General features: G+C 39.9%; 3 protein-coding genes across 3 annotated transcripts; all 3 read left to right on the top strand.

Moving 5' to 3' along the window:
• The first annotated feature begins 1,562 nt into the window (after positions 1-1,562).
• Positions 1,563-27,313, top strand: LOC135415805 (cytosolic phospholipase A2 epsilon-like). The gene is made up of 20 exons (XM_064658122.1): positions 1,563-1,697; positions 3,605-3,677; positions 11,469-11,605; positions 11,927-12,058; positions 13,293-13,333; positions 14,251-14,293; positions 14,875-14,938; positions 16,312-16,472; positions 16,688-16,780; positions 17,416-17,453; positions 17,994-18,150; positions 18,624-18,760; positions 19,259-19,481; positions 20,665-20,779; positions 21,492-21,629; positions 22,468-22,575; positions 23,393-23,584; positions 24,044-24,210; positions 25,487-25,670; positions 26,527-27,313. The coding sequence occupies exons 1-20, from the start codon at positions 1,671-1,673 to the stop codon at positions 26,763-26,765; spliced, it is 2,469 nt and encodes an 822-aa protein (XP_064514192.1). The 5' UTR covers positions 1,563-1,670; the 3' UTR covers positions 26,766-27,313.
• A 4,177-nt stretch (positions 27,314-31,490) lies between these two features.
• Positions 31,491-59,961, top strand: LOC135416733 (cytosolic phospholipase A2 epsilon-like). The gene is made up of 20 exons (XM_064660054.1): positions 31,491-31,517; positions 33,792-33,864; positions 40,928-41,064; positions 44,419-44,550; positions 45,637-45,677; positions 46,084-46,126; positions 46,806-46,869; positions 47,476-47,636; positions 47,897-47,989; positions 48,497-48,534; positions 49,162-49,297; positions 50,794-50,930; positions 51,393-51,615; positions 53,060-53,174; positions 53,696-53,833; positions 56,379-56,486; positions 57,377-57,568; positions 57,953-58,119; positions 59,309-59,495; positions 59,717-59,961. The coding sequence occupies exons 1-20, from the start codon at positions 31,491-31,493 to the stop codon at positions 59,923-59,925; spliced, it is 2,421 nt and encodes an 806-aa protein (XP_064516124.1). The 3' UTR covers positions 59,926-59,961.
• Positions 59,962-68,324: 8,363 nt separating this feature from the next.
• LOC135416732 (cytosolic phospholipase A2 epsilon-like) lies at positions 68,325-103,117 on the top strand. Its single transcript, XM_064660053.1, has 21 exons — positions 68,325-68,573; positions 69,754-69,843; positions 78,350-78,422; positions 82,877-83,013; positions 83,490-83,621; positions 84,666-84,706; positions 86,092-86,134; positions 86,927-86,984; positions 87,426-87,592; positions 87,709-87,795; positions 88,764-88,801; positions 90,639-90,786; positions 91,663-91,799; positions 92,638-92,860; positions 94,075-94,189; positions 95,292-95,429; positions 96,370-96,477; positions 97,642-97,833; positions 98,594-98,760; positions 100,083-100,269; positions 101,026-103,117. The coding sequence occupies exons 1-21, from the start codon at positions 68,403-68,405 to the stop codon at positions 101,232-101,234; spliced, it is 2,661 nt and encodes an 886-aa protein (XP_064516123.1). The 5' UTR covers positions 68,325-68,402; the 3' UTR covers positions 101,235-103,117.
• Positions 103,118-103,387: the final 270 nt, after the last annotated feature.

Below are 103,387 nucleotides of genomic sequence, written 5' to 3'. Positions count from 1 at the left end.
GTGTCCTTTATAGAGATATATTTGAGATTAGTGTCATGGTTTCCGAGAACTTTTTGCTGGAAATGAAACAGCAGAATGGAGGATGTTTCAGTCTGTTTCACAGGGGAAACTTACTGAACCACAGGATGGAAAAAAGCCAGGCAGGTGTAGAATGCAGCCTGAGCCTGATTAACATGACTTTTCATTGTGTCCAGCTGTCTGATATGAAACCTGCCTTTCCCTCTCTGAGAGAGTTCCTCTTGCTCTCCAGATGATTCTGCACCTCTTCAGTTTCCCAGTGTTTCAATATCTTCTTTTTGAAACAGATTGCTAGTGACTTTTTTATATATATTTTTAATTTCAAGATCATCCATAAAAACATTTAGGCTTATAACTGAGCTTTTGCCAAATCTCTGTGAATATTTTCCTTCCTTTGACTACTGCTTTTTGTAATCTATTATTTAGCCTTCCTTAATGTGTTCAAAGTTTATCTGGGTGACACTTGTTGGATCTAGTTCTTAAGTTAGAATGTCACAAAGTACCAAATGTTCTAGGAAATTAAAATTCTTTCATGTCCGTGAAATTGCCTTTATCCATCAGTTCTCAATTCATTGCAAAGTGAAATGAAATTATTTTGAAATCGATTCCTCTGTTAATTTTCATAATAGCAAGGATTATTTAAAAAACAACCCTCAAACTCCCATTATACTTCTTGTGTGTTCACTTCATGTATTCCCTCACTGAGGCAGGAACCACCTCACATGATGTGTAGTGTCCTACACAGTGAAGCATTATAAATGTAAAGACATAAAGAATACATGAGAATATGAAGAATAATTAACATTAATTTCAACATTAGTTTCACTCTCACAAATGTATCCTCTTGGAGATCACCAAAACACCTTAATTTGCATGCAAAAAATAACAAAATTTTTGAGAAAGTGAGTGAGCTTTTAAAGCTTTTTCTTTATAAAGAAAATTCTATTACAGTTTCGACAGGTGACTTGGGAATTGCTTCACGTGATATTTGTCACTGCAATATCTGTTTGGTTGAAAGACAGTTTACTGCTTGAGTTTAGAAGAACGGAATGTGAGATGGGGACAATAAAAATTCTTTCAGGTATGAATTTAAGCAAAAACCTACCTACCCCCTATAGGCTGTAAAAACTACAAAAAGTCTTTTGTTTGACCATTGGTTTGTTCAGATGTTCTTGGCTAAAGAAGTCCTTGTTGCCCATTCCTGGGCAGCCAGATGGAACCTGGTTGGTTACAGTCACCTTCCCACAAGAGGTTGCAGTTTGACAAGCTCTCCTGTGCGCCAAAAAGTGATGAGGATGCTGAAAAGTAACATTTGCTCAGTGCCTATAACTGTGAAGAGAAGATCCCTTTTCAGTCTCAATTTCTCTGAAACTACAGCAGCAAAGACCATCCTTCTGCAGTGCCAGAGGCTGGGTGTCTGTGCTTTTGTGCAGGTGTGCAGTGTGCACTCATGTTCCGGGCAGCAAGGAGTAGGAGGAGGAGGGAGAGGAGGAGTCAGGAATTGCTCAAGTGGTGGTGGCGGGGTGAGGCTGCGCTGAGTCAAGCACTAACTCACCTGCCTGCCTGCTCCCGGCAGCCTAAAGCACAAGAAGTTCCTCTCTACCCATCCATCTACACCTTTCACACCTGGCTCAGAGGCGGAAAAGACCACAATGGGACTGTTCTACAGCAAAAGTGAGGTAAGAAAAGGCAAGAGGAGGCTCTGCAATGAGCTGAGCTGGCTGTCCATTGGCGGCAGATGGGACCTGCTGTAGGAGGTGATGTTCTGCCACTTGCAATTTGCTTTGAGAATTCTTCTTCAGCACCAAAGCTGAGAGCAAAGCAGGGCTGCTGTCTGGGTTTTGTGACTACTTTGTGTTTTGGCCTTCAGAAATGCAAAGACTTTAATGATGCAGTAATTGATCTAGTTTGAAAATCCCCAATTAGAAAGAAAAAAAAAGATACCTTTTTGCTTCCACTGAATGAGGTTAGGCAAAACAACCCACTGAGGAAAAACAAGTAGTTATCATTAATGTCAATGAGTGCATAGGAGAAGTCAAGAAACTAATATGACATGAGGTGTTAAATATAGTTCTTTCAAATTTGTGGCAGTTTTGGGGCATAAGGGAATGAATGGTAAGACATTGCACATTTTTATATATTTATCTATGTATTTGTTGCTGTGATACCCCCTGCTCTGTAGGTTGTGTGCATGAAATGTCTCTTATATGTGTTTGTTGCTTCACAAGTTTTTCTCTTTCCTCTTTGCTCCCCTTGTTTTTTGGTGTAGTTTTGTTGGAGTTTTTTTTAGGGTTTGTTTGTTTGTTGTTTGGATTTTGTGTGTGTGTGTGTTTGTTGTTGTTATTGTTTTGGGAGTTTTTTGTCATTTAGATCATTAAATGTGCAGTTTTTCCTCCTTTTATTCCTTTAAGAAGGATACTTATCTAGGGAAAAAAGTGCCTCACCTTCAGCTCCTATATACTCATTAAGTACCCTTTTTGTCTGATCTTTGCTTAGGCTGAGAGAGGATGACAAAACCAAGCCAGTTTCCTTGCAGGTTTTTTAAATGTCTTTTGATAACTACTTAGGTTTAGGTGGTTTCCCAAAAATTAGAATCATATAATGGCTTGGTTTGGAAGGAACCTTAAAAATCATTTAGGTCCACCCCCCTCGCCATGGGCAGGGATGCCACCCACAAGACCAGGTTGCTCAGGGCCCCATCTTGTCTGGCCTTGAACACTTCCAGGGATGGGGCATCCACAACTTCTCTGGGCAACATGTCCCAGTGCCTCGCCACCCTCTGGGTAAAGGATTTCTTCCTAATATCTAATCCAAATCTCTAGTTTAAGTCTGTTGCCCCTCATCCTATCACTATCTGTGTAAAAATGCGCTCTCCCTCTTTTTTATAACCCCCTTTAACTACAGGAAGGCTGCAAATATTTCCTTTGATACTTTTCCTGAGAGTTTTGCTTAGAGGAAGATTGGGTGAGCTGAATTATTCAGAGAGAAATAACTACAGAGTTGGGGCTCTCAGCCCTTCTGAGAAGTTTGGGATGGGTCTCTAAAAGGCACTTTTCAGGTCCTCATTGTTTAAAACCCAGCACTGCTCTACATCAAGATTGGTATTATGTAGCTATAAATCAACTTATGAGCAGCATTGTTACACCATGATATCGTTACTAATTCCTGCCCTGCTAGATTGTTTGCTGTTCGTTGTGTAATACAGTGGATATATATGACATTCTGTGAATTTTCACAGACCAAGATGTGTGTCAGCTGTATTATTAACACAGCAAGGTTCTCTATCACACATTTCTCTGAGATTGGTTGTAAGAGTCAGACACGTCAAACTAAGGGTTACCACAAGTTTTCTCAGATTGGGAAGTGGACAACATCAGAGGTTTGGTCTGTTATTGTACATTTTGTGTCTGTGGCCACACCTGGTTACAAACCTTCTGGGAAGAAGAAGACAATACTCAAGGAGGGACCTCGGTTTAGAAATGTTTTGTTGATTGGAACTGAAACACTTAATTCAGTGTTGTCCTTGATTATGCTTCTGTTCTTCCTTTCTGCCTGCTCATCCTATGCATTTTGTACTTTTCAACAGACAGAACCCTCTCCATGCAACTTGCTTACTGTAAAAGTCATACAGATGAAAAATGCCAGGAAAGCAGACTTGTGTGAGTATCTTTGGAGGAGCATCCTTGTGCTTGTAAAGCTACTCTGAATATTACCAAGTGTCACAAACACTACAGACTATTTATAAAAGGAGAGAGACATCAGATGTGTGATCATGGTATGCTGAAGATGAGGTAGCACAGTCAGAAGACACTATTTATTCTTACATACTTGCCAATACAACACTGAAGTCTATCCACCAGTTGTAATGCAGAACATGTTTACACAGAATGGATAAAATGTTTCACATCTGGATCTGCAAATAAATTTTCTTTTGTTCACAGGAAAGACTGCAATAAGAACTTCCATTCTATGGTTCCTTCTTACTGTAATATCTAGCCTGTGTAACCCTGGGCCTATCACAGGATATTTTATATGGGCTCAGGACTGCACACTTGACAGCTTATGGACTGTCAAATTTGATTCAGCCATAGGCACAGCCATGTTTCAAAACTTAATTGAGGGCTCACAGTTAGCTTTTTCTATTCTTAATTATTTTTACAAAATGCCCAGGAATATAGTTACATAAATGTTTATTAATGGTTCATAAATGCCTGAACTGCAAAGCACTAGAAAAAAAGGTGTGAATGACAATCACCTCCAGTCTGAGGAGGTGACTGATTTTGTCTTGCATCTGTTCATTTATGCAAATAAAAAGGTCTGAATCCAGAAAGTTTGTATAGGAACAGGACAAAAGTAAAGTTTTTCAGTTAAAAAGATGCAAGACAAGATATCTTTTTGTGCCTTTCTAATGTGATTTGCTTCAAGTTCTGTGACAATTTCTCTAGAGACCATGTGAAGAAGAGTTTCTCGCTCCAGTATTTATTGAAGAGCAGTAAGATACTTTGTTGATGCTGAATGTATGGGGAACAAGAATCTGTATGAACCTCCCCACTGGACTACTTCTACAGCCTAGAAAGGAGATTTGAAGCTCAGTTATAGTCTGGAGAGAAATCCCCTGCTACAGCTAAAACCTATCTGAATGTTCAAATATGCACACTGAACTGAGAGAGCGAGCTGTGGAAAACTACAGCCCTTAGGTATCTCCCCAGATAATCATGCTCTATTAAACCATCTGCATGATAATGAACTTACCAAACTTCCTCTCCACCTTTTTCTCATCTAGATCAATGCTTCTTGAAACTATTTTTTATTTGAATGGAGTTTACTATGTTTTGATGCTGTCCTTCACAATATCAGAAAGCTTCTAGGACATGGGACAGGTACTGAAATGCTCAGGCATTTCTGCTTCCCAGTCCAAGTCATGTCCCACCAGCCCACAGAGCTTTTTAAAGGAGCAGTTAGAATGACAGATGTGATTTTGTAGTGCAGCACAGCATCTGAAGCAGCAGTAAAGCCAGAGCATGGGCTTTCCAGGCTGAGGCTGTAACCTGACATTGTGAAGCATATACTGGATGTTGCCCACAAAACAGAACATTCACCACCAACATTGGCAAGCTATCCTCTCTTTGAAATGGAAGTATCAGTCAAAATATTGAGGAGAAAAAACAATTTGAAGAAAGAAAACAGAAAAAATGCTTGCAAAAGGTGAATGCTTTGCTTGTTGTGGACATTCATCCTGTGGGAAAAGAAAACCATACCAGTCAGGGCACACTGCCTTGCTTATGTTTAAATGTTGAATCTAGTTTTGACTGACAGCTGCCTAATTCCAATAATATTTGATTTTATTGAGCATAAAATTTGTGAGCAGTATTTACCAGAAAGATTTCCTTTAAAGCAGTTTGAGAACATGTTTTTCTGTGCAGCCAGGCTTGTAGAAAGGTGTACATTTCATTGATAGTCTCTTTATCATATAAAATAAGCCTATATTTCAAAAGTTTTAATGAACTAATTTAATCTCTGCCTAATTTTACGGACAATGTAAAAACTAGTACAAGTTACATATTTATAACTTTATAGGACTTTCACTGAGAAGCAGCAAAATGAGAGTCTTGAGATAAAAAAAAAATGTGCAAAATTTTCCTGGTTTGTTTGTAAAACTGGGGGAATATTGTTGAGTTGATTCATTCATCTTTACAGTTCTATAGAGATGAGCTTGACACAGCCTTATGAAACTCAGAAGCATGTGGCCCTCCATCACAAGTGAAGTGGACTTCTTTACAGTACCATTTTCCTAACACTGATTTTTTTTCTAATTCTTTCTTTTCCCAGCTCTTTTTTTTTTGTTACTTTCCTTTTCCTGCAAAATTCTGTAGATAGAACAGGTTGTCAAGTGTCACCTATTTTTTCAGGCACCTTATTGATTTTTGATGTTTTAAACTACTTCTATCTCTTGCCAGTTGTGCCCAACCTTACACTAGATTTCTGTAGAGTTTTTGGATCACTTTGTTTAATACTCATATAGTGTCTAAGTAGTCTCCCAACCTGGTGTTGAAGTTTGGCTTGACTATTGGTCTATCTTCTCCATTTTCCAAATAATGGAGATGGGGAAATTAATCCATTACAAGAGAATCTCAAAACCTCACTAACGTTCCTATGGAATAGCTAACAGAAGACTTCTGGTGGAAGTTCAGTGCATAAGAGAATATTTTTATCTCAGACAACTTAAATTGTTTCATTCCACCTTTTAAACCCTGACTTTTTAATGCACCATTGCACTATTCTGTGTTTTCTTCCCACTTATCCCTCAGTGTGTAATTTATAATAGTAATTTCCACTTGTGTATTGATGCATAGCTGATATCATTGATAACACCTGTTAATTTAGTTAATTTGTTTATGTTCTCCACATTCCTCTCTCTCACTGAGCACACCCACATCCCCATCAGGCTCATTAGGCCTCTTGATATTCCTGGACCTGTGAACACTTGCCAGTTCCCAGATTTGGGTGTGTGTCCCCTATGCATCCTAACTCCCTACTGGGGTGAGACTTCGATGTGCATCAATCCAACCCACCCTTAAAAACACAGCTTTCTCTGCAGAGAACTTCAGATTTCAAACTCAGCCTCTCACAGACCTTGGACAACCACCACAGCTCCAGAACAAATAGAAGGACATGGCTTTTTGCTTGGGAACTCCCCTTGGTAGGAGATGACAAATACCGGAAGTTTATGTGAGTTTCAGGTGGAAACTGGACAAGTCCATAGAAGAAAAAAATCCAGTGAAGACTGGCTCGTGAAGTGTCTGAATCTTAAATTGTGAGGGCTGAGTGAGCATTATATGATGTTTGCCCTCTTATACTCTTCCTTAGACACCCATCACTAAATGTGGGACATATTTACTCCTGGCACTGGTGGTTAACCTTAACAAGACCAAAGGTCCTTCCCTAAAAAAAAAGAAGTCAAAGGGACTAAAGAACAAGATACCGCAGAGAAACTAAATCATTAAGTGAAATTAACAAATGCAAAGGAAAAGAAAACACAGTATTAAGGGTATAAATAAAGTAAAAGCAGGCAACTGGATGGGGATACTGAGCTGAGCAATTTTAAGCCATCATTTCCTGCTTCCTGAAAACATCCAAGATCCCTCAGTGACCACTGCCTGTGGGCCCTAGACTAAAGGAACCTTGACTGGTGTTAAAAATATTCTTCAGCATTTTCTTAGTAAGAAAATTATATTTTTGAAGCTTTTACGGATTTTTTTTTAATTATACTTTTTACTTTTGGAAATTTAAAGTTTTAGATTTTTTAATATAAGACATTAATTTGATACTATATTTTATAATATTATTAAGTATATTTTACATTTTTATAAAAAACTTTTTTTTACAGGATTGTAGTAGCAGTTCTGCCACAGATCAGTTTCTGCAAAGGCCCTTGAGATCCTGAAAAGAATTATAATCAGTGAAATACATTAGTGTTTGAAGGACTACGGTCCAATGTGATACTTATTGCAGGAACCTGCAGACTTCCTCTGGTGTTCTGTTCTTGTGCTGTTCTTATTGTTTCGTTGTTATTTATTACTTACTTCACCATTTAAGCACTTACAATTACGCACCAACAGCCTATTGTTCTAGGTGCTGCATGAAATACATTTATAAAATCAGAGGATGTGGACTGATAAAGCCCAACAAGGGAAAAACCGGGAAAGAAACAGTAAGGTTGTTTAGCAACATCTCATCAAAGGGGTGTTTTAAGGAGGGGTGTAAATGAGACTACTGATACTGCTTTAGGGATATTTATAAGGTGCTCCACCCAGTGTGAAGGGCAGGGTGGGAGAAAGTGTGGAAGCTTTCTGTTGAAATTTAGCTCTTAGAAGATTAATATTGAATGCTCCCTGGAGACAGGAACTGATCTCCCAGGACAGAATGAATTCTGATAGTCTGACTGTAAAGGGCCTTGAGAAGGATGACATTTACTTTCATGGAAGTAACTCACATTTTTATTTAAAAAAAAGAATATAAAAAAGTTTTAATTACGTAAATTATCTAATATTCTGTGCTTCAGGAAACAGCAATCCTGGCCTGTCCACTTGCCTTCAGCCAGGTATCTACTCACCTACACAGTAGGTGAAGAAGAAAAATGCTTCTCTCAGCTGGTGATGATATTTTGTATTTTATGACTTGGATAGATCCAAATCCAGGGAGACCTGATCAAGATGATGATCAGGGCAAACAGTGTTTGAGACCACAGTTTTGGTTCAGATTCTTTCACTAGAATAAGAAAAAAACTGTACCATGACAGTAATGAAAAATCTACCCCCTAGAAATAGTGAACAGCTAAAGGTAGTCCAAGAGGACAAGATGCTTGAGGCTTCTGCCCAAGTTACAGGTGGACTGGACATCGGATCAAAAATTTTTTCTTTGTTTAGCCCTGCTTGAATTTGACCTCTCTATGAGACAGGTGAGATTTCATCTTGAGCCAGAATTGCTGGTGCCCTACTGCTTGGGACACAGCATGATGCTGGGGCTATGGTGTTTTTTAGCATGTGTCATATTGCTGCAATTCTTTCTAATGGTAAAGCATAATTAAGATCCAGTCCTGCTATTAAACTGGAAGATAATTAGACACTTAGCATAATAACTGGAAGAAGAGACCATGCTTTCATAAATACCTGCTGCCACACCTGCTTTTGGCAGGATATTGCCCCACAGTGATACCACAGCTGCTGCCCCAAGCATGTCTGATGGCTGTTCATGTGTCATGGCTGAGGGGAGGGACACAACAGGTCACTGTTGTGATGCTTTGTTGTCTGTATACTGTGTGAGTGTAATTGTTGTAGTTAGGTGTGGTTAGGCTTACATACCAGGGTGACAATGATTTTCTTGCATGTGGCTGGCAGTGGGAGCCTTGTACGTGTACGTGGAAAGGCAATGGGATATTGTGGAGTGACCAACCAGTTTAGGCACAGGATATGCTGTGGTTTGCCATTTCTCACATCTGCTTGTACCTGGAACTGGTCAGGCAGAATATGGATCTGAGGTATCAGAGATGTATAAAAAAAGGTTCCTGGGTGTTTTAAGTGCCTCCTTCATAACTTCTGGAAAATATGTCAGAAACAAGAAGTAATTAGGTTTCAGAGGACACCTCTGAACTACAAAACACATCACCAAATGCATTTGGCAGATGGGAAGAGGGAAGCATGCTTGTTTAGTGACTGGGTCAGAAGTGCCCTAGAGAAAGTCGGAGATGTAAATGAGAAGTCAGAGCTCTGGTGTCTGACAGGTAGTTATTTCTTACAGGTGTATGACACAGTGTTGTAGCAGAGAGTGATCAATTACAGAAAAAAAATAATTGATGGACTGTCAAAATAGTACTTTTTTTCTTTGCAACAGAGTAGTCAGAGAATGTGTTCCTATTTGGGAAGTGTCAAGGAAATTTTGGTTCACCCACAGCCTTATCCATTTGGGTCCTTCTGGTCCTTCTAGTGGGGACAAGAGCCAACAGCGATCTGTTCTAACGTCAGTCTGGATTTCCTAAGAGCCAAAAAAGATTTTCATATGGACATTTCCTGTATACACACAGAATTTTGAGAGCTATTAGAATTGTTAGAAGCTCAGGTGATGTCTATGCATTTTGATATTTTTGTAGAATTCATATATCTTAGAGTATACAACAACTACTTTCATCAGTCAAAGTAGCTGTTTTTACACTCAGAGTTACTAAAAAAGAAATAAAGATGACTTAAGCCTCAGGGGAGATGGGGTGGGGGTCAGAAAAAGGCTGGCTTTTTTAACCCTTGAGTTGCAGATGGGGAGACAATAAAGGGCCAAGACAATTATTCTGTGTTTCCCCAAATCAGGTCTATCAGTAAAACTGAGTGTGACAAGACTTAAGCCTATTTCACTACCATTCAGGTTTGTTTGCTATGCAACAGCAAGAATGCTGAGTACATGGCATTACAAATAGAGGAAATGCAATTCTAATAATGGAATTGGCATTTATGGGCAATACTCCTCATGCTATCTTTGCCACTTGTATATGTTGTCATCCCTAACCAAAAGATTGTGTTCTATAGGGTAATCATCCCTGACTTCTGAGTGTGGGTCCACGGGATTGTTAATCTCATTATTCATATTTGTCTTTTATTTCCTAATAATGATGACAAAATATATTAGCAGGTAGATTATTCTGATCTTAGAATGAAAGTGCTTGATGATACAAGCACTGTAGACTTCTCCTAATGACTGTTTCATACCAAAACTTTGGCCCTTAACGTCCATCACTTATGATGGAGCTCAGGTGGGAAGCTCAACCCTACAACTCGCCTCTTCAGCTGAGAAAGGAAAATAAAAAGACTAAAGCTGTCCTCACTACATCTGGGAACATTAAAATTGGTAGGGGAACTTTATGACCTGAACTCACCTCCAGTGGAGGCAAAAGCAATGCAATTTCATGCGAAGAAGCCACGTCAGCTCTCTCCTTGCTGTGAAACACAGACAAGCTTTCACCTGCACATTTAGTGTTGCAAATACCTTTACTGTGCTGGCTGAGGCACAGAGATGCAGGTGAAAATAGTGACATTAAGCAATATATATTTTTATACAGTTTTACTGGTGAAACCCTGCCTCAGGACAGTTGCTTCTAAAAGCAAATGTTAGCCATCAAACTGTTCAACTTTTCAATGCTTTTCTTATCTGTGCTCATTCTAAACCACTTACAGAAGATTAAATTCAGTTCCTCCCATCTCCACAGCTCTTGAATTTTTTTCTTGAATTTTTTTGTCTTGAAAATCTGTGCTGTTGAGGTCTGTGGTGCACTGTGTTCCCCCTTCTTTAAATTTCCAAAAAGGGAAGAAAACAGACTGAGAGTAGGTACCTTGGTGGAAGAGGTGTCTTCTGTGACAGCAGTGGGGCTTCATGGGAACCTTCAATGCAATGAGCACCTATCCCTGCTGCATTGGCAGCCAGAGGTCTCAGAAAAAAGGAGGGATGCTCCAGAAGGTAGAAGAGACAAAACATAAATCTAGAGCTACTCTAGACATACTAAGGCATGTTCATGCTTACCTGTGGAAGCCCAGTGTATAGAAGATGGGCTCTGTCCCTGTCACAGCTGCTAAGGTCCATGGTGCCCAGCCCTGTGATACTGCTGTGTGTACGGGCCCATATCCATATGGATGGCTTTTCAGCAACGCAATTGCATATTTTGAGCATTTGTTATTTTCCCAGGAATTTAAAAAAAGTAATTCTCAAGAAAGCACGCTGCCAGACTTTCACAATAGTAAAGCAAGACAGTTGTCTAGCAGTGGCCTGATGGTACCCCAGTTAGCTTGTTGGTCTGCATTCTGTGTATTGCTTTATGTACTGAGCTTAAAAATTCACACAGTGCACCACCTCATGGGGTACTAGATTGTTTCATTGATCCATTGTTTTCCTGCTTTCCCTCTCTTCAACAGTAACTCAGTCTGATTGCTATGTGAGCCTGAGCCTGCCAACAGCTTCAGTGCAGCATTTCCGCACCAAGACAGTCCAGAACAGCAAGAATCCAACATGGAATGAAACCTTCCACTTCACGATTCAGAGCCAGGTTAAGGTAAGAGTGCAGATACCTCCCGCTATTCTTACCAGATATCAAACACTTCCATTCTGTGGGTCTTTCTGAGTTCCCTTGAGAAGTATTCACAGTCTCTTACTGTATTCACACTCTCTTGCTGTGCCTATTTAGCTTTTGATGGCTGGGTAAGACTGTATCTGCCTGCATAGCCAATAAAGTATGTAGAGAGCAACTGCAATATTTATATTTTTTCATTCTTGAAATTCTTTCTCAACTTTGTTCAGCTAAAATAAAATATCTGTAGCATGTTATGTCTGTTAAACTTTTAATATTTAATTCATTAATTAATTTTTATTCCAGAACATTCTGGAACTAAAAGTTTGTGATGAGGACAATGTAACTCAAGATGACCATCTCCTCACTGTATTCTTTGATGTCTCCAAAATCCAGCTTGGGGAAAACATTCAGCTAAGTTTCCAGCTGAATCCACAGGTATGGCTAAATTTCAAGGACAAAGAAAAGGGGGTGGAGTCAGGTGAGACTGAGTATCTCAGCTTTCCTCTTATGTGTCCTATACAAGCCTTTCTTACTGTCCATACCTGAGTATGTCCATCTGTTGCAGGGGTTCATACCTACAGTTGTTTCTGTAATTACGGCAAATTTTGGATGGTGCTTCTACAGAGAGAGCTGGCCAATGTAATTGGACTTAATTGTCTGTTTACTGTCCTTGATGTCAAAATGAGTTTACCCCATTAGTTTTGCAGTTGTAGCTGGTGGTTTTGAGCTCTGTGTTATGTTTTGCTAATACAAAAGTAATGATCTGCAGTCGTAAACCCAACCCCAGTATGGCTTTTAGCTAATTTAGAAAATGAACATAACACTTGCAGAACTGAATTATTTAAAAAATTGTGTTTTTCATCAGATCTCAATTTCGTGTGGTTGGGACAATTTCATAGTAAAGTTTCGAGGGCAATGTTTAGGCCTGGAAGGACTTGAGTGAATGTTGATTTGATTTGATACCTCTTTTGGAAAGGCTGGCTCTCCGTGCCATGTTCTCCTTAGTGCTTACACTGGGAGGGCAAGAAGATCATGGGAATTGCACGAAAACCTCTAATGAGAAAGAAAATCTCAGGGACAAGCAATTACAAAAGATAAAGATGAGCACACAAAGAGTCTATGTGTACAGACTCCACCAAACCAAAGTGCACCCTCCAGAACACCCTGGGCTTCATACAGCCGAGTGTGCCACCATGTTAATGTGCCACCAGGCCCATCTGCATGAGTGAGTGAGGGCTGGGAGAGGGTCAGAATGATTTGTATGAACTGGAGAAATCCACTTTCACACATGCTAAGAATCAGTGGGGAGTGTGAGAACCCATGTGAGGAGAAAGAAAAGGGGAAATGTAAGTGGCCTGTGAAATAATGCAGGTGGGAGGTGGGAACCCAAGACCGCAGAAAGGGGGAACAGCCACCAAGAGGCCCTGTAGTACGTATTACATGTGTCCTGCAAAGGTCTAAACTAGGAGTTTGCTAAATTAATGGATATGATGCTAGAAGTATGTGATACTAGAAGTATCCAAATACAACATGAATAAAATTGTGGCATATGCAGTAACAAGAGGTGGACACTGGCTTATAGAGAACTCTGAAGAGCACAGACTCCTGTAGGGTATCTCTCTTTGCAGGGAGACCAACCTGCTGTGACTGTCTTCGTTTTCTTTTGCAGGGAAAAGAGGAGCTGGAGGTTGAATTCACAATGGAGAGCAGGTGCGTGAGGTGAAACAGGCAACAAAATGTAAGGCAGAGACATGAGGTTACTGATAGAAAGCATAGTTTACACATGCAGCCCCCTAACACTGTCACCATCTGAATAAAGCAGAGGGTAGATTTGGGTGTTCAGGAAACACCTTGTAGAGCATTTAATGGAGAAGGGGTGCATGACCATGCATGATGTCCAGGCTTCTACACTGGGCATCCAGACATAAAGAAAAGCGAGCACAAGTGCTGATGGGGGCATAGAGATGTCTCTGATGAGAGAAGGAAGTTATAAGTTTAAAACCCTTCTTGCTCCTTACTTGTGGGATCCCAGATATTTGCTTTGTCATAAGATTACGGGAAAATGATACTTGGAATTTGTTTTAGGAATAGATTAAAAATTTTTTTTACTGTGTTTCTGTGCTGACTATGCAGTTAATGGAGAGAATGATGTAGATCAGTCTTAGTGCTGCTGTTGATTTTTAAGGTACCATCATTTGATGGTATTTTTTTCTTTTTTTAATGGAATGTTGGATGAATTCACCAGCTTTTTAGCTCTGATTCCACAGATTTGAACTGAACAATATGGGGCAATAGTGTAATTATGCCTGTAAATATGCCATCCCTGTGTAAATTTTCTTCGGTGTGTCAGGACACAATCCTGCCTGATACAGTGAGGAGCTCCTCTGTTCAGCACTTGTCCATAAATTGTTTGAAGCTCAGACTCAAGCCTGTGAGAGGCAAAATGGATTGAATGTGCAGGTAGAATTTCTGATACTGTTTGTCCATGCTGCCTGTCTGAAGATGGACATTTAAAGATAGAGATAATGAAATAACCATTAAAGAAGAGTTAAAAAAAAAAAAAAAAGAAAAAAGAAAAAGAAGAGTGTGTTGGTTTTGAATTGGTTGTTTTCCATTTTGTCTTTCAGTCCAGATCCTCCTGAAAACATTGTTACTAATGGAGTTTTAGTGGTAATTTTTATTTCATAATCTTTTTCCCTGCCATATAAGAATGTTTATTGCAAAGCTAGTATTAAAGGTACCAGGCAGTTGCTCCATATGGTGGCATGAAGGCATTGACCAAGAGGCAGGCTAAAGCTGGTGTTAGCTCTGGCTTTCCCACGCGGTCCCAGATAGTGACTCATGCTGGGAGAGGCTGAAGCTGCGAAAACTGTGAGCTGCTGCCAGAGCTTGCCTTTGCCTAAACTGAGCTGGGCTCAGGTGTGTGACATCCCTCCATCTGCCCAGGGACAGCTTGGCTGAGCATTGTTTGGAGAGTCTTCTCCTGTGGCCAGTCCTCTCCCAGGCCCTTGCAGGGCTGCTCCTCCAGGCAGAAGCAAGTATATCCTTTCTCTTTCCTCATCTCTACGTGATCTGTTATTTCCCATGTGGAAGCCTGATCCCATCTCCCTAGACCTGGTAGGGGGATTATAGTCTGGCATCACCTCTCCCTTGAGGTGCATGCCCTGAGACCTATGGTCCAAGGGATTGGAGGAGGCAGAGCACTACTGATAGCAAATGCCTTTATCTCTTGCCCTGGTTGTCTCTTACAGTCCCGTGAAGTTTCCTGTTTGGAGGTGCAGGTGAACGGTGGGAGGATGAGGAAGGACACTATGGGTGAGCCTTTCACTGACTTAATGAGGAAATCTGGTCGCCACTTTATGGTGAAAGCACTTAGTGTTTTACTCTTGAACATCCTAGTTGAAAATTATTTAAGGTGCCAGACAAAATGCCACTGATGCCAGTGGCCTGTGGAGGGGGTTGTAGTTGATCAAAAATATACAGATTATTCCAGAATGTGGTGTGATGAGCATGTGGTCTAATTTCCCCACAAAATATTTTCCTCTGCAATAACATCTCTTGCCAGATGCTTGCAATTTTCCAAAGTGTTTGTGCAAGGGGTTGAATTTTTTTGAGTCCTACACTCAAGCTAACTCCTGTTGTTTCTGGATTCTGAGAAAAAGGAAATGGACAGAAAGAGGATTAGGCCTCTTTTACCATTTAACTTAATAAAATTTTTTAGGTATAACAATATTAAACATGCCACTAGTGAAACACAAGACTCACAGTATATTAGCAGAGACATTTGTTGCACATTTCAAGCAGTGTATCACTATATCACTACTATGTCAAGTCCAGACCTGTGGAATTGTGTACCTCCTACGCAACTTTTCAAACATCTCATTCTGACATCTCCTTATGACCTCAATTCAGCACACTTGCTTAAGCACGTGGATGATCCAGTTGAACTCAGCTGTCACAGTGAAAAAGTTTGATAGATGTGACTGAAGATGCTTGAGTGGGATAATTCTTTTGAAGGCTGATTATATACTTTGGAGTGTGTGGATTTGCAGAGTATATTTCACCTTGAACTTAGGCTGATATTCTATGTAAAGACCATTTTTAATTACTTGAACAGACATATCTGAGGCTTACTGCATGAAGACAGAAAACCACCAGACACTATTTTTGTAAGTGCTAGAAATATTTCAAAAGACATATTACAGGTTGAAGGAAAGGAAAACATAATAGAGGGACTGAGATTTTACTGATTCCAGAGAGAGTTTTTCTCTGCTACAAAAACCCTTGTTTTTTCCACCAAGTCTAGAATTTTCAAAACATCTCAGCAATAAGACAGTATGCAATACTAAAATATTTTTCTGGTATAGAACTAAGGTATTTTGAAAATTTCAGAATAGAGTTTGATTTTCCCCCAAAACTGTTATCAGCTGTGAGTCCTTACCTAATGAATACAGCAGTAGTCTCAGCAATCACATATATATGTAAGTGCAGTAGTACTAAAGCTATATGGCACGTTCTGCACACCAGCTCTAAGACTGAAACCCTCAGATGAGTCAGTCTATTTATTTTTCCTATCATTTGGGTGTCAAAATGAAGTAATTACTTAAGAAAAACATATGTTACATTACTGTGCAAAGAAATTACCCCAATTTTTTGAAGAACTTAAGTTTGAAACACCTTTGCTTCAGAGAGAAAGTTTGCGTTAACCGTAGACGGGTCATATGAAGGAACCCAGACCCACACACTGAGCTCCTGTCTCTGCCCGACCTCCCCGGCCAGGTTCCACTACATCAAGTACAGTCAGTCGGCGCTCACTGTGGCTCTACCACGGCGGAGGCATCTCAGCAGGGTACGTAATTGCCACTAACACATAGCTGGCTATTTGCTCTGTATTTCTTTGGGGACCACTAAGATCTGAATGCTTGTGCAGATCTGTGTATGTAGGGAATTGATAAGTGCATGCATGCAAGTGAGACAGGGGAGACTGCTTTTACTTTTTTTTCTCCTTTTTTTTGTATAATAGGTAACTGTCTTGTTTATTTTTTCTCTCATCCGTTTTTCCAGTCTACATCAAGTCAAAATGAAAGGGATATGAACGAGTCTGTGACTCTACCTCTGAACTCACTTCCTATACAAGAGAAAATAACAATAGCAGAGGTGAGAACAAATCTTTCCTAACACGAAGTAGCCCAACACCATCAGTTTGATGAATGATTAGTCTTACAGTTCAGTGATTCAGTTCCTGTGAGACATGAAGCATGCAACAGTATAAGGTGTGAAAGACAGTCGCTCTGCAATTATGCAATATTTATTTTTTCTTTTATTCTGCACGTGGTTCCAGTCATACCCTGTGTAATCCTGTTCTGAGTTTAAACTAACTTCCTCGGGACATGTCTAATATGTACGTTCATCAACATAGTACGTGAGCTAACAGTAATGGATATGACAAGTAAGATATACATTTGCAAAGGGAATGTTTGAAGCAGAAGATCAAACAGAAAACATTCATATGTGTGTGGTTCAGATGTCCAGCTTTCAATGACCCTCCCAGAAAATGAAGGTTAAACTATGAGAAGCTGAGGAGCCCTAAGCCCACCTAGCTTCTGTGAATGGCCCATTTCTACTCAACTCAGGCAGTGCTGGAGCTTGATAATATCTCAGCCCAGACCATTGCTGGCCAGATTCTCCAGCTATGTTTCATACTTCCAAGACAGGGAAACTCAGACCCTAGATGGAATAGGGGAGGAAGGCACAGGTTACACTGCTTACACTGTCTGTATTGTGATTTTCAGGACAGGACAATTGACTTGTACACAAAGGCAAATGCATGGTAAGTGAGTCTCCAGCAAGACCTGATCCACTAACTAGGAGACATTTGCTCCTACACAAAGCTCATTTGAAATCAGAGGGTGCTGTGCAAGTCCAGTTCTAAGCAGATATGTGAGTTCATTATTTGCCAGGTTTTCCTTTTCACATTGATGGTGAATTAAATCATGAGTCCCTTTTCCTCCAAATTTCCAAACTGCTAGTGCATCTCAGTAATAGATCTTGATTTGTGTGCACTACTGTGCCCACAGACGGATAGAGCAGCTTTGCAAAGAAATGATTTTTCTGAATTATACAAGTGACTTCAAGGCATGGTAGCTGTTTCCCTATTCAACTGCAATGCCTGTTGACAGTGGCTGCCTAGTTATAGGCACGTATGGCAGCAACTATTGAAACTTGAAAAAATAATTATATGAGCAAATAAAACTAGAAGTGTGTTGTTCTTTCTCATTTATTATGTTATACTGTCCATAATCTGGTCTGTAAACACACACAAGTACAGCTGGAGTTGTCCACAATAAGAACATTTTTGCCCTGGTCACAGGACTCAGGGTCTGTGTTTCTGGCCAAGAAACCTAGATGCCCGCTTGGGGTTCGACCTCTGCACTGATGAACAGAATTTCCTGCAAAACCGGAGGAAGGTGGTTGCTGCTGCACTAAAGGATGTTCTTCATTTGGAGGAAGATCTGCAAGAGCATGAGGTAATCAGGAAGGGTACTGTTGGTGCATTTTTCTCTCTCCTTTCTCTCAGGCCTGGAGATAAGAAGTGATTTTTTACCTCCATCTGAATGAGTGAGGACCTTTGACAGGAGCTTCTCCTCCAGGGTGCTGTTTGCCACCAGAATGATCTCAACTGGACAGTTCAGCTTTCTGTTTGGATGACCAGAACTTCTGTTTCTAGTTGGCTTTCAACTGAATCATTTGAAGGAGCTTCAAACCAATAGGTTTGGCCTGTGTTTCATAAAAATCCTTCCTGAAGTGCCAAGATCTAATATATTCCACAGGGATGCCCTGCAGCTTTATAGAGCAATGTTGCTTTATCTCTAATGTATGTGTTTATTTTACTAGTGTTTGGATGTTACTTTTGCATTTCTGTAATCTTTTGACATTGTTTGTTTCTTAATGCCACTTTTCCATCTATGCTTTCTTCTCTTTTTTTTTTTGTCTTGAACAGGTGCCTATAGTGGCTGTGACCACAGCAGGATGTGGGATAAGAGCACTCACTGGCATGTATGGCAGCATTTTGGGCCTTCAAAAGTTGCGTGTTCTGGATTGTATTTCATACATCAGTGGCTCATCTGGCACAACATGGTGAGGAGACATTTTGATACTGTTGCTTGGAGTTTGTTGTGTTAAGAAAAACCCATGCTTTGTCTTGGTCTCAGGGTAAAGGTGGTGAATTGAATTATTGCTTCCATCTTTGGGCTATTAATGCCAAGGTCATCTATGAAAGGACTGTTGTACATCATACATTTAGTGTCACTGAAGTAACCTATCCCTAACCAAAAGAGTAGACTTTATTGGAAGGGTAAACATCCTTAATCCTATGCAAAAATGATGCTTTATGATTATTTACTGTTGGACAGAAACAGCATAGACAGCTCATGTAGATGCTTGTGTTGGATCCCAGATCAAGTGATTTTTGACTAGTTGCCTTTAGACTTGCATTTCTGCTCAAAGTAAGCTCAAAGAGGAGAGTAACTAAAAGATGAAACAGTAAGTGCCCAAAGCTCTGCAAAGTGTATTCTCTGAGCTTCAAAAGGATCTTGTTCATTTTCTCTTGCTTTCCACCATGTTTCCTGCCTGCAGGACAATGACAAAGCTATATGAAGATGCTGATTGGTCACGTAAGGATCTCGGAGAAATAATTATTGAAGCACGGAAGCAAGCAGCCAAGTGCAAGATGGGGGCTTTTTGCTTGAAAAGTCTAAGGAATTATTACAGAGAGCTGAGCCAAAGGACCCAAGCAGGACATAAAACCTCTTTTATTGATCTGTGGGGGCTCATGATTGAATCCATGTTGAATGATGGGGTAATGTCTATACATCTTTCTTCTCATAAAGTTGTTGACTTAATATTTATGACCATTACAAGAAATTAAAGCCCTAGGAAGAGAACCTGGTCAATAACACTGTAGTCGGTATGCAGGCAGAACACCACTTATTTACATTAATAACTTGGAGATAGATTATGTCTACACTGGAGCCTAAAGTGTCATAGAATGTAACATAGAAATGCTCAGACTAGCTCTAAAGTAACCAGCTAATTAACACTGTATCTGTCCAAGAAAATTTTAAGTTTCTTAGGTGCTTTTTATGGCCCCATGTTTTTATCTCTCCATTGCTGCAATATTTACACTAGCTGCATTCATAACTTGAATGTACTGCAGATGTACCTCATATGTACGGAACTTTGGGATTTAGTGATAAGAAACTATATAGATCCAGAGCTCCTGAGACATCTTAACTGCCAAAACTATGATTTTGCAGGTGCCTTTCAGCCACTTTGAATTTGATCTCTCCGGACCTCCAGTTTCTAATTTTGTTGTAATGACACAAGCAAAACCTTCCATGTAAACTAGAAGCCTGAAAATAGCTGGAGAAAAAGCTATTTTATTTTTAAATCCTTTAAACATGGTTTATGTTTTGTCTAGAGGAAACAGATAAAATGAAATAATCTCATTTCATATCATATTTCACACTGTATTTCAAACCTCAGTGTTGCATAGCAAAATTGTCTAGAATTTAATTTGGTTGAAGTATATTCAAAATCTCCATTTCATGTATAAATTTTTAGTATTGGACAGCTCAAGGATTTTTCCTCTGTGGATGTTAACTTTCAATACAGTATTTTAAAAAAAAGATTAGAAGGATCATTAACATGCTGCCTTGAAGAACCCTTATGATTAACAGATGAAGTATATGATAACAGCTGAATTACTCAGATCTGCCCCGTTTGTTGACTTACATTTAAAAATGTAAAGCTAGAAGCATGTGAAGCAACTAATTGCTGTCAATGTATACAGAATGCAAAACACGAATGGTTATCTTAGCAGAAATTATTCCTGCTAACATAATTTTCTTGTCTTCTGTTATTCAAGCACATGGAATTAAATTCAGGAGGAAATTTAGAAAAATCATTTGTCAGATTTTATAAGCTGATGTCTTTAAAGAACTGATCATCAGCTAACTCTTCAGGTTTTTTTCCAAATCCAGAAAAGCCACCATAGACTTTCTGATCAACGTCAGGCAGTGAATCAAGGTCAGAACCCTCTGCCCATCTACCTCGCCCTGAATGTCAAGGACAAAGTTGCCACCAAAGATTTTAGAGGTAATGTTTCAAATCTGAAAAAGAGCTGTATTTTCAACCAGGGAGATACACTGTGGGGATACTGTAAATCATGATGAATTGTTTTAAATTCTCATTCAAAGCCACTAGAAGTACTGTTCCGAAATGTAAAGAGTAACTGGGCAGCCACAGGATAGACAGTGACAGTTCAGTACTTTGTAAACTCTCTTGGGACGTGATTGTGCATATTCAGATATTAATTTCAGACTAATAACACAACATAATTTTATGACACAGTCTCAGGACTGCTAAGAATTCTTAAAGAAAGGGATTCACTGGACCTTTATGTTTGCTTAATGTATGTTCTTGTCCATGGCAGAAGGGTTGGAATTAGATGATCTTTAAGGTCCCTTCCAACCTAAGCATTCTATGATTCTATGTTTTTAACACTTGGCTAAAGGCAATAAAAGCAATAGAAATCAATCTGTGTTCTAGTCCCCCCTTCATGAGAAACATTTGCACTCACTAAATAAAAAGAAAGAAGAATTAAAATTTTCCCATAGTCCTGACATTGCTCTTTCACAAACTCATAGATAGTGAGATAGCTGGTTAAGTGGCTGTCAGCAGGGTTTACTCAGGACGTGTGCTAAGCCAGTTTACCCGCAAGAGCTGACATCTGAAAAGTTTATTCCAAGGCTGGCAACTGCACTCTTTTCAGTAGTGGAGCTAACGTTGTTGGTGCATGTGTTGGCAGAGTGGGTGGAGTTCACACCATACGAGGTGGGCTTCCTGAAGTATGGCGCCTTCATTCGTGCAGAGGATTTTGGCAGTGAGTTCTTCATGGGGCGCCTGATGAAGAAGCTCCCTGAGTCCCGAATCTGTTTCATGCAAGGTGACTCACCAGCCTGGGGGATTGGCAAGATTTTAATACAAACACCAGTAATTCGGGAAATTAGTCCCCAGAAACCCGTTGTTATGCATGTGGAAGCACAGGTACCGGGTCAGTCAGCTGACAGACTCCTCAGGGAAGTGGTCACAGCACCAAGCCTGACAGGGTTCAAGATGAGTTTGACCAATGCTCTCAGGCACATTGGTGTAATTTTTAGGGTTGTCCTGTGCAGGGCCAGGAGTTGGATTTCATGATCTTTGTGGATCCCTTCAGGATATTCTATAATTCTATGTTTCCTAAGACTCATTCAACTACCCTTGCTAGCAAAGGTGGTTTTATCATTTGGACTATGATAAAAGGAAACTAAAATAACAAATAAGTTGTCATGTACCTTTGTGAGTGCTTTTGAGGCATCACTATTTCCCATAACTTGCAAAAAATTTTCGAAGTTGAAAATCTATGAAATTTTGTGGAAGCTAATGGAAAAGTTAAAAAGAAAAAAATGGAGCAAAAAAGAGGGTAATCAGAGAAGGAGCTAGCTGAAAATATTCCTTTATCAACAGAAAAAGGAAATGAAAACAGGAAAATGACGATGTAAAATTAAAAAAAAAATGTTCCAGATAAAACATAGTGGGAAGGAAAAGATTTTGAATTTATTTCTGAAATGAGTTTACCTTTGGAGTTTGATCTATCACTGAAATAGGTGTCTGGACTTGTGCAAAAATTGCATAGAAATATGAAAAAATTACAGAAGAGCTGCAGAAGGAACAGAAGGCAGTTTTTAAAAGAACTTAATTGTGTTTACCTCAACACTACTTATTATGCCTCTCCCACTTTCTAGGAATGTGGAGTAGTATCTTCTCCAAAAACCTCTTGGATGCCTGGCACGCAGCTGACAATTCAGAGGACTTCTGGCACAGGTGGACCCAAGACAAAGTGACTGAAATAGGTAAATAAAAGTACCCTCCTCTAGGCCCCTCTAACAGGCTAACGGCACTCACATTTCTCATTTTTTGAGTTTTTCTGTCATCCTGTTGCTCTCAGTCTCTGGGTATGGGACACACCAGAAAAATCAAGTGATTTGATTTTACTGAATAGTCAGTGCTTTGCATAAATAGTGAGACTGTGATAAGAAGGAAAGGCACCATCAGACAGGCCTTGGTGCAAAGGAGATAGGGATGGATACATAAGGTGGTCCCTAAAGTGTTGTGTTTAAAAGGCTCGAAAGAAATACTGCTGTCAAAGCCTCATGTCAAAGCCTTCTGTCAAAGCCTATTTTTCAGCCAGAGAGAAGCTTGAGTGTTCCTGTTTCAACATCTATTTGCCCTACACAGCACATCCCTCTCTCAAAATCTAACTAAACCGAAAGACTTAGTAGAGGTCAAATGAAGTAAATGTAGTGGAGCTCTGTTACATCAGCTGAGAGAGGCAGCTCTATACTTAAAGACCATTTCTTGACAATACTCATGAGCATCTTCATGTTAAAATTCAAGCAAAGCCAGTGAACACACTTATGTCCCATTCCTGTGGACCATGTTTTCAGAAAAAAAACCCTCCAAACTTTATGCTTGGATTTATATAAATAATTTGCAATTTTCTGTTGAATTCAGGTGTCCACACCTGAACCAACTAGAACTATCACAATGCCAAGAGCTGGGAACACATGATTACTATTGGTACAGAAGACTTTTCTCCTCTCTGTGTCTAGCCTCTTCTTATTTGTGGTTATAATTCAGTTGCATGTCATTTATGCCATGTACCTCTAGAGGAACAACCAGACTTGCCTGAGAAGCCATATGAGATGGCCACGTGTGTTTTCACTCCTACGAGCGGCCTCTCCACTACTCTCCGGGATATCCTGACAGATCGCCCTGCTGTCTCCAAGTACCACAACTTCCTAAGAGGCCTCCAGATGCACAATGAGTATATCCAGCACGAACATTTCACAAAATGGAAAGGTGTGGTCAGCTCTCCTGCCTACATGTCTCAGCAGTCATTGTGGCAGGCGCAGGGGCTGGGAACTAGCGAGAGACGTTTGTATGTCCTGAAGAGAATTGAATGAGTTTTATGTTTACTGACAGGAGGGAGAACTGAGTAACTCCTCACACCTTTCACTTTTAATAATACAGCTGTTCAGTTTTTGGGTCATTTTGGTACTGGAAGTCATCACTGGGATGAAAAATGCTAGGGTGGGGCTCTGGACATAGGCAACATCTGCCTAAGGTTTGGTGCAGTTCATGGGTTTAGAAACACTAACAAAATGTGAGTGGAGAGGGTGAAGGAGCTTTAGGATTGCTGCATGCTACCCTAAAGTAAAGGAAGATTCTGGATGGGAGGGAAGCTCACCTTCCTTTTGCTTTCTAACTTGACAGATATCTCTGCAGTTTGCTAATAGCTCTGAATCTTCTGCTCTTTAGACACTTTGCTAGACACCTGTCCTAATGACCTGAGAGGCAATTCAGAACACTTGGAGCTGGTGGATGCAGCTTTCTTCTTTGAAACCAGTTACCCACCCCTTATGAGACCAGAGCGGAAAGTGGATGTCATCATACACTTAAATTACACAGGGGGATCACAGACTTTGGTGAGAAGTCTCAAAACTGTTTTTGTTTAGTAACAGCTTTTCCTTTGCTTTTCACAACTTTTAGACAGGTGTCTATAAAACGTGGAACTTAGTGGAATTTAGTAACATGCTGTTTGTAAATCTCAAAAGAGGAATGGAAATTTATAGAGAAGAAAATATCTCTATTTTTCTCAAACTACTTTTGAAATAGCCCTAAGTGCTTCACAAGTGAAATATAGAGCAGCATAGTGAAGTTATGAAGGTCAAGCTGCAACTTCTATTATAGTTATATATAAGATTTAATAACGCAAATATAGCTGAAAAAATTTAGTGATTCGGATGCTGAATTTAATCTGTACTTTGCTTAAGCATGTAAAATTTTATTTGTCTTTTTATATTAACATGTGATTTACTAGCTGTCCAGGAACAACCCAGTAAGTGAAGAATTTCCTCATCTTCTTCTTTGAACAAATACAGTTTTTCTTCTTGAATAGTGGACTTTAAACAAGATATCAAATGCATTTACTATGTTTGCAGGAATCTGATTTGGTTAAAATGGTTACATAGATTTTGAAAGTGATATTCCACACATAAACAGACAGATTTAGACTTCAAAATATAGACTTGTAATTGTAAACTGACCCTGAGGGACACCACTGAAAACACAAATTTCACTGGTTAAGGTTCTGTCATTTTTTTGAGTGGAAGAGACTTTAATGGTGCTCTTACACTGTGAAGCCACATAAAAAATACTAGTCTCTGTACTGCAGCTGAAAAAAAAATATATTGCACTATGTTTTTTTCTTGTACTCAGAATTCTTTTGGAAATATTTAATTCCAACTGAGGTGATAGTATTTTGTTAGATAATTTAACAAAGTTGGTCATCACAAATGAGCTTTCCGGTGAATGTTTTTAGTGCTATATTTTGAGGTCTAAAATATGTTAGCTTGAAATCTCATTTCTGAAATTCAGGGTTATAGAAATGGGTAGGTTGGTCTCAAAACCCTACTAAAATCTATTGAGGTCAATGGACAAGTTATACTGCTATATAAACAGATAATGTGACTGTGAATCTTACTGTCTTGGACTGCAAATTTAGTTAAGACTATTTCCAAATGTCTCCTCAGGCAACAGAAAAGCAGTCCCTGGGGCTACAGGTCCTCACATTATTGCTGGTTGTCCAGTGCTCTCAGTCTGTTTTTTGTGCAATTTGGCATGAATTACCAGGCTTTGGCAGCAGTCTGATCTTGGGTATCTTCTCTGTTCCTCATGCTGCTGCTGTTGGGCCACAACCAGCCCCTGGAGCAGGCTTGCACGTACTTTGCAGAGCAGGGAATTCCATTTCCCTGCATTGGACTGAAGGATGACGAGAAGAACCTGAAAGAGTGTTACATGTTTGATGGTGCAGACACCCCAGGAGCTCCTCTGCTGCTTTATTTTCCATTAGTGAATGATACCTTTCAAAGATATGTAGCACCTGGTAAGTTAACAGTACACAGATAATTTTAATGATTCAGTGAGCTTTCTCACTCTCTGGGTGCTTTTTCCTCATCCCAATACAAAACTCCTTTGTTTGCTTGTTCCTACTAGCGATTATACTGCAAAATGTGATGATTCAAACTGTTTGCAAAATCTGGTGAAATCTTGTGCATAATTTTAGTTTGAGTCTTGATGTAATTCAGTGAAAGAAGGAATGTGTTCCTCAATTAGAGGAATGGAAACTACTTTTTCCTTGTAATTTCCAAATGTTTAATGTGTAGAACAAAGCATATTTTTCAGATTATGTATTTTTATGACAGTCAGATCTAGGGGAGAATCACAGTATAGGATGGTTCTGTGGAGTACCACGGTGCTTTCTATTTAGGCCATTTAATGTGTTGGTTGACTATGCTGGAAAATCAAAGCAATAGTACATAAAGTGATATGTACTGTGTCCTTCTGGGTGAGTATTTGAGACATTGCTTTTATGATGATTTCCAAGGCTACTAATATTCTGCTTCCTCCTGTCCTGTGTATCTCTTTATTCCTTTTAGTTTGTACTGTACTCAAGAATGTGCAGCATAAGATGTGAGCACTAGTGACCACATAAAATGATGTGCCATGAACTGACCAGTAGAAGGTGCTGATTGCAATGGAATGACGTTTAGTGACACCACTGTTTGTGTTTTCCATTCCAATAGGCTTTGTTCAGAAGTAGATTTTTTAGAGAGCATAGCACTGCACTTGTCATCATAGTAATTGCACCTGTGATCTCTCCTAGTTATTCTTGATGTATTCTATCAGAGTATGGTATTTCTGTGGGACTGTACAAACGCATTCCTTTTTTCCTTTGACAGGCATGTCACGTACTGCTGCTGAAATGGAACAGGGCAAGGTTGATATCTCCAGTTTCTGCTCTCCATACTCAACCAGAGAGGTCTCACTGAAAGCAGAAGATTTCAATAAGCTCCTGAAGCTGACTAATTACAACATCATGAATAATGAGAACATGATTCTTCAGGCCTTGCGCATGGCTGTGGCACGGAAGAAACAAGCCCTTAGCCAGCCAGTATCACAAGCACAGCCCTCTGCTTGAATAGCATTTTCCTCTCCCTTCCTAAATACTTACTGTAATAGCACATGTGACAGCTACTTCACTGTGCTTGACAGGGGCCATCTCCTTCTAAGTAAACTTCTCAAAAATGAAAACTTGAAGTGTTTGTTTCCAAGCCATGTAGTTTAATTTACTAAGCAGTACTTGCTTTCTGATTCAGAGCTGTAGTATCAAACACAGCACTCTATGTTGTTAACTCCATCTCACTGTTATGTTCAAGAGGCAAAAATTCAGCTGATAGGGGAATACCTTAGCATTCTCTGTCTGCAACCTCCTATTGTCTTGGTGGCTAGTTGCTAATATTTTTGCATATGCAAAATATTCCGGGACTTCCCTGAGACTATTGGTAGCAAGTCCATAAAGCCCTCCTCAGACATAGAAGGTGGTGACCATGAAGTATCAATTGAAATAATTTTACTTGGTTTTAATAACTTGAATTAAATGGTCTTCTGCCTTTAAAGAATTTTGTTTTCCAGGTGCTTTTTGTCATGAACTGTTGTGAAATAAATATCTTATGAAGGATATTTGATTTTTTCCAATTTGTATTAGATAATGAAGGTACAGATCCATGGCCGTTTAGGTCTTTGGCGATATCTGTTCTTATAAATTAAATCAAACTTACAGGTTTGTCTTGAAGGACCATTGCCATTTCCTCTCACAATCAACTGTGTTCTGTCCCAGATCACATGTGTGTTCTGCAGTTATCTTCTTAAAATGCAGTTTTGCTTTAGCATCATCTGGAGCTTGTTCAATATAGTGAATTTAACTATTACCAAAATGGATAGTATGTAAAAGGGATTGCAGAGTGTATGATAATTACACAAGAGAATCATACTGGAGAAATGCAGTAGGATACCAATATTCTGTTCACTTCATCCCAGTGCATCACACAAACACACTAAAGACCAAGAAAGTATGGCAGAGAGAGATGTTTAGCTTCTTTTTCTAGTGTGAATTATTCCTCGGAGGTAACTCGAAAAAGAGAGGTGTTCTTTTCTAGAGCTGGAGCTGATTAAGAAGTTATTGTTTGCTGACTTCTTGATAATAGTCCTATAGAACCATTGTGAAAGAAAGGTAGATGCTGGCATTTGGGAGTTTGTCAAAGGTCAGCCAAGATGAGACTTACAGGAGTACCTCAACTCCTTTGTAGATCCTGGCCTAAAACAAGTAGGCAAGAGCTCTTCTCTCCACAAATTTTCCAGCAAGGTACATAGACAATTTCAACCTCATCTTCTAAAATTCCATTCACTGTTTTATCTGATCCGCCACTCATGAGCTCAAAATAAGGTACCTGAACTGCCAAAATGGGCATAGTGACTGACTCCTTAATGCCTGCCATGGAGGATATCGTCATATTTATCAAAGTTCTCCTGTTATTGTTAAGAACTGGGTATTCCATCCGCTTTGCCAAGTCTTCAGGCTCCCTGAGGTACTCTGTTGCAATTTCACTTTTCAGCTGTTTTTACCTGTTGGGGATATTTTTGTCAGGATTAGATACTCTGCTTGACTTTGCCTGTGGACTTTTTGATTGTGAATGGCAAGGACCTGCTCCTTCCTGGTTTTACCAGCCTCAGACTGGTCAGAAAACATGTATTATTGAGACAATGAAAACAGTTCTCTGAGGATTCCTTGTACAGCCTGCTCCACCTTCTGTATGTCACTTTTCAGAATTTGTGATGCACCCTAAAATCTCAGGTAATTTGAACTAAACCAGAAATAGTATCTTCTCAGCAGCTGATGTGGCATTTCATATGTTCACACTAGATGTTTTGTCCCAAGTCCTGTTCTGGCACTGCTAGTAGATTCTCTTCAAGGAGAGGCACTTGACAGCCAGTGTCTGGGATGGGCTTCCTCCAGCTCCATGCTTCCTCCAGCACGTACTGTGGAGGAAACTCCCGCAGAGCCTACCCCTTGGTTAGGAGAGGTGACAGAGGTCTGGAGATTGGTCCTCCATTTTCTTTCCTTGAGTTATCCCAGAAGTGGTTGTTTCTCAGCTGTTTTGGGGTGATACGGTCATTCCCTACCTCAGCTGAACACTCCTGTATTTGGTTTACATGGGCAGGTTTTGGTAGGCAGGCAGCCCCTGTAGCTTCTGTGAGGAGCAGCCAGAAGTTTTCCCCATGTCTGACAGAGCCAATGCCATCTGGCTCCAAGGTTGACTCACTGCTGGCCAAAGCTGAGCCCATCGGTGACAGCTGTAGTGCCTCTGGGATAAGGTGTTTAAGAAGGGGAAAAAAATGCTGTGCAATAGCAATTGCAGTCAGAGAGAGGAGTGAGAAATGTGAGAAACAGCCCTGTAGATATGAAGGTTAGTGAAGAAGGAGGGGGAGGAGGTGCTCAAGGCTTTGGACCTGAGGTTCACCTGATGCCTGTGCTGAACAGTTGTTAACTATTTAACCAGCTGTTAAATGACCATGGAGAGTCAGGCTGTCCCCCTCCGGCCCATGGAGGTCCATGGTGGAGCAGATATTCACATGCAAGCCCTGGGGAACCCCATGCTGGAGCAGGCAGATGCCTGAAGGAGGCTGTGACACTGTGGGAAGCCTGTGCTAGAGCAGGTCCTTGGAAAGACCTCCCATAGAGGGAGGAGCCTACACCGGAGCAAGTTTGCTGGCAGGAACCCATGCTGGAGCAGTCTGTTTCTGAAGGACTGCACCCCAGGGAAGGGACCCACACTGGAGCAGTTTGGGAAGAACTGCAGCCTGTGAGAAGGACTCAAGTTGGAGAAGTTCATAGAGGACTATCTCTCCCATGGGAGAGACCTCATACTGGGGAAGGGGAACAGTGTGAGGGGTCCTTCCACTGAGGATGAAGGAGCTGCAGAGATCATGTGTCATGGTCTAACCACAGCTCTCATTTCCTGTCCCCCTGAACTGCTAGGGTAGAGGAGGTAGAGAAAATCAGGAGTAAAGCTAAACCTGTGAAGAAGAGAGGGGTGGGGGAAAGGTGTTTTATGATTTAAGTTTTATTTCTCATTATCCTACTCTGATCGGATTGGTAATAAATCAAGTTAATTTCCCCATATTGAGTCTGTTTTGCCCATGATGGTAGTTGGTGAATGATCTTCCTCACCTTATCTCAACCCATGAGCCTTTCATCAAGTTTTCATTGTTTTCTCTCCATTGTCCAGCTGAAAAGGGGGTGTGATAGAGATGTTTTGGTGAGCACCACAACTTCTCAGTTGTGTTTATTAGAGTTCTTGGGTTTTGTTCTGGTTTGTTTTGTTTTTGGTTGTGGGAGTTTTTTGTTTGCTTTGTATGCTTTTTTTGTTGGTGGTGCAATTTTTTGTGTGTGTTTGTTTTGTTGGTTTTATTTTTTTTGTTGGGGGGGAGGTTGTTGGGGTTTTTTTGTTTTTTTTTTTACCTATGGGAAAAACATCATCTTCCAGAGTCTCAGTGCTACTGCAGCCTTTCATCCCCCAGTTAGACTTTCCCAGGGGAACGGCTCAGGAAACATCAGTTCAGCTGCTGCAGAACAGACTAATAAAATAGGTGCTTTTGTCCTCTCATCATCTTCGTGGACCTCCTATGGACTTGCTCCAACAGGTCCACACCTTCCCAGTGTTGGGGCCCCAGAGGAGGATGCGCTCCAGGTGGGGTCTCACATGAGTAGAGTAGAGGAGGAGAATTACCTCTCCCAGTCTGCTGGCCAAGCTTGTTTTGAAGCTTTGACATTTCTTTAATTGAAAGGGTATTGAGGTTAGATTTCTAATCCTAAAATGGTTGATGACTAAAGTAATTTTCATTCAATGTAAAGTTGTCAGTTGTCTTTATTTTGTTTTTTCCTGATGTCTGTGTGTGTGGAAGGGAAAGACAGGTTGTGGGTACTGTGAGCGTACAGTATCACCTCCTGTAGTTCTGAAGTGATAGTTTCATTTCAGACATCTGGTCAAGTTAGTAGCAGGACTTGTGCAAGGGGTATTCATGTGCATATCTGCTGCTGCATAGTTCTCTGCCAGAAATATGAAGAGTTTGGTGTCATTTTTGTGTCCTAATTGGATGACACTGCATTGTACTTAAAATAACAAGATGTTAATATTTAAGGTGAATCAATATATGCTTTAATTTGCAGGAGAATTTTTGGGGCTTTACCTTGGTTTCTCAGAAGTTTCATGTTTGTGGAAGGCTTCTGAAAGCAGGAAAATGTATATCCCACTGACAAATATATGTATTAGATTGGGGAAACATCTACTAGCAAACAACTCAAGCCTCTCTACCTCCAAGAAAAGGTAAATAAATAAAATTTTGTTGAACAAAAAGGTCTTATAACATTATTTCATCCACAATATTTTTGTTTGCTGATTGGGGTGCTGTAGAACTGGTTTCCTCCAGCCTACATGTAGCTACTATTATCTTCTCTGGTTCATTCATTGCTTAGGCTGCCAAGTCATAGGTATCCATGCATAAGTTATGTGTCATCACTCCCTTATCTTGAACTGCTGATAACTCTTGGCACCTTGGTGTGTACAGCCTTCCCCAAACACACACCTCTCATATTTAGCTATCAAATAAACTCAGCAAATTCCCTCCTCTTCTCTCTTCATACTTTCCCTTTCAGGTAATGAGGAAGGTGGAGCATGGATAAACCACTTGCTCCTCAGCAGGTGCCTCCTTAAAGTTTGCAGAGGTACTTCGTGAATCATTACCACCGGTTGCCTCTAACAGTGAACTGACATCTGTATCTGACTTATATGCAGCTGGGAGCAGGATGGGCTCATACTGGAGTGCTCGTGAGGTAAGAATACAAAAGCTCTTGAGAGCTGAAGATGGCCTGAGGTGGGTTTTTGGCTGGGATTGTGGTGCCTAGAAGAGGATTTGTGAGCTTTTAGTCCAATTATTGGTGAGCTTGTAGTCCTATTTCATGTATGTATTTACTTATTTATATCAGGATGGCTGACACCTTTGTTGTTATCGGCTGCCCTGTGGAGGCACTTTTGGTAGTGAAGTTCAGCCACAGCGGGTGATTCACGTGGAGGCAGGGAAGCAGTCTGAGGTGCCTCACAGGAACCTACTGTAGATTTGGGCTGAATCTGTGGTTTGATTCAAGCATTAGGCAAGTTTGGCTCTTTCACAGCCCAGCATCTGCCAGCTAAGAGTATAAACACACGCGATGTCCAGGTAACTGTGCTAGCAGCCAGTACGCAGGAAGATTACTGCCTAAAAACAGTGATTAATTATGGAAACAAAGATGATCCTAGTTTAATATTTGTGCATGACTGACACATGAAAAAATCTTGGTCTCTCTTTGTCCATAATGTCTGAGAAAGGTTTTTTTTTTGGGGGGGGGGGGGAAGGGAGGAGTTGGGTTTTTTTGTTTTGGTTTGGTTTGTTTGGTTTGGTTTTTTTTTTGGGGGGGGGGGGGTTGGTTTTTTTCATGGAACAAAGCCAGGAGAAAAAGCCCTAAAATTGTCCATTGGGTTCCAGGGAGTGAACATACTCTGTTCCCTTCTCAGCTCTGAAATAAACCTCTAGTTTGTCTATGAGAAAGTTATTTAACCATGCTGTGCCCCCTGGGTGTAAAATGGAGATTATAGAGTTTCTCTCCATAACATGGAGGTGTGTTAACATAAATGTGCACTGATGCTTGGAGACCTCAAATGTGGGATCCCCTTGGCTTAAGAAATAACACATGTGAATGTCTAACCAAACTGGTTAAAGAAACACTAAGGATCTACAAGTTCATCCTTTTGAACAGAGCCTGTCTTTGCAGGGAAAGTATGCATAGAAAACAAGGAAGGAGACTATCCTCTCTGTTCTTTCCCTTGCCCTTAACGACTGAAACAGCATCATGAGAGAGAATAAAAGTAGAGGGTTCTTGGTGAGGGGAGGGACAGGAGATTTATTTTATCCAGAACCTGAATCCAGATAGAAGACATTAAAACACGCCCTTCTGTTTTGGAGTTAGACCCAAAATACAGACCAAGGTCACCTTACCATAATTCAAGAATGATAGGAGGGTTTGTATCCAGCTTCTCAGATGGATCAATTCCTAACCGGAAAAAGGAGTGACCCAATGCCCCTTAAGGGATTTAATGGAATCATTTTGCTTGCAGAGAATGGGAGAAGAATTAGGTAATACTTTCAGTGAAGCAACAACTAAAGTTTCAGGTACTAAAATCTGCAAGAATTAATAATTTGTTTGAGTCATGTCTGGTTATTTGTCCTTCCTTCTGTGCTTGATGTTTCAGCTAATGATACGTATTGCCAATATCCACCACCTGGTTTGGGTGGGGACATTTCATTAGCATCTCTTTCAAAGCTGTTTTCTTTCATGTAAGTTTTGCTGTGTTTGTGCTGGTGCTACCTCACCTAACAGTGCCTTTTTCTTCTGAGGTCATGATGCTTATGAATATAGATAAGTCAGCAGCATCGTGATTATATATTTTACCACAGATTGTTTCTGTGCAGTCTTTTTTTATCCCTTGTTTTCCTCTTTCTGGTCACAATAGCTGAACTCCTCACAACCTTTAATCTATTTTCTCTTCACCATTTCTGGGAAATATTCCTGATAAAGATTTTAAATGGAAACTTGGAATTTTTACTAAATAAAATGATCTGAAGAAAGTATATTTTCCATGTGAAATAACAACTGATTAAGAGAATTAAATTTATTTTATCTTTATCTACAGATGTTTGATGGTTGTGCTTCTCATGCACATTCACTCTCTGTTGGCTTATTTTTCCAGATTAATTGTTGATAAAGATTTCTTTTAAATTAATGTGTTCTGTCATGTAAATCAAGCATTTATTTAAAACCATTTCACTACGTTATCTATTTTACTGTAATTTCTTCTCTCTATGACATATATATATACACAGATGAATATTTCCTAATTTTTTTAACTCTACATAGACATGGTTTTAACATCCAAAGCAATGCAAACAGTTTATCTTCCAACTTTGCTACTCGGCTTTGAAAATTGCAAAAAGCACTTATGGGAGAGCACGTTATATAAAGCATAAGCAATTTAGTATTAATGCAGGTAATAACTTTGTCACTTTTCTGCAGAGTGAAGAATGCCCATGCTGTTCATTATTTGTGAAAATTGTAAGAATGAAAAATCTGAGAAAAAAAGATCTGTGTGAGTATTATAGTCTTTCTTTGCAGTTCATAAGCAAGCACTGGTATCTGTGTGTATGAAGTGACACCATGGTTTCAAATATTGATGCGTAATTAAATGTGGACTGTGCTTAGAATACAGTTTTGTATAGTCAGTATTTGTTGTATCTGACAGTATCTGTATTTCCTTTGTTAGTGGAAATAGCAAAGGTGTACTGTGAAGTACCTTAACTAACAAGGTTCAGAGCAAGTTTTGATGAAAAAATTCAAGTGTTAATTTTCAGTTGCAGTTTTTGAATTTCCTTTTGGTTTTTTTTGGTTTTTTTTTGTTTTTAAAAAAGATAAAAGGAGCATTATATAGCCTATTGTCAAACAATTTTTTTTTTCTGTCAAAACTTTACTGGAATGTATTTGAAGTACACTTTTCAGGATAAATAAGTACCAAGGATATTTGCCTCCATGGAGATTGACTTTTTAAAGATATTTCTGTGGGAATGTATTTGTCATGTAATTAATGCATTTGTTAAAATATTTGCAAATTTTTAAAATATATTTGGCTCAAAATATTTTGGGAAAAGATTATATTTCCCACTCATATTTATTGTTTTAATCACTATTTCTGTGTAATTTGAAATTCTTAAGAGAGACAGAAATGACAACAGAGAGTTCAAAGATGGCCCAGAAATAATTCCAATTGCAAAGAGCCATTGGTGCTTTGTTGGAGTCAGAGTCTGATTAGAGCAAGCTGTTTTTTGGAAGACTGACTGTCAAAGATGAGTATGTTTTGCTTTTCTTTAGCTGTGGCACTGGACAGGCAACGTGTCTTCCTTGTGCAGAGGACTGCTACCCACAGCCCACAGCGTCCATGTCTCCTTAGATCTCACACATGTCATGTAACATAGGACTTGACTTTTTATTATAGGTTATCTGTGGCAATCATCCATAATCACGATCTCTTAACCTTTTCTGTTTGTGTCAGACAAACAGTTGTATTTGTACATGGTGTAAGAATAAGTACTAGGCTACTCTTATACGCTTAAGTCTGTTAGGAATAAGGCTTACTCACAAACTAAAGGATTTGCTCCCACGTTATATAGGTTATCAGGTAACTACAATCTGAGTAGTATATATATCATTCCTAAGACATAGCTGTTGCAATTTCTAAGAATGTCTGAGTTTGACTAAATTTTTCTTGTGAAAATTTGTAAGAATAGTGATATCAGACCAGTCCAAAATTTCATCTGGATCAAAAATATGTCCCCAGAGCTGGCTTATAATAAATGCTTTTGGGTAGGACAAATGCTGAACCATGCTTTTAGCTGGCCCACTCTCCCAAGAGATCTGTGGTTCATGAGGTCTGTGGCTTAGAGATCCGGCTCTTGAGTCAAAAGTAGTTTTTACATTTAATTGTCATACCCCAAATTATTGGCTCCTGGAAGCCACTAAGAGATCTTACTTTGATACCTTTCATCTCAGTTTGCACTGAACAGGAATCCAGATACTCTTTTTCAGTGTCACAGGAAAACACTGTGCCCAGTTTCAAGATGTTATTCTTTGGGGGGTCTATATAATTATATTGCTAATTAAATAGTTACAGACATTTCTTTTTTTCTCTTCTTTCCTTGCACGGGCAGCAGAAATGCCTACTTTGGAAAAACTGATCCTTTTCAGGCTGGGGCGAAAAGCCCTTTTTTGCATATTAAATAGGTTAGCTCTTATACCAAGACAACCTCCCCCTTGTATTTATTCCAAATATAGTGGAATACTTATCATTAATAGCTATATGGCTGCCTCTATCTCTGGCTTTAAAACTGAGAAAGTTTCATGGTGGTCACAAATCTTCATAAATTTACCCACCATTTCTGCAAAATCAGCCTGGAGGAAGCTGTCCAACAGGGCTAGTTTGCAACACCAGCAACACTGGGAGCCAGTGGCAGCATCAGCCGCAAAAGTCACAAGCTGAGGTGCCTGGGCTCTTCATATTCCTGCACCCCCATTGCAGTGCACAGGGACACAAGAACAGCTGTGCTGGATCAGTCCAAGGTCTCTCCTGCCCTGTGTTTGAGGGTGGTGAAAGGCAGGTGCCTGGGGCACTTGAGAGTGAAGGGAATGTATACGGGGCACTCTGTATGGTGTGCTCCCACAGCCTTTTATCACTTCAGAGTTAGTAACTTCCCAGGTGAAATTCAATTTTTCTGTGTGAATGCAGCAACACCTCTAGTCTACTCTCGAACCTACACAGACTCTATGCATCAGCAACAGTCTTTGTCCAGCCTCTGGTTTCCATCTCACAAAAACCTTTGCTGCAATTCAAAGCCTCACCCGTGTAGTGGCAAAAATCTGTTTTGTCTTCAGTTCTGAAAGGCTTTGAATTTGTTCTGTCATCCAGTGACTTCCCATGTCAGCTAATGTAGTGGAGTTTCACTTTCAGAAGGTTTCCCACAGGTAGGGATGAACTGGTTGTTGCAAAACTCTTGTTTTCCAAAGGCTTGTCCACCAGACAAGATCACTGGAAGAGGGTATAGCTTTCATTTTCAAGTCTTCCCTCCCAATTTCTTCAAGCCAACTTTATGCAGGGCTCTACATTTCCACAATTTAACCACGGCACAGTTACTTCCTGGAGAGACTTCTCAGCTGGCCAAGTACCACTGCATTTCACCCCCTGTGTGGTGCTGATAGCAAGAACTAGACCCTAATCCAAATCCCAGCTGTGCTGTGTAAATTCCCCAGAGCAGATCTTGTTTTCAGCATGGCTGTCCAGACCTGCCTTGTGCACAGTCCCATTTGAGCACACCCAGCACTCACTGATCTCAGAGATTGCCACTGCAGTCACAGCAGGGCATGGGCAGTCTCGTACAGCTGGCAAATCTGGTTTTTCATGGCCCTTTTCTTGGTGGCAGTGTTCACTGATCTTCCAGGAGGGAAAATAAATAACTTCTACACAGCAAATTGATACATATGGGAGAGAAACCTGTTTTTTTCATGGACTACAAATAAAATATAATGTTAACCTCTTCTACATACATGTATTTCACAGAAATATTCCATTCAGGAGACAAAAAATGTCTTTATAAATAGTAGCTTGTCCTGCTTGGTATTTAGCAAAGTCCAAGACTGCAGAAAGCTTTTCACGAAATGGCCTATGGTTACTTTTGTTGGTTCGTTGGTGGTTTTTTTCTCTTTAATACGACAAGCTAATCTCAATCAGCATTCTCATTAGATAAAGTCTTAGGCTTTTCTTTAGCTATAGTATTAAATCTGGGCCTGTTGCTATGCAATTTAATAACAAACTCCCAATGCTATACTGCCTATTGATTTTAAAAGTTGGAAGGCAGTATTACCAATATTTTTCTTTATATCCCCTAAATCCCGTGTAACACCATCATAATAACAAAATCCCTTTCAGTGCCATGCTCTCCAAAGGAAACTATTGTGTGAGACAAGGATTGATTGAAGACATGCTTGCAAAGTGCTGTGTATACTTCTTTACCTTTATCTCTGACTGTAGCAATGGCATGAGGGGGCAGTAGCAGCATTTGTGCAAAGAGGGCAGACATGGATAGTGCCAACAGGCAGATGCCTGGGCTGGCCAGTGCTAATGGCATGCTTGCTTTAGGGTGAAATTGCTTCCCATGGTCACTGATGCTTGCTGTGGTTAAGAGTCATTCTGGGACTTGGTCCTTTGAAAAAGAGCATTGATGTCTTTTCAGGGCATCTCACGTAAGTTCCTGATGTCACTGGCCGCTCAGACAGGCTGCTTTTGCCTTAACAGAGAGAAATCCTAAAAGCAGACCAGGACAAATGCTGGGCAAGAGAAGTCTGAACAACAACAGAGAACTCATTATGTGGATAACTACCAAGTTGCAACAAGGCCTGTAAATAAGGATTTCTTAACTGGTTAAGAAACTGAAACAGGTATAAGAACTGCTGCTAATCACAAGAAGATCCTCCCTGTTATGTCATATCATGATGCAGGCTTTTTTTACTGTAATCATAGGCTGATTAGATCAAGATGAGAATTAATTGCATAACTACTGCATAACTAATATTTACAAATTTCCTTGGGCTGACTTGTGTAAGACCTTCTCACCATTTAAGAAATTGAGCTGACCATCACCTTTTTCCATGCTTACAGTCTCCCACATCTTGTTTGAAGTTATTGTACCTTGGAATTTTTGATCATCCTTGATAAGGACCATATTTTATTCTAATCCTGATTACTGTTGCACAATTGTGTGTTGAGTTTAAGATCAAAAGAGATTTTGCTTGACATTAAACATTAACCACAAATTGAATATCAGCAGATCTGTGTTGACAGTACTGTTAGTTGTTATTTGGACATTCAAAGAATTAATAAATAACATGAAGATTGATAACAGGTATTTAATTATTGCAGCAACTGTTTCAGGATTTTTTGAGGTGTTCCTTTGATGGGGAAAAGGTGCAACTTCTTATCTTCATTATTTTAAGGTGAAAAATACATTTAAATGCATTTTTGTTCATTGGATCCCAACAGATTTTCTTATACACCTCAAAATCTCTCCTGGTTGTTCTGGTTTCCTCAAGACAGTTCAGCCAGTTATGCATTACCCAGTGTGACTGATATCTGTAATTAGTGATTAGTTGCTGAGTTGGTGTTAAACGTGGATCATCAGGTTGCGGAACTTTATTCAGTCCTTCATCCTCTCTAAATACAATACACCCATAGCCAACCTGAGAAGATAGTCCAGTCTTTAGCAAAGCTGTTCACCCTTAATAAGAGGGAAAACAGAGATCTACCCCACGGCTCTATCTAGATACAAGAGTATAAGTGTCAAGTGTAGTGCTTCTTTGATACTCTGACAATATCGAATACCTTTCTTCTTAATTGGGAGTCATAGCTAGTATGTACAACAAAGAGATATCCCAGACCATAAATGAACAAATTCTCTAAAACACGCATACATCATTAGTGCATAACTGACAGATAGCCTGCTTCTCAGGCACCATCTGAAGAAGTAACTATGCAAAGTTAATATTATCTTTTTAAAATGTTAAAAATCAATAGAAGAATTGTAGAAAATATTGTGTGGGAGAGAGCTAAAGAAAATACCTCGTTTACCAATAAATTGTTACCAACGGGTATATTGCATTTTAAGATTGAAATAATAAGTCTAAAAATATCCTAATATTACACACAAGAATTAGAGACACCTGCATTTGCAATGTTAAAGCAATTTCTTACCTCCTATGGACATCAAATGCATGCTGAAAAACTGGAAGATGTTTCTTGTTTGGACAGTATCAGAAGACTTGAAAGATAAATCATACATAACCTGATTGCACAAATGCTTTAAGCAACACCTATTTATTGCAACATGGTTTATACCACAAGTTTAAAGAAAATGTGGAATGAGAGCCAAGAGACTGGTAGAGAAAGAATAATATAATTACTGATAAGGCACTGTCTTTCTGTGGGTCATGTGGAAATATTAATAACAGGAATTATTTTTTATTTTTTTAATCATCAGATGTTCCGAGCAGATTACAAAAGAGGAAAGGATAGTTATCACTGTTTTGTTGGTGGGGAAATGCAGATAGAGAAGCAATATAAGTGGAAACAATTGCCTCAAGTGACTTAGCAGTCTGGAGCAGAGCTGGGACTGCAGCAAATGTGTCATGAGACCTTCTCCAGCAGGTTATCCAGTTGGTCATGCTTCCTCTCAGTATGTATTCCACAGTACCACACTGCCTGTTATACCCAATCTGACCTGTTTCTGTGAATACACAACAAGTTCTTAGAGCTGGAGGCATTAGAAACAGCCGCAGTTGTCCGGCAGACAAAAGATATGTCCATTGTCTACGAAGGACAGCAGATTTGCTCAAAATGGGTGTGCTGGGAAGGCTGACTAACAGGGTAGAGCGAGTGAGTCCCATCATTCTTCACTGTATTGTCAGGGTCTCTGTTACCACAGGTTCATGAGGCATCAGCAATTTTATGCTCTTAGGAGCAGATGCCCTGCACTGCTCCTTGCTAAAAACCCCTTCTTAGCAGTAACAGAGAGAATCCTAACCACTAACAAATATTCTACATACACCAGGCTAATACACAAAAGGAAAGTTAGTTGCACCCAGCCTTCCTCTCCCTCAAAAGCTCTGGCAACCCACAAGAGGCAACTCATCAACACCCTGTGGCAGTGCTCAGCATGTAGAGCAATCTGGTCTAGTGAAAGTTGTCCCTGACCAGGGCAGGGGGTTGGAACTAGATGAGCTTTAAAATCCTTTCCAACCCAGGCCATTCTATGATTCTGCGATAGTTGTGCTTGCCCAGTCAGGAGGCTACTTGCCCCAGCTTGTGTCTGGGAGTGCTTCCTGGGAGCCCACTTCAAAGCAATCTTCATGTATTATGAAGATTTAATGTCGTATTTGTAGCTACCTGTGCAACTTTCTGTTACATTACCACCTTCCTCAGAAATTAGAATTTTCTCCACTATCAAGGCTCAGAGTTTAAATCAGCAATATGAAAGTGCACTGGTATTTTTATGTACTTTTTGATGGTGAAGTGTTGTGATCACATGTTGGGTGAGACAGTCAGCTCAATACATGGGCTGGGTTACAACTGTGTGGGGGCAGCAGACCAGATGGGGAAGATTCTTTGTACCCAGACTCTCTTGAACTCTTCTGTTTCCCTCTCAAAAGTAAAGAAAAAAGTCAGACTCTTGTCTAAATGCTCAAAAAGTTAAATAAGTATTTTACCCTTTAAATAGGTTCTCTTAAAATGTAGGCCTTTTTCTTTTCTATCACAGAAACCTCTTGATTTGCAACCCACAGTGGATATACCAGTAATGTGTTTGTTAAGTAGCTATGTGTACGTTTTTCTTACCAGTTGTCTCCATTGCAGTAGTTTCTCTGCATTTCCATAATGACGAGAGTTCCTACCTGCAGGAGGGAACAAATCAAGTAAATGCTATTGAATAAGCAGCTGTCGCAAAACTAATAGAAACAGTATCTCCTTTTTGCAGCTTACTATATATACAGTGCTATAAGGCTGTGCTTTAAGATATTTGTAGTAATTTGTTAGTTACAATATATCTTTTCCAATACAGTTAGTCAGACTGATTGCTATGTAAGCCTGACCTTGCCCACTGCTTCCCCTGAGACTGTCCGGACCAAAACCGTCATGAACTGCAAAGATCCAGTGTGGAATGAAACATTTTGCTTCAGGATCCAGAGCCAAGTAAAAGTAAGATGCTGAGTGCATTTGTTTTTCTTTGGGGCAGAGATGTCATTCAGTGATAAATATGTAGGGTAAAATAAAAATAAATACATGTGAGGGACTACAAGGATATAGGTAAGGAGATTTGGAGTAGACTGCAGCAGTAAAATTCAATTTGATTTTCCGATATGTAAAAAAATAACCACAATATTTCACAACCATTCATACAATGTTCTATACTTTTAATTTTTCTTCTTTTTTTCCCCATTTTTTTAACCACTGCTTTTCATGAGTAAAAGTGAAAATTTTAGAGTAAACTCAGTAGCGTAAAACACACAAACGAACTTGGTAGGGGAAGCATCACGGGGCTGTACTGTTTTACTATTCCTTTGTAATGACTTGCAATAAAAAAGTTACAAAATAAATACTTAAAGTTTGTAAAAGAAAACTAGCTGAACTTTTATCTTGATGATAAATGTTAAAGCTTTAGAAGATTTGCAAGTCCTACTGTCTACTCCCTCAGAAAGACAGCCTCAACATCAGGGTCTAGCAGTTCACAAAGATCAGTGGTAGGCCAAGTAAACCAAGCTTACTTCATATCTGGGCCAATCCATCTCTGTTTAACAGCCTGCACTGTTCATTTCCCAGTACTGGTGGTAGATCAGGACTCTCTCAAGTGCCAAATCAGCAGGCCAGTCCCCTGGCTCTGTCGAACATTGATAAAATCCTCCAAAAGAGTATTCAGAATAGCTCGAACTGTTGCTACATTCCAGTGAACAATCCCTCTTGCCTACAACTGCAGAAGTTGCCCATGATACATGTTCTCAGGCTTGCTTTCACAGAGGTTGGATGGTACCGGTCCTGTTTGGTATAGCTGTTCATCTGTACACAGCCAGTGCTTTCCCTGCTGACCTAAAAAAATTCCAACTCCTTTCAAAATGTTGATGAGACACAATTTCACAGTGTGCTGCAGGTTTATCAGGAAGGCAAAAGGCAAGGGAAAAACATTGCATGGGAACAAACACCCACTGATCTGTTGCTCTTGCACGAGAGCACCTGCTCATGCTGACAGGTTTTTCAAAACTGCATTACCACACAGAGGAGTTAGAAAAGTATCTTAGTCACAGGAAGCTGCTTGAACTAGTCCTTTAGGTAGTAGCATTTGGGAAGACCTTACATTTACTTTACAGTAAGTTTGCAGCAGGAGATAAGACATCTGACATTAGGCCCGGTAATTTTCAGTGTGTGGCAACAGCAGCATGGTGGTGGTGGTGGCTGTGGCTTCAGTGTAGGGTGCACAAGATGTGTCCTGAGCATTTGGGATAGCCAGAGCACTCTGGCACATCTGTCACTGCTGTCTCACTGCTGTCCGGGCTCAGCAGACTAAGGGTCTTGCAGGTTTCTCTGTATACACTGCAATTGCTCTGCTTGTTACCCTCTGAGCAGAACCAGAGTCTGCTAATCTGGTTATTTTCTCCTTTCCTGTAATGTGTTTTGTTGAGGTATTCAACTTCCCAAATCATGGTAGCCAGAGCTCAGTAAAACTACATAATACACTACCCCTGTGGAAGAGAAAAACTGGTTTGTGTATGTTCTGCTGGTTCTCAGCAGGAACAGCGGTGTTTACCGAAGGGCATCTGTTTTGATGAATGTCTGACAGTCAGCTAGAAAGGGCTTCTGAGGCTTGTGCTGTGCGCATGATACTCCAGGAGGATAACTCTTTCCAGAGTTTGTGGCACACAGCCCTGCCAGCTGGCTCTGCTCATTGCCTGGCTCCCAACGATGCCCTGTCAGGAGCAGATAGAAACAGTGAACTGCCCAGACCCCTCTGGCTGCTTCCCACACAGCATCGCAGTGGTGCAGAGGGAGATCCCCCTTAGCCATCCAGCACCCTACGCATGTCCCTCCTGGCTAGCTGGGAGTAACTGAGGGACTCAAATCAGTTGGTCATTAAGAAAATAAGTCAGTCATTTTAGTCAAGTACGGATTGTCTATCGCAATATCACAACTATGAAAACTGATCTGCTCTTTAGTGCAAGCCTGTCTTCTACTAGCTGTAAAGTATTGCTTTAAAGCATAACCCCTCCATCACCTTCCATAATCCTTTGCAGGCTATTTATGGCTGGCCTGTAAACTAAGTTGCAGTGGCTGCTTCACTCTGCCTCTTGTTAGTATTGTGTGGTGGGCAGGACTGACTCTGTCAGTCCCAAATAAAGTTGTTTTTCTAGCTGAGGCACAGTGTGATGCATTTACATATGTAGCCTTAAAGGTCAACAGCCTTTCTGCCTTCTGACAGTAAACTGCAAACTCAAGGTCACTTGCCATCTCTCACTTGCTGGTTTCTTACAGAATAATAGATGTCAAAATTTCTTACAGAATGATAGAAGTCAAAATTGAATACTTGAGTTCTGGAGTGTCTTCCTTCAGTATATTTGTCTATTCAATCACTTATTTAGATTTCGGTGTGGACCTTTCTGTGATACATTATGAACTTCTAAAGCAACAGAGTTGCTTTACTCTTTTTTGTCTATGTGTTTGTGTATAAGATCATGTGTCTACCTTTGTGTCTTTAATAAGCATTAAACCTCTTAGCAAGTTTCAGTCAAATCTGGTGCACAAATAAAAATCTGAGATAAGCACTCCCTGTAATTTATATGAAAATGAGCTGCTGAATGTATTGAGAGAGGTCTCAATTATTGCCCCACTGGGAAAACAGCAGTTAATGTTCATTTGCTCAGTGCTCTGGGAGGTACTTCTGAGCCAGCCCATGTCCAGATACCAACTAGGCACAGGGGTGGTTGTTACCCTCTCCTGTCCATCCAAAGAGGCAGATGACAGAGGGGGGAGAGGAGGAGATTCATAAAGTGGGATTTGGGTAATTTAACAAAAATATATCAGTTTCTGTAGATTCCATGATAATTATCTGCATGCGATCTGTTTAATAATTTACAGGATAAAATTATGCAATTATGCAGTAGTTATACGGTACATCCTTAAGAAATTTTAATTGCTGCTTATATCCATGGATTTTTTTGTTCCACCCATAGCAATAAAGTCTTGACTGCTGGCTGGTTTCCTACAATTCAGGGTAAAGTGGTGACCTCAAACCAAATTAGAGGCCAAACATGTTTCTCAATATGGAAGCTCAATATTCAGTGATTCTACTAGCCTTTGTCATTTAAATTACTCTGCAGGGGAAATCAGCAACAAACCCAACTCTGTCTTAAGTTCAGAATATTTTTCTTTGTGTGGATGTAAAAGTTGCACGTATCTCTCACTTTTCCCCATCCTTTCTCTGTCTTCCCTAACATGCTGAGCACATCACCTTATGCCTCTGTAAAGTCTCAAATTAAGATCCTAATTCTGTGCCTCTATTTGCAGAATATTCTTGAGATGAAAGTCTATGATGAAAATGCAGCCACTAAAGATGACCTCCTCTTCACTGTTCTCTTTGATATTGCTAAAATCCAACTTGGAGAAACTGTTCGCTTGACTTTTCAGCTGAATCCAAAGGTGAGGGATAAAACTGCCTTGGCCACAGGAAGGAAATACATTTTTTGATATTACCTTCTAAGATGTTTTGAAGCAATTGTAGGTGGGAGGGTTTATTTCCTATTGGTTTGCACTTCATACATCCTGAAAGTACCTTCTGAACCTTACTCAGCAAAGTAGACAAAGTTTGCCTCCTTACCTTGAAAATAATACTGAAGGCTTTTACTAGCTCCTCAAGCCTCTTAAGCAGCTTTTTTTTTGACACCAGAGTTCCCTCTTCCCTCCTCTTTCTTGACTCCGTTGCTCAAATAGGTTTCGTTGGAAATACAAAACTTCATCACCTTCAACAAAATTCCTCTGTTAGAATTTCTTTTCCTTGTACCAGCACTTGTGAGTTTGGTCATATTCTGGCACAGATGTATTCACTTAAACTGATACCCTGCCCTGTAATTCTTTTGTATATACCTGAATATAACACAGATATCCATACTGAGGTGCTAAAATCTGTTGATGGCCAATTGCTCGAACTATCTCATTATTTCAGTGTGCCTGAACACATATGTGATGACTTTAACATGGGATACGGGTATTCCATTTAGATATGACTATAGATTTGCTGTTTCACTGACTTTTCTTATAGGGTATGTATGGGTATTCAGCTCTACAGTGATTTCAGAAGGCTGTCTACCTTAACTTGTCTGGTGACTGGCACTCCTATTGTCCGTGTTATAGGAGTTCTTTTGATCAGAAGAATTAAGAATACCCTCTTCTATACAACAGTATATAACATTACATAGAAAAAACCCAAGGCTTTATACATTTTTAAGCCAACAGTATTGCAGGTTTAGGACTGTCTGCCATTTTATTGTACCTCACCACCAAATGGAAAAGAGCAGTTGGCCTGGGGATTGATGGTTAACACAGGAGGGAGAACACTTTTCAAAATCACTTTAACTCGATTGCTTTCACTCATCTTAGTATACCCTAGAGCTGCAGGAAAGTTTGATTTGATTGCAGAACTGTTTCAAGAACCAGAATAATCATTAGAACCAGCTAGTGAGAACGAAAATTTAATTCAGATGCTTATAATAAATTGATCTTTTACAGACACAGGAGACGCTAGAGGTTGAGTTTACATCGGAGAGCATGTGAGTAAAATCCATATGGAACCAAAAAACTGTCCTTTGCAAGCAGTCAAACACATGTTAACATTTAGTATAATATAGTTTAAAATGCTTAGCATCACAGTAACAGCTGGTATTGATCAAGTTAGTTGCATATTGGCTAAAACTCTGTGTTCCTTATCTACCAAGAATCATCCTGGTTATTAATTTATCCCATTATTTTCTGGAAGAGGGAGAATGGTAATGAGAAGTTCAGTCACTTAAAAATAAGGAATACACATTTCAGATGTCTCCCAAAATTAAAAAACAGTGACATGTTTGAGACTATGCTGGCCAAGAAGAACTTTAAGGAATGTATTATTCTTTGGTGTTCATGTAAGGATGTATTTAGGTCATATTAGTTCTAATTGCATTCTTTTTTCTCTTTCAGTCCAGTCCCTCCTGAAAAGCTTGTCACTAATGGTGTATTAGTGGTAATTTTAAACTATTGCTTTTCTATCTTTGTTTTCATAATAGTGATGGGATGTGGTGAATCTGGCAGGTGTCCCAACACCTCTCTGCAGCCAAGGCTGAAGGGGAGGGAGATGGGGGTCAGACAGGCATCCATCCTGTTGTGCTGCTCCCTGTGGGAGGATATATTAGGAAAGAATGTACACAGTCATTTGTGATACCCAGAGATCTGTTCACCACCACCAGCTGATATCAAGCCTCTTTACATAGCCTGAAATGCTCTTTCAGTGACTTACTGCCTCTGTGTTATTCCTTCTGGGGACTTCCTTTGTGACTCCCTCATGACCATCCTGTTTACCCAGCTTCCATAGGATGATATGGAAGTTGCTTCCTCAGCTGCCCCTAACTCACTATTTAAAGGAGGCCTCAGCACATTCCTATTCCCTCTCCTGTTATTTTCCCTCTCTTCCCGTCCTTAGGATGGTGTTTGGATGAACAAAGCACCACAACAATTTTTCGTTCAGCTGAAACTTGATGCATTTTCAGAGTGCCAAAGTCTTTCTCTTATCAGCCTAGCAAACACAGGGTGAACAGTTTTCCAGACTCCAGGGAGCCAGGTGACCAAAGGCAGGTAGCAGTGAAGTGAGTCAGAGATGGCATGTTTTATATTCTTAATTATCCCATTGTTCATCCCTGCTACAGGCTCGTGAAATTTCCTGCTTGCAAGTCCTGGTGGACAACAGATGGATGAAGAAAGAAACTTCAGGTTAGACTTCAAACTAGAAACAAAAAACTGAAAAATTATCTTTTTTGTTTGTTTGTTTTTGTGTGGGTTTTTGTTGTTTTTGTTGTTGTTGTTATTTTCTTATCCAGTAATTTTCCTACTTTGTTCTTAAAATGGAGCACAAGAACTGGATGATTAGGGGTCTATAGACAGGTTCACAGATACAACAATTACAGCGTGTCTGTGCTAAGTAATTATAAAAACTGGACTTTGAAATTAAAGGGAATGATTAGAGAGACAATGAATCTTAGAGGTGCTGAAAAATAGCAGTAAATATATATTTCTGTCTCAAGTTACATTTTACCCAATTGCCTGTACGTCTCAGTTTTTAACAGTCACTGCTGGTTTATAAACTCTTTCATGTTTTATCTTTTGTTTTTGTTTGTTTGTCTGTTTTCTTCTCCTCCTTCTTCTTGCAATGTTCCTTTGATGGATAAATAGTTTGGAGGCTTTTAAGCATTGTTGAAGTGTATACATATATATAAATATATATATAAAATGACAACTTCTGAATGACCATTTAAAGTTCCATTTCTAGGATCATAGTCATTAATTTCCCTGTATGCTTTTCATGATTTTTTTTTTTAGAAAAAGAGTTCTTGTTTTCAGTGAAGGGATCCTATGAAGAGACCCAGATGCTATCTCTGGGCTCTTTCTGGCAACCCATGAAGCCTCTGGACTTCCATTACATTAAGTACAACCTGTCAGAGCTGCGCATGGCTTTGGCAGAGAAGCCTCCTTTCTACTCGGTATGTGATCATTAGCTTGAGTAAGCACAGTAAATTCATGGTTTTCTACACTCAACCGAGGCAAATGGAAAGATGTATTTTTAATTAAGAGCCATGTTTCATGAAATTCACCTCTGGAAGAGCACTGTAACCCCTAAGACATCTAAATATTAGATACTAACTTGAAAACTGAATGAGGAATTCATATAAAAAGTTGGAGACAGTACATTTTTTATGGTGTGTACATTTAATATTTTTCTACATCATGATTTATTTTTCAGTGTACTTCAGGTGAGAAGAAAAAAGACTTCCATGCATCCCTCACTATTCCTCTGGATTCACTTCCATTCAATGAAAAAGTGGCAGTAGCAAAGGTGATTGATATCCACTTCTTAGAATAAATGTAAAGTTATGGACCAAAGATTAATAGGCATGAGTTAATTAGATCAGTGTGAAGTAGGGGTCTAGATACATAGCTACAAGTGCCTTTAGATTCCTAACAGAGAGGATTATGGACCTGTACATTTTCATAAGAACCAAGTAGAACCAAAAATCCCAGCCAAATATTTGACAGAGGGATTTCTGTGACTAGCTGGGGGACTAATGCAGATCAGAGCAAGTGCAAATGGTGATGCAGAATGGAACACATTGGCTGGTGTTGGTTTTTACTGTACATTGCTCTTTTTATCTTTAGTATAAAGCAATATAAATAAAATGGAGTGGATTTGGAGGAGTTTTTAAAATTAGATGGATATTCTGATTGTTATGGCTTTGTGGCTCAACATGGCTTTTATAAAAAGAGAAGGGCTTCAGAGCTGACTGAAAGGAAAGAACATAAAATAACATCCAGTGCTTATATTGTGGTTTTGCTTTTTTCCTAGGATGAGACAATCAATTTACATATGAAATCAAATGACTGGTAAGAAATTCTGCCTTTGGGTTTTGTGGTTGTGAAAAAAAAGATATTGCACAGTTTTTTGCCTTATTACCTTTTTCTCTAAGGGAGAAAGCATTCAGTCAATGATTATTTTTACCTACTTACCCCAAGTTCATTACCCATGTCCAGAAGGTGGTTAACTGTGCTGGGTGAATTTTCCTGTTATGCTACTATAGAGAAGTTCAGTTTGTTTGGGGAGAATAATGTTTTCTACCTGCAAAATCTGTAGAGCTATGAGTTTAGAAAAACATGTTTATACTTCACTTTCCTTACTTGTAAAAAATCCAGAGTATTTGTATTTATAAAATCCGGAGTTCCCGAGGCAAGAAATTCTAAATATTCCACTGTTTACAGTATCCATATATGAATTGCAGTATTTATGTTAGATACTTCTTGAAAGAACACTTGTTGCTTTCTGTAAGATTTTGCTACTTTTTACACTTTCTCAGCCTTGTCTCTACCTTATTTATACTATCTGTGATATCTTTTGTTGGGCCACAGTAGCAGCTTTTCTAAGCCTAATAATACAGTCATGACTTGTAAGCATGGGTACAGACATTAATTTTTAGTGATCGTGCACACCCTATTCAACTCTGGACTTTGTTTGAGGTCACGAAACTTAGATGTTCGTTTGGAGTTTGATCTGTGTAAGGAAGAGAAAAATTTCCTACAGAAAAGGAAGAAGTTTGTGGCTTCTGCTCTGAAAAAAACACTTCATTTAGAGCAAGACCTTCAAGATCATGAGGTATGGGGAGGACCATAGGGACTGTAACATGCTGTGTAACAGGAATGTGTTGTTCTTGTAGCCATTCACATATTATTCCTTAACTATCCCTGATACATTCACTGCCCACATTACATTCACATAAAGCATTGAGAAATGTTTAAATGAAGCAATGTGAGAGCCAGGGTAGTATCAAACCCTCTTAGTACATATTTATCCAGAAAATAGAATGGCATAAAACAGCATTTTTTGGCTTTTTTTTTTTGCTTTATTTATTTTTCATCTGTGAATTATAGACCTGAATAGTTCTACTCTTTTAGCTGACCATTCAGTCACAAAGGCCGCATAAGGCATTTTATATTATCGGATTTTTGGAGGGAGAAAATCTGTCAGTTAAAGTGATGCTTAACACTGGCTGATGAGGCTTCTTATCACAGGCTCTCTTCTCTGGTGATCATCATCTCAGCTGTAGTTCCTCAAACAACACAAGACACTGAACATAACATTTTTCTCTGATCTGCTTGTCTGAGTCACTGTTTGTATTATTTCGACCCATGTTGGCATGGGGATGGTTGGAGCTTCAGGGTGGGAACAAGATCTGTGAGCAGGAACTTCAGAAATAAAGAAATTCTCATTTTGAGACTGCTTTTCTTTCATCTGTGTTTTTCCCTTTGTCCAGGACAGGTAGACCAAAGACATGTTAGGCAATGCATGACAGCGTCACTTTGGACACCATAGATGATGCCCCTGCTCACAAACTGATCATATTGTTTCTCACTGACACACTAATTTCAGTGGAAAAAACCAGTTTTCTAAGTATAAGAATTTTTTAGGGGGAAGTAGTTCTAATACTAATTCCAGATTTTCCAGCAAGAGAATATTTCCTTATAGTCAGATAAACCCAAATCAAAATTCTTTGCTTTGACCTGAAATGTTTGATTTGAATCAGGAAACAGTTGAGCATTTCTTTGATGCAATTGCCTGGAAATGTGTGTAGGAAATGTCAATTGGCTCATCTTCTCTCAGTGGGTTCCTTGGAGGAATTTGTCTTCCTGTTACACAATTGAGATTTCCATGCAATTAGGCTTCATCACTGCAATTATATGCTCTAGGTACTTTATAGGAAGTGTAATCTAGTCGTTATATTTTACTTACAAGAGAGGATGAGCTCTGCTTGTTCTCAAAATACAGCTCTCATGTGATGATATTTTGCTAAGGAAAATTCAGTCTAATATTGAGATGCCTGGAAACATAAGTTTTGAGCTGTTTTGATAAGCCAGCATGCAACAATTTAGAATAAAAAATTATTGATTTTAATCAAAATCCTCAAAATCAGCTATTTACATTTTTTTTTTCTGTGCAAAATACCCAATTTTCATCTTTTTACCCCCAACTTGGGGAAATGGTGAACTGTTGGAATTTCTTGTGGGACTGAAAGGTTACAATTTACTCAGCTCTGATCACATGTGCTGGTAAAAAAGGTGTTGCTTACCACTGCTGTGTTGATGTTTAAACAGGTACCAGTTGTAGCAGTCATGACAACAGGAGGTGGCGCCCGGGCATTGACATCTCTGCTAGGCAACCTGTTGGGTCTTCAAAAGCTGGGTCTCTTGGATGCTATTTCATACATCACTGGGTCATCTGGTTCAACATGGTAAGGAGATCCTGAACATAGACATCATTCATCACTTCTGTAGCCTGCTGTGTAAGTTATTTATCCTCTTCATTTTGGTAAAGAAGGGTGTACTGGTTCAATCTCAAGCTTTTTTCATTGCTGCATTAGGAGCACATTGCCTGAGCCAGTGTAGGCACTGCTTCCAGGTAACAACAATTTCCTTGACTTTTTATTTCAGCTCTAGGATCTTTCCTGCTGAGTCACTCTGGTGCAAATCACAAGTGCATAAACCTTGATAGCAAGGAGGGGATTTTTGCAAGTCCTCAGGTTTCACCACTGATTTGGGAGAGTCCTCTAACTCAAAAAATCTTTTCTCTTCAATAAATAATAAACTGAACCCAAAAGGTTCAGCAATTTCATTTGAAGTGGACCTTAAATCTAAGTCTAAAAAGTGGAATGGGTCACAAGCATATGACAATGTACTTCCTTTCTTTTCTGCAGGACTTTGTCACATTTGTATCAGAGCACTGCGTGGTCACATAAGGATCTATCCAGACCGATTGGTGAAGTCCGCAGACATATGACCAAATGCAAGCTAAGCTGCTTTTCCCTGGAAAGCTTGAAATACTATGCCAAGGAGCTAAAACTGCGGAAGCAAGAGGGTTACCAGATCTCTAGTGTTGATTTCTGGGGGCTTCTTCTGGAAAAAGCATTAAGTGATGGGGTAGCGTTTTCCCTAACAGCTACTGAATACTGTTATATAGAATATGAAGCTCCAGGGACAGATGTTAGCCTGAGAGCATGCCAGCATTATCCAGCAGATGATTTCTGTGGAATAACAAAGGGGTTTTAGAATTGTTGAGGTTGGAAAAGACCTCTGAGAACATCAAGTCCAACTGTTATCCTGTCACTGTCATGTTCACTGCTCAACTGTGTCCCCACGCGGGACATGTACATACATTTTGAACACTTTCACAGATGGTGATTCCATCACTTCCCTGGGGAACCTGTTCCAGCCTTCCAGTGAAGAAATTTTTCCTAATATCCAATCTAAACCTTTCTCAGCAAAACTTAGAGTCCATTTCCTCTTGTCTTATCACTTGTTACTTAGAAGAAGAAACCAATCTCCAGTTGTCTACAACCTCATTTCAGGCAGTTGCAGAGAGTGATAAGGTCTCCTCTGAGCCTCCTTTTCTCCAGGCTAAACAAACCCCCACTCCCTCAGCCACTCCTCATAAGACTTTTTATCTAGACCCTTCATGATCTTTATTGCCTGTCTCTGGACGTGCTCCAGCACCTCAGTGTCTTTCTTGTAGTGAGAGACCCAAAACTAAGCATAGTACTCGAGGTGCAGCCTCACAAGTGCTGGGTACAGGGGGACAATCACTGCCCTGGTCCTGCTGGCCACACTATTTCTGATACAGGCCAGAATGCCACTGGCCTTCTTTGCCAATGGCACACTGCTGGGCACACTGCTGGCTTGTGTTCAGCCAGCTGTCAAACAGCACCCCAAAGTCCTTTTCTGATGGGCAGCTTTCCAGCCACTCTTCCCCCAGCCTGTAGGGCTGCATGGGGTTGCTGTAACCCAGTTGCAGGACCTGGCCCTTCACCTTGTTGAATCTCATACAATTGACCTTGGACCCCTGATCCAGCCTGTCCAGATCCCACTCTAGAGCCTTGCTATGCTCCAGCTGATCAACACTCCCAACCAACTTAGTGTCATCTGTAAACTTGCTGAGAGTTTATTCTCCACATATCTCTTAATGCATAATTAGCAGCTGAAAGAGTATTTTGTAGGGCAGAAAACCTGTGTCTCCTTCTACAAGTAGGAGTATCTGAGCACCTAAATGCAGAGTTCTTACTTGGTTTCTTTTCCTCTGTTCCTCCTTGTGAAAACTTAAATATCCATGTAAAATGGATGTATTTACTGGGAAGAACAGGAGACCATTTTTTCAAAAAGTGTCCTACAGCTCTACCTGTAATTAAATAAGCTGATGTGGATGTGTAAATGTTTAGATCACTCCTTGGTTAAAAAATGTTTGGACACAAAATGAGTATAGAGGATAAGGAAATTAAGAGGGAAACAGATATTTATTTTACTGTAATCTTGCAAGCCCATAGACACGAAAGTCCCTTGATTTTGCCCTTTGTCTCTCATCAATTTACAGAAAAATAACCACAAACTCTCAGATGAGCGACAGGCATTGAATCAGGGTCAAAATCCCCTACCTATCTACATGATCCTCAATATCAAGGAAGACTACAGCCTTTCAGAGTTCAAAGGTGATGGCAAACCTGGGCTTGTTTGGTGTTTAAATGATCTGCATTATCGGTTACTGCATGTGCTACAACCTCTTGTACTGCTGAACCATAGCTTTTATAAACAGTTTCTTTTCCTCCTTAACTTCCTTTTCAATTTCTAAACTTTGTGTCTAGACTCTGGGAGGAATTAATCTTCTAGGGGACATGAGAAATCTTGGGGAGGTGTTTAAGGACAGCCAAGGTACTTACAAACCTTAGCTCCACATGTGGGGTAACAGGCTGACCCCTTTTGGTATAAACTTCACTTATGTTCTTTGTGGAGAGGGTCATTGGAAAGTTCTGAATGAACAAGATTGGGAAAGATTACTGAGTGAGCAGCTGAAACCAGCTGAACGATACTTCCTTACCCTGAGGAGGGCCAGGCTGTGGTTGCTTTGACAATAGGGTTTGTCCTGCAGCTGCTTTTTTACCATTTCAGAACCCTTCCTGCAGGGAAGTAGGGATAGGAATGAGATTTTAAAGCTTGTTTCATGTCTCTGCAGAATGGGTGGAGTTCACGCCTTATGAGGTCGGGTTCTTAAAATATGGTGCCTTCATTCGTGCAGAGGATTTTGGCAGTGAGTTCTTCATGGGTCGCCTTATGAAGAAGCTCCCAGAATCCCGCATTTGTTTCATGAAAGGTGATGTGCTCGATTGCAAAAATTTGAATTGCATAAAATGCCCTTTATTTTTAAAATAATGCAAAACCTGCATATTGCAACCAGCACCCAGCATCGTGCAGGACTGAAACCAATTGTGCACCATGTTGTTCTCATCTCTGACTGAATTCCTTAAACACTGGAGATGAGCTAAAAAATACTTAGAGGAAATTTCAAATCACATTGTTCACTGTTGCTTTTGTCTTGAACAGTGACCATCACGCCCTGAAGCTTCAGGGCTGCTTGAAAAGGTTAGGCTCATTTTGAACCAGTCAGCAGCAGAGTTCCACAAAAAAACTTTGTATTTTGAAACTGTAATCTTAAAATCAATTTTGGCTATGAATGGCATGATCTTATAACAAAAAGCAAGGTTGTTACTGAGTTTATTATAAAATATGGCAATTTTTAGTAGTTTTCTGAACTATTACTGATATTTTTTCAAGTTTAATAGTAGTCTAAATCCTTTTCAATTTTGCTATCATGATAAATCAGTGAGTTTTATTATTCTTATTTCAGTAAAGTAGATAGCATCCAGCAATGTATGAAAAACAGCTTTGCGGCTTTTAGGGAATTCTTCTTTTAATTTTAGCTAATACTGGAAATCTCTACTACCCCCCTTTGTACATTCGTTCTCTGGGGTGCAGTTGTCTGTAGACAAGTCTGTCTACTCTTAAACCCTTAACAACAGATATTTTACATGTAAATAAGCACACCACCCAACAGAACAGCAAAGATACTGGCAAGAAATGGTTTACTTATAAAGTGAAAAATCCATGCAATCAGCAACACCAGGTAGTATTCCTTATTTGGTGTTCATCCTTTGCAGTTTCTCAATAACAGTGGGGTAGTGTATTCATACCTGAGGTGTCCGGATAGCAAGCACACCCAACACATCTGACCTGGGCAGAGCTTTCTTCTCAACCTTAGCACCTGAGGCAGGTGACCCCATAGCCACAGGTGTATCTTTATAAAGGATAAGGTGGAGAGTTAAAGCAATGTTGCCATCTAGAGATACCACATGGAATGCCCTCTTGGGTTATGATTAAAATGTACTATTAGTGATAGCATGATCGTTTAAGGATAAAAGCAAGGTGTCATTTGCAGAAAGAGAAAAGACCTTTCATAAGAGCAGTGGCTAGATCTGGAAAGACTGGATGAGCTTAGGGGGATACAGGACCCTCAGGTTTCCAGAAGAATGCTTGGTGTGTATGAGAGCTTGTCTGCTCTTTTCAACTCTGTCAGCCTAGCAAAAGATACTGTCTCTCTCCACAGTTCTTACTTCAGCAAATATAAGTACCAAGAAAATTCAGTGCAAGAGATTAGGGCAACATTGCTACGTAATTATAACCAAATTCTGGGGAGATAGCAATGTTTGAAAGACATTAAAATGCAGAAACAGTGTCCCAGGACTGAGGGAACCAGAAGAGTTATGGAGTGAAAAGACACCAAGAGAAGACGGGAGAAAACAGAGGAGTTGCCTTCTCACAGCAGGGCTGAACAGAAGCTTCTCAAGCTGCAGAGAGAGGAGGTTGTCTTGACAGAAACTAGCCAGAAACTATGCAAATGAACTCTGATTGCCACCTCTAAGTGTATAGCCAGAGAGCCCTAATGTGATTTCTTAATTTTGCATTTTTAACTTTTCTTATGTCAGTCCTAGTCTTACAAGGACTTCCTATGAAGCAGACCCTTGGCTTCCTGTCTCACTTCATGAAAAAACAAGGTTTAAAAGGGAATTTTATATCTGTTACTAATTCATGGAATGAATAATTATTGTATTGTGCAACTCAAATTATTGCATCCTTTGCAATGTATGGCTTTTGCAAAGCTTTCACTGCTGGAGATTTTCAAGGCAAAGTGCAGCACTGCCTTCTTCCTCTCAGGGCCTGTGGCAGAGTTGTGGAGGAAGAAATACTTTCCAAGATCCAAGAGACTTTTGGAGATTTCTGCACTGTGGATATATTTTTATATGTTTTTAAGTGGGAGAGAAAAAGTGGAAGAAGCACTATGGGGATGAGAATAACGAGGAGAGGAAGAGAAGTCTCATTCACAAGACCTCGTGCAAAGAGAAATCTTACAAGGGACAGTGAAGATGTCTTTTATTAAAGACAATCCCAAATTGTGCTCTAACCATTTGATTTTTAGCAGTCCAGGAGCAGCTTCCAAACTTTAACTGAGCATCCAGTTGTGTATGACATACTTTGTAGACCAGAGACTTATTTTATAGGAAATGATGTGGGTTTGCTCTCTGATGACAATTGCTTATAGGATGGATAATGTTAGTTTTTATGTGGCAATGAATTATAGTGGCTAAAGGCCTTGCACAATGTTTTAAACTATTTAGGATCCTCTTTGAGGACAGAATGCTAGTTGCTGAAAAGAACTTCATACAGATTTTGGTGATAATTTGAAAACCTTGAGGCTTTCCAATACCCCTTGCAAAGCTGAGAGGTTATTTTTTTTTTTTTTTAGGGATATTTCCCATTAAAATGTTTCTGAAGAAGTTTCCCTGTTCTCTACCATTGCACAGGTCTATGGAGCAATGTCTTTTCCTACAATCTTTTGGATGCCTTGCATTCGTCAGATCCTACAGAAAGACGCTCACTGAGGTGTACCCAACACAGGGTTGTTGATGTTGGTTAGTAACATTTCTGTTTTATCTCATAAATTCCAAGATTTCATGTTGCCAGCTACATCTAACTAGGTTTACCCTCTGAATTCTTTCATAGCAATATTATTTCCATTAGTCTCCTTTGAACTGAATTTATGCAAATATGAAACTATTGAAGTTTATAAACAGTCTTTGCCAAGGGCCCTTCAGTGAACCTTCACGTTCTAACATCTCAGTGCTGTGTTCTCTGCCTCAGCAGATGGCGCTTTTCTTATGTTGTTGAAGACTTAGATATAGCAATTATGTGAAGCTCCATTCCAATTTTCTTTGATCTTGTTGTAAACCTGTGTTTTCCTTAGAGGTGTTGACTGTCCTTTTGTTCAGATGTGGTTAGTGAGTTTGGTTTACAGACTTCTCATCAGTATCTCCAGGGAAGTGTTGCAGAATCCTGAGCTCAATAAATACCTGTGATAGAAAGGCCCTCTTTCCCAATCTGATAAGGTGCCATTTAGCACAACCCTTTTTCTATGCTCTTTTCTGGATGTCTAAGTTTCCTGACACTTTTTTTTTTTTTTTTTTTGCAAAGTCAGTTTGTATCAATTTTGAAAGAAATGGGTCCAGATTCTCAGCCTACCCTGAACTTCATGCAGGGAATCAGCTCATGGGTTCTGTCAAACAGTAGATCACTTTTTCCAGCTTTAGCAAGTTTGTTGCCATTTTGACTCTGTTTTTCATGGAATATGCTTTACTGAAGATTGATTTCCTTCTTGTTCCTTCTTTACATTTATTTAATTGTATGTTGCCATGTCTTATTAGGATCTTCTTTTCTCTAGCAAGTATTAAATGCCTTCTGATATTTTAAGTATTGCAAAGAACTGTATCAAACCAACAATTTGTTCATCTTCTCTACCCTTCAGAAGATGAACCCTCTCCACCAGATGGGAGTCATGAGTTGGAGACTTACTTAGTGACCCCCGAATGTGGCATCGTGGGCATTATTCGGCGTCTGCTGACAGAGCGGGTGATTTTTTCAAAGTTCTACAACTTTCTGAAGGGGTTCCAAGTGCACAATGCATACCTTCAAAGCAAAAACTTCTGTATGTGGAAAGGTAAACACCCCTGAATTTATTTATTACCTTCTTAAATGGTTGGTGTCTTCATCAGGGAAGGCAGAGGATGAACATTTGAAAACAAATATTTCAAGATAACTATTTAAATTTCACCCAGCTAAATCAGCTTCAGGAATTCCCTTGATTCCAGGAAATTACTGCTCATCAGAGTGAAAGAAGAGCAACAAGACAATTGAAAGAGCCTCGTCTTTTTAGCTTGAACAGGTCTCTCTTTTCTGTGTCAAGTTTGAGCTTCTGTAGTGTGCCAGGATCTTGGAAAGAAAGTGTAATGGGGAGTCAAGAGTAATTTTTCCTCCCTTATTAGTCAAACAACAGAGATATTACTTCAGTGAATTGCTCATTGTAAAAAATATTTCCTTTCAGATACTGTACTAGAGCATTTCCCCAACCAGCTGACAGAAACAGCAGAGTTCATGTGCCTGGCAGACACAGCAGGATACATCGATATTAGCTATCCACCACTCATGAGGTCGGAGAGGAAAGTGGATGTTGTCCTGCACTTAAACTATTCTTCTGGATCACAGACATTGGTGAGATGACCACTCTATTTTTTTTTATAATGACTGCTGCCTTTTAGTCCTCTTAGCCCTCCTTATGTTCTGAGAATTCAGAATAATTTATGTAGAATAAACTGATGGGAGAGAAGGATTCTTGGTCTGCAGATTCCATTATGCAGATGCTTAGGTGTCTCAAGTGGTGCTGGTAAAACATGGAAAATCTCCTAAAGAGAACAGAAGTGGTATCAGTTCTTCTAAATATTTCATTTGAATTAACCCTCTAATAGCTAAATGGTATCTCCTAAACGTGTGTGCTCCTGTGATCTTGATATGGCTATCAAGTCAAAACTTCACATGGAGTGCTTATCTGGTACTAGTACCACCACTGATTAACTCATTTTGGTTGTCTTGTGATATTCATCTAAAGTTACCCACATGCAGTATAATTAGAAGTAATTTGTCCAGTTGTCTTTAGAACAGTAACTGATTTTTTTTGTTGTTATTCTAAATTATGGAAAAGAATTGTCCTTTGACACCATATCTGCTGTTTCAAATACCAGCTAATAATCTGGTATATAATTCCTGTTACTAGATATGGATAAGACAGAAGTTCTTGAAGATTAAAATTTTCATACATGCCAACCAGACTCAGAAACAAAAATCCTATTTTCAAAAATTACTGCAAGATTAACATTTCAGTTTAGATGGTATTTGCTCCCAGATCACTCTTTGCTTACATCACTTTTCAGAACCATCCCAAGGTATCTAAGACAGTTAGAGACTTTTAAATATTTCATACTGAGTCAAAAAAGTGTTTGTATTTCTCTGAATCTGCATTTAAAAACCATGCTATTTCAGATTCCTGTCCATTCTACTAATTTTAGGATTTTCTCCAAGAGAGGTGTGTTTCTGTGTCCTAAGCTTCTAGGCCACCCTTCCCACAGCCTTGAACATCTTACCTATGTTGTAGGTTAAGGCTGTTGAGGAGGGTGAGGTAGAACAACCGTCAGGAGTGCAAGTTGGAGGCTAAGCCTTGAACTGTTGTTCTGTTAATAACTGGTACTTAATATCTCACGTAAGAGACAAGGACAGAAGAAATAATGACAGCAAACCCTGCTCCCATATCTTTTTGAAGATCTTTTGATGGATGCATTGTGCACTAGGAAAAGTGGTGGGGTGTGGCAGAATTTCTGACCTTTTCTTTTTTTTTTTCTGAATTCAGCCTTTGGAAGAAGCCTCAAAGTACTTCCAAAAACAGGGGATCCCATTTCCCAAAATCCATATGAGTGAAGAAGAAAAGAAAAATCTAAAGGAGTGCTACATCTTTGAAGACACAGAGACCCCAGAGGCACCGACAGTGGTGTTTTTCCCACTGGTGAATGACTCCTTCAGAAAATACAAGGAGCCAGGTAAGCAATGGGACAGAGGTGGTCCTCCCACCACCTGCCTGCCCTTTGGCTGTGTTGGGATGGGACACATGGTCTAGTGTGGTCTCCTCCCTCCCCTGCTGTCCTTCCCATGGGAGAGAAATGCAATTGTCAAGGCAGCGAAGAGCAACTTGTGCTCCGCCTGGAAAGTGGGAGGTGGGCCCAAATCTCTACCCCACTGACAACCTTTCTTTATTTGTTAGGTGTGGAGCGCAGCCCTGCTGAGATGGCGCAGGGCAACGTCGATGTTTCTACCATTTTTTCCCCATACTGCTTAAACAGCTTTACCTACACAGGGGAGGACTTTGACAAGCTGATAGAACTGACCAGCTACAATATTCGGAACAACCAACACCTGATCCTTCAGGCTTTGAATTCCGCCATAGAGCAGAAACGACAGCGCAAAAAATAAACACTCTCCTGAGTTCCACAAAAATATCTGCATGATTTTTTTTCTTCTTGCAAAAGAATCAAGACCTGTCTGTGAAGGAGCACAATAAACTTTGGAAACTTACAGACTTGTGGTTTCTCTCTACCACATGGCAATCCTAGATAAACCAATCAAACAAAATAATGATTAGGCTTGTGCTTTATTTATCTTGGATTTCACTGCTGGTGAACTTTTTTTCCATGCATATATGTGTATATGCAGTAAATTAAAGATTAGGAAATATAGGGTTTATTGGCAAGTTTTTTAAATGCATGAATCTGGGACAGCAGTACAAATTCTTTCAAAATTCGCTACACTACCAGAAGTTATGTGCAAAGTGAAGACAAATTAGCTATAGATATTTAATTTATTACAAATCTAGCGCAACAGAAAAATGCATAATACATTTGGACAATTTCAAAGAACATGAAAACTATATTTTCCATAGTGTCAGTAAGAAATTTTGTTAGAAATAATGTGCCAAGCTAAACATAAAAGATAATGTGAGATTTCAGATTTTCTATACTTCTGAATGTAGAAGCTTTATTACATCAGCAGTATTTAGTTTTTGAAAATCTCTTGGAATTACTGTTTCAAACTGTACTGTGAGTCAGGATCAGCTCTTCTAGTGCAGGCATAAGCGCCTAATCCAGGGTTCTGCTTTTCACTGAATAGTCGTGGTATTTAGAGGATTCAGCCCAGTATCCACATCCCATTAATTTCAAGAGTTTTTATGGGATTTTGTTATTATGGGATGGGATGCTGTGAGAATTAAAACATCAAAAACTGAGAGACAGATTTTGTGGTCAGAAGGCAAGTTAAATGCTTTACACTGATATCCATGGGTAATTCATGGGTAATGACATTGTCAATCCCTGACTGTCTACAAGCAACACAGGATCCATGCAACTACTATAAATAGCACAAGGTAATTTGTTGAAACTGCTTATTTTTGAAGTGAAAACCAAAATAATTATTTGCTTTATGAAGGATTTTAGTAACAAAAATGCTATGTAAACCTGTTTCATTACAACAGATACTAACCTAATAAAAAAAAGGATTTAATGCTGCAGTCAGCCCTTAATTACTTAAAATTTAAATGAAATGCAGCAACTTGTCTGTGCTGAAGTAACATGTAATGGCAAACACAGAGCTATGAATATCCTGTATCTTAACCAAAATAGAAAGTAAATTTTTTATTCAAAAAGGCTGAAAATTTCTCTTCCCTCTTGCTGTCCTAATCTGCCTCTCTTCCTTTAAGCATTCCTTTATGCCATGTCTTCCTCTAGCCTTTGTTGACTTTAGTCTCACCTCTGATGACCTCAGACCCTTGGGTGTGCTGTGTCCTTACCCCAGCTGATTTTCCAGGCCCTCACACCTCTATCCAATTTGCAGTCCTGGTTCAAACCTCTAGTGTGCTGAAATGGCTGTTTACTTGCTGGTGCTCATCAAGGGCTCCCCTCTTTGTGATCTCTGTTGCTGAGTCATCTGGTCCCTCTGGGCATTGCCTCTCCTCTGTCCCAGCTCTAACTCCCTCCCAGGCCTCGTGAGTATCATTATGACAAACCCATTTGGTGTGACACATGTGTTTGTTACTTCTCTCAGCAGCCCATCTTGGAGCTGAGGTTTCGGGCATCCTAAAGGTCTGCAAATGAAGTTCCTGCCCTGAACATCCAAGTCCTTTGATGACATCAAATTTCAAGAAGCCTGCCTCTCTCTCCCATCTCTGCATTTAACTATACCCTTTTGCTTCCCTTGATGTCTTCTGTTAAACCAGCAACAGCTAGTTTAAAAGAGGGAGGCCCCATTTATTCCCAGTGTGCCACTGCTGCACCTGCCAGTGCCTAAGTCTGTCCCACCTCCCAGCAGTTTGACTAGGCCCACATGATAGCTCCTAGTGATGCTCTCAGTGTGGGAAAAGCTCTTAGACCGTAACTGGATCTTCTTGTCAATTCTCCCCTTGCAATCCTGAAACATCCATGCCTTTCTTCTTTCAGATAAACCCACAGTCACCTGAGTTACAAGCAAAGCCTTTGCTTGTTACCCTGAAAATACCTTCATGTCCTGCATTGCTACAGACCCTTAAAAAGGTCTGGCTCAAGCCTAAACCCAGACAACCTTTTCCTGGGGCACCGGGTGCCTTCACCCAGAGATATGTAGCAACCCCTTGAGCAGAGGGGAAAGGCACCAGCCCCATCATGTCATCTACAGTTGTTTTCTTCTTCTCTGAGATACTGTAGAAGTGTCTCCAGGTGATTGCTCCTCAGCAGTGGCCTGTTCTCCTGACTACCATCTATCAGCACTCCTGGTCCATGTTTAGTAGATGTGCTTTGTTTGTGACTTAGAGAGTTGGTTAATTTGGTGGGTTCAGCTTGCTTTTTATCATTGCATTTATTAACTAATTGCACAGAACACTTGCAGAAATCCGTTCTTTCAGGCCAGCATGGCCAATGTGGCTTTGTCTGCTGGCATTTTTTGTTCTGGTTCAGCTGCTAATGGGGTATGTTTCCTGTGCTCTGTCTCTGGGCTGTACTGAGGTATTGAAAGAATGTAGGTAACAGCGGTAAATGTGGGCATTTAAAAGCCCTTTTGGGTTTTGCAGGTTGGGAGTGTCCCCTTTTACAGGAAAAAGGAGTGTCTTCATGGAATTATCCCTTCAAGAGAGGAAATACAATAGAGGTGAGAGAAGCAATGCAAAAATCTAAGCCCACACTGTATCATGGTGTTAGCATCAGCAGGAGTTAACATTTTTTTTCCTAAATGTTTTAGAAGATAAAACTCTTGGTAGATGTGGTAATAGGAACTACAAACTAACACGCTGACCTCCTTACTTGTAATTAATATGTTTTGCATCTTTTCTGTGTCTGGCTTTTCCTTCTTACCTATTCATTATCTACAAGTAAGTGAAGGGATTAGCATGCAATTGCACATTTGCCCCAGCCCTTCCAATTGTCACTAAGGTGCATGAAGAACTGGGCAGCTCGGTGGGGTGACTCAGACCATAGGAACCTAAGGAAAGCAGCAGTGGGATTCTTTAACCCCTCACAAGGCATGTGAGGATTTGAACAGTCTTATTGGGTGAGCGCCACTTAGGAAGCAGAAGCATTTTACACTGTTCTGTAACACAAAAAGTGATCAAACAAGAGATTACTGCAAACATTCTAAGTGAAGTGAGCTATTCATTTGTGACTACAGGTTCCACCACATGAGTGATGGGAAATGTGTTTGCCCCAGCAGATAAAGGAGAACATGGGTGGTAGAGGACTCCCTTCTGAGAAACCCTGTGCCAAAACCTGTTCACATGTATAGCTCTGCTATGTGTGTACAATATCTCACTGTCTTCTAGAGTGGTAATGCAGAGGAGGCCATCAGGGCCTGATTTCCTCATGGAGGAATACCATACCTCATGCATACCATACCTGGCCATGGTATGCTGGTCAGCAGTTAGCAATGGGTGAGAGCTGTGTGTCCTTCATGCCATTCAAATTTTGTACCTTTGAGTTCCTCCTGAAAGTCTGTCCCTTGCAGGGTTCCAGTTGAAGCCCAGCACACCTTCAGTGTTCATAAAGCACTTCTCTCACCCCTCTATCCGATGATATCAAAACTCTAGGATGTCCTGTCATGTCTTCAGTTGCTTCCTCCTGGGACCCTGAGGTCTCCTTTATATTCACTTCAACCCACTATTGCTTATCCAGATGTCACAGCCTGATTCCAGCTGCCCCAATTCTTGTAGTATTCATGCTTATTCCAAATATGACCAAACCTTCATCATTTAAACTTGAAGCTTACAGAGGTACAATTACAGTATGTAGGAGACATGTGAGACAAAGGGGAAAGATTAAGAAAACAGAGGGTATAAAAAGCAAGGAGGGAGAAAGGAGAGAAGGGAAACAAACTATAATATTCAAGAAAAAGTGAAAAATTGAATTACAACTATATGGTATTGAGATGGACAAAGGAAGGAAATATATATTTTGGAAATCTAAGAAGTCAATGGTAAAGAAAAGGTGTCAAGGAATGGAAAGAAGAAACAAAAGAGGAAATCAGGAACAAAAGGTGGTGAAGACAAACATTTAAAATGGAGATACTCTAGTTTCTTCAAAGCAGTCTTGGTAGACTGGTCTTTAAAAAGAATAAATCTCTAATCCAGAAAATGTCATAGCATTAAATCTCACTGCTGGGGTTCTGATCATTTGGTTTTACAGACACCTGATGTGCACACTGTGAGTGCTTCCTAGCTCCCAGCTCTCTCTTCTTTTTTTCTGCCTTTAAACACTGGGAAAAGATGGTGCCTTGCCCTCTATCAGATTGACTTTTCCTGCCAACTGCTGCTTATTGCACCCTTCTCTCCCTCAGCTAATAATCTGTAAATTAGTTTGCTCCCCTCCTATTTCCTTTCTTCTGCTGAGGTAATGGAGTATCCTCAGAGGCTGATAACTATCAGGTAAGGAGCTGCAAGTTTCTACATAAGTTAATATGTGCTTCTAAATCTTGTGCAATTGACAGTTGTTTCTTTAATTTTGCAATTTCTGCTATTCAGCTGGATGTCACCCAGTCTTAAAAGAAAATCATACTCCAAATTCCTCCTCAAGCTGCATTTCTTTTGGCTTAGTATCTACTAACCCAAATATGACGTAATTTGGTTTTGAGATTTAACAGATGATATCCTAGAATTTGTTAAAGGTTAAATCTTTTGTTCCCACATACAGATAAGTATTCAGAAAATCCTTCATATTCCTGGTCACTCTTAATCTCTAGTCCGTGATCTCTGCAGGTGCAGGAACTGATGGTCTGTAACCCACAGTGGGAGGAAGCATTATACTGGTCATATTGCTGGTTTCCATCTCATGAGGATATGATAAACTTGCATGTAAGCCTGCAGAAATGTTGAGAGTCAACAGTGATTCAAAAAACTTTGGGAACTGCTCTTCTAGTTTACTGCAGTCCTGGGAAACTTTCTCCAAGTATAGAAAAACATCCCACAGTGAGAGAAATCCAGGTGCAGAGGACTTTCTCACTGTACAGGTAACCATTGAGGACTGTAGATATGCACCATGCATAAAAACTGAGAGAGATAAAATGGAGCATAAATTTACACTTCAATTAGGCAGCTCTAAGACTAGTATGGTAAGTTCTGGGCTTTATTCAGTGCATCAGTAACTGTAGCATGAAAGAAATATAAAGACTATTTAACTGTGAGTGTAGTGATGTACAAAGTCATTAATGGTGTTAGTATCTCTACTGGGAAAGTAATAACTCTCAGTATCGAAGCTGTGTTCTAGTTATGTGCTACATGTATACAAATGCTGATGCATTTGTATAATGGATATAAAGTGCCATGCTTTTTTCAGTATGGTCACCGTGTCTTAACTAGGATATATTCTAGCACTTTTAAACTTACTTTAAAATAATTTTCCAGAAGATTCTGTCTTACTTGTTACATGGCTAAGATAACAAACAGCAGTAGTGCCCCTGTCTCCTGTGAATTTTCTCTCCTGCTCCACATCTCCTTCCTTCGCTAACTGCTAAACTGATGGCCTAAGACACCACTCCTCCTGCAGAAAGAGTATGTAACCGAGCCAGAATGTCCATCTGACTCTGCTCTCCAGTGCTGTTTTTTGTACAGAAATATCTATATGTCAGAGAATAGTGAGATGGTCACAGCCAGTCTTGGTTGTGTTTCCATCTTGTCAGAATAACCTCAGGCTCATTTTGCCTGGCCTGTTTGAAAGCTAGGCAAGCATATACTGTTGCAAGGCATTTAGGGGGACCTGGCTATCAGCAGTTTCAAACTAGTCCAAGACTATGACAAAAGAAATCACAAAGCTACATCTGAACATGTTGAAAAACATGTTTGTCATGGAGCTACCATTTCTCCACAGCTTGTCTCTGCAGTCAGATGTAATACAGGTACCTCTGCCAAGTTAGTGATGCTTCTACAAACTGCATTGTAGTGCGAGTAAGAAAACTAAGCAGTAGAGGATGTACAAGGTTGTACCGGTTTTGGCACATTCTGTGTGATAAGCAAGATAAAACTGTGATAAGTACTACACTAAAGGAGTAGTGTGTGGTTTGCTGCCAGGGCAATTACACTTAAATCTTTGAAACAGGTGGGTTATTTTGCTTAATCTATCCTTAAATTACTGAAATATGAAATGTGAATAAATAAAATCATTCCACTTGAAGACTCTGCTTTTCATTCTACAAGTTGAAACCATCCAGCTTTGTACATTCAGATTTTAAATGAGATTACACTCATTCAGTTGTTCATGAGAGCCTTGGAGTTTTCTTTCTTTATGGCATTCCCTGTGGAGTCACTCAGAGTAGTGACTTCAGCACTTGATTTAGCTGAAGGTCGCAAGATCATTCTAGATAGCTAAGCATGCGTATTATGAGAAATTCACTCTGCAGATATGGAAGCCTCTACACAAAATCCATCTTTCTTCTCCACAGGTTTTCTTGAGGACAAGGAATCTCAACTTTTGTAAGGTTCATCAACTTTAGAGGGGTTTCTGTTACATCACTTATGCTAATGATTCTCTGAACTAATCAGCCTGGGCAAAGTTGGCCTGCTCTAATAACAAGTATAATGGTATTTTTAGTGTCCCATGACAGGTCTTCCAAGGTCAACCAGGTCTTCTTTTCTGATTGGGTTAAAAAAAAAAAAAAAAGGATGATTGTTGTTCTTTAAATTAAGCTGCAAAAGGAGTTCTCCAGGATGCAGCACAGTGTGTCCGTGACCTGAGGCCAAAAGATGCTCTTGAACTTCCAGTGTGGGCAGAGCTACTTTTCATGCTGCAAATGCAGATGCTATGACACAGCCTACAGTTACTGGAGCTGCTAGTTTGTTATTTATTTGTTTTTCTGTCTTTGAAGATGATAATTTCCACTGGGTATGCCTGGAGATGTTCATGTGCTCTTTTGTTCGTTCATGCTCCTTAGTTGAACAAAATCTCTGTAAAAATAAAACTAATAGAACTTAACCACTGGATATTGTATTCCATTCATCTTGACAGAGATTTTCCGCAGTTGTCATGTGAAGTTCAATTGCCTTTCTCTGGAAAATTTATAAAAGCATAACTTCTACCAGCTTTTCACAGCTATTACAGATTTCCTTGCTTTTTTTGGTTGTATTTAAGGTACTGCCAGATGAAGCAGTAATCCTGGGTCATCCTTGCATGACTTTAAGACCTTTGTTAACACCTGCAAATGTCCACTTCCTTCTCCCCCACTGTCCTCTCACACACAATCTGATGCTGCTACTCCATGCTCCTCACTCACCTCCTCTACCTCTGCAAACTGACCCAGCCCTGTGCCCACACCCTAGTCTTGCTCCCCTGGGAAGAAGAAATGGGAGCAGCCCAGGAGGAGCTGGGAGGTGCAGGTCCATGCAGTGATCTGTCAGGCAGTGGGGGTGGCCCTCTTCCAGGGGGTTACTGTGTGGCACAGGGCAATGCCTCTTTCCAGGCAGCAGGATCTCTTTTCAGGTCCCCCCACCTATGGGGAGGTTTGACTAAAGTGCACAGGCATGTGCCTGTACACAGGTAAGTCAGTGGTAGCTATTTACACTCAGAGGCCTTTTTCAGGGTTCCATGTCCCCCATACAGGAGCTGTCTCTGCTCAGGACAGTCCCTATGCCACAGTGGGGAAGAAATGGCTTTGAAGGAGCAGGTCCCAGAGGTGGTGCTCTCTGTGCTTCTCCTCTGCTTGGCAGGACAGCCCATGACTCTGCTAACCACAGCAAAAGGATGGTAGCAGTGCAGGACCCATGGGGCAGGCACAGGTTGGGAGCGGTTCCCAGCCAGAGGAAGATACCATGTTCCTTTTGGCTGTTGTGCTTGTGCTCCAAGGTCCTTCCCTGGAGCAGTCTATCCTTGGCACTCCACTGTCTTCGGCAGTGGGAGGGGAGTCCTTTACTTATAGAGATGAGATGGGTGGGGCCTCAGGTCATTTTATAAAATAACTTGTCATTGACTCCCACAGGAGTACATCCTGCAAACATGTCTTGGGAAGTGCTGCCTGTGGAGGTGCCAGGAGTAGATCCTGAAAACCTGTCTCTAGAACCACTGCCCATGGAGTTGCCAGGAGTATATCCTGAAAAGATGTCTCTAGAACCGCTGCCCATGGAGTTGCCAGGAGTAGATCCTGAAAAGACGTCTCTAGAACCGCTGCCCATGGAATTGCCAGGAGTAGATCCTGAAAAAACGTCTCTAGAACCGCTGCCTATGGAGTTGCCAGGAGTATATCCTGAAAAGACATCTCTGGAACTACTGCCTATGGAGATCCCAGAAGTATATCCTGAAAAGACGTCCCTAGAACTGCTGCCTATGGAGATGCCAGGAGTATATCCTGAAAATATGTCTAAAGAATTCCTATCCATAGAGGTGACAGAAGTAAATCCTGAAAACTTGCCTAAAGAATTCCTACCTGTAGAGGTGCCAGAAGTAAATTCTGAAAATATGTCCCAAGAATTGCTGCCCATGGACTTGCCAGAAACACTCTATTACATGAATCCAGGGAAGACTATGATGTCATCAAAGGCAAAAGGACTAGAGGTAAGAAAATGGCTTCAAAAATTTGCTTCAGGTCCTCTGCATTTGACAGAAAACAAAATCCTGCTTTGTGAGCATGTTTGTATTCAAGCTAGTGTACAAACTTGCTGTCTGATGGGACTAGGCAGCAATGTCTCTGCCTTAAGGAATTTAAGGTGAAATATTCCCTGAAAGGCTCTCAGCGGCAAAAGTCCTCCTGAATCCACAGGAACCAAAGACCTCATCTTCATAGAAAAAATGAGAGAAGTCAGGGTCTTAAGGGGACATTAAAAGATGAGAAAGTGGAAAAAATGAACAGGGAAGGAAACATTCTTTAGGGGCTGAATTATCAACCTGAACCCAGACCCAGACTTAAAATGCCTTTTTTCTTTTGTAATTGAATGCTACTTTTATTAAAAACTTCATATTTGTGTATCAATAACAAAATTTTTACATGTATAATAATGTCTCCAACCCATATTTTTTGTTATTAAAAATGGGATAAGGACAGGATAGAGACCAGGAATAGAGAACTGAATTTTATTTACACATTCCCTTTTTAGTTCTGACTTTTCCATTTTGCTTTGCATTCTCTTCATCATTTCAAGATCTGCCTTTAGTTTAAACTAGTAGTACATTATGCATTGTTCTGTGTGCTCCCTGACTGAATGGAGGCACATCACTTCAGGAAGTACTCTGGAAACAGAAACAGAATATTTTCAAAATTTTTTTGTAGGAACTGTCCTTTAATAGTGTTCTACAAAGTGTTTCAAAAGGAGGCACCCTACATTGTAGAATTGTTTTGGAACTTTCATTTCCTGAAAAAAACGGAAACATTAAATTTAAAATTATGCAACTGCAACAAGTTTCACACTCTGTTTTTGAACCCAGAGAATATGTTCTGGGATATTTCAAACTGAGGTTTAACACAGCTAAGAGCAGGAGCAGGTTGCCAAAAGATCATATTCAAAACAAAAAGCAAACCTTTATTCACAGAATAATTACAGAGACACGTTTTGGTTATCTCACAGCTGTGATGGCTCTTCCTTCATTGACTTGTTGAAAGGGTACCCCTGATATAGATTTTGTGCCAGTGTGTGCCAAACTATGTGGTGGTTTGTTCATTAATCTGACAGCAGTAACTCAACTGGGTGTAACCAACAGGTGTTCTAATCGAGGTTTCAGCATAAATTATTGCAAGTAGAAATTAATTATCTACCCTGATAATGCTTCTGCTGTTGTTTTAACGCTATTGCTTATCATTTCTTTCTTTCTTCAGAATGAAGACTCAGACTTTGATTCTTTGAGAGATGGTGGACCTCGAGAACAGAAAGATGAAACTTCTGTGCCAGACAAAGGTGATTTCAAGGTATTATAAAAAAGAGAATTTAGAACCAAATGGGGAAAAGGCTCAGGTAGACAGATAATGATGACAGTAGTTTGTGTGTTACAAGCGAAACACCCTTAAGTCTATAGTTGGATCATTTTATTCTACTTATATTTATGATTTTCATAGAATCATAGAATGGCTTGGGTTGGAAGGGACCTTTAAAGGTCATGTAGTTCCAAACCCCTGCAATGAGCAGGGACACCTTCAACCAGACCAGGTGGCTCAGTTTTCATAATTACTTGTTGTATTTCTCTGTTACATTTTATTTGGAGCAGGCAGAATATCTACTACTTAATCCCTCAGTTACTTGTAAAAGAAATCCATTGATAAGCTTTCTGTTCCACAATATGTTTTGTAATTGAAAGAGCAAAAAGTAACTGTGATGCATGTTCTGCTGTAAAGGCTTCAGCACTTCCTTGCTCCATCAGGAAAAAACTAACAAGTGATTCTGTAAAAGGAATGATGCTTGAATGTGGTAGGGCTATTTCTTGTGCTTGAGTATCAGTCATAGATTTATTTTTGTTAGACATTACTGATTTTGATTGGGGTTCTCATTCTGCTACTTTGTTGTTTGTGCAGTAAATATAAGCTTTGTTTCCTATATGTCAAGATCAGAGAAGTTTAAGTGTGATTTGTATTACAATGTTGTCCCACAAAATATCTGCTTCCGAAGCAGATAATTCTGTGGCAATTTGAACTATAACTCATGCAGACAGGTTCTGCTGAGTCAAAATCAAGATGAAAAGGAGCTTTATCTGAAAACTGAAGTAATAGTGTGAACAGGCAGACGTGAGCTTTGTGATAAGTTGCTTACCAGGTAGTCCTGGTAGAATTCATGCACCAAGAAATTTAAACGAATTCATATTCACACTATTTTTGGTTTTTTCATGTGCACGTTTCAAAGTTTAGCTTTTGTGTTTGCCCAATATTAGGATTATTATTAATAAAATAAAAATCACTGTCACTAAAAGATTATACTGTATTTTCACAGGATATACTCTATTAGTCTGGGGTCTTTGTGGCATTTCATCTTGCAAGTATTTAGCTTAGAATATCTGGGATCTTCAGCTTGGTAGGATACTGAAATTCTGGACCACGTATAGGATGAAGAATTTTGTAGACAGTAAAAACTGAAAAAAATTATTGATCAGTTTTTGGTTTAATGTCTGCTCCTTACAAGGGGTAAGGAACCTAAAATCATGATGAGAGAAAGAAAAAAGTTTTGAACTCCTGGGTTATAATTATTTATCATAATTATACTTATGACAAGTAACTTCTTGTCTCCATTTCTTAATCCCACACAGCGATGTGTTTGTTTTTCCATTATGTGCTCAGGATATAGATTTAGATCAAAGACATTTACGGGTCATGAAATTTCGAGGGGGCAGGGGTGACAGTAGTGGACCAAAAGAATCTTCTGATGAGTGTGGGACCATAACATTCTTCTGGACCACTATATTGCCCCTGTCTCACACTGACAGATTAGTTTTTACATTTCAAAATCCCAAAAATTCATGAGAATGCATTGGTGAGGGACTGAATTGTTGTTCTTGCACCTGGTTACAGAGACCTTGTGTTTTCATCCTTGAGCAGAATATGGGGATCTATCCTATGCACTTGCATGATCATTACTTGATTACTGCAATGTATCATATGTTCATGTGAAGAACACATACACACTTTTCTGCTCTGTTTTTTCTCAAATGCAAATTTTTCATCACTGAAACTTCTAGAAGACTTGAATATGAAGGTCTCTGCCTGCTAAAGGGGATTGCCTGTTAGAAATGTATGACAACATATTCCAGCAACTCCATGTGCCTTTCTGCCAACATGCTGATTTTTATCTACATTAAGAAATCTGAATTATTCGGGCCTTGGCTGGTACTTTGTCCCATGATAAAAGCAGCAGGCAAGGCCAGCTCTGGTATATCCAAAATCAGTGTTTATATTAAAATACATAAGGATTGCAGGAGGTCTCATATAATAATGCATGTGAGGGAAGGTAAGGGGAACAATTGGATACCTAGTTCTAAATTCAGCATAAGCCATCTTTTAACAAGGGTAAGATGCACTGCATCTCAGGTCAAGTCATACCTCATGTCCCTGTCAGGCAAGGGCTCCTTGTTTTTGCAGGGTTTGTGCAGCTGGGAGAACAGCAGCCCATTAACAGAAGAGGGGCAGGTTAAGCTCTCACCCTTGTACAAAGTAGGAGTTCTGGCTTCTGCTGGGTTTTGGAAGCTGGAAGTAGTTATTGAGATCATGAGAAGAGTGAGGAGCTGCCATGTTGCATAGCAAGTTTAGGAGCAAGTTTTGACATTTGCTTCTACTACAGGTCAGACTCTGTAATGGGAACCAGGGGCTGAGGCAGGCAGGAGGGCTGGGTCCCTGCTGGCGCCAGGCATGGGCTCCTTGGCTCCCACAGGGACAAGAGCCTCAGGTCAGGAGCAGTTCCAGCTCCAAGCTCAACAGCAACTGGGAAGAAAAGAGTCAACATCTCCTGAGCTACTCCCAGCCCCATGGTGCTTGCAGGAACATGACACCAGCGGCAGTCTGCTCAGCTGCAGAAGTTATTCTGAGCCCAGGTGGCTCTCCTGCCACCCTGAGTGGTGGTATGGAGATGCCTAAAACACAGACTACTGAAATTACATGTTCCAGCACACCTCCCACTTAAAAAATGAACCTCGTAAAGTCAAATGAGGCCACTTCCATCAGCTCATAAGTTTGAAATATGGTTTGACATAAAAAATTAAGAACATGTGTCTTAGATAGACCTCTATACACCCTTGAGAATCAGTAGGGTGATTCTCTGAAATAGACATTTTCAGAATACGACTCATGTCCTGTGGTAATGTTTACCCTAGGATGAGAATCCACAAATGCTCAACAGGTGTCAGATATAAACACTTATTTTAAAGCTATCTGGAATTAGGTGTAAAGAATCTCAATCCTCAGATGGTTAATGCTCAGTCTAATTTCTTTCTCTTGGGTTTGTTCTGCTTGGGAAGGGCAAAGCACTATAAAAGGGCACTGTTTTTTTTTTAAGATGGACTATCATATTCCCCTGGCTACAGTTCTACATATGGAAATAATTTTGAACATGCAGCTGAATGCTCTAAGTGTTTAAATAGACCTATTTTTCAAAACCTGAAAAAGTCTGATTATTAAACATCTGTAAACACTAAAGGATGGAAGGCAATGTTGACAGTACTGAAACAGCTATGCAACTAGCCTGAATTATCAATCAAATCCTAAATCTCTGCAGATTTATATATTAAGTAATAGAAATAATAAATACATAATTTGTTTATTTATTAAATAGAAATAAATTAATTACAAATCTCTGCATCGACGGGATCACTGTGCCCTGAGAGTATTCATGTTGTGTTGATCAATAATTGAAAAAAATTCTTGTGACCTTGCATACGCCTGTCATGCTCCTGTGAACACAGATAAATTTTCCCTGCTGCAATCAGGATTACTTTGGCTGTATGCATCTGTCCAGATGTGGGAGTTTTTAGTTCACCAATATCCAACCCAGACTTCCTATAATTCTGGTGGAAAGGTGGTCTTATTAGAAGATATATTATTAATAAAAACCAGGAAACACACAACTTGTGAAAACTACCACTGTGGCAGCAGTGATCATCAGCACTCCCAGCACCCACACAGCCCCACAGCCCTCTGTTGAGATGCCCAGCCCCAGTGCCTGGAGGAGGTGAAGGAAGGAAGCAATTAGAGCATCTGCTTTGCAATTGTGGAGTCTGAGATTGTCAAGAACAAGGAAGTGCTTCAGAGACGTGGCCAAATGCAGCAGCCAACCGCGCTCAGCCCGGGCAGCATGCCACAGGGGACCCCTAGCACATCCGACAACAGTGGGAGATAGGTTCTAGCAGGCTGGGGAAGGGCTTGGCTGAGTGATGTTCACAGCCTGCAGCATTTCACCTGCAACTGTAAAAAACTTCAGGATGCACACTCTTTCAGGAGACTTGACTCTCAGTCAGCTCAAGATACCAGCTCTAGCACCATCAGCAGTGAAGTATTTTCATTCTTTTGATTTGGTCCCTGGCTACCATCTAGTTAAGTTAGCACCTGGAGATGAAAAAAGGAGTGTCCTGTAACATCCTGGGAGTGATTTCATCTCAACAGAATGCTGCTCAGGGCCAGGAATGCAGCGGTACCTTAGTCAAGGCAAGGAACTATCTTTGCCAGGAAAGGTTGCTGTGCTAGTAGATCACATAGAAACAGATAGAGGCATTATTACTCAGTGATTGCCGGGAATGTGTGGATAGAGAGGAAGTTCTTTTCATGATTTACGTAGCTAACACACATTGTTTCAGGTTGGTCTGTAGAAATGGCCTTTTTCAGCCATTGTAAAAGTAAACTGATTGTACTGAAGATATTTTTAAATCTTGTCTGATCTTTGCAGGGTGGTTTGTGGGGTAGTGTGTGGTGCAGTTGCACTTAAATAGATAATGGTACCAGCACACTGTGGCACATAGTTTTCTCTGCTTCCTCATCACTGTTTTTCCCCAAGCATGACAAAGCATGAAAAAATTCTCCCATTCATGAGACCAGATGGAAGACATTCCACATTTCATGTAGAAAAGCACCTGCTTGGATGCTTTTTGATGATGATACAGTTTTCACACACACAAATTGAATACGAATTCCATGATCTGCATTATTTTTTTTTGCTAGTTTATGATTGCTTTGAAATAAATGCCAATCTAAAAGAGCAACAGTCAAGTCTGAGAATGTGTTGGCTGAATCTGAGAGTTCAAGAATAAATTCTCCTCTCTGGATCACTGTTTTTGGATGACTGCTCTCTGTTTGGGGAAGGCAGCTGCAATATTCTGTTATTTGATCAGACATCTGTGCTAAAACAAAGAGCGAACACTGAAAAAAAACCCAATCCACATTCACCCAGCACACATTTGACCTTACTGTTGTGGAATTGTCTGACTGGTAGTCTACAATAGGTGTTCATACTGTTGATATCACAAGCTGGGAAGATGTTGCTAGCAATAGCCCATGCTGGAAGAGTCTGTTAGATGAAGAACCCTAAAGGCTGAATCAAGAAAAGTACTGAGAGAAAAGCAAGTAAAAAATGGTGAAGAAGTATAGCCTTTCTCTGGTCTCATAAACTATTGCCTCAATAAGGAGTACTGCCATTTCAGAGCTCTAAAGCCACTTGTGATGTGACAGGATATATTATACAGCTAAACTAGTGCAGTAATTTACAGCAGTGGCTCTGAAGATGGATGCATGCCACACATACCTACATCTTAATATAAGCATGACTTAAAGAGGGCTGAGAGAGACCTATGGAGGCACAAATCTGCCAGGAATGTAGACAGCCTGCATCACCAGAGTGCTCATGACAGAAATTCTCTTCTCAAATTCTTGCTCATCTGGTGGAAGAAAGCTGGAATAATTCACATGACCGAGGAATCCCTTACTTTCACCAATATAGTAATTTGTTTTTTACAAGAAGCACTGAAAAATTGGAAGAAGAGATCAGGAAGTCTGCTCTGGAGACTACGAGGTCAGTTGGAGCTGCTGTTTGCAAAATCCTAGTAAAACTTAATTTCCCTGGGGGTTCAGAGAAACTAACAATGCCTACCCTGCTCATGCACTGGCATAGCTGCACTGCGTGCAGCTGTGCTATACACACATGAGCACAGTTTGGAAAGCACAAAACTGAGGACAAGCTGACAAATTGAGAATCAGTGAAACAGTCACAGGGTGACTACATGAGTCATGAAAAGCAAACTTACTATGTGACAGTGCTAAATGGCTTTAGTATGTCACTACACATGAGGGCAGGACGCTGCTTGGAGACTTGCACCATTAAAGGCTGTGGTGGAAACCTCTCCATATGTGGAATACCATTGCACAACAGCAGCCTTTTTTTCTTTTTTTTTTTTTTTAAGCGATCATAATACAAGTTAAGTAAACAGAATAACAGAACTTGTTATTCGTTTCATAAATATGACTGCTATTTTCTTTGTCTCTATAACTAGATCCTAGTACATCATGTTATGCTTGTCACAGTTCCTATTTAAATACATTTCTTTTGTTTAAGATGTTACTGGAATTAATTAAAATAGCAAATCCTCCTGGGAGCAGAATAACTAGCAAGGCCTGATCACCAGGTGATTTCTACTCTCCCAGTTGTCTTTGCTACTCCCACTGGCACATGTGAGGACTGCCAGGACAGCTGCTGCCTGGCTGCTGCCTTTTCCTCAGGTAACTGGCTGGTGGCATGTACTTGTCCCCTAGTGCAAGCACAGGTCCTGATTTCTGTAGCTTTGGTTAAGCCACTGATTTTTTTTTTTTTTGGTGAAATTTCAACAAGTCTTTTTGTGAAACCCGCATCTCTGAGAATTTATTTCCCCATGGCAGATGGGGAACTCTGGCTAACATATTAGAAAGTTATTACATGGGAACCAGGAGGAAGGTGATCAGATGGCAGAAACCACATAAAAATCATTTAAAACCCCCACCTTTTCTCCTATCTAAGAATCTCAAACTGCTTTGCAAATATTGAATTCATTGATTCTCACTCAAGCAATGCCACTTGTCAGAGGAAGCATATCTGGAGCTGATCCAGGAGCTGGCAGCACCTTGCACAATCCCTAGAGATAAATGCCTGCAAGAATTTCCCCCATGCTTATTCAGATCCTAAGGAAAAATGAGTTTGTCCCTTCTAGGACATATGCTGAGGTGCCCAAGCTCATTCCTAACATGTGAGTGTGGTGATCCACCTTTGCTAATTACCCAGCTGAGAAGAAGGGTTAATAACCGGGTGTAGAACTGTATTATTTTGGCTATACTGTATCTGAAATGTGAACCAGTGTCCTTGTATGGGGTAGCTCTGAGAACATACCCTTTCATCAGTAGTTTGCAAATTTTGCAGTTTCTGTTAGGCTTTTTCTCCTTTGAGAACACTTGAAATAAAAAGTGGATGGATTTCTTAGTTTGAATCATAAAGAAGCACTGAAAAAGGAAAAAACCCCAAAGAATTCTTGAGGCACATATAAGATGGGTGGAAGCAGGAATGCTTTTCAAGAGCTCAGCAAAGAAATTTTAGCATAACATGACGTGTTAGAGAGAAGAGAGGATTTTAATTACACACTGAAAAAGTAATTTTTTGTCACAAAGGACATAATTGTCTTTCCATCTGAAAATAAGGCCCTTTTGCTCTGTTTTCTTGAAAAAAAATTGGCCACATTACTTATATTGTTTTAAGTGAGGTTCTTCCATCTTTATCTGCCTTAACATCTATTTTGTCTGCTTGTTTATAGTCATTATAGGAAGTCTCTGAAGCGCTGTAGAAATAGAAGGATGCTCCTAAATGAGAGGAAATCAGTTGTTAAAAATAACAGTTGTCAAAAAGAATGATTTGGAGGACTGTTGTAACCATTTATGCAGGTGGAAATGTTTCTAGGAGTGTGAGGAAATGACTGTGTGTCACAGCCACGGGAAATGCTGATTTATTTATTGCCTTGGTCAGAAAAGCCTTTTGCAGATAAGTGTGAGATAGAGACAGGTTTATGTAATGAGCCAGCAGGAAATCGCCTTCCTTAGAAGAAGGAAATCACATTTATCTTCCAATAATAAATAGGAAGAGATCTCTGCAATCACAAAATTTGGAGAGACTTGTTTTATAGAAGATTAAGGTTGAGACATTCAAAGGGAACAAAGGAACTTAAGCACTTTCAATCTTCAAGAGTTTTTTGGAGGAAGGTAGTGTTTTTTATTTTTCCCCAAAGGCAACCCGTACCTAACTCTTTGCCCTCTAAATCCTCTGGAAATGATTTTCAGCCATTGGTTTATCTCACAGTTATGATTTACAAAAGCTCAGATTATTGTTACTCATTTTCTCCTACAACTGTAAATGGAAAAACAGAGAAATCTATGTTTTTGAAGCAGAAGGCAAAAGCACCTCTTAAAGACTGGTACTTCAGGTTTATCCCATGGGAGTCCAGGACAACAGATATTCTCCACAGGACTTTTTTCTATGCGATGGCACCTCATGGGTGGTTACTAAGAGGATTGACTGTAACTTTGAGTAAGACTGCCAGTATTTTGACAACTCCACCATGGTTCTCACCAGTGCATTTACTCTGTTCAGGAGACTTACTGTAGCTATGTTGTGGAGCTAAACTCAGTAGTTTCAGAGCAAGAGGTTTTGCAAGCATCTCACAGGCTGTATGAGTTTTCAGTGATTTATCCCTTTCTTTTCTGCTCTGATGAGCAATACACACTCAAAACAACAAAGCAAAAAGACAGTGAAATATAAAAAATGTTGATTTCTTTAACAGCAGAAGCTTATGTTGCAGATTTTCTTCTGCAGAGTACTGAGATGCTAAACCCAAATTTTACTAACTGTATTATTGTAGCATCCGGTTAGTTTGCACTTTTGAAACTTTTTTCCTACCAAAGGCTTATTCAGACTCCATTTTGTACTGTTCTTCTACAGATAGAATCCTCTCCCTGCTACCTGTTGACCGTAAGGATCATCCGGATGAGAAATCTCCAGCGAGTGGATGCCTGTAAGTATCTCCATTCTAAGTGGTGTCTTGGGATACAGGCAACATAATATTTTTTATAATTGTATAGCAACCTTTCTTATTGTTTCTGAAATAACCTACTGTTTATGTAAACAAATTGTTACAAACCAGTCAGTCTGTGCTGCTTGCTGCTGTCTTTTTGAGTGTTATGCCTGTGCTTTCTGACTGGTTTCAAGATTTGAATGTCTTTCTGAGGATAAGTACTTTCTCTCAAAGAAAGGAGAGTTTCTGCTACAGGTAGATGAAAAAGACCACGTTGTGTGTTTTCAAAAACAAGAGGTGATTCTGGTAATGCTTTGTAGCACCTTGGGAAACGTGTCTGGAAGGAGAAAATCTTTTCATCCCCCTCAATCTTGGTTCTGACAAAGATGAAATGAACAGAAAGAAGCTTTCTACAATCATTACCACCAGGCTAAGCCATTATTAATTACCCTGAAATGACAGTCAAACAAACTGTGCTGACTGAGAGCTGGATGCTTTGTTCCCTCTAACACTAATACAGCAGCTTCGCAGTTGAGCAAGACTGTGAGTCAAATGGCAGGAAAGTGGTGGGAAGTGAGTAAGCAGGAAAGGAAAACACCACTGAAGAACATGGACTATCCTTTTGCGCGGAGAGGGGTTTTACACAAAATAGACAAATTAACTGTTTGTTTTGTTTGAGTGAATACAACTATGTGACCACCTGGATGAAAGGATGCTGAAATTATCTCTTGATCCTTTTGTTTCTCCTGTTTCACTGTAAGCAGCAATAATTGGTTCCATAGTCTCTTGCACAGGAAAAATCAAGGAAGATTTTCTGAAAGATGAAGGTCCGGATTTACTATGCGGTACCATTCCCATCTTACCCTGTGATTATCACATGTTTTTCTGAAAGATGCATCAGAGGACTTCCCCATATCACAGCTTCGAGTAAGAGAGATATCAACTGTATCTGAGGTCATATCATTGGGTCACAGTCTCTGCACCTCCCTCCTTGTCCATGGTGGTGGGACATGTGTGATGAAGCGACAACACAGAAAGGTCTCTTCAAGGTCTCATCTTCTGCGTGTCAGGCAACAAGACAAATAATGAGGTTGTAGAAAGAGATTGAGCAAGCAGAACTGAGGCAATATTGCATTAAATACACAGCTGACTAGTTTGGCTGCATCTACTCATATAATTAAGGATTGCTTGATATGCTCTGTATCTCAAAGTACAATTAAGATGCAGCAATGATGAATCACACCAGTAGAACAGAGTGCTTTGCCAGCCAAGCAGGCAACAGTCATTGATCTCCAAGGATAAATCTAAAGTCATGGTAGTTATACAAAATTACTTTTAATGCATTTTAAAATTAGTAGCATTACTTCTAGGTTCTCCAAATACATTCCAATACCTATTTTTGCAGTTTCAAATTTCTTCAAAGCATTATTATCTGCAAGGAAATTCACAGATTGAAAAAAATAAATAAAAACACTTGAGGAAATGGAGTAACAAAAGGAGCTGTAGAAAGGGACCAAATACAATGACAGATCTGAAACAACTTTTACATCCAGAGGGACTAAGTAGGCTACAGTCCTAAAGACTAGAAGCAAAATTATTGAGGAGGTCATGGGAGCTGTTTCTTCAAAAAGAAATACGGAAAGAAAGTGAATAAGGAGCAATTTTCCCCTGTTTTTCACAATGTGAGAATAAATGTGAGCGCTCATGAAAGTATCAAACAGCAAGTTTAAAATAAATAACATACAAGGAAACTATGGAACTTACCTCCACAGGAATGTGTGGATGTTAAAATATATATGTTCAACAAGAAATTATTCATGGAACATAAGTCTAGCAAGGGTTATTAAACATGGTATTCAAAATGCAAACTCTTGTTTGGAAATGCCAAAGTAAGGATCTCCCTGAAAGATGGAGGGTGGATCAGGTGCAGTACTGCTCTAGAATTACCTTTTTTTCTTCTCTGGAGCAAGGTGTACAAGGGCTATTACCTGGCAGTGAAGTGATTAAGAATTTCTTTTTAAATGTGAAAAGGCCTCATTCTTTTTCTTCTGTCTCATCTCTGGATAAAAGCTAAACACTTCCAAATGAGACTTCCCAGTTTGAGAGAGACATGCTTCCTGGAAATGTGTAGACTTAATTTTGGAATTTCACAAGTAGCAGGCAGTTACAAGTGCTTTCTTAAGACAGAAGGAGGGCAGCCTTAAATGTTGTTCTTAAATCAACTCTGTCTATAAATGATATAAAGGCAAGTAACTTCCTTTGCAGGGAGAAGGTGCAAGTGAGACTCTGTGTTCCTCTTTCTGGTGTGCCTAAACAAGGCAAAATATATAAGGCAGCCAGACTTGTCAGGCTGTCTAGACCTACCCTTACTGGGGAGATATTTGGTATAAGCAGACCATGTTTTCAATGTTAGCAGTCTCCTGCTGGTAACCTGTAGCAACATGCATCACCTGTGCATTGCACTGTTTCTTTGCTGTTGTGAATAGAAGAGGCTATTTCAGTTGAAAGGAATCTACAACAATCACCTAATCAAACTGCCTGACCAATTCAGGGCTGACCAAATTAAAGCATATTACTAGAGGCATTGTCAAAATACATCTTCAACACTGACAGGCTTGGAACATTGACCACCCCTCTAGGAAGCCTGCTGCGGTGTTTGACCACCCTCTCAGTAAAGAAATGCTTCCTAATGTCCAGTCTAAACCTCCCCTGGTGCCGCTTTTGACCATTCCCATACACCCTGCCCCTGGACCCCAGGGAGAAGAGCTCAGCACCTCCCTCTCTGTGTCCCCTCTGCAGAAAGCTGTAGAAAGCAATGAAGTCATCCCTCAGCCTCCTTTTCACCAAACTAGACAATGCCCAAGTCCTCAGCTGCTCCTCACAGGACATTGATTCCAGCCCATTCACCAGCTTTGTTGCCCTCCTCTGAATGCATTCAAGGACTTTCACCTCCTTCTTCTTAAAATGTGGGTCTTTTGATGCTGCTTGTTGTTTATCTGTACCACAGCAGTGGTAAAACGTGGCTGTGTCTCCCAGACCTATGTGCAAAGTGGGCATGGGTGTCTGAAGTGAAAAGACACGCCTGGGAATCACGATTCTCAGGTAATCAGTCTGCAAAGCACACCATACAATCTGTGTGAGGGATAACAAATGCTATTGGGGCAATTTCTGTTGTTTCTACCTGTGGGCTTGAACACAGCAGGAAGGCAGCCTTTTCCTTCCTTTTGGGACTTGGTTTGGAGTGGAGGGGAGGGGAGGAGAAGGGAGGGGAAGAGAAGAAAGCAGAAGAGAGGGGAGATGAGGGGAGGGGAAGAGGAGAGGAGGAAACCTGAATACTGCAGGTGAAATGTCTGCTCAATTAATACTATCAGGAAGAAAGTAGAGGGAAGGAGACCAAGAGATAAAAGTGGTGGGAAGGTAGAACTAAAGCAGATAATATGACTCTAGACAAGTATAGTTAAACTGCTGTCAGAACCTTTTTTTTTTTAATCCAAAATAAGATATGGAATGTGGAAAAGGGCAGGAGAGGGAGAAGGCTAGCACTTACTGAATATTTTGGAAACAAACTTTTCCATCAGAGGAATTTTTTTTGACTCTGTAGGAATATATTGATTTCTCCACAACTTGAATCTGATCATTTTTTTCATCATCTTAATCATCATCATCATTTTTATTTTCACGTTAATTACTGTTAAGAATGGTGTAAGAGAGGTTTTCAAGGCACTGAAGTACTTTGCATAGCCTGTATGAAGAAACATTGCATTCCCTCAGCACAGAGTACATGGCATTTTCGGCTAGACCTGTTTGAGATATACCTTAATTTAGGTGCCTTTGAGAAATGGGATGTAAAATCCTTTACTAACCCTCTATCAGTGCATTTTGGGAGAGTCCCTCTCTTCCTGCAGGTGGCAATTATTTAACATACAATGCCTAATTCAATGAGCTCCTTCTGGAGGAAGCCTCTGCCATCTCATACAGCAGCAGTTCTCCAGCTGCTTTCACAAACCCTCACCAAGAAAATGACTGGAGGCAAGGCAGAGATGGAGACGTTTTGCAGTTGCTCTCAAAAGGTGGAGGAGGGTCCCAGGCCCCTATTATCAGACAGCAGTGGAGTGTGTGTGCATGCACATGTAAGCACAGGAAATCTTGTTGGCTGAGAAACTGAAATGGCTGACTAGAAGAGGAAATTCTCACCCTTTTCTTTTATATACAATATCACTGTTGTCTGCAACTCACGCAAGGAAGAATAGAAAGCACCTTCTGTTCTAGGTCATTTTATGGTCTGTGCTTTTTCCATTACAGAAGGAAATCTTGAAAAGAGTGACATTATAACAGGCATTTCTGTCTTTAAATAACTTTTTCTTGTTGTTGGTACCATAGAGTAACCTTTCCAGTGTCACGCAGCACTGCTGACTTTGCCACATTCCCAACTATTTTGTTTCTTCCCTACCCAGTAAGCCAGGCTGATTGCTATGTCTCATTGTGGCTGCCAACTGCGACATGTGAAAAGTCACGCACTAAAACTGTGAGAAACTCCAACAATCCAGTGTGGAATGAAACCTTCTACTTCCGAATCCAGAGTCAGGTCAAGGTAAGGATCTAAAGTCATCTGCCTGATGCAGCCTGAAGACTTTGTGTATCTATCTTCTAAACTGTTCCCAGGAATTGTTTAAGGGATGACTCATGATAAAGGACTTTTCAAACTGTATAACAGCAGAGATAACCAAATTCTTATATCTGATCGATGCTTCTGATCAGGAGGGCCAGAAACTGAGCTCAGTACTGAAGTTTTAGGGAAACCAGAGACTTGTATGAGTCAGAGCAAGATAGATTCAGAATCCAGGAGTTAACTAAGTTGTTTTAGAGCTATAGCCAATATAGTATGGTACAGCAATTAAAATGAACCAGGCAAGAATGAATATTCTACTTACAGTACATTTTTGCAAAGGAGGATGAGTTAATTTCTTAACTTTCTTCTCAAGAACATCCTCAACAATATTTCTTACCTAGAGCCAATGATGTCCAGACTGCAGAAACTATAAAAAAACCTTCTCTCTCTTTTTCCAGAATGTGCTGGAACTGACAGTGTATGATGAGGATTTTGCTACTCCAGATGACCATCTCCTCTGTGCACTCTTTGATACAGCTAAACTTCCGATTGAAAGAACGGTGGTCCTGTACTTTAAGCCTAGCCCAAATGTGAGAGCAATCAAACAACTAAAGCAATCAAGAAATCAGTGGAGAGTTTTACAACACTTTAAAAATATTTCTGAACCTGCCATAGATGACTTATCCCAATAATGAGTACTTGAATTGCCATTCAAAATATAAGCACAAAAAATGTTGTAAAAAATGAGAGCCTGAGACACTCTTCCAAATATTTTTATAAATTATTAAAGACCATAAGACTGAAACAGTGTGGTAGGTAGGGGAGCTGTTACTGTGAGCTACCTCTGTGCAAGACCAAGGCTATGCAACTGTTGAAGGCTGAATAATCTGTAATTTTTTCCCCATGTAGTTCATAATCAGTACCACTGCCCCTTTTCTTGTATCTACTTTCACACCAAAAAGCAAAGATGAAGTTGCCATGCTGTGCATCCCACACTGAAAGGCTGATTCACTCTGTTTCTCAGTTTACCATCTATAAAATGGGGAAAAGAATCTTGATTCCCTTTGAGATCTAAGGATGAGATCAGCAAAATATCTCACATGTAACTTCTTGCTACCATGTACAAATTGCTTCCAGTAACCAATCTAGGTCATTCACAACCAGCTCATGCAGTTCAACACTGCCTTACGGGAGGTTACACAACACTAACTCTGAATCACTCACTATTACCAGTCTCTGTTTATTAGGTTAAAGTGATGGGTGTAAAATATCTTAAATTTCCAAGATAATAGCAAGTAGAGTAAGTCATGGCAGGACAGTGCCAGGAATAGTTGGCAGAAAAAGATAGAATTCAGAATATAAAGGAAGCTACAAATTGTCTTTCTGCAGCAGCTTCACACTAAGAAATAGAAGTACAGGTTGTTTTGATGATGCCTCAAGGAAGGAAGGAGGTGAGGAAGGAATCCTTAAACTATCAGGCTGAAATGTTGATTCAGACCACTCAGTCTGAAATATATATCACAGGCTATGCACTGCAACCAATCACTTCAATATTGCCCATCAGGGACCTGGGTTTAGACAAAGGACAAAGCATTATGTAGCTATTTCATTTAATATCTTGTTCTTGCTTTCAGGCCAAGGAGGAGCTAGAGGTTGAATTCAAATTGGAGCCCGCGTAAGTGATATAGATATTATTTTAAAAATGCAAAAATCATTATATGATAAAGAAACAGTGTTAGAAGTCATGCTTTGTGGTATTTCTGTAAAAATGTGCCAGCCTTCTCCTACATCATTACTGCAGTCCCCAATAACTGACTGATTAGCTTGTTCTGTAGCTTAGCTGTTTTCAAAGACACGCCTACCAGTTACCCAGAGAGGTTGTGGATGTCCTGTCCCTAGAAGTGTTCAAGGCCAGGCTGGATGGAACTTTGAGCAACCTGGTCTAGTGGGTGTCCCTGCCCATGGCAGGGCGGTTGGTACTATGTGATATTTAAGGTCTCTTCCAACCCAAACCATTCTATAATTTTTTGATTTGTCTACCTGTGGACAAATCAGAAGGCTTTCTGAGTGTGTGAGCATTAATGTCTATCAATTTTTCTTTGCCTGTTTCAGGTTATGTATAGTACAGACTCTTAGTGTTGAACCATTCCGGTTAGGTTTCCAGTGTATCTCTGATTCCTTCAATTTTCCCTTGCAGCACTGTTTGGGACCTAGTAATTCTGTTTTCTTTCTGCCCAGCATATGACAATGTGTTGGAAACTCTAGTGTAAGGCCCTTCCTCCAGCATGGTCAGCCTGCCATCCATTTGAATGACTATTTTTGTCTCTGTGTTACAACAAGATAAATAAGGCATGGCTCCCTCATACTAGCGGGGAGCCAAGGCCAGAAGTCAAGTCACTCCACACCATCTCCTGACTTCACCTGAATGATCTGGAAAGCTTTTTTTTCCCCCATGTAATTGGTACCTGCTGTCCTGTGCCCCTTTGAAACAAGTTCCCCAAGGAAGTGGTCACATCACCAAGCCTGCCAGACTTCAAGAAGTGTTTGGACAATGCACTCAGGCATATGGTGGGATTCTTGGGGCAGTGCAGTGCCGGGAGTTGGACTCAGTGATCCTTGTGGGTCCCTTCCAACTCAGTATATTCTATGATTCTATAATTTCCATACCAGCAAATACATATAACTGGCTTCCTATCAGGAGTATGCTGGTGTATTAGCATGTTACAGCTGAAATACATTTATTTTACATGTTATAATGAGAAGAATTTGACTGCCTAACTGCAGATTCCATGTTTGGTGATCATGAGATTGAACTGCAAAAAGATAGCCATGATACATATTGCTCAGCTTTGGTACAGAGATGAGTCCCCTCAGAGCAGTGGTCAGTCCAAGCAAGCATGGAAAGGAGCCTGTTACACACCTGCTGGGATCCTGCTTGTTACGTACCTACTGGGGTCTCTCTGTCATTCTTCTAAGAGGGAAGAAAGGGCAACATCCTGGGCAAGGATGAGTGGAATTTGTTTGATCTAAAAAATACATGTTTTTCATTTTGTTTCTCAGTTCTGGTCCCCATGAAACCATTGCTACCAACGGAGTGCTGGTGGTATGTGTCTTTCCTAAGATATTTTCCTTAAGTGATTCCTGAACATAAAGGGGAAGGCAGGGTGGGGGCTAGAGAAACCCCTTCTTCCTCTTTCTTCCCTCTTCCTATTTAGATACTTTGAGAATGGAGCATTTAATTTACCTGTTTGTTGGTGATATCCCATTATTTCCTATTTATTGTATACTTCTACACACCACAGAGTTTTCCTCTTGTACCAGTACTTCAAAATAGGTACTGCTGTCTATCAGAGAACAATGGTAAAAATGCTGTGCAGCCACTTATTGACAACCTCTCTTGCCCTTTCCTACACTTGCAGATGAGCCAAGCTCTGTGGGTAAATTCTGCACTAAATATTAACTGATCATAATTGTATTATGTTAAAGAAGAGTGAGTGTCATAAACAAAAAATAAACCAACACAAAACATTAATAGCAATCCTTCTTCAGAAAGCCCTTCCTCTACTACTGACTCTTGATCTCTCAGCAACACATCTTTCTTCTACATTTTTTCCCCAGTTTAACCCATTGGATTTATGCTACTATCCTGAAAATGCTCCTGATTTTCTTCCTTTGTAAGTTCCTCTCACTGTGTCCTTGTCACTGGAGGATGCATACATCTCCCTCCAAAACTTTTCCTTTTCCTTAGTGGTTCATGGGAAAAAAGCCCAGAAATGTCAGGAAATCAAGAACTTCAGGTGACTAGACATAGCCAAAAGCTCAGGGATTTATTGCTCTCCATAACGAGAGTGAGATGTGATCTTTCTCACAGATTCCTGCACTCTGTCTTTCACAGTGTCGTGAACTTTGCTGCTTGGAAGTTGAAGTGGCAGAGAAGATGAAGCAAAAATCAAGTAAAGTTATTGTTTTATTATCTATTTACCAATAATTGCATCCTTAGTGATAAGGAGATGCCCCTTTCATATAATGTATTAGTGGAATAAATAGTACTTACAGTATTCAGTGAAGTTAATGCCAGGTAAACACATTAAGTTGTTATAGACTCCAGTGACTGCGTCTAGATATATGTCAATTAGGCCTATTAGATCTGCATTAAAGTTGAAATACTGGTTCCATATCACAGTGAGAACATTCAGAGTCACCTTTCTATGAAAATAACATCTGCTTTGCTCCTTTCGCTCTCCTGCCAACATTCCATTTAGAGTGCTTCCCACTGGGCAAGGCTTGGTCCAAACTCTACGGCTCTGCTACCTGCACCCCACTTTCAATCAAGCCAGCACAATTTTCTGGTTAAATCATATTAACATTTCTCACAACCTGTTTTGCTACTTTAGCGAAAGAGCTTTCCCTCACTGTGAAGGGCTCCTTTGAGGGGACACAGGATATCACGCTGGGCCCCAACGGAGTGGTCAACCCATCATGTCCCACCAAGTTCCACTACATCAAGTATGCGGAGCCAACACTGGATGTCATGTTGCCAAAGAAGAGGCGCTACCACCCAGTAAGTTGGAGTGGCCTCAGTGATGGAGTGATTATGAGTGTCTCTCAAGGAAGTGGGAGAGGGAAGAGAGGGTAAACTCGTTACTGGTTTTGTCCTAAAGCACGTTGTTTTTCCAGTGGTCCTGTAAGTTCAGTACAGAGACGGGCTCCCCAGTCGTGATGCTGAATTCACTGCCCATGGGAAGGAAAACGACCATTGCAGAGGTAAGCATCACTTCTAGCTGTTGGGAATAAAAGGTCATGCAAGAAGAAACCATTCCCCATAATGTTGTCCCAGGTAGCTGCTAAGAGTGTTCCGATTTTTTCTTGGAATTTGAACAAACAGGAGATTTGTTTCTCCAGATGTTTTCTCCACAGAGGCTACTCTTTACTACTCTACTACTCTCCATTATGTGCCAGTAGTGCATATGGAGATCAACAAGGATGTCAGAAAATAAGATGCTTCATTCAGTACATCTCTCAGTTTACCCAAAAACTCACTGATTCCTCTTTTGCCTAGGGTCCAAACTGAAAGCTGCTCCTTGAGCACAAGCTAGGAAAATGTCAATAAACCTGCCCTTAGACAACTATGTACTTGAAATGACAATATATTAAAATATACTGAAAATATTAGGCAGAGCATGGATTTTAAAGAACATAATGAGAATAATTCTTGAATAGGACCATTAAAACACATTCTTGGAACAAAGCACTTTTTTGTCAGTTAATATGAAGATTGCAATAACGATTTTAAGACAGGATGAAACCTTGGCAGAAGCAAATGCAGACTTGCAATCTCTTCACTGTGAGACTATGGCCAGGATGTCAAACATATGCTGTGTATTAGAACATAAAGAACAAGAAACACAAAAAAATGGTAATTTGGGATGCTGCAGAAAGCTTACGAGTAACACATGAAATGGGACCTTCTGCATGAGTCTCAGTAACGTCCTATACCAGGATTGTTAATGGTTTCTGCATCCTGGAGGGATTTGGGATTTGTAGGTAGGGATATTACACTAAGGGTAAGTGAATGCTTTTGGAAATATATGCCGAGAGCTCAGACATTTAGCTTTGTGATTGCCAGACTTGCTGGGGTATAAATCAAGCTCTGACCCCAAGACAGAAAGGAAAAAAAGAAATTTCTGTCTTATTAAAATTAAAAAATTACAGTACACGCTCTTGTTTTCCAGGAGAAAAGATTTGACTTAAATGTGACAGCACAAACCTGGTAAGAGATCTCCTATTTTTAAAGACTTGGTTCATCAATTTTGTTATTGTTTTAGCCACATAGAAATGACAGAAGCCAGCACTCTCAGTCTGAAAACTAGAATGAGGTTATAATAAAACATAAAATACATGTACAATATATTATACATAATTAGCCTTAGGAAGATTTGGTGTTAGTCAATAAACATTGATAAGCATGTGTTTATTTTGGCATTATCCCTCTCCTTCTGACCACAAAATATTGTTTTTGGTCAATGTCAGTCTCTGAAATTCACAAAAAGAACAAAGCAATCTGAAAAACCCAAACAAGAATAGACATGAGTAAACATTTAACTTGATAAGAAATTATGAATTGTTTTTTGCTTAACTGTCAATATTCAGTAGCAACAAACCTTGTATTCTGTTATGTCCAGTTATACTATATAATGATAAGGTAAACAATATGGATTGTGATTTGACATCTATAGATGTGCTCATTAATACTCATCAGTAAACATGAAGATATTTCTTGTAACACACAGAACTGGGCAAACGGATGTTTCTCTGTGTGTGCCTCTTTAAGAAATAAAAGGGAAAAATGAGCTAATTTTGAATTCAAACAGTGTTTTCTACCATTTGTTTCAGAAAGGCAAGTGATCAATGACAACAGGAAAGCCAGTGTTGTTCCAGGACAGGAAAAACACTTCCTGCTGATTTATTTTACTTTCAGAGAACTTTAAAAACAGTTTGTTTGCATCTTGATTTACAATGGAGAAAGGCTTTTGCAGCTCCACCTAACTCAATTCCCCTTGTATGTCTTCATTTACAGATAAGGTTATAATAATCTGGCTGATTTTATCCAAATCTGATGGTGAAGAAAACTCATAAATATATTTCATTACTAGTTTAATTGGAATTATGGACACAGTAGAAGTGATAATTCTGTCACTGAAAGAAAAAGAAAGCCCCTGCCATTTGATAGTGCCTGGCCAGGGCTAGCTGGCCAGCCAGGCAGTCCATGGGTAGCTCTGACCTGACCATAACCCCATATCTTGCCCGTTGATGGCTTGTAGGTGCAGGAGAGGAAGAGCACAAATGCCCAGGAAAATAAACTGCAATAGTGGGGTCCTGAGGAATGACTAACTAAATTTCAGAAGAGACACCAATGAAATCTCCTCTGAGAAATATTGTGCCTTGAGTCAAGGCTGATGTGAAATAGAACTTCCAGCACTGACCTGTGACACAGTTTGTGCAAGTGCGGACACAACAGAGTATCGAGGGTGAAGTGCTGCCCCACTAAACTCAGTGACCCGCCTACACTCATCCGGGGGCTGGATGTCACCGAAGTTCCTTCAGCAAGCCAAGTTCCGCAGCCACTGTTCCTAGCGATGCTCACCGCTAGAGGGGGAAGTGTTCCCACTACGGTTATTTAAAAGGAGAATTTTCCTTCGCGTTGGAAATGCCAACATTTGAAAATTGGGATTTATTTTAGATTTAAAATGAGAAAATAACATGTGAAATGGGAATCAATACACTCCCTTTTGACCACTGGAATAGATTTTCTAAACTTGTCACTGTTTTAGTTTTAGAATATTTATTGTAATGTTTTGTTTTATTCGTAAGTATTGTACATTGTTTCTTCATCATTTAGTAATAACGGAGTATAATGTCACTAGTTACGCTTACAAATTGATATAAGTTTCTTAATTTAAAAAAAAAATTGAGAATATTCTCTCTTGCTCCTGTCAAGTTGCATCACCCTCTTTGAAGAGAAGGGTGATGTAGTCTGTCTTTAGTGAAAGTCCTAAGATTGATGTGAGTGTGTTAACACTTAATATATATGTCTGGTTTTATCTTAGTAATTGTTCATGCCACCAAGACCTGGACATGCGCTTTGGGTTTGACTTGTGTTCAGAAGAGAGGGCTTTCCTGGGGAAAAGAAAGAGATATGTAGCAAGTGCCCTCAAAACTGTGTTTCACCTACCACAGGAACTGCAGGATCAAGAGGTACATTTGTGTTGAGGGGGTAGAACTTGAATCCCTAGTGCCTTCATGTATGCTTCTAAATGAGTGATCAGCAAAATGGGCCACATGCATCTGTTATGCAGGTACCAGGTTGTCCGTATGTCTTAAGTACATTTGCTTGTGCTGCTGAGGTTTGTTATTGCAAGAATCACTAGTTGCAGTAATTTCATCCTTCATTACCGTCAATTTGGAATTTGTCATATTTGAGGTGTGTTCGTTCCTGCCATGCTGTGCTATTACTGGCTTGGTTCAGAAAGGCTGAATATATTACACAGCAAAGATTTCTTCCCTTGTTCAAATTTCACCAGTTTGTAGGAGTTTAGGGCAAACATCTCTGAGCGCTTCTTATATCTTCTTATATCTTGCAGTTTTGAAATTCCTTAAAATAAGTATAATTTATTTTAGAGTAACTTCATGATACTGAAGAATAATGGCATTGAAGAGGGTTACTTAACAGTCGCTGTGAACAGAGTGTATTTCTTCACGGGATTGGAATGGAGATTTTCATACAGTAGTAGTCAATGTGTGAAATAAGAAAAAAAGTGGTGAAGGAGTGGGAGATGTAGAGAAAACACATTGTTCCTTCTGCAGAAGAGTTTCTTCTTATTAATCTGTGCCCCTATTTGCCCTAGAGATGGGCAAGAACCCAGATTTGGGTTAATCTCCGAGAACCCATGTTTATCCAAAGGGAAGCAGCAGTAGCAGTCATTGCTTGGTTTTGGAGTCCATCCTTTGAAAATGCATCTGGGCTCTGTGATCAGGACCTGGGTGGAGTGTGGTGACCAGGCCTCAGTGCAGTTTGGGATGCAATGTTGAATGCTGTTAGTGTGAATGTCCCATCCTCCCTCTGCCCAACAGGTCCCCGTTGTGGCTATCATCACGACAGGTGGAGGACTGAAGTCAATGACAGGATTGTATGGCAGCCTCATGGGACTCAAGAAATTAAATCTCTTGGACTGTGTAACATATATCAGTGGGCTGTCCGGCACCACATGGTAAGCCAGCTCAAGCAGGAGGCTTGACCAGGCCATTTGAGGGTGGCACTGCTGCAGACAGTAGCTTCTAAAAGTGGACAAGACCAGATTTTCTTCAAACGGCATAGAAACAAGCTGTTTCTCAGTAACAGGCCATTAAATATTACCTTGATTTGATGAACTCTTGTTTTTATAAAGAGTTCTTTACTGCACTTATCAACTCCATGTTTGTAGCAGTTAAATGCGCATATGACAACTACACTTGTAAAAGTGTTTTCTAATTAAGTAGTTACCGTGGGTGTAACTGTGAATGACCATAGCATCATGCCTCTTCATTTCTCCACTGATGTCCCAGCTGTTATGGTTCCCATTAACTTCTGAGACTTGTCCTGACTTCTAGCTAGTCATGTTGAAAAAACTGCAGGATAGTGCACACTTACCAGTGCAACTTGCCAGTTTGTAAAAGGACTAGATTCTCCTGGGCAGTGTTATTCCCTGCTCATAGGACCTACAGCTGCCTAATATGTGATTATCTCATGCAAAGGAGGCTGGTAAAATAGAGGATAGTGTTTATAAAGGATAGCAATATCATAAGGTATCATAAGATTAACACTAAGTGAATCAAAGCCAAGAGACAGCAGCTGGTGGCTTCTGCCAGTTCTACTTAAAAACCAGGTCAAGAATATAAAAAAACACACCTTATTCTTCAGGACCAGCATTAAAAACAGTCACAGAAACTCTAGAGTGTTCATTCTGCTAGACAGAGCAGCAAAAACAGAGCATGTACAAGCAGGAGCGAACCCCTGAATGTAAACCTCTGTTCTTTTTGACTTTTGCTGTCTGTATTATCTTTCTCCAGGACCATGGCCAACTTATACAGAGATGCCTACTGGTCACAGAAGGACCTGGACTCGCATATTGGTGAAGCCCAGAAACAAGCAACTAAATGCAAGATGGGCTGTTTCTCTATGGATCGCATGAAGTACTACAATAAGCAGCTTTGTCAGCGGAAAGAAGAGGGATACAGGACATCATTTATAGATCTTTGGGGTCTCATGATTGAGTACTTACTAAATGATGGGGTATGATGTATATTCATTTCAATCATGTGTTTTTCCCCTAGTGGATAGAGAGGAAACTAGTCCATCATTTCAGAGAATGTACCTCAATATAGTATCATTCTCCACATTAACCAAATACCAGATTTTTTGATTTCCTTTATTAGTTTACCTAGGGATAAATGCATTCTATATGTTAATAAATTAGGTTGTGGATGCAGCCATTTGAACTCTGGCTGATATTTAATTAGAAGTGAAGGCAATTTGGAAGTCTGTCTAAGATGCAAATTACTTGTGCAGAAAGAGTTCAAAATACAAGTCTGAAACAACTGGAGTTCTTGGTGAACTGCATCCACTGGCAGGTAACTTGATCTGCAAGTTTTCTGGAGGCAAGTACATATTTTGCTTTTGCTGAGAAGCACTATTCATATGGTTTAAGTGATACTCATTTTTAGAAGTAATTACAAATTTGCTTTTCTGTAACTGGACCCTTACAGTAACAACAGTCCATTCTCTCTTCTTCCTATCTGGATCACAATTCAAAGATATGTGCTTTGGCAGTTGGAAATTGAAAAAAAGATGAGTGGTTGAGGATTGGGCAGTAGTATCCTCCAGTGGAGGCAGAAATGCTGCAGTCATTCAACCATTCATTTGTGTTTGTTTATTTATTTTTATATAAGCACATATATAGCATTATATATATGTAAGCAGAAAATAAATACATACAGAGAGGAACACTTAGTATCAAACAAAAGTATAAACTAGATAGATGCCTCCCTTTTACTCTCAGCTAGATGAGATCCCCCTCACAATCTAGCCAAGCATTTTTCCCTTTGAGCAGTGCTTACTACTGGTGTGTAACCATTAACCTCTCGCTAATCTTCCAAAACTAGCTGCTCTTAAATTTTTCAGTAGTTCATAACATATGTTTTTTATGAACCTCTTCAATGAGAATATGCTTTTTCAGAAAAGAAGCTGAGTGGGATGCAAATAATGCCAAATTCCAGTCCCCTTGCAAGTTTGGATTGAGATTGCTGTTGTGTAGTAAGAAAGGAAACTTAAGTATCAACATATTCAAGGGCTTCTTTCAGATTCAGGAGAACAAGGATGGCTTACTACACTCCTCAGCCTAAGGAGCATCTTACCTCTCCTCCTACTTGTTGGGGAAATACTTTCTAGGATGTACAAATGTATGCAGAAATAGTTTTCTCTCTCCTCTTTTTTACCTTCAAAACTAGAAAGACCCTCACAAACTCTCAGAGCAGCAAGAAGCACTCTGTGATGGCCAGAACCCACTGCCCATCTATGTGGCAGTCAGCGTCCGGGACAGTTACAGCACCAATGATTTCAAAGGTAAGGATGGTGGTTCAGACCATATGAGGCTAAAACTGGCATCTCAATTCCTGTGATTTCCTCTTCTCCGCTTGGTAGCACTTGGAGAAAACAATCGTGGTGTGTTCTTTTGCTTTTTGGAGAAATAACCTTCACTTCCATGCCTTACAGTTTTAATACAAGGGGTTTGGGTAGCAACATTCACTGTCTAGACATACACTGTAGAAATTCTGCCAGAAATGCCATTTTTGAAATATTATTGGACCTACCTAGAATGAGGACTATTGGAATTATCTGAGAATTGTTTTTTCTTAATTCCCAGTTATAGTTTCAATATGAATAATGACCACATAGTTATGATAAAGTTTGGGAAGGTTTCCAACCTACTCCCTACTAAATCTGTTTCTTCTCTCATTGTTTTGGTTATTTTCTTTTTCCATGAGGGGAAGTAGATGAGGAGAAGAAGCAGAACAAAAATTAAGATCAAATTTTGTTATGGTTGAGGTGAAAAATTGAACCACTTCTGAATGAAAAGGAAATTATGGTCTATGCCTTTTCTGTCCCAGTTTTCATTCACACTGCAGTTATATTGGACAACTGCGCTTCATTTGGAGAGGATATCCAATAAAGTCAAGGACTAGTTCCCTCTTCCTCGGTACAACACATAAAGAGTAGAATTGGTCTCTTATAAAAATACAATTTCTGAAGAGCTGAGTACCTGTCTTTGTACCTAAACAAATTATTTAAAGGAAGTTAAATTGACTGTATCGGTAACAGTGGAAGTACTGTCACCTAGATGTGGTGTATGAAAAGGCAGAGCAAAACCTTGTACATGCTGGAAAACCCACAGAATGTGTAAGATCTGGAGACTTGCCTTGCTTCCAGTGTGCACTTTTTGCCTTAGGCAACACCATCATTAACAGTAAACTGCTCCTGCCTCCCCATTGCCACTGTGTCCGAGCTCAGCTGCCTGTCCTGGAGAGGGTCATTTATAAATGAGGCTTTGAAAATTCAACATAGTAAACACATAGTAAATGCATAGTAATCAACGTATACCCTAGCTGCCCCTCTCTCCACACCCATGTGGGAGCCCTCTAAGTGTCCCATTGTGGCTGCATTACAGAGTGGGTGGAGTTCACCCCCTACGAGGTGGGACTTCTGAAGTACGGCGCGTTCGTTCGCACAGAGAATTTTGGAAGTGAGTTCTTCATGGGACGCTTGTTAAAAAAGCTCCCTGAATCCCGCATCTGCTACCTTCAAGGTAATGTATTGCACTGTCCTGTCACAGAAGCACTTCGGAGGGATGCAAGGCTGTTAACCAGAGGGTAGATATTTCTGTTCTAACATACTGAGGACTGCTATGATATTGCCTGCAAGGAAATGGGAACGGTAGTCTGTCCAAAAAAATACAGTAAAAAACCCGAAGTCTTATTTCAGTTTCTTGTCACTGTCTTGGTAGATGAGATATCTGTGTCTTCGAGATGGAATAGATGAGGCTCCTTAATTCTTTTCTTGTAAGGAATATTTCCCACTTCTTTGGTTATTCTTCTGATTCCTCTCTGAATGCACTCCAATTTAAGACCAATTGTGGTAGTCAGATTTAAATTTAAAATGACAGATGAAATGATGGCACTGTGTTTTGTCAATAAAGCCACCAGTGCCCCAGTGGGGAAGCAAAGAGGGGCAATCCTGGGTGGAGAAAAGAGTGCACAGTGGAGCTAGAGTCCACTGCATCTGTGAGCCTTTACAAGCTGCGGTGTGAGATCTTGCCATATAAACCAAACATCTGAAGACCCAGTTCATTCCACTTTGAAAAAATTCAGGGTGTGTGGAAGGTGATCAAAATATGCGAAGAAAAAAAAAGCTAGAGTAAGAAAGACAGGAATGGAAAGGATATGTTTGTGATGTTTGTGTCATATAAACTCTTATTTTGTCTCTTGAGTGAGTCATGTCTTTTCTCCTTTACTTGTCTCACGTTCTTTTCTCTCTTTACCATGTAGCAGAGCCATGCAGTAGGTTAGGCTCAAAGCTGATGGTAGCATGACCTGGAATAATGCCACAGAAAGAGGAATTTAACAGTGTGAAACTTCAGATATATTTGTATTAAGCCCATTCAAAAATGAAGCCAGGAGGTCAAAATAGAAGGAAAAATGCATTTTCTTGTTAGAATGTATCCTTGTGTTCACTAATTCCTTTTACAGGTATGTGGAGCAGTATATTTTCTGTGAACCTGTTACAAATATGGGGACTTTCCCACAATTCAGAGGACTTCTGGAAGAGATGGACACAAGACAGAATAGAAGAAGTTGGTGAGAAATTATTAAGCCTTTCACTTATGGACGTTTAGGCATTTACTCTTCGGATAACTTTTGGCATCATCGTTTCAACTATGTTGAACCTAGTATCATAGGATCTTCCTAAGAGATAGCAACTTATCCTCATACTTTATAGACTAACGGGGGTAATGAGAGAAAGGCTCCTGTAATCAAAAGACTTACTAAAGCTCTACTGATTCCTTAAAAAGAGATTTTAGAGGGGTCAGACATTTCTCAAGAAGTGTTTTGCCATTGCCCACTCTCAGCTATACAGAACCAAGAACCAGTGGCAGAAAATATGGTTATTTTTACTGCCTGTGCAGAAAATAAACCTGAATATCAATTGGTGTAAATAATATTTCCTGGGTTTTTATTTTATTATTCAGTACAGTAATTAGTGCATTGGATTCATCCGGGCACAAAGATAAATAAGGCCCAGAGGGTATTTTCCGAAGCAATATAGAAACCATGATTTTATTGCTAAATCATTTAACATGTTAGTAACTATAATTACAGACATCCTGAAAAATACAGAAATACATCTGTGCAATCATAGAAACCACTAAGTCTCTCCTGCTGCATTGTCAGCCTCTTGGTCCAGCAAAGCAGGTTGTGATTTCAAGAAACCACACCTCTTGCTGAAGTACGACAGGTACCCACCCTAAAAATTAGACATAGTTTCTGAATATGAATGCATGCCCCAGGTTTTCCTGCTCTCACTCTGCTGATTAAGCACATGCTCATGCTGCCAGGAGTGAATATCAGGTAGCAGCTGTCACTGTTGCAATAGACCCCGTGGTTGCTGTTGTTGCCCATCTGACTGAGGAGTAGCATATGCGTCAGCCCCATTTTCTCCATGCTTACCTTTGCTTCTGATACCTTCCTGTGAGGACATGTAACTTTCCTTCTGACAGAACATTCTCTGATTTCTTAGTTCCCAAGGTGTCTCTTTTCCAGGACAAAAGACTGCTTCTGATGAACTGTCTTTAGGCCAAAGCTTAAGACCATCAGCAGAGCTTTGTTAAGCAGCCACTCCTTTCCTTTGGAATAGGTTGTGTGTATGTAGTGAATCATCCCAGAACAGATCTTGTACACCAGGGCAGCCAGAAATGAACATTATTTAACAAGCACTTCACCAGCTTTTCTGCCCTCCTCTAGATGAAGACCCCGTGTTGCCCACAAGGCCCCATGAGCTGAGGACTCGCATGTACACGCCTCCTGGCCCCTTGTCCAGTGCCCTACGGGGAGCATTGACAGATCGTTTCTCCGTCGCCCAGCACCATAACTTCCTGAAGGGCTACCAGCTGCATAACAACTACATGGAGAATGAGCACTTTTGTCAATGGAAAGGTGATGGGGACTGGCATAATTTTCAGGTAGTTTCAGGGTGGACAATTTAGGAAAGAAGCCTGTCAGGCTTGGCAGTGGAAAAGAACCTCCTGAGAGAATGCTTATTTTCTGAGCAGAAATAAGATACTAAGGCTTCAGCGTTGCCACTCTTTTTAAACACATGTGTTTATTTGCTTGGCTGAGCCCTCTGCAGTCCAGACTGATAGGGTAGGCTTGCAGCTAGAAGAATCAAATTTAAAGTGGCAGAGAGCAGAGTGAACATGGGAGAAAGCTTAATTTGGCAAGACTATGCCTCTAACTTCAGATGCAACTGGAATATCCAAGAAAATGTCACCTACAAGAGAAAGCGAGAAAGGAATGGGACTTTGTAGCCCAAAGAAGAGGGGACTGAGGGGGAGGCACAAATCCAAATGTACAAAGGATTGAGAATACTGTGTTCTCCAAATCAGTGATAGATAAGAGATGAAACAATGATTGAAATTAAGCAAGGCAGATTTAGGTTAATCATTAGATGTAGCTTACTTGCACTAACGAGTATGACATGCTAGAGGAATATATTGCCTGGAAACTCAACACAGAAGATTTTTTAGAACAGGAGTTTAAGCATTTTGCAGTCCTACTTGCACTTGTTTGACAGTCCAGTAGTATGGCAATTAAATTGAACCAGGCCTCTGGGATGGTCAGTTCCACTTTACACTTTTTTTTTCCAGTCAAAATACCTGCAGATCAATTCTTATTCCGAGAAATATTTTCCTTTTAGACACTGTGTTAGACTCACGTCCCAACCAGCTGGTGCAAAATCCTGATCAACTGGGCATGATAGATGCTGGATTTTTCATCAATACCAGCAGTGCACCCCTTTTAAGGCCACAGAGGGAAGTAGATGTCATCATATATCTAAGTTATACGACTGGATCACATACATCGGTGAGGACGTTCTTGTTACCATGTGTTGTGTTTCCTTTTACTTGTAAATGTCCAGCCTGTAACATTTAGAACTGCTGGTTATTCAGCTCTTCAGTTTTTAATGTCTGCATTCCCCTGTTTTTCACCGTAGGGATTAATGTTGTTCTTATTTCTTCCTGTGACTCCCGGAATCCTTCTTTCTGGTTTATGAATACATCAAATTATTCAAGAGAACATCAGCATGGTCTCTTCCAGATGATGGAAAGAGCCTCTTCTGTTTTATGCTGACTCAAGCAGGTTTCCAGGCCCTGCACAGGAATATTCATAAAGATGAGGAAGTGATTTCTTCTGACTTAAATTAGAATATAAAAAGGGTTAAATGGATATCAGAAGCAGATAATTTCTGAGCTGACAAAGAAGATGCTACAAGTAAAATTCAGTGACAAGCATCTTCCTGCAGGAACCCCAGTTTCATGGAGATGAAGTAAATTAGCTATCCATAAGGACTTGCAGTAAAGAAGTTTGGGCCTTTATATGTCAGAAACTGAGGTTAATTGGAAACTCATTATTAGCCATCTTGTCCTACCTAAATGGAATTTCTTTTTCTGAATGAGAACAGCTGCGCTACCCCTAATAAGCTGTATGTTGCATGAGACATATAATTAATGAAGTTTAATTTCAATCTCATTCATTGTCAGATAAAATTTAGGAAGGAAGTTTGCTAGAGTTTTAAACATTTTAGGAGAAAATTTTTCTGCTTGATAGTGTCCACTATTAGATGGTGCAGAGTAAATAACACAGTACATATTAGGATGTGGTATTTTACTAAACATTTCAGGGAAAAGATACGGTATAGCCTAGAACTTCAGACTTTCTCAGTAAACTGTCAATCTCAATTAACACTGTGCCATAATGCCTGCACAGGCAGAGACATAATTGTGCATTTAAAATTAACTTTCTGATCTTCTGGCTTCCAGGTACATAATAAGATGCCTAAAAGATTTTCTTGCTGTGGTTTTCTTTTCTAGTTAATTCTATACAATATATTAAACATAGGCTCTTTTATTTGCTAAAACTCATGCTTTACCCTAAACGTCTGCAAATTGCTTCAATTTTTTGAAAAAAGCATTGTCCTGGATGAATTCTCCAACTCTGAAGTTTTGTTTACATCTTGTGATTAGAAATGTTGTTACTATCTTCTGTAATTATGTATGGAATAACTTTTGATAAGAAAGAGCTCACCCAATGGATCTGAGTCACTAAACCTTAATACTAGATGACAATTTGGGGCCTTTAGACAACAAAGTTGAATTTCATTGCTGACCATGTCTGTGATCCTCCAGTCTCTAGATAAGGCGTGTAAATACTACTCAGAGCAGAAAATTCCATTCCCAAAAATTTCTTTGACTGACGAAGATAAGAAAAATCTGAAGGAGTGCTACCTCTTCCATGATTCAGATTTGCCAGGATGTCCGATTGTGATTTTTCTTCCCCTTGTGAATGATACTTTCCAAGAGTACAAAGCACCTGGTAAGTTACAAGTAGTGGCAAAGCATTAAAAAAAAAAAAGACAACACTGCCTGCTTCCCTGACTCACACGGAGCCTTTTTCCTTATTGCTGGCTATCTTTACTGACTGGGTTAATGGGGGGCCTGTCACTCTTTTTCTTCCAGGCCACCTGCTTTGCATTCCTCTTCTTTAGCACGATTACTAGAATGCATTTGTTCTGTTCCTTGGCAGCAGGGAGGTTAAGTCTAAAATTCTGCTTTTGTGGAATTCGGGCAACACAGGAAATGGAAAGAAAAAGATGGATCCTGCTGGCATCCATCCAACCACATTTGGGATCACAGGAACTCTAAGTTTCCATATGTTTATATTGATCCTTTCTTATTTAAATTCTATTCTCTTGCTAGCAGCTTCTTCCTCAGTTGAGGTTCATAGAAATCCCAGCTGCTCAGAATAAGACCTGAAGTGCACCAGGAGTGGTTTTTGAAGTGCCCTTTCAGGCTGACATCCTTGCTGGATCCATGGCTTTAACGAGACAGATGTTTAGGAGTAAGCTGTAGATAACCATTACAATGCAACCCCTCACTTCTCCCTTCTGCCCTCACTTCAGGCCCACAACGTTCTCTTGACTAGGGGTGGGTATACATGACTTACATTGTTTGTGCATTTAAACCCTATGAATTTTCTTCTGGAGAAAAGTACCCTCTGAGTTTTTGTGGGCAGCCTGACACTGACTGAGATGAACATTACGTTACAGCAACAACAACTCTTTCTCTCCAGGTGTCAAGCGCTGTTGCTCAGAGATGGAGGGAGGACAACTTGATTTGACCAGCTGCTGTTCCCCCTACTGCATGTTCTCGGTCAGGTACACCGATGACAATTACCGCAAGCTGCTGAATCTCAGCGAATACAATATCCTGAACAACTCTCAGATGATTATGCAGGCCTTGCAGATAGCAATGCAAAGGAGAAGGCAGAAGATGTGCTGATCACCCATCCAACTGCCCTTATTTTCTCAGAGGGGTTTTTCATGCTCTAGGACACAGAAGGACATAGCTTTTTGAACACTGGCCATTCTGCGCTACAGAAAGAAACTACCCCAGGTGGTGCAGTGGTTTGTTGAGAGTTTTTTTTATTCCAAGAAGTGGCATCTATAGGCAAAGATATTGCCTGAGAAATTTTTACATATGTTTTGTTCTCTAAAGTAAGATTGTCTGTAGAACATTCTTTATTGGAAATACTTGTTAGATTTTAAAAATAGAGTGTTTTAGGCCTAACTGATTATAGCATGTGACATAAAGGAAAATAATTTTTTACCACCATAGTGCTGCAGTTATGCAACGCAGCCAACACATCTACAGGCCATAAGAAGGGAGTATAAACTTCTGCTCCCACAGTTCTTCTTCATGGAACACAAGGTACAACCTGGAAAACAAAGAGAACCTGAGACACAACTGGAAGCTAGCGTTGGATCCCTGGGTCAACTCTGTTTTGCGAGCGTCCCAAAGAGCAACCACAGAGGTTGGAAGGAGGAAGGAGGGACGAATGTGTGAACACAGACAGCCCTATGAATTGCATCCACATCCTGGGCTCTCTTGGGCTGTGAATGAATCATACGTGATGGGAAGGAGCAACTTAGGAGGAAGTGGCATAACACTTTTCACACAATTTTTTTTTAAAGCAAAGGGTGTAATTTGGGCACATCAAAATTTCCTGTGAATTTATGTCAGTTTTGTTTTGTACTGAGGCAGTATATAAAATCTCAACATTTTATTTCAAAGTTTTCAAAATAAAACACCCTTAATTTTTTTTCCCAGTTGAATTACATTTTATATTAAAATACCCTTCTTAAATTAAAAAGAAAAGGTGCTTGAAAATATTTTACTTCCAATAGATAATGAAAACTTTGTTGTCTTACTCAATGCAAACAGTTTCGGACATATGCCTATCAACAAAATTGCTTATTTGTTCAATTCTGCCTGTACAAACTGTGTGGGAGTGAATCAGTACTCTGCAGCAACTAAGACCATCTTAAAACCATCTGCACAAACCATCCATGGGATCTAGCACAAGATCATAAATAATATTTGTTGTAGTTTTGCATTTTTAAACTTTCTTCCTCTTTCCTTTTATGGAAAGTATCTTTTTTGAACTGTTCTGAACTGTGCTGAGAGTGTAAAAACTATAAATCCATAATAACTTTCGCATTCCAGGAGCAAGCAAAATTAAAAATACACTTTGTTGTCCTAGCCACAACTGCAAAAATTTTGAATAAAGAGTCTCTTCAGTAAAAAAAAAAATCTATCAACTAGATGTTATAATCTGTGGCTAAAATAAACCAGGTAAAATGCTTAGGTAAGTTGAAACATTTCATGCTGATATTTTACAAAACATCTTTGTTTTGAAACATAAGTTCTTTTTAATAGACTGCCTACCTCGTCAGCCCAGGGAACCCAACCTGAAAATAACAGGTTTCATTTACAGCCAAATAATATGTTTGGCTTGTTGCAAAATGACTCTCTGAGGATTTTTGTTTTGGCAAGAAGCAATGAAAAATTATCTTACAAATTGGTTCACAATGACTTTTGCCAACGCTTTTGTCATTCATGATGTCAAACCAAACTTTATGTTTTTGTGCAACTTTAGCCTAATGTTACAAGCCTAAAGATCACAGGATAAATATTAACGTTCAAAACTTTAGGTTTTGAATGACTCTGAACTTCTGCTGGTATCTTTTTTGTTCTATGGTAGTTTCACTAGTCATAATCAGAAATAGGATGCTATGTGCTCTGCATATAACTCTGGGAATTGCCTCCATTTTTACTTGAAAATCCTGTTGTGAAAATATAAACACAGTTTTTAGCCATAAACTCATGCCGCCTCCAGTTCAGACGAAATGTTATTTACATGCAAATACTTTGTGTATACAGTACCAGACAATAAAGGCTTGTTTGCAAAATAAAAATTCTGCCTTGCTCCACATATTCAGACATTTCAGTAACATGCTCCAGGTTCACAGTATGTTCCTTGTTCCTGGAAAACAAAACTGTTGTTATCTCTGCAAAGAGCACACAAAATATTTACTGTGAGCATTGTGGATAAAGGAATGTATCAGAGACAGTTTGCAGGGGTACACAGTGAG

Source organism: Pseudopipra pipra, chromosome 6 (genome assembly GCF_036250125.1).
Source record: "Pseudopipra pipra isolate bDixPip1 chromosome 6, bDixPip1.hap1, whole genome shotgun sequence".
Lineage (NCBI taxonomy): Eukaryota > Metazoa > Chordata > Aves > Passeriformes > Pipridae > Pseudopipra > Pseudopipra pipra.
Note: the sequence above shows the minus strand (reverse complement) of the source record. Positions and strands in the feature narration are given on the sequence as shown.

Excerpts from the sequence above, each read along its gene's own strand:
- LOC135416732 (XM_064660053.1), top strand. The coding sequence starts at position 68,403 with ATGTCCCAAGAATTGCTGCCCATGGACTTGCCAGAAACACTCTATTAC. Across the intron at positions 69,844-78,349 it reads CAGACAAAGGTGATTTCAAG|ATAGAATCCTCTCCCTGCTA; the intron begins GTATTATAAAAA and ends GTTCTTCTACAG. Across the intron at positions 94,190-95,291 it reads CAGCACCAATGATTTCAAAG|AGTGGGTGGAGTTCACCCCC; the intron begins GTAAGGATGGTG and ends GCTGCATTACAG.
- LOC135415805 (XM_064658122.1), top strand. The coding sequence starts at position 1,671 with ATGGGACTGTTCTACAGCAAAAGTGAG. Across the intron at positions 3,678-11,468 it reads TGCCAGGAAAGCAGACTTGT|TAACTCAGTCTGATTGCTAT; the intron begins GTGAGTATCTTT and ends TCTCTTCAACAG. Across the intron at positions 14,939-16,311 it reads GATGAGGAAGGACACTATGG|AGAGAAAGTTTGCGTTAACC; the intron begins GTGAGCCTTTCA and ends CCTTTGCTTCAG.
- LOC135416733 (XM_064660054.1), top strand. The coding sequence starts at position 31,491 with ATGGGCTCATACTGGAGTGCTCGTGAG. Across the intron at positions 33,865-40,927 it reads TCTGAGAAAAAAAGATCTGT|TTAGTCAGACTGATTGCTAT; the intron begins GTGAGTATTATA and ends TTTCCAATACAG. Across the intron at positions 47,637-47,896 it reads AGAAGCCTCCTTTCTACTCG|TGTACTTCAGGTGAGAAGAA; the intron begins GTATGTGATCAT and ends TTTATTTTTCAG.